The sequence below is a fragment of the Eubalaena glacialis genome, chromosome 1, assembly GCF_028564815.1.
Source record: "Eubalaena glacialis isolate mEubGla1 chromosome 1, mEubGla1.1.hap2.+ XY, whole genome shotgun sequence".
Taxonomy (NCBI): domain Eukaryota; kingdom Metazoa; phylum Chordata; class Mammalia; order Artiodactyla; family Balaenidae; genus Eubalaena; species Eubalaena glacialis.
The window spans coordinates 239,717,515-239,840,280 of NC_083716.1; the positions used below are offsets into that span (position 1 = coordinate 239,717,515).

Sequence of the window (122,766 nt, forward strand, 5' to 3'; positions counted from 1 at the left end):
GGGCTCGGGGGCCGGGAGAGGGCTCGGGGCCCAGGCAAGAGCACTGGGTCTGCGGGCCGGGGAGCACCTCCAGGGGCTGCCTTGACCTGGCTCTGGGGCTCCTGGGGCTGAGGGCACAGTGGGCAGGCACCTCAGGCCACCCTCCCCGGCTCCAGCCCCAGCCTCAGGCCGGGGGACCCCTTTGATCTGGGGCCCTCGGGAAGGGCTAGGCTGCCCCGTCTGTCCCCTTCTCGGGGACACCTTTGCCAGATTCTCACTGAAGGGCAGGCACCAAGGAGACAGGCAAGCTGGTCAATGTCACCATCCAGTCTAAGCCACCAACTGCCTCCATGGAGGGGACACTTGACCTCCAGTGCCCCCTGCCTCCCAGCAAAGGTGGGCCATGGCCATGTCCTGCTCACCCAGAACTGGCCCAGGTCTGGGGCACTCGGGCTGAGCTTGGCTGTAGGAACGACCCAACAGGCCAGGTCATGGCTGCAGGCTGTGGTCACCAGCCTCCCCTTTCTCACCCAACTCCTCAGCCGTGTTGTTCCAGCCGGTGCCTCCTTTATCCATGGGGATGTCCCTGCTGTGCTGGGGGACGGGGGGCTGTAGCCTCCTGTAATCAGGGCCAGGGCCGGAACCTTCCCTCACCTTGGGTTTCACCCAGGACAGCAGGGCAGGACGAGGCCGAACTGCTCCCCACGCCATCCTCCCCAGCAGCGCACCCCTCACTCTGGAAGTAGCCTGCCCCTTGACTACCCCTCCCTCCCACCTTCCTCCCGTTTCCAGGGGTAGGGGCCTCTGGCTCAGCGTCAGATGTCCTCTCCCACCCAGGAGGCTTCTACTCTTGCACAGAGAGTCAGAGCCCGGCAGCGTCACTGGCAGACCACGGCGGCTGGAATCTTCTCTCAGCCCCACCCGCCAGAGCCACCCCTCGGGGTCCAGAAGACCCGAGTTCCCACCCTGGGACTCAGTGCACCTGCCAAGGTTGCAAGACCCTGCTCCTCGGACCCTGCAGGGCCCCCCAGGAGAAAGCACTTCCCTGTGGGCCCACACTCCGTCCCCTCCCTGGCTCTGCCCCGGCCCCAGCTTCACACAGCGCGTGGTGGTCTGAGCGTTGGGTGGCTGGGCTGGGTCCTGACCACACAGGCTGGGGGCCTCCTCAGCCCGGTGTGCGGGCCCCGCCCCCAGCCCGTGGGCTGCCCACCAAGGCCACTGAGGCCAGAGCCACCTCCCCACTGTTCTCTGCTCCTCCCAGGCTGGCTGACAAGGGCCCCCAGCCTGGCCACCTCTCCCGTCCTCCCTGCCGACTCAGCCCCTTCTCTCAGGCGGACTCCCTGGGGAAGACCCTCGGACCGACGGCCCTGCAGCCCGGGGCACCTTTGTGAGGAGCAGCAAAGATTGGGACAGCCAGCCAGAGAGAGGTCCGTTCCTGAAGCACCACTCAACGGCCGCGTGGTGCAGAGGAATCATCGTGTCCTGGGCATGCTGGGGTCTTGGCCCACGAGTCGAGCACGGGGTCCGCGCCTCCAGGAGCTCAGGGAGCATCTAGGTGAGTGAGCAAGGTCACATCCGAAGAGCAAGGTGATGCCTTGTTTCAGATGCCGATTTGTCTCTTCCTAAAAATGACAACTGGAATCTGGGTCCTCCTTCGGCCACGTGGTGGACCCTGGTCCTCCTGGGCCAGCTCCTCCCAGGGGCGAGTCCTCCACGGGGTTCTCAGAGGATGCCTCGAACTTGACCAAGCCCTGGAAATTGCTCTTTGCTTTGGGGACCCAGCAACCCCTGAGGGATGTCCACACTCTCCGGGTGATGAAGGAATGCTGGAAGGCCTCAAGTGCGGAAGACTGACTTCCCTCAAGGTTCCTCGAGGTCTCAGGTGCTGCATCTGCGTGGACACATACGTCCTCGGTCCCAAACCTCTGGGGCTGGCAGCAACCTCAGACCTGCCCCAAGACGAGTGGAAGATTCCGGGAGTGAGCCAGGGCTGTCTGGGGCGGAGGGAGTGGCCTGGTTTGGTTTAATGTGCCGGTCAGCCGGTCAGCCGCAAAACAAGGAGCGGCCGAGGGCTCTCTGGCATCGCCCTGCAGGCAGAGTCTCTGCGGGCTTTTGGTAGAAGCTGGTTTTAGAGCCAGCAGCCTGACCGTATGGATTGGAGGAAGAAAAGATGAGAAGCCAGCGACGGTCCCGGAGGGAAGAGGTGCGGAGGGGCGCACGGAACCAGGCAGGGAGGGCCGGCCAGCCCAGCCGGAAAGCAGCAAGCTCCCGGTGGCCTGGGCCTGCCAGGAGGGCTTCGCCCCAACATGTCACACGGTGCCTGGACACCCCAGGTCCCGGCTCAGCCCTCCCCAGGGGACGGGCCAAGGAGCCGGGGCGAGGAAGGCGGCACAGGGAAGAGCGCGCCAGGCGGGCCCAGAGCTGAGGGCGGGGCCTTCTCCTCCAGCGGGTGCGCAGACCCCAGACTCGGCACGGGCTGTGCAGGGCCCCCACCCCCGCGCAGCTCCTTCCCGGCGCGCCCCGCGTGCACGAGAGGCCTGCCCAGGCTTCTGGCAGATCAAAGGGCCCCGCAGAGCTGAGCAGGCTGCCAACAAGTCTGCCTTAAAATCTGAGCCCGGCAGGGGTTGGAGCGAGGGGCAGGGGGACACGTAGGACCACCCTACGTGCGGAACAACAGCACCCACGTTTTGTGTGACCTGCTGACCCCACGGTGCTCAGCTTGGGCCTCCTCCACCCTCCCTGCTCCCGAGAGGCAGCCCCTGCCCCGGCTTGGGGAGCAGCTCGGTCTCAGAGCAGAGTCAGTCTTCTGGGGGTTGGGGACGAGGCCCACGTCTGGGGGGCCTCCAGAGTCCCACTGAGTGTCTGGGCAGAGTCGGGGCCAACTTTGGGGTCTCCACACTGGGGCAATCCCGGGGTGGCCTTGGGCCGAGACCCTTCATAAGGACAAGAGACGCATTCCCGAGCTGCCGAGTGAGGGACTCTGTTTTCCCACCTCCCCGCAGAGGCAGGGAGCTGCAGTAAACCAGTGGCAGCCACCAGGCCCAGGGGCTGGCTCCCCCTCCCACCCCCAGGCTCTAGGGAACTCTGTCAGGGACCCGGATTCCGTCTGCAGGACGCCCCGCCCGGCGAAGCCTCTGCTCAGCCAGTGTCACATGCCCCTCTATCCGCCACACCCCGTGGCGTCCACTTCCTCTCTCAGGCTGCTGCCTGGGGGCCCGTGCCCTACAGAGGTGGGGGGACCCTGTGTCCTCTGCTGACTCCCAGGGCATCACCACACCTCCGGGGCCCCAGTGGGTCAGGGTGTGGCAGCCTAGCTGTCCTGCCCAGTGCCCTCTGACCCCGTGCCTTACTGCCAACACGACAGGGCCCTCGTTAGGGACACAGCTGGCAGTGATGGTCGTGAGCAGACACGTGGATGGAATTGCTCGATCTATCTGAAAACTTGCTTTTGGGGTTCCCCTGTTGCTCCGCAATAGCTGGGGAAGGGGAGCACCGGCCCGTGGGAATCCAGAGCTGGAGGCCAGCAGGCCGGCAGCCCTAATGTGTGGATCTGGCGACCCGCTCACTCCCCATGTCTTCTGAGCAGCCAGGGCCCAGCGTGCCCTGACCCCTCCCTGGCCGGAGACAGGAAGTGGGGGGCAGGGTGCTGCCCTCCAGGACTCGGGGTCACTCCTCGAGAAGACGGAAACGTGGGAGAGCACAGGCCCCCTTCCGAGATGACTCTAAATGGTCCCTTTCTTCTCAGCCCTCCCTTGGTGTAAGCAGAGGGCAAATCCAGCCCCCATCACACACCCACTCGTTCAGGGACGATGCCACTTCCTTTTCATGAGCAAACCACTCACTCCTTCCTCCCTTCCTTCCATTGCACGTCTGTGTCTGCACGTCTGTGCCCGCACCTCTGGCAGACCAGGGCCCCAAAGCAGGAGGTGGTGGTCTTGGTTGGAGCCACAGCTGCCATGTGTGGGCTCACGAGGCCCTCCCCAGTGTAACCCGGCCCTGGCTCCCGAAGCCCAGGCTGCGTGGGCATCCCTCGCCCTGGGCTGCCCCAGACGGGCACTAGATCTGAACGGCAGGGCCGGGGCAGTAAGTGGGGGCCTGGCAGAGGCAGCTGTGTCTCAGGAACAGCGGAGTCCCAGCAGCTGGCACTGGGGCAGCTCCTCTGGGCTTCATGACCGGGGATGGGGTCCCTTCCCTCTCCCAGTGACAGTGTCCACGTCTGTACAACATAAGCACTCCCCTGGGTGGGGCAGCAAGGAAGGAGGCTCTGCGGGCCGGACGACTGGACGGAAGAGGGGAAGGAACACTGCAGGTGCACAGGCATCTCCTCTCCAGGCCCCCAAAGCCCCGTGACCTGGCAGAGCCGCCTCGAGCCGTGACCACCTAGCAGTCAGCTGCCTCCACACCTGGCCTTCCAGCTCCTTGTCATCAAGGCCCTCTGGCAGGGGCCGGCCCCATCCAGAGCCGGAAGGATGGTCCCGCCTGCCATCCCTCTGGGCCACAGGCCAACACCGTGGCAGAGCCTTCATCACTGCCTCCTCCCAGGCCCTGAGAATGGGCCCCCCAGGAGCTGGGTCCACGCTGGGTCCACAGCAGCAGCATCTCTCCCGCACAGGCACAGACCTCCCTCCTAGATCCTCACAGAGGAAATAAGGAAACTAAGCCGAGTGCCACATCCAGAATCACACTGCTGACGAGCGGGAGGGCTGGGATTTGAACTCAGGTCTGTTCCTTTCGCTCCGGGACAGGACCAGGGAGTCAGCTAGTGCCAGCTACCAAGATGATGCATTTCCTTTCCTCATGTTGGCTTTCTGTTACTTTCAGTCATCAAGTGCCCTGATGATGGAAAACTGGCAAGAAACTGCACCTGGTGGGGAGGCACGCATGTGCCCTGGGAAGAACCTCCGCCCCAGCCTGGACCCTGGCCTCCCCTCGGCCCCCTCAAGTGCATGGAGGCTGATCACCCAAGAAGCCACCCAACGTGGAGGAGACCAAGAGGAACACAGCCAGAGCCCCGCACCCCTGGGGAGGGGAGGGTGCCCGGCCGCCATTCCCAGTTTTCCTTACAGCCATTCTCCAGAGGGACACTGCAGCCCTCACTTACCCGGCTCCCCTCTACATCAGGGAAATGAGAGCTCGGATCCAGCTGGGGGCGTGTCTCCTCACTAGGGGACACTAGGGGAAGGGCCCTGGCTGCGAGGGTCGTGACCTCTGAAGGGGAACAACACAGGGACCTTGCAGGCAGTGGTGAGGATTCCTCTAGGGGATGGAGTCATCGTACACCTGGGAGGGGCGTGTGCAGGGGCCGTGCCCGTGACCGCCATGTCCTGAAAACCAGCCACGTGAGCATGGCACGTGGACATTCTGGCCACACCACTGTCTGGAGGCCCAGAAACGCACTGGGCGCTGACGCCACCCTGACAAACCTCCCCGTCTGGCCGGATTAAGAGGAGGCGACAGATCCCCATAACAACAACAGTAAGTATGTGTGACTCTATCGAGCCTCAGGCCGTCCGGCTCCTGCCCGACCCGGAAGCACGTGGCTGGAGGTGAGCTCCTAAAGAGAAGGCGGGGGCAGGGGCCAGGTGGCCTGAGCCAGGCGGGCACAGGGGAGGCATGCAGGCAGCTGTGCCAGGCACAGGCAAGCAGGAGCAGGCTGGCCTGAGCGCTGCACGGGGTCTGTGAGTCACCAGCATGACCGGGTGGCAGGTGCGTGAGGAGGGCCAGAGGCCAGCACACTGGGGTAGGGGCCTCCCAGCCCCTCTCTCACACAATGACTCAGTGTCTCTGGGCGAGGGGGTAGAAGACTGCAAGCCCCCTCTTGAGGCTGCTGAGCCCACCACTCTGGGAACCCCAGGGGAGGGATGGAGCCCTCCTTCCTACCCACAGTGGACAAGCTCCCCCCGCTGTGAGGTGAAACAGTAAGCCCCCAGGTTCAAGGTTTGGGCACCCTTATTGGCACATGGTGGTTATCCTGGGGTCCTCTTCCAAGGGTGCCTATTTATTTGCTTTCCCCCCATTTCAACCAATCAGGCATCTGGGGTCATGGCGTGGTGGTCTCTGGGGCCTTTGCCCACGTATCAGGAGAGCAGGAATGAGGTGGGGGAGGGCAGCAGCCGGGAAGAAAGAAACGGAGGCGCCCTCAGCTCCCGGCGCCCGTCCCCCCCCCCACCACCCCGGCCTCTCACCTCGCTTCCCACGGCCCGCATCCCCACCGTCTGCGGCTACCAGCACTGTCCACCCGCCCTGGACGGTCCCCCGCCGCCTCACTCACTGTCACGCCCTCCTCAGCCCCCAGCAATCTGACCTGTTGTCGGCCCGACGCCATCCCTTCCCCAAGAGGTCACCTGGCACCGCCCAGCTGCCCAAGCCAACGGAAAAGCTTCTGCCCACCTCGCTCGCTTCTCGAGCACCCAAAGCATCACGTGGAGGGGACACAAAACCGGCTGACGATCTCCAACAACTAACTCGTTGGTTGCCTCTACGCAGGAACGGGCGCGTGCGAGGTCTACTCTTGGCTAGTTTCCCACGTACAGCCCCCCACTCTCCTCCACAAAAAAAATCAAGTGTGAGCTGGAGCCGCGGGAGAGGCGGCTGAAATGGGCGTGGGGGCGAGGGGCCGTAAAGGGGTGCAGGCGGGGGACAAAGGGGACCAAGGCTGTGGGAGCGGACGCGCGAGGTACGCGGCCAGGGTGCAGGAAGGCACGGCCTGATCCGAGGAGAGGGAAGACGGGAGGGATGCCGACTTCGGCTGGGGGCGGGGAAGCCCCTGATAGGCGCGCGGAAGGCGTGATGTCACGTCCGGCGGGGGAAGCCCTGCCTCAGCACCCCCGCCCCCGCCCCCACAGGTGGTGCCGCCGCCCCGGGCGCTGGGCGTGGAGGGCCCGCCCTCGGGGACCCCGGACACGGCCCGCGCGCTCCCGGCCACCCCGCTTCCCTCCAGCAGTCAACAGATCCGCGCGAGCCGGGCGGCCCCGGGAGCAGGAGGGGAGTCCCGTGCGCCTCGGATCGCGCCCCCGCGCCGCGCCCCGCCCCGCCCCGCCCCGCCCCGCCCCGCCCCTGCGCGTTCCGCCCCGCGCGCCCCTCCCCGCCTCTCTCCCGGGCCGCCGAGGGGCCGGGCTGGGACTGCGCGCTCGCCTGCCGCGCTCTGGGCCGCCGGAGAGAGCGGCCGGACCTCGCGCCCCGCGCGCTCCGCGCCCAGCCGCCGCCGGCTTTTGTTGTCTCCGCTTCCCTTGCCGCCGGCGCCTCCGGACCGCGAGCCGAGTGCGCCGGGACCTTGGCTCTGCCCTTCGCGGGCGGGGGCTGCACGGGCCCGGCCGGGGGCGCCGCCGGCCCCGCCATGGAGCTCCGGGCCCGAGGCTGGTGGCTGCTGTGCGTGGCCGTCGCGCTGGCCGCCTGCGCCCACGGGGACCCTGCCAGCAAGAGTCGGAGCTGCGGCGAAGTCCGCCAGATCTACGGGGCCAAGGGCTTCAGCCTGAGCGACGTGCCCCAGGCGGAGATCTCGGGTGAGTGACCCGGTGCTCCCGGGTCTCCCCTGCGCCCCCTTCTCTCTCCCGTTCTGCCCTCGTCCGCCCTGCGCCTCCGCGCCCCGCGCCGCCCTCCCTCCGCCCGGGTCTCCTCTGCTCCGCTCGGCCGCCCCCCGGCCCCCAACACGCACACCGGTCCCTTCCCCGCGGAGCTGTCCTCGCCGGGCGGCGGACCGGGCGGTCCCCGGCTTGGTGCGTCCTCCGGGACAGGCAGGGCTGAGCTGCGGGGCCGACTGTCGGGGCGCAGCCGACGGTGGCCATGAGCTAGGGACTCCCACCGGCTGTGCGGGCCTCTCCGGGAGGCGCCACGGGTCGGCCCGGGGATTCCCGGGGGTCCCCGGCAGAGGCAGCCTAGGGGCCCCGGGGAGGTCGGGAGCGAACTGTGCACTCGGGGAGGGGCGGGGGCGAGGGTGGAGAGGCTCGACCTGTGCCACCGGGAAGGGAACATCACCTCGCAGGGATTCCTGCCCAGGGAACTTGTGCTCGCCTGGCACTCAGGGCCGCCTCGGGCGGGGAGTCCAGCTGCAGGTGGTCGGCGCCTTGGATCCCGCCCAGGGGCCGTGTCATTTCTTTGTAAGAGCATCGCCGTCCCAGGAGGCCTCAGCCCTGCAGCTGCCCGCAGTCCTGCCCACACCCTCCCTGCAGGCCTCTGAGGAGCTTAGGGGACCGGAGTGAGGGTGGAGGTGGAGCATGGTGGCTAAGGATTTCACAGACGCCCCCCAGGCTTTTTCCTCAAACTGCAAACGTGTCCAGAACCACCGTGGGTCTGCGCGTCTGTTCAGGGTGCCTGGGACACGGTGGATGAGAGCAGAGCAGACCAGCTTCCTGCGCTGGGGAACTCCTCCCAAACTGGGCCGGGGTTGGGGAGGGGGCATTTGAGTAGTGACACGGGGGACATGGAATGACCACAGCCACAGGAGTTATGAGCGAGAGAGGAGTGTGAGGGGCAAGTCCATGGCCGTGTCTTGCTGGGGAATGGGAGGGGGCAGCCAGGCCCTGGACCCCTGCCCCCAGCAGGGCAGGACCCACAGAAGGCTGCCTTGATACCTTGACAGCCCCCTGCCCCGGGTTCAAGTCCCCCAAGGTAGGCCTTCCTGTGCTTCTGTCTGCTGACAAAGCCCTGTCATTGTCAGGGCTGCCACCCTCCCTAGGGGACAGGTTTGGGGGGCACATCTGGGTGCCTGGGGCCAGCACACGTTGGTTCATAAGCCCCGCCACCCGCCACGCAAACAGAGGAGCTAATGCCCGGGAATCCCTGGCCTTTCGGTTGAATCCCTTCCCCTGGACACCAGGGTCTCAGGGCAGCTGAGTAGCTGCCCTCACCCAGCCCCGATCTTAGACGGCACTCCAAGGTCCCCTCGCCCCACAGCTCTCCTTCACACATCCACTCCCACTCGGCCGCTGTGTCCTCAGGACCATCCTAAACTTGATCGCATCCACAGGCCTCTGTCCCAGTCAGGCTGAGAGGCAGAGTGGCAGAGTCTGGGCAACCGTCAAGGGCTGGGAGAGAGCAGGGCAGGCTGGAGAAGGTGAGGTGGGGCCGGCGGGGGGCTGGGTCTTGGCCTCCTTGGGCTGGGGCTGCAGTGGGTTGGGGACCCGGGACCAGCAGAGTGCCTTGCTGTGCATGTGACGGGGGGGGGGGGGGGTGGTGGGGGTGTACGGCCGCCCAGCAGCTGTCCGAGCACCGCGCCAGCCAGGGCTTCAGGTGCTGCCCCCCGGGGCCTGGACTGCACCCCCTCCCGACCAGTGCCCGTGGCTCCTCCGTCCCACCTCCAGGGGCTTCTGGGAAGCTGCTCTCCCCGACCCCCTATGGCTTCATCCTCCCCCATAAGCACCTGAACTGGAGAGTGCCCTGCAGGGCCCAGGCACCGAGGAGAGTGCCGGTGCCACGTGGGGTGAAGGAAACAGGGTGACCTCCCAAGGCAGCGGCCAGTCCTGTCCTCTCCTGCTCCGAGCAACTTGGCCGGGCTCCGTGGAACGGGCGCCCTCTGGTGGCTCCGTGGTGACACGCTGCTCTCGGGGATCCAGGCCTTTGGTCTCCCGTCCTGCCAGCCGGCAGGCAGACTTCTCCAGCCTGGGGACCCCTGGGGGTGGATGGCTGGGCTGGCTGGTGGGGTGGAGACTCAATGCTTGCTAGTCGTTGGAAGGGAGGGAGGGCGGCCCTAGGTCTTTGGGTGGCCTTTCCAGCCTGCGCCTGCCTGGGAGAGCAGAAATGGTGTGGGCTCATGAAGGAGGGACCATCAGTGCGCATGGGGCTCCCGTTCGTGACTTTGTCTAGTTTTTTGGATGGACGGCCAGGTGTGGCCCTGATGAGGACGACGGTCATCCCCTTTTACAGGCTGCACAGCTCAGGTAGCCCTCCCTCCGGCCAGAGCACTATATGGAAGGTGAGGGGGAGCCACCCCTCTAGCCGGCTCCCTCTGCAGCACTGGGGAAAAGCCCAGCCCCATGCTGCATCTCACGCACACACACACTTGCACGCACTTGCACACACACGCACACACGCACGCACGCACACGGGCCGGCCGTCTTCTGTCTCTGCCTGTGGGGTTGCTTCTGGTCCCCAGATGTTTCCTGAGCACCTGCTCGGCCTCCTGACACTTGACACGGTTTGTCGTGAATCGCTCTGACCCTTCACTGAGGCCCTGGGGGCAGAGGCCGCCTCTGTCTGTACTGTTCTCTGTAGCAGCCACGGAACCTGGCGCAGTTCCTGGCACAAAGTAGGTTCTCAGTCAAAACTTGCTGAAGACCCGCACACGGCCTGCGTTCTGCCAGCCGTGGTGGGTGGGCAGTGGGAGGCGGAGGGCCTGGGCACGGGAGAAGGGGCCTGGACTTCGGGGCTGGAGGTCAGAGGGGAGCGTGGGCCCGTCAGTGCAACACGGACTGGTGGGCAGCTCCTCTGCTCCTGGACCCCGGCTGGCCGTGGACTCCCCACCGAGGACCATCCCTTAGCCTCCCAGCGGAAACCGCTGCTTCTCTGTGCCGTCCTGCCCGAGGCCGAGGGAGCCCTCCGAGCCTGCCCCTCAGCCGTGCGGCTCTCACGGGCCATCTGCGTACAGCCCGGCCCCACACCGGACGGTGGTGTGCACCCTGTCCTGTTCAGAGGGCAGAGGCCCCGTGTGCCTGGCTTGGGGCCCCAGGGTGGTCCGTGACCTCCAGCTGAGCTGCTGCTCTGTCCCTTCACCACTAGAGCAGCTGAGGTTTCATCACCCCCAGCGTGAGGGCAGGGCTGGGGGGGGCGGGGAGAACCACAGGTAGGGGGGCCCAGGGGAGCCAGGAGCCGACGGGGCCACCTGCGCGATGCGGCGGCCGGGGCCTTGCTGGAGCCGCGGTGCCGGCCACGCCGCGTGCTCCCCCGAGGGGCGGGACGTCCTCCGTGGGCCTGGGCTCAGGTGCCAGCCCTGCCGCGTCGGCCTGCCCGCCACCACCACCCCCAGCCTGGCTTCTCTGTGCCTCTGTTTCTCCACGTGTGACGACGGGAGTAGTCACGACCACCCGGAGGCTGCAGGAGGGGAGCATGCTGACGCCATGCACTCTGCGGCTGCCTCACGCGTGTCCTCCCCTTTGCCCCCCGCCCTAGAGGCCCCTGGAGGGCCTGCAGGCAGTGGTGTTTGGCACTTGGGAGCCCTCATGGTGACCCAGACTCAGCGTGGCTCCCTCCCTGTGACTGTCTAGCTGGTACAGCGGATGAGGAGGGGTCTTTGCAGACCTGCTTCACAGATAAGTAACCAAGGCCGAGAAGCCCCACAGCTTTCTTCAGGGCGCTCGGCCCACGTGGAGCTCTGAGGTCTAGAGCCCAGTCTGTTGACCCCAAAGCCGGTGGCATTAACTGCTGAACAGTCCTGGGCTCTGTGTTCTCTGGAAGCCTCGTGCCACCCCAGCCTGGAGGCCTGAAATGGGGCCTCGAGGCCAGGCCCTGATGGGCCACCAGCTGCCTTCTCCTGGTCGTAGACTCCACTGCTTAGGCCGGGTTAGAACTCCTCTTAACTGGAACACCTCCTGCGCCTTCTCCGGGGCCGCCCTGCCCCAACCCCGACTGCTGCTGGTGACTCGGCCTTCCATGTAGCTGGGCCTCACCCCGAGCTGGTCCCGGGAGCCTGTCCAGTGAAGGCCTGCCGCTCCTGCCCTGCTAGAGAGGGCTGTTCCAGGGGCGGGAATCAGGTGACCCCGCCCGGGGTGTACACAGAGGATGGCCCAGCTGTGTGCTGCTGGCCAACCCTAAGAGCAGCCCCTGGCGTGTCCCCAGCACCATGCCGGGCCAGGTCCCCCAGGAGTCATGGACAGATGTCCCATCCAGGGGTAGGTGAGTCCAGAAGACAAGACAGGTCGGTCTTGGTAGACTGGTTCCATGCCGGCCCTAATAAGGAACAGCATGAGCCCGTGGTGGACAGGGCTGCAGGGCCCCGGAGGCCTCCCAGGAGAGGGGCTGAGGACACTCCCGCCAGGCGGCAGGTGGGCCTCGGAGCCGGGAGGAGAGCACAGAGGGTGTGTGGGTGCACCGGGCCTGTGCTAGGCCACCCACGTGCATGGGAACAGGTGTCAGCCTGGCTGGTCCTGGACAGGGAGACAGGCCAGGAGAGGGGCTCACCCGAGGCCACGCCAGTATCAAATCAGGCCCAGGCCTGGACGTGCCCAGGTGGTGAGAGGTTGGTCAGCTCTCCTATAAGCCAGACCCTCCTCCCTGAGTCCTGGCTTGGTTCAGGAAGATTTCAGACCAAGACTCAGGGCCCAGGCCTTGCCTGTCTGATGTCTCCTTGCCTGTGCCTGGCACCAGCTGTGACCACATCCAGCCGTCAGCGCAGCCCTGTGGGGTCAGGTCATTACCCACATTCGGGAGAGGACACAGGCTCAGGAGGGTGAGGGCTCCAGCCCGGGGCCACCCACCCCGTGCCAGCTGGCGGCCTTCTTGCCACGTATGTCTAGGAGCAGGCCTGGGCAGGTGCTCTGAGCTGTCTGCAGTCTCTGGGCGGAGATGGTTCAGGCGGAGGTGCTGCAGTCCTCCCCAACCCCAGGCCCTACCCCCTGTCCCCAGCTGTGGGGTGGGGGCTGTCCTGTCCTCCCAGCCATGACCCCTACACTGGGGGCAGGGCCAGGGCCTCCAGCTTTCTCGACTGTTCTTGGTCTCGCCATGGGTGCAAGGGAAGCTCTGGGTGTGAGGGGTGCATACCGGCTTTCCTGGCAGGAATCCTGGAGTCCTGGGTAGATCTAGGAGCCCCTGAGGGGGCCAGGCCAGCCCCACCCCAGCCCCTCGTCTGCCTGTGGCCTCAGCGTTGGCTCCCGCCAGCTCCTGGCTGGCTCACCCTCCTGGCACACGCACCCCCTCCTGCCAGGTCGGCCCTCCCCATACCCACCCTCGGCACACGCCCGTCACCATCCTCCCTCCGTGGCTTGGCCCTGCTGCTCAGCTTCCCGGGCATCCCCAACACACCCACTACTCTCCAGGGCTCTCCCTGTTTTCCCGGGGTGCTCCCCAAGTCTGGGCAACCTCAGCAGTAAGTGTGCTGAGCACTGCCCACGTGGTGCCAGGCTGGGCTGGGTGCTGGGGGTCAGGCGTGTGTCCGCTTCCCCCGGCTGCTGGCACAGATGCAGCAGGCTAGGCGGCCTCACGACAGGAGTTTATTGTCTTGCAGTTCAGAGGCTGGAAGTCCAAGATCAAGGTGTCACTGGGCTAGTTCCTCCTGAGGCCGTGAGAGAGACGCTGTTCCAGGGCCTCTCGTGGCTTCTGGGGGTTGCAGGCGATCCTTGGGGGTCCTTGGTCTGTAGTCTCTGGATTTGTCTTTATGAGTAGGTGTCCCTGTGCTGGCCTGCTTCTGAATTTCATTTTATGGAAATAAGGACACCAGTCCTATCAAGTTAGGGGCCTAACCAGTTACATTTGTAAAGACCCCACGCTCAAATGAGGTCACCTCCTGAAGTCCTGGGGGTTAAGACTCTGACATATGAACGAGGGTCAGGGTTCAGCCCATTGCAGGCGTGGCGCCTCACGCTTGGGCGCATCCTGTCCAGTGGGCGGGGGTCCTGGGCTCTGGGTGTTTCAGTGGGTGGCTCCTCAGGACAGGGCCGTGCCATAGGCTCAGGGTCTCGGCTCAGACGTGCACTGGAGCCTTGGTGATGGAGTGAGGGTGTCAGGCCATGCTCAGCCCACTCCTTACCCCCACCAGCCTGCAAGCTTCTCAGGAAAATGGCCAGAGCTCTGCACCCCGTGGGCCTTAACTTCTCCAACTGAGTCAGAGGGGAGGGCCGGGGGCCACTCATTCTGACATTCAGAGTCTGGTAACTGCCGACCCGCTGATGCATCTCACTTGTGGCACGTCCCAGAACCTGGGTGGGCAATGAGGGGCCCAGCCGTAAGACCCTCATGGGGGTCAGGGGCACCCGTCTGGGAGAGTTGTGACTCACCGGCACCAGTTTGCCGTGGACAGGCTGGGGGTCCCCCGCCACACGTGCGAGGGCCCCTGAGCAGGGGACACAGCATGCGGGGCAGGGTGTGGGGAGGGGAGGTGGGCAGGCAGCTGGCTCCTGGCTCCGTGGCCCAGCCGAGGACGCTGGCTGCCGATTTGTGCTAAGTGCTCCCTGGGTTCTAGAGGCTTGGCTGGATGACCGGGCAGGCCCGGCGGGCTCCATTAACGCTGCTCCCTCACCATCTGCCCTGACCTCGGCCCCCTGTAGGCCCAGCGCCCTGCCTGCCGCCCCTGCTGCATCTTGGAGGAGGAGAGGCTCGGACAGGCTCGGACGCCGGCAGGGGGAGGCCAGGCAGTTTGCGACCTGGCCGAGTCTGGGGCTGCAGGGAGGGAGGAGACGGAAACTGGGGTCCAGCACCAGGAGATGGTGAGGACCAGCCAGCAGCACCATGAGGCGGGCCTCCCATCAGCTCGGGTGTCTGCAGTATGGCCGAGCCCAGGGCCCTGCAGGTAGACAGGATGACCACAGCCGGGCCTGGGGCCAAGGAGAGCACCTGGGCTGGAGGAGGCCAGCACGCGGAGGCCCTGCCGGAGCCCCGGCTTGGGCCCTGCCTTCCTCACCCCTCCTGCCCACCCACTGAAGTGCCCAAGAGCCAGCCCCGGCCTCGGTCCAAGGCCCTGCGTCCTTAAGCCGTGCCCTGGCCTCCGCCGGCCCATTGCCTGGCAGCCCCTGCCAGCCTCCCAGCGCGGGCAGGACGGGGTGCTTGCGGGGCGGGCCGAGTGCCACCTGCTGCAGCCACTCACTGTGCAGGTGGGGAAGCTGGGCCCCAGAAAGGGGCCCCCCGTGCTCAGAGCCCTGTCCCTGGAGCAGCTTCTCCTCCGTGGCCTTGCTGCCCTGGCCCAGGTTGGCCCCAGGTATCTGGCGTGGGCACCGGGCAATGGTGCCACCCATTGAGGGGGTGCCCCAGAGAGGAGGAGGTCAGGGGCAAGCCCACGCAAGCCTGCCTCGTCGGGGCGCTGGGGGGCATCCGTGTGGCCCTGTCCGTAGGTGCTGGGCGTGCATTCCAGGCTGCAGGGGTGAGGTCGGCCAGAGGACAGAGCTGGCGGGGAGGCCACAGAGCTCCCACAGGTACAAGGAAAGACGGGCCCTGGCAGACCCCAGAGGACTGAGGGGCTCCAAGGCTGGGACAGGTGGGCGAGCCCCAGGAGGGGCTGGGTGGGGTGTCCGGGAGAGGAGCCGGCCTGAGAGAGGTGCATGTGAGGACTCGGGCTGCAGGAGGGCCCGGCCGGCCGGCAGGAGAAGAGAAGGTCAGGCTCAGCTCAACTCTAGCCCAAGCTCTGCCAGCCCACCACCTCAAGGAGGGCCTCCTAAGGTCAGAGCTGGTCCTGCCGACGGGCACCAAACGCCCGAGCTCCGCTGCCCCGCCTGCTTGGAAGGGACGAGGAGAGGCTGGCCAGGCAGGAGGCGAGGACCTTCACCCTCCTACCCGTCCATCCATTCATCCGCTCTGTGCTCACCCTCAAGCTATGGGCCCCACCCCCAGAAGGTCAGGGTCTAGTGAGAAACTCAGCTGGGGCTGCCAGGCCCTCCCAAACCCCGCAGTCCGGAGCCAGGCGGCCACTGGCCATATCCTGAGCCTTGTCTGCGCCCCGGCTGTTGGCCCTGGGGGTGGATTTGGCTGCAGTGCTCCCAGAAGCTTGAGGGATAGGCCAACACGTCTCCCGCTCAGGCGGGCAGCCAGGCACCTGGTGGGGACGTTTCTTGGGCTCACCATCAGCACCAGAACCTGTGGAGGTCTGTGGCCTGTGCACACCTTCGGACAGCGTCCCCAGTGCTGAGGACCGCTGTCTGAACCTGAGGGTGGCCGTCCAGGCTTGTCTGTGTGTCTAAGCACATCCTTGGCGCCTGGGGCCACCTGTGGACATCTGGGCCCTGTGGTGAGCCATGTGTGACGTCTGTGTGCGTCCTCAAGTGTCTGGGGCCACGGAAAGTACATCCCACCCACCTGTGACCATCTGCAGGCCCTGGGGAGACGGATGATGCCACCTGCTTCAGGGCTGGCTGAGGTATTCACTCCCATCTCCCTTCATCATGGAGTTCGGGACACACCGGACCCATAGGGGTATTTTAAAGGGACGAGGCTCTTAAAACGTTTAGCCCCGCCGTGCCTGACCCCCCTCCCCTGGCCTGGCAGTGGCTGCCCACAGGACACTCCAGGCACCTTGCCGGTCTCCCTTCAAGTGACCTAACACCCAGGGTCTGCCACCTCCCCGTCACTGTATATTTGGGAGCTGCTGCAGGTCAGACACACAGCTAACCGCCCCAGGATAAAGTGGGTGTTCCCAACCAGGAGCCGTTCCCCGGGGGCGTTTTTGGTTGTCACAGCATTTAGGGGAGGGGACAGGGAGGCCAGGGACCCCATGAAGTGCAGGACACTCCTGAACAGGTGGGAGGTGGCTTCCCGAAACACCAGTCCCACCCCATGAGAAGCCCTTGAACCGAAGCTCTAGGCAGGATGGAGCCAGCGGCCAAGGGGGCAGAGGGGAGGGGGCCCCCCTCTGCTTTGGGGCCAGGATGGCCTTCCAGGGATGGTTCTAGAAGGATGGGCAAACTGGGGTGGACAGACGTGGGTGTGAAGGCAGGTCATTTGAGGCTGGGCTCCTTCACCAGGGTGCACTGGAGAGGCCCAGGTTTAGAAGTCAGGGAGTTCATGAACTTGACTGAGAAAGAAATTACATCTCCTTTTTTGCTAACCTTTAGCATTTCCTGTTACTATGAACAAGGCGACGATGGCATTCTAGAATCTGGGACTTGGTCACCAGTGGAAACTGCTGATTTTTTCATGTCCCTTTACATTTTGAGCAAATATCTCAAAGTACCGTTTCCACTCACCACAGCTTTGAGTTTCTGATGGGCATCAGGCCTGCAGGATGTTCATAGGAAAGCGTGTGGACACCACCTCATGCGCCTGTTTGTAATGTTCGGACGGCTGCAGCACCGCAGCTAGCTTCCTTCATGATTCTCTGCGTAACTTTTTACTTCATTACTTCTTTATTCTGAGAACGGGTCTGCAGTCTTCAGCCAGCGGCCAAGGGGGCCCAGGGCCCAGAGAAGAGGAGGCCTCTGGGCGGCGGGCTGGGCCCTCAGCCAAGGCGGGAGGGCTGGTGGAGCCCCATGTCTGCCCTAGGAGAGCCAGCGGGCCGGACAGGAGCACTGGGGCAGAGCAGGGGCCCGGCCAGCTGCCTGCGGGTGGGGGTGATAGGGACACAGAGATCAGTCTCTCTGAGTCACTCGGTAGTGTTCCTTGAGCTCCTACTGTGTGCCGGGCGCTGTCCTCGGTGCTGAAATGCAGCCACAATGCCATCTGCACAGGGACTGGACGGGTGTCAGAGGCTTCACGTGAGCTGCAGCTTTGCTGGCCATGGTGACCACGTGTTACTTTTGTAAGTTATAAGTAACGAGACATAACATGTGGGTTTAGACACACGCATGCGGTTTGCAATCATACATGTCGCTCTTGACCGCAGAGCGAAGACCCCTCCCAGCCTGGGGCGGCCCCTGGCCCACGTGCCGCTTGGCCACTCTCACTGTGAGTCGTGGCCTTCTCGTCCCATCCTCCCTGAGGGCTTGAGGCGCTTGCTCGGCCCCAGCTCCCCTCCTGGCCCGAGGGTCCCACGCTGCCCTTGCAGGGCTCTTGCCTTGGGTGGGCCCCCCACCGCAGGCATTCCTGGCCCAAGGAACCAGCCCCCACCTCCTCTGCTACCTAGAGTTTTCAAGGCCACCCCCCGGCCCAGGGCCAGTGTCCTTTGGATCCAGTGGCCATTCCCAGTGGCGTATGTCTTAGGAAAGAGGCGGGGCCCTAGCAGAAGCCAAAACCTGGTCTCCTGGACGCGGCCATCCTGCCGCCAGGGTTCAAGTCTGGTGCCATGCTCCCTCGCTGTGTGACCTTGGGCCAATTACTGAACCTCTCTGTGCCTCAGAATCCTTTTCTGTAAAATGGGGATGGTAGCAGCGCCTGCTGTGTGGAGTGGTTGTGAAACTGGTTTCTCGTGTGGAGTGCTCAGCACGGGGCTGTGTCCTAGGGGGGCATCACGGCAGGGGGGAGCCTGTTGGAGAGAGAGGCCCATCCTTTCTCCAGAGGCGGCCGTGGGGAAGAGTGCCCCCTGGTGGGGAGGGAGGCCAGCCTGCGCCGGCCAGGCCCAGGGGCCACACTGGGGGTCAGAGGGATTGGGCTGGAGAGGAGGGGCTCCCCGGTCACTACGGCTGCTTCCTGGGTGGTGCTGTCTCGTGGTGTCCCGTGTTCCCGCTTGGCTGGCCCTGGTCCTGAGAAGTTGAGAACTGGGTGGTGCTGTCTCATGGTGTCCGTGTTCCCGCTTGGCCTGCCCTGGTCCTGAGAAGTTGGGAACTGGGTAGCGCTGTCTCATGGTGTCCATGTTCCCGCTTGGCTGGCCCTGGTCCTGAGAAGTTGGGAACTGCAAGAAGAGTTGGCTGCAGGCCCCTCCTGGAGGGGCAGCCCGCGATGAAGGAGTGCTGCCCCAGCACAGGGCCATGCCGCCAGCCAGGAGGGCTCTTGGGGCAGCCTTGGAGGGTGGCAGCTGGTATTCAGAAATGAGTCCCAAGCGGAGGCCCAGAAGGCCCTGCAGGCTCTGCAGAGACATCGGAGGGTGGGGGGAAGACAGTGCCAGCAGGACCCCGCTCATGGTCAGCCCACGGCCAGCCTAGGGGCCTGGCAGCCTGCATCAGAAGGGGCCTCTCCTTGCCCAGGTCATGTGGGGCCTGTCACTGCCCCTTTGACCCGTCTCTGGGGATGGGGCTGTCTGCCCCAGGAATCTGACTGCCCTGGGCGGGACCGTCCCACCTCTGCCTGCTGGATGTGGCTGAACAGAGCGGGGACCAAGACACTGGGTGCCTGAGGGAGCAGAATTCCCGGCCTGCTTAGAGACCTGGCCCTTCCCTGACGGATGCGTCAGCTTGACCACCCTGGAGAGACTGAGCTGGAGAGGTCAGGAAATAGGCTGGCCCACCCATTCCCACTGGCCCCCAGGACCCACAGGAGGTCAGGGTCCCATCTCTGGGGAGCCGGGCAAGCGGGCAAATGCCAAGGTCACCTTACTGCCCCAGGTTGGGAGCCCTTTCTGGTGGGTTTGTGCTGCTGGCAGGAGTGCCCCAGCAGGTGTCCCTCCCGTGCGGGGGGTGGGCATGGCCGCTGGCCCTGCGGGCTCCTGCCCAGCTGCCTGACGGTGTCCTAGGTCTTAGCAGCTCCTGGCCACTGACGGGGTGGTGCAGGCTAGTAGGGTGGCCAGGCCACCACTCTGCCCTCATCTTCCAGGAGCCTTCATCTCTGTACCTGGGACCTCTGGGCTGCTGGTGGGCCCCCAGGTGCCCAGCACTTTCATTTCCTCCCCTTCAGTGAAGACAGGGAGGCACTCGGGCCAGTGGAAGGAGACCAGCACTAGGCAACACGTTTGAGACATTGAGCAAGTCTCAGAACCCTCCCAGCCTCAGTCTTCCCATCTGTGAGATGGGGATAATTGTATCTTCCTGTTGACTGAGACGGTGAGGCCCACCGTTCTCCAAGGAGGCCGGGGGCTGTGGGAAGGTGGACCCTGCTCTGACATCCACCTTTGCCCTCCTGCCGCTGGCATGGGCAGGGTCTGAAGCCCTCGTCCAGGGAGCCTGGAAGACAGTGCACATGTGTGCATGCCCACGTGTGGCGGGGAGTTGCCGGTGGGGAGCCTGAGTGACTTTGGTCAGGCTTCTTCCCACGCCCCACAAAGGGCCGGGCCACCAGATTTAGCAGATAAAACTACAGGAGACCCAGTTAAATTGCTATTTCGATGGTTAATAATTTTGTAGCGTATGTCCTGAACATTTAAGTTTCAGATAAACAACAAATACATTTTTAGTATAAGTATGTCCCAAATACTGGGGAGGGGGGATTGTGTGCTTTTTTGGTGGTAAAATATGCATAATAAAATTTACCGTTTTAATGATTTTTAAGTGTACGTTCAGTGGCATTAAGCTCATTCACAGTTGTGCAGCAGTCACCACCATCCACCTGCAGAAAGTTCATCTTCCCCAACTTCGTACCCATTAAACACTCACCCCCCCCACCCCGCTCTCTTCAGTGCCTGGTAATCACCATTCTACCGTCTCTATGAATTTGACTCCTCTGGGGACCTCATTTAAGTGGAATCATAACAGTATTTGTCATTTCAAGACTGGCTTCTCGCGTTCAGCATCATGTTTTCAGGGTACATCCACGTTGTGGTGTGCGTCGGCGCTTCGTGACCCCTTAAGGCTGAATGGTGTCCGTTGTATGGACGTGCCCTATTTGGTTTATCTGTTCATCCATCAGTGGACACTTGGGCTGTTTCCACCTTTTGGCTCCTGCAAATAATGCTGCTGTGAACAGGGGTGGAAAAGATTCTGTTCAAGTCCCTGCTTTCAGTTCTTTGGGGCCAGATACTTTTATTCTGAAAAATAATGCATCGTTTACCTGAATGCACAGTTAGCTGTGTCCTGGCTGTATCTGCGCGCACGCCCTCACAATCGTGCCTTTGGGGCTGGGCTCGGTGCCCCGACACCGGCGAGCTGGGTGTGTGCTGGACACGGAGGTGCGGGCTGGGCAGACGTGCTGAGTCAGCAGCTGGGGACCATCCCACCTGAGAACTCCCAGGGCCCTCCGGGTGGCTGGCTGCATATCGCTTGGTGGCAGAGCGTGTCTGCTCCTGCTTCAGCCGCCGCCCTCCTGCTCAGGAATTCCCCTGGGACTGGAATCAAGGGAGGTCTTGCGATGGGAGAGGCGGGGGAGGCCAGGATTCTTCTGTGTCCCTTGCAGCACTCCAAGCTGAGTGGCCTGGGCATGTCACTCTAGCTCCCTGTGTGGCGCCGGCAGCAGTAGAATGGGAGAGAGCAGTTGTCGTGAAGAGGAAAGGATTCTCAAACCCGGAAATGGCCGAGACCCTTGCAGGCACCCAGTGAGAGCTCCATCTCATCAGGAGGTGGCCGGGGCCTCTGGAAGAATAAGGGAGTCCTTGTGGACTGTGAAATCACCCCCGCAGGCCCCCCTCGCACCAGCACGCAGCTGGCTGTCATGCCGCCTCTGGGGAGGGGTCGGGTCGGGGAGGTGCTGGCTTTCCAGGGGAGGGGGAGGTCTGAGGCTGCGGCTCTGGGGCAACGCTGGTGTTAAGCCTCATTTCCCTGAATGCCAACACTGCACAGAGATCCTTTCTTTATACATATTTGTTACTCAGCACCAGGTCCAGCCTGGATGCTGGGCAGAGAGGCGAGAGAAGAGGAGGCTCCCACCAGCAGGCCGAGCAGCTCTCCTGCTGCTGGCAAGGGTGGCCAATCGGAAAGCCCCCAGGGAGGGCCGCCCATGCTCAGGGAGGTTACCGGCTAGGCAGGTGCTTTGGCCCAGAGGGACGTGGAAGGCTTCCTGGAGGAAGGGAGAGGTGAGTGGGCCTTGAAAGAGAATAGGGCAAGGGAGAAGGGTGCGTGAGATCGAGGGGTTAGCGGAAGCAGCAAGTCAGAGCTGGATGCTAGCGGGGATGGCCATGACCTTGGAGATGGCTGCCAGGCTTTGTGGGGAGTGGCTCAGTTGGGGGTGAGCGGCTGAGCCCCTCTGTTCCTTCCCCTCTGGATTTATGGAGCCGGTGCTGGGCGTGGGCCTGGGACTCAGCCTGCCCCCGAGGGCTCCCTCAGTGGCACCCAGGGGTCTGCTCTATATTCTGGCCCATCTGAGAGTCTGTGCCCTCTGCCTGTTCAGCCTTCCCGGGGTGGATGGACGGGCCTGCGTTGGGTCTTTGTGGGAAACTGGCTGAGAGGACCCCTGGGCTGCAGTGTCCCCTTCTGCTATTCCAGGATTGCCCCGGTGGACACGGCAGAGGCAGGCAGCATCAGTCCATCTCCTGGGCTGCCCCCCTGGCCCAGGGGTTGGGTGGACGGCAAGCTAAATGGGAGAGCTGTACGGAGCCCAGGAGCTCCCACCCGGCCCCTGTCGGGGATGGCTACGTAGAGTCCTGGGTGATGCCCAATGCAGCTTGGCTTGGGCCAAGGATGAGAAATCAGCGCTGAGCTTGGCCTGCTGGGTGAGGCTTCCGGGGAGCATCTCACTCCCAGGCCCCATGAGAGAGCCCCCTGCCCTGCAACCAAGACCTGGGGTCACGGGCACAGAAGACGCCCCTTCATCCCCAGCTTGTTCTGAGGCCACGGTGTGAGCCCTGAACCCTGAAGCACTGTGGGAAGGCCAGTGGGAAGAGGCCTTGCCTCTGAGCCAGAGCTGCTTCCAGGCCCACATCCAGGGGGGCCCACCGCCTCGCCAAGGTGCCCCCAAGCCCGGTGCCTGCCGGCAGGGTGGCGTGCTCGGGGTGGGGGTGGGGGTCCCTGAGCAGGAACTAGGCAGCAGAGAGCGGCCTTGGGAGTTACCTGGTGGAACCCCCTTCTTCAGGCGCCCTCAGTGTTCTGGGCCGCCTTGGAGAGGGCGCTTCGCTCCAGAGCTACCTGTGCAGCACGTGTCTCCGTGTCCCTGTGCAGGCTGGCCGGGGTGGGGGCGGGGGATGGGGGGACCCGGCACGGCGGCACTGCGGCGAGGGGGGCCTCAGTGGGTGGTTTCTCCAGTGGGTCTGGCAGGCACGGCGGAGGCAAGGAGCAGGGCTGGGGCTGCAGCGAGTGGAGGGGATTGGTCCTGGGTGTGGGAGGGTGACCCAGGAGGAGGAGGTGGCTGAGCCAGAGGAGGGCGTGGCCAGGCGCGGTCTGGTATTTCCTAGGGACGCAGATCAGGACGTTAGGATGGAGGCCCAGGTCCCTGAGGCCAGAGGCTGGGGGCTGGAGAGGGCGGGGAGAGGATACGGGGAGTGACCGATGGTGGCCCTTGAGTGCCCAGACAGCAGTAGGGATCTGGTCGTTGTCATGCGGAGAGGGGACTCTCAGGCAGTGGGCTGCCACTCTCCTTCAGAGGAGAGAGCTGACGCCCCTCCCATCACCATTCTGGGATCGGCCCTGGCTCCCCTGCGCACCAGACTCCAAATGGGGAGCAGCCCCCCGTAGGGCAGGGCGGCAGGAGCCTGGCGGGCACCGGGTGGGCCCCGGGCCGTGGGAAGCTCGGGGGCTGAGCGCGGCTGCCGAGCCGGCGGCGGGAGGGGTGCGGGGCGGCCGCGGCGGTTTCCTGGGAGACGGGGGCGGTGCCGAGCGCAGCGGGGCGGGGGCTGCGGGAGGAGGCGCGTCGCCGCGCGGGGAGCCGCCGCCCTCCACCGTGCGCGCCAGTGCGGCTGCAGTGCCGCCCTGGGAGGCGGCCGCGGAGTCCTCCAGTTGGTCCCGCTCGCCTGCGCTTCCGCGCACCTCCTCCAAGCCCTCCAGCCCGATCCCGCTCCTCCGCCTTTCCCCGGGCGGACCCCTAGACCCCCACGCACCCGCACCCGGAGTCGCGCGCCGCCCGCCCGGACCGTCACCGCCGCCGCCGCCGCCGCCACCACCGCAGCTGGGGACGCCGCCGCCGGAGCCGCCGCCGAGAAGGGGTTTCGGGCTAAGCCCGGGCGGCGTCCGCGGAGCTGGGATCCAAGCCGGTGACCCCGCCCGGGCCCAGCCCGCCGCCCGCCCTATACCCATTTCCATCTCCGGCGTCCCACCGCATCTCCATCCGCAGGCCCGCCACCCTCACCTCCACTCCCTCCTCCTAGCCATCTTCATCTCCAGCCCTGTCGTCCCCCATCACCACCGCCAGAACCCCACCTTCAGTCCATGCTACCCCGCCCTCACCCTCACCCTCACCACAAGCCCTCGTCTGCGCCCTCATGCATTTCTCCACCCCCTTCCCATCATGAGCCCCCTCGCCAGTCTCCGTGTCCGCCCCATCGATCCCTCATCCTCACTGCGCCCATCACCAATCCACCTCTCCTCCCCTCAGTTCCCCACCTTCACCCCATTTTCGCGTGCCTCCCGCTGTATCCCCGCAGCGCCCCTGCCACCCCTCCCCGCCCCCATCTCTTCCTGCAGCAAGCCCCCCTTCCTCTTCCGTCAAACCCATTCATTCCCCTCCCCTTCGCTTGCGGCAGCCCCTGCGAGCCCCCTCTCCTGCCACCCCCGCCAATGCCTGCCGCGCCCACTGCGGCAAGCCCCTTCCCCGCCAATCGCGTCGCCCTCCTGCCCTCCCCCCCTTTCGCCTGCCGCAGGCCCCGGCGGCGCGGCCCCCCTGCTCTCTGCGCGGCCGCGCCCACTGCGCCAGCGCCCCCTGCTCGCTGCGCCAGGAGCCAGGAGCTCGGCCGCCGCTCCAGACCCTCGCGCGCCGGCTCCTGCTCCGCGGCGTGGGGCCCTCGGTCCCTGGCCGGCAGCGACTGGCGCCCGGGCGCTCGGCCTTTGTCCCGCCGCCAGTGACGCAGCCCCTGGGCAGCGGGACCCCTGGCGAGCCTGAGGGGCGGACCCCTCCCGCCGAGCGCAGAGGTGTCGCAGCCGAGACCCCTCGGTTTCGGTCCCCGTGCGTGACGGAGGCTCCGCAGCGGCGGCAGAGGGCCGCCTTGGTGATGCTGTCATGTGGCCGGAATGGTGGAGGGGCTTAGGGCCGGCGGTGAGGTGGTCGGTGAGGGGTAGAAAAGCGCGCTGGGAGCGGGGCGGGAGGGGTTATGGGTTTTGTTGCCGCGTTAGGAACGGGGGAGGATGGTGGTTGAAATGTCCTGTCCGAGGTGGGTCTGAGGCTGCCCCCCTGGATGGACTCTAGGTGCTCGGGGTGACCCTGCGACAGAGACTGGCCAGGGACAAACGCTTCTTGGTTGGGGCCGGGGGGGCGGGGTGAGAAGATGAGGAAAGAAGGTCTGGAGCTCGGGTTGTGGGCGGTGCCCAGGGGACCTCGGGTTATTTGTCCAGTGGCCCCCACCAGCAGGCTGGTGGACGTGCCAGCAGGGTCCTGCAGCGCCCACTGGAGCTGGAAGGGGTCCAGGAGCAGGAGTGGGCATGGGCAGTTGTCCCAAGAAGGGTCAATTGCTTGGGGAAAGCCTTCTGTACACCCCACCCCCTCAGCAGGCCGGCTGGGGTCCAGAGCTGAGAAGAAGGGAGGGGTAGGGAAGCAGCTCCCTAACTGCTTTTCCAGACCTGGGCCTCTCGCTCGTGTTGTGGAGGCCAGGGTGCCTAGAACTGGCCACAGAGCTGCGTTCCAGCACCGTCCTGGGAGGCCAGGGCGGCTAATTGCCTACACTGAATTGCCGAGAGTATTCTAGGGGCGGCAGGATTAGTTGGTGCAGAGCATCTGGGATGTGGCTTTAAAGGCAAGTTGAGCAGGCAGTCTGCGTACTCCTGTGTGAGCTGCAGAAGCTTCTGGAGAGATGGGCTTGGTGTGGCGCCATCTTCCCTCTGCAGTCTCCTTGGGAGGGCTCTAGGGCCACCAGTCAGGAGCGGCTGCCAGGCTGGGCCCGGACAGGTGAGGTCTGCATCCAGCACTGGTGATGGGGATGACTGTTGCGATGGGGTCTTGGGCGAAAGCACTGGGTCTGCAGAGCTGGTGGGGGGACCGCTGGGTGGGAGCGCCATCAGGAGGCTGCTTGTGCCCTTAGGAGGGCTGGGAACTGCGGCTGTGTCAGCAGGTGGCAGGTGTGAGGCTTAAAGATGTTTAAGCCACAGGCTGATGGGACTTGCCGAGGAGAAGCCGGAATCTGGGGTGACCCCAGGAGGTCTGAGTATGGGGGGAAGAAGGCGGATACGTGGTCTGCCATCCAGCAAGAGAAGGAACTGCGGGGGGGGGGGGCGGTGGGTAGGAAGCGAGTGCAGGTGTTTTAACCTGGGGAGGGCGGCTGGGGGTTTGGAGACTTGGGACCTGGGGGCCGGGCCTAGAGGAGGGGCTCTAAAGAGACTGGGGATGGGGGAGCAAACCTGCCATGAAAGAGCTCTCTCCTCTTCCCCCCAGAAAACCTGAGATCACGAGAGGAGGAGGTGTCCCAAAGGCTGAGGGAAGGGAGAGTTCTAGAAGGATGTAGTCTGCTGTTGAGAAAGCAGCAACAGACTGAGGAAGAAAGGAGGGGCCGTCACTGGCCAGCTGGGGGAGAAGCCTCAGTGTCGATGGGAGGGGTCAGTGGGAAGAGGGGACAGGCTGATGCCTCCCAGTGGGGAGGGGTGACCGGAGGGGTGGAGGGGGCAGCTCCAAGATGGATGGGATACCAGCCATGCCCTCCTGCCTGGCCCGAGTGCCCCCCTTTCTCCAGGCGTTTAGCCGAGAAGAGGTGAGGGTTTGGGGGTGGAGGTCTGAAATGACAAGAGGGGAATTTTATCAGTCTGCCTTGCACACTTCCAGGGTCAGGGAGCTCACCTCCTCTCTGGCAGGCCCCACCCCCCTCCAACCGTTTGGCTTAGATCAGGGAACAGACTTGCTTTTTGGGAAGGTGCCCTGCAGAGCCCACCTCTGCCCGGCTGATGTCCAGGACCGACAGATGACCTGCGGGCCCAGGCCGAGCTGGGCCAGTGCCTTGACCACCGACTAGCACCGGCCACCGCATCTGCCCTGCCGCGGGCTCGGGGAGCCTCAGCCCAGCCTGCCCGGGGCCTCAGGCCGGCGCCCGGGCTCTGGCTCCGTGTCTTCACTCCCGTGTGTGTCCGAGGAGGGAGGGAGGGACGGGGGCTGTGCTGGGGCGGCCGGAACAGCGCAGGTCACCGGGCTGGCTGGACGAGGTAGCCAGGCAGGGCTGAGGGGGGCCGCAGGGAGGCTGCAGGGGCGGGGGAGGGGCGGGGAGGCCAAGGGGGAGGGGGGCGGCTCACGGCTGTGAGCGGTGGGTGGGCCGACAGCGCCAAGGAGCCCGCTCAGAGCCGGCCTGAGAAAAGGGGGTCCTGGGTGATTTGTCCTCCCCTGTCTCCTGCCTGCAGGAACGGAAGGTTCGGGAGGGAGGGCGGCCAGCCGGGGAGGCCGCCGGCCCCTGTGGCCCGCAGGTGCTTGCACCTCGGCAGCCTGCACCCTCCTGCCTCTCCTGCCTGCCCGCCGCTGCCCCGTGACCCATCCGGCCTGGCCTGGGTGCCTGTCACAGCTGAGCCTAGGCTGGCACCTGCAGCCACTCCCAGCCCCAGGGCACGCCCCCAGTTCAGCCCCCGACCCCCAGCCCGGCACCACCACGGCCCGCTGGTCCCAAGCAGCAGGGGAGGGGCCTCGCCAAGGGTGCTCTCCTGGCCCCTGCCGTTGGAGGGGAAGCCGGGGGGAGGGCGGTCGGGGCCCAGGCCCCTCCTGGCTGGGTGCACACGGCCCCATTGCACAGCCTCCACCATCAGGGAGACGGGTCCAGTATCTGCCCTGCTCTGCCAGCTGGGACGCCGGGTGGAGGACCCTCGTCCTGCTCTGTGAGCTGCCCCTTGCTGGCGATGGTCCAGGGCCACGGGTCAGCGTCAGCAAGGGCAGCCGAGAGGAAGAACTGTCTCTGGGGACGTCCTCAGGTCCCAGCCCTCCCTGCCTGGAGGTGCCTGCCCACCCCACCCCTGCCCCGAAGGAAGGAGGGCAGGGATGGGGGTGCTTACTCTCTGCCAGGCCCTGGGGAGCCAGGCTCTGTCCCTCCACCCCAGCTGGTTCCCATGAGGCCCACACGTGGCCAGAAAGGCCTGACTCGCCCCGGGGGCGGGGGCAGGTCCCAGACCCCTGACTCCCCACCCCCGCGGGCCTGGGGCTCTGCAGGGCGTAGGCACACGAGCTCCGACGTCTACCCCACAGGCAGCCCTGTTCCAGGGTGGAGGCCACAGCGCGCCTTAGACAGCAGGCCCTGGGAGCAGGGGTGGGGGCCCCGGGGGACGAGGCGGCTGGGGGCAGGTTTGTGAGGGAAAAGCGGGAGGGAGCTGCCCTTCCTGCCTCTGCCCCCCCCTCCTTCCTCCCCACCGAGCCTCTGACACCTCCCTCGAGTGCCACCCGAGTGTGCAGCGCCCTTTGCCCCCTCCCACCGCGCCTGGGGCACCGCTGCCCTCTCCCCGCTGTTACACTGATGGGCACAGAGCTGCAGACGGGCCATAGGGCGACTCTGTCCTCTGCACCTGTCCCTGCTTCCCCGGGGCATGTGCAGGAGAGGAAGATGCTCAAACCTAAGTGTGACCTAGCCACCCTCGCAGGCTCTTCAGGGTTAATTCAGCCTGCGGAGAATGAGTTGGTCTTACCCACCCCTCTCCCCCTGCAAGGCCTCCGCTGGAGGCCGCTGCCCACCCTGCAGCCCCCCACCCCTCAGGGCAGCCTTGGGACCCAGAGATCTCTGCCCAGGCTGCTCCACGACCCCCTGCAACCGTGCCGGCCACACCAGGCGAGCCCTCGACCCCAGCCCCACACAGCCTCTGTCCAGGCCAGACCCCTGCGTCCACTTCCCTCCGTGCCCTGCCCCGCTTAGAGGCAGGAATTGCGGCCTGTGGGGAGTGGGCCTGGGGGACTGTGAGGCAGCCCAGTGGCCGTGGGGGCCTGAAATCGGGCGGCTGGAGCCACTTGGCCCCTGACTGTGTGACTTCAGACAGGAACCCTCATCTCTGCCAGCCTCAGTTTCCTGGTCTGTAAAGTGGGTTCACAGCACCCACCTCAGAACTGGGCCCAGCACAGTTTGAAAGGCGCGCCCTGCACCGCGAGAGTGGTGGAAGCAACCTCAGTCACGTCCTAGCGCTGCTGTAAGCAGTGCTGCCGGGAGCCCGCGCCCGGGCGGTGGCGCAGGGGGGATGGGGGATTTGAGGGTGCAGAGGAGGGTGCACACACCTGAGGGGGCTCAGTGTGTCCTGCCAGGCGGGTGCGGGTCTCGCAGCAGGGCCCCAGCAGACTTGGCCCCGGCTGTCCTGACGGGGTGGGCCTCGGCCTAGGGGGCCACTGCCTCTGGCCGGCCCGGAGCTGTGGGTGGGTGGCCTGCCCAGCCTGCAGGGCCTGCTGTCCTCAGCGGGCGCTGGCACCCCGGACTGGGGTCGGGGAGTCTGGGGCTCTCCTGCCCTGCCCCTCGGGGATCCCTTCCTCTCCCTGTCCTCAGCCTGGGCCCGGGGAGGGGCGCTGGGCAGGCCTGGACACTTCCCCTGTGAGCCTTGAGGCTGGCAGCCCCCCATGCCCCCCACGCAGGACCTGAGGCCTCTCTGTGCTGCGTAAGGTCCAGGCGTGAGCTGAGCTGCTCAGGGCACCTGGGGTGGCCCTCCTCACACGCAGGGGGCGTGGAGAGCTGGAAGGGGCTGAGTGGGGACAGCACCCCACAGCCCTGCCCTGGGGCTCAGCCTTCCACACTCCTGCTTTACACCCATCCGCACCGGGGCTTGCCCCAGGGGGCCTGGAGGTGGGATTCTGCAGAGGAAGCACTGCTCCTGTGTCCTGCGCTGAGGGCTGCACGGCCCACCCTAGGCGCTGCCCCGAGCCGGGCCTGCCTTCCCCCAACCCTGGCTGGCAGCCCCACCTGCGTGCCGCCTCCCGGGGCCTGCTGCCCACGTCCCCGCTGTGCAGGAGAGCCCACCAGCCGCGAGGCCCGGTGTCCTGGTGCCCCGCCCCCCAGCCTCCCGTAGCCCTCCTCTCCCTCACGCCAGCCCCTCCCCACAGGTGAGCACCTGCGGATCTGCCCCCAGGGCTACACCTGCTGCACCAGCGAGATGGAGGAGAAGCTGGCCAACCGCAGCCGCGCCGAGCTGGAGACGGCGCTCCTAGACAGCGGCCGGGCCCTGCAGGCCACGCTGGCCGCCCAGCTGCGGGGCTTTGACGGTGAGGGGCTCCGGGGCCGCAGGACGCTCACGGCGGGGGTCTGGGCACTTGGGGGCCTCTCGCAGCGAGGCAGGGTCAGAGGGGACGTAGTAGCAGAACGCTGGCCGCGTGCAGGGGCCTGAGCGGGGGGTCACCTGCAGGTCTCTGTCCACCCCGAGGCACGCACGTTTGGGGAGGGCCAGCCCGTCCCTTCCATCAGCCCCTCAGAGGGGACCCTCTGCCCTCCAGAGCTGTCCTAGGCACCTGCCAGGGACAGGCCTGGCACTGGCCACCAGCTGGCCTGGAGCTGGGGAGCTCAGCGTGAGGACTGAGATGGGGGGCCAGGACGGGGCTGCAGGCTGGGGGCACGAGGAGTTTGGGGCCCCTGCCATGGCCCTCGAGCCTCCAGGTCAGCTGTGTGTGTCAGTCATCTATTCCCAGCCCCTCACCAGCTCTCTCGTCGTGTCTGGACCCCTAAACAAGGGATGGTGGGATGACGTTGTGACGCTGACAGCGGGCACCTCGGAGGGGATGGCGGGCGCCGGTGGGAGGGGCCCCAGAAGTGACAGCTGATGTCAGAGTCTGCACAGCATCCATTCGGGACACTAATCTGTGTTCAAAGCGATTCCTCATCCGCTTCCAGGCCCACTTCTGCCCCCCCGCCCCGAGAGTCCTTTCCACCTGCCCCTCTGCGTGCCACTTCCCGCCCTGCGCCTCAGCCCCACTGTCGTGCCTGCTCTGGCTCCCTCCGTGCCTCGTGCCTCGGGAGCAGTCCTTACCTGGCCACCAGCGGCAGGGGTCTCAGAGCCTTCGTCTGAAGTGCGCCTGGGACTTGCGTCTAGCGGGGCCTCGGGTGGCTGTGTTCCAGGACGCGGGGCCCACGCTCACGCACCACACCTTCTGGGCTGGCTGCCAGGGGCCTGGCTCAGAGCAGAACCCTGCTCAAAAGATGGGGCTGGGGGCCCCACGACCACCCCGTGTGCTGCTGGGCTAGTGACTGAGCTACAGACTGCCCATTTGGGCCAGAGGCTGGGGTGGGGACCAGGACCCGGAGTCCACGGCGGGAGCTGGATGGGAACTTCGACTGTCCGCTCCTTCCCGCAGTTCCCACCTGGGGAGCTGCAGGGGCACAGCAGGAGCTGCGGGAGGGTCTTGGGTGGGGTGAGTGTAGACACGGGTCCGAGGGCCAGAGGCCTGATGTCCACCACGCCTCAGAGCAAAGCCAACCTGGCCCTGTGTCCCTGGACACCCGAGTTTGGGCCTGTGTGGGGAGGGCTGGCCACAGCTCTCGAGGAAGCATCTGAGTGGATGGTCTGTGTGCTTATGGACCCTGCAGTCTCCCTGCTGAAAGGGGTGGACAGCGTTGGGGGCCTCGTTCTCAGCACACGGGGCACAGAGGTATTTCCCCAAAACCACAGGGGTCTGCGGCCCACGCTCACGCCCCGCCTCGGCACCCTGTCCGGGACTCTGGGTGCATCCCGAGGGCTGCGGGAGACCCTCTCCAGACCCTCAGGCTGGCCAGCTTCCAAAACCAGAGAGAGGGTGTCCAAGAGAGATGAGGACGGAGGGGGAGGGCAGGAAGCCCAGGAGAGCCTCAGAGGTGGGCAGGGTGGAGAGTGCACAGAGGCACACCCCCAGGGCAGGGGGCCTGGCTGGGTGACAGAGAGGCCGGGGGAGGGGGAGGGACGCAAGGAGAGCTGCTGGGAGGGAAAGCAGGCGAGGGACGCCCTGGGCCTTCTTCCCCCAGTGGGTCCCACCCCCCACTCAGAGCACCCTCCTGCCCCTCCACACAGACCCTTGCCAGGTGATCTCGGGGGGCACTGAGGCACCGTGTGTCCCCTGCTCCAGGCCCAGCTCAGAAATGGATTCTGGATGCCCAGACCCCGGGCCAGGAGGGGGAGGTCTCAGAGCCCCGTGGGGGCGGGCACCCAGGGCCCGTGCAGGCTCTGATGACTCTCAGAGCACCGGGAGTCCCCGGTGGAGCCCCCTTAATGCCGGTCGCGCTGCCACAGCACGCGGGGTGGGCGGGGGGCTCTGGGAAGGCCTGACGCCCGTCTCCCGCGCGCAGATCACTTCCAGCGCCTGCTGAACGACTCGGAGCGGGCGCTGCAGGAGGCCTTCCCGGGCGCCTTCGGAGAGCTGTACGTGCAGAACGCCAAGGCCTTCCGCGACCTGTATACCGAGCTGCGCCTCTACTACCGTGGCGCCAACCTGCACCTGGAGGAGACGCTGGCCGAGTTCTGGGCCCGCCTGCTCGAGCGCCTCTTCCGGCAGCTGCACCCGCAGCTGCTGCTGCCCGACGACTACCTGGACTGCCTGGGCAAGCAGGCCGAGCCGCTGCGGCCCTTCGGCGAGGCCCCCCGCGAGCTGCGCCTGCGCGCCACCCGCGCCTTCGTGGCGGCGCGCGCCTTTGTGCAGGGCCTGGGCGTGGCCAGCGACGTGGTCCGGAAGGTGGCCCAGGTGCGCGCGGAGGCCCCGCCCCCTGCCGCACGTCCCCGCGCCCCCAACCCCGGGGCCCTGGGCCTCCCGGTGCCTCCTTCCACCCGCCACCCCGGCCGGATGGGAGGATCCAGCATGCGAGCTCTGCTCCGGGCAGCGATGGCCAGGCCGGTCCCGGGCAGAAAGGGAAGGAGGAGGGCTGCGGCTGGATGCTGAGCCGGCTCCAGGGGTCAGGTGGACGGGAGACGGGAGATGAGGGAGATGCGTGCTCCGAGGCTGGGGCGGGGGATGCCTGGCCCCGTCGGGCAGCTCGCTCCGTCAGACCCACCAGCGTCGGGTGTGGGAGGGCATCGGCCTCAGGCGCCTGCAGCCCTGGGGGTGAGCCACCTCCACCCCAACTGGGGTCCCTAACGAGCCTCCCCAACCCCAGCCTCCATCCGTTCAGCTGCGCGGTGGGCGGTATTCCCGCTTCCCTGGGAGGGTTCGTGACCACCGTGTTCCGGGAGTCGTGGCACTGTGAGCGTACCGGTTATTAGACGGAGCCCCGCCGCGGCCAGCAGGCCTGCTTGGTCATCTGAGAAGGACCCCGGCGCGCCTCGTGGGGCTGCACACCTGCTGCGGGGTTGCGCTCAGGCTGCCTTGGCTCCCCAGGTGCCCCTGAGCCCGGAGTGCTCACGGTCTGTCATGAAGCTGGTGTACTGCGCCCACTGCCTGGGTGTGCCCGGCGCCCGGCCCTGCCCCGACTACTGCCGCAACGTGCTCAAGGGCTGCCTGGCCAACCAGGCCGACCTGGACGCCGAGTGGAGGAACCTTCTGGGTGAGCTCCCACTGCCGCCGCCGCCTGCGGGAAGGGGGGTTGGGGGCGTGCAGAACCGGGCCTGTCCTCTGGAGCGGGCGGTCCCTGGGGCGAGGAACAAGATGCCCCCTGAACGTCCCGAACAGAGTGCAACGTGGGCAGCTGCCCGGGAGGGAGCCCCGCGGGGCCACAGTCCTGCCCTTCCCCGCCGAGTGCGTGCGCGCCAACACGTGTGTGACCTACAGCGGGCCAACCCGTGCGTGAGCTAACGTGTGCGTTGCTGCCCTGGGGTGGGCCAGCTCTGAGGTGTGCCGACGTGACGTGGGTCACCAAGCACCTGTGCCAACACAGATGTACCACAGTGTGTACACCTGCTGCTGTGAGGTGAGCCTGCGTGCATCCATGTCGACACACGTGGGCTGACGTGAGGGCTCAGCGTGCCTGTACACCGAGATATGTAAGTTCTAACGCGTGCTGACACATGGGCCAGCGCACATGCACGCTGAGACACGTGCTAACACGGACGTGTGATGGCATGCCTCGAGCCAACAGGAAACGTGTGAGGTAACACAGGCATGTGGTGGGCCAGGTGTACGTGTGCCGACAGGCGTACGCTTACACACACGTGCTCAAGCTACACGTGTGCCGACGCACACAGGCGCTAACGTGTACACGGGCTGGCCTGAAGTGGGCCGACGTGCAGATGTATTGTCTCGTACAAGCTGCCGTGTGCGTGGTGGCACATGGCGAGCCAGTGCGCGTACGTACAAAGTGCCCCCTGTGTGTGTGCTCACGCCTGTGCCAGACTCCATGGTGCTCATCACAGACAAGTTCTGGGGCCCGACGGGCGCAGAGAGCGTCGTCGGCGGCGTGCACTTGTGGCTGGCAGAGGCCATCGGCGCCCTACAGGACAGCAGCGACACCCTGACGGCCAAGGTGCGGGCAGGGGCGTGCAGTGGGCGAGGGGGGGCGCCCCAAATACCGCCTCGTACCCTTCCAGGACCCCTGCATTCTCCCCCAGGTCATCCAGAGCTGCGGGAACCCCAAGGTGAACCCCCAGGGCCCTGAGCCCGAGGAGAAGCGGCGCCGGGGCAAGCTGGCGCTGCCGGAGAAGCCGCCCACGGGCACGCTGCAGAAGCTGGTGAGTGGCCCCTCAGCCGGGCAGGCCCCGGGTGGGCGCGGTTGGGGGTCCAGGGCAGGCTGGGCCGGGGTGCCCGGTGGCCTGACTGCTGCCCTGCAGGTCTCCGAGGCCAAGGCCCAGCTCCGAGATGCCCAGGACTTCTGGATCAGCCTCCCGGGGACGCTGTGCAGTGAGAAGTTGGCCATGAGCGCGGCCAGCGATGACCGCTGCTGGAACGGGGTGGCCAAGGGTCGGTAGGTGCCCCCCCGGCTGACACAGTCTGTCCCTCCTCCACGGCCCCTCACCGGTCTGGGGCACCAGGTGTTGTGTGCACAGGGCCATACCTGACGTGGGACACGCAGCGGGACGCAGAGCTGGGATGAGGGCTGAGCCCTGGCCCTGTGCCAGCTCCCCACAGCAGGCGCCGTGCTCATCGCGTCCTCACCCCGCCGTAGTGGGGCCTGCATGGGCTCCCGTCGGCCCCTGAAGCCTCTGGGGGGGGTCTCAGGCTTGCCACCGCCCTGACGGGGGGAGGGGTGTGGGCAGGCATGCTGGGGCAGTGCCCCTGTGCGGGGAGCGGGGCAGTGACCCAGGGCCTGCCTCTCCGGCCTCCAGGTACCTCCCCGAGGTGATGGGCGATGGCCTGGCCAACCAGATCAACAACCCCGAGGTGGAGGTGGACATCACCAAGCCCGACATGACCATCCGCCAGCAGATCATGCAGCTGAAGATCATGACCAACCGTCTGCGCAGCGCCTACAATGGCAACGACGTGGACTTCCAGGACGCCAGTGAGAGCGCGGCCCCGGGTGGGCCTGGGGGCTGAGAGCCTAGGGTTGGTGCCAGAGCGCCAGGGAGCACCCCCAGCTGGGGAAGGGTGCCGGGGACGGGGCCCTCCCAGCCCCGCGGCCTCCACAGTGGCTCTGAGGACGCAGCCGCTGCCCAGGTGTGGTCACAAAGTCCCCCTGCCCCTTGCCCCCAGGCACAGTTGTGACCCAGCCCGGATGTCCTCCCAGCCTCGGCAGGCCCAGGGGGTCGGGGTGCTGCGGTCAGGGTGGAGCTGGCGTCACCGGCCCGGGAGGCCCAGGCAGGGGGACGCGGCTCCGGGGTCCCCAGGGCTGGGCGGGCCCACGGCTCTCGGGGTCCCCAGGGCGGGGCGGGCCCGCTGGAGCCTCCTCTCCTTGCCAGGTGATGACGGCAGCGGCTCAGGCAGCGGCGAGGGCTGCCCAGACGACGAGTGTGGCCGGAGGGTCAGCAAGAAGGGCTCCAGCTCCCGGACGCCCCTGAGCCACGCCCTCCCCGGCCTTTCCGAGCAGGGGGGCCAGAAGACGTCAGCCACGGGCTGCCCCCGGCCCTGCACGTGCCTCTTGCTCCTCTCCGTTCTCACCCTGGTCCTCTCAGCAGCCAGGCCCCGGTGGCGGTAACTGCCCGGCCCCAGGGACCGAGGCCAAGGACTGACTTTGCCAAAACTCGAAGCAGACGGTATTGAACTCCCTCGGCCAAGAGCCCCCGGGGCGGGACAGGAAGGGCCGGCGAGGGGCCACGGCCGTGACCGTGCTGGGGGCCGGGCGAGTGGCTTTGCCAGCCACCCTGGCTTTTAGTTTTGTATGAGGCCCTCAGGTCAGCAGGAAACTGTGTCCCCAAAAGCCATGCATTTCAGGGACCTCGGGGATGCCAGTGCCGTCTCTCCCCCCAGCTCCTGCGCCATCACGGCAGCACCAGGGCCTGTGAGGAGGCGGCCCGAGCAGTGTCCCGCCGGAGCGCGAGCCGTGCCTTCCTCTCCCGCCTGCTCCGCCGAGCACCGGGGGCTCCAGGTGTCTGAAAGCCAGGCCCACCCCCAGCGCCCAAGAATCCCTGAGAGGGCGTCGGGGTTCCCGCCGTCCAGGGTCTAACGGGGCCTTTGAGATCATGCATGAACCTTGACCCGCCCCCCCAGAGCCACCTCTGGGCTCTGCTCTCAGCTGCGTCTCTGCGGGGCTGGGCCGCTGCTCCTGGCCATCCACGTGGGCCCGCGGCCCACACGGGGACTTCTGGCTGTGCAGACGCGCCACCTGCCGTTGTCCTGCCCCCTGTCTCCGCCCAGACCCAGGGCCAGTCCCAGCTCAGGGCGACACAGGCCAGGGCTGCAGGTGACCCCTGGCTGTCACCTGGCCATAGGGATGCTGGGTGGCTGGTGAAACTTCAGCTCAGGGCCAGCGAGACCCGGCTCTGCAGGCCGGAGGGACATCCCTTCCCTGACCCCACCAGCTGCAGGGCCCGGGGAGCTTTGACAGTTAAGGGCTTTTCCAGCCGTGCATCCTCTGCAAGTGCTTCCCGTTCTCTCACCTAGAGCTGCTTTCTCAGCTCCTCCCGAAATGCTTTTGAAGATCCCGGGCGACCTTTTGCGGCCCTGGGATCTGGGCGCACCCCCGCTCACTCAGGCTATCCAGGCCCCTCCGTAGACCTGTGGGCCCACCCTCCTGGGCCCTGCCCTCTGCAGGGCCTGGGGAGGGTCTGGCAAGAGAGGGAGCCGGGCAAGGGAGGGTGGTCCTTGAGGGTCTGGGGGATGCTGAGCCACCATGGCCAGGGAAAGTGGTCCTAAGCAGCCCCCGGGCCCTCAGAAGGCTGCTTCGCGCTGCTTTGCTTTTCCTCACAGGACCGGGGGGGCCCCTGGCCACTGGTTAGGGCTTCTGGGATGTGTGGGGTCCTGCACTCTGCCAGCAGCCCAGCCTCACAGGCACACCCGCCCCATCGTAACCCTGTCGTGCCTGGGCAGGGGGCTGGGCTTGGGGCCTCCTTCCCTGCGAGTGAGGGCTAGCTGAACTCTCAGGGGCTCTGGGGCAGTGACCACCCGTGTGCCAGGACGGCCACCCTTGAGCTACACATGGACGGCCCCAGAGCGGCCTGCACTCTGGCCCTGCCCTACGTGCATCTCTGGAAGGGGCGGCCCTGCCACGGTCACTGGCCAGGCAGCGGCCAGGCCTGCTGTCTCCTTGTGCTGCACGGTGTCAGCAGGTGACGTGTGTTCTTTGAGTCCTCGTATGAATAAAAGGCTGGAGACCGCGTGTGGCTGCAGTGATCCCGCTGTGCTCAGCCCGGCTGCAAGGGTGTGCCGTGGGCCGTGCACAGCAGGCTGTGGCTGGTTGGGAGGTCAGGAGGGGCTTGGACACAGATCGCGCCTGGCGGTGTGGCCCACGGCTGCAGAGTGCATGTCCTGCCCCCAACCGGGGTCCCCCTGCCGTCCACCCTCACCGCCCCTGCTCTGTACACACACATCCGGACACATGTCCCAGGAAGGTTCCCGTTACCAGTTTCTGCCAAGTGGCCTCAGAGATGCCCAGAAGGTCAGAGCATGGGGACCAGCGTCTCCTGAGGTCGGGCCTGGCGGGACATCCTGATGGTCCAGTCAGCCCCCAGTGCCACAGAGAGAGCCCTGCCACACCTGGCTTCTCTCACCAGAGCACGGACCCCTGCCCAGCCACCCTGCCCCTCCCCAGGCAGCCCCGTGGGATCCCTGAGTAAAGCTGCCAGGCCCCCCTCTGCCCCCGGGGGGCCCTGCAGCCCCACCTGGACACCGGCCTCTGCAGCGCCGCACCGAGTGCAGGGCCCGGCACCTCAGCCAGAGGCTGCAACGTAGAGGCGGGAGCCACTGAGGGTCACTTTATTTGGGTGTCGCAGCCCACAGTGGCCTGCCAGTCAAACGTTCCGCAAAGCTTCTCTGTCACCTGGGGCCCTGGAGCACTGAAGGACCAGCAGCCGGGACCCTGGGCCCCGTGAGTGTAAGGAACAGGCCCCCAGCACGGGGTCCGGGGGGGGCCAGGCAGCCCCCCCTGGGAGGAGAATGCAGCTCCACGGAGGGAGTCCTGCAGGGGTCGCAGCTCCTGCTGCGCCTGGGGCGAAGCTCAGGCCTCCCTGGACACCTGCCGGGCAGCAACTGCGTGCTCACCTGCCCACCCTCCTCGAGTCCTAGGGTGGTCCCCGTTCCTGCTGGCCCAGCTCCTCCTGGAGCCCTGTACAGGCAGGTGGGCGCCCAGACGCTCACTTGTGACTGTAGGTGGAATATAAGCACCTCGACTTGCGTGGCAGCTTCAGGGTCGCAGACTTCTGTGGCTCGTTGCCACGTTGCTGCAAGGGTTTCCTTCTGAACAGAGCTGGATGTATTCTCCCTGTCGGGGGAAAGGAGTCCACAGGTGAGGTGACAGCCGACGGGTCAGGAGCAGGAAGCGAGGGGGCCCACCTCGGGGGTCTCTCTGCCTTGTCCCTGCAGCACTGGGCCCTCCCTGCCCTGGGCCAGGCCCCGGACCACCCTTCAGCTCCCAAGCCCTGCCCACCCCAGGCCAGGTGCTGGTCAGTGAGAGGCTCCCCCTCCTTGGCTCCTGGTCCCCGTTCATTCCTCATGGGAATCCAGGAAGCCACAGACATCCTGACCGACCCACACTGACGGGCAGAGATCAGCCAGCTCCACAGGGAGCTACCTGTGGGTGGCCTGGGCAAGGCCAGCGTGGGTGTCTGCAGTGCACACACATGCACGAGCATGCACACACATATTCAGACACACCAGTGTTCGCACACGCATGCAGGAATGCATTCTCTGCCCCCCTCCAGGTGACACTCGGCACTCCTTTACCTGGAGACAAGCCCTCTGTCTAGAAATGTTTATAATCAAAGTGCTAGTCACATCCAGGATGGAGAAGTGACTCCCCAACCATAAGACCCTACTGAATAATGGAAGGATTAGAATGAGGGTGTCTGTGTCCCTACTAGAAAGTGAAGACACGTGACAGAGCCATCAAAGATGGGGCACATGGGTGGGATCCCGGGAGACCCCAGCAGACCCTCCCTCTGCACAGCAGGGACTCCTTCTAGACAGGACCCCACCCTCGAAAGTGAAACCTCAGTGACCCTAAACACTTCCCTCCTCCCTTCGTGTGGCCTGAAAATAAGGACAGGAACCTGCAGAGTTTCTAGCATAAACCCATTTCTATACCCAGCCTGGGAAAGCAGAGAAACACACCAGCAAGGAACTTGCCAAAGATCTCAAAATATGCAGCAGTGTTGACCTGGGGAATCAGACCGACTGTCCCGACATGAGAATATCAAGAAACAGGAGAAAATATTAAGAAATGTCTACTTTGAAGAGGTCACAGCAACATGGTAGCCTCAGCTGAAATGACCCACTTCCTGGCAGACATGTTGCAATGTTGGGCAAAATCAAAGTATTTATAAAATCAACAGCTACCTGAGGTCACAGGAGAGCTAAGTCCAATGCACTTAAAAAAAAAAAAAAAAAAAAAAAAAGCCCTGTGTGGTTGCAGTGAGTGTGTGAGTGGTTGTCAGATGCAGAAACACTCCCTCTGGGCATCACAGGTGAGCAGACAGGCATGGGACAGGCAGCTGGAGCTGGCAGCCCTGTATGGCCTGGACTGTGGAAGGAACAAAAAGCTCTCCCTGCTGGCCAGTGGGGGCCGAGAAAGCTTCGCTGCCAGGGCTCTGAGCAGAGGCATCTCCCAGCAGCATCAGAGTCCCACTGGTCCTCAGCTGACGACAGACAGGAGCAGATACAAAAGCACCCACAGAGCTCGCCCAGTGTAAGGCAGAATGTGATTCCCCCAGGGAGAGAGGGAATAGAAAATCCCCAGCAAATTAGCAAAAAAAAAAAAAAAATTAGCAAATTTAAAAACTACAACATGCCAAAAACTACCCACCACCCAGAGAGAGCCCCCTGAGAACGCTGGATGATGGGGAAACTGGAAGAGTGCGTAAGGTGGTGTGTGCGGCAGCTGCCAGTGCACCCCAGAAGGTGTGGCCATGCTCAGTTCAGACCCAGCTCTCCCACCAAAGCCACTGGGCACACACAGACTGCACAGGGACGCTCCCACACAAGGACAGGCCTTCAAGACCAGCATAGGTGACTGTTTTGCATAATTTCATAGAGACAAACAGAGAAAGTCAAACAAAATGAGACAGAGGAACATGTACCAAATGAAAGAACAAGATAAAACCCCAGGAGAAAAAAACTAATGAAACAGACATAAGTGATTTACCTGATAAAAAGTTCAGAGCAATGGTCCAGAAAAACGCTCACCAAACTTGGGAGAAGAATATAGGAGCACAGTAAGAACGTCAACAAAGAATTAGAAAATACAAAAAAGAACCAATCAGAGCTGAGGAAGACACTGAAATGAAAAATACACTAGAGGGAATCAACAGCAGATTAGGTGATACAGAAGAACACATAAGCAACCTGGAAGACAGAATAGTGAAAATCACCCTATCAGAACAGCAAAAAGAAAAAATATTTTTAAAAAATGAGGACAGCTTAAGGAACCTCTGAGACAACATCACACATACTAATGTTCACGGTATAGGGGTCCCAGAAGGAGAGGGAGAGAAAAAGAGGCAGAAAATGTATTTGATAAAATAATGGCTGAAAACTTCCCTAACCTGAAGAAGGAAACAGATATCCAGGTCCAGGAACCACAGAGGGTCCCAAACAAGATAAACCCAAAGAGACACATACCATGACATATCATAATTAAAATGGCAAAAGGTAAAGATAGAGAATTTTAAAGGCAGCAAGAGAAAAAGAGTCACAAACAATGGAACCCCTATAAAGCTATCAGCTGATTTTTCAGCAGAAACTTTGTAAGCCAGAAGTGAGTGGCACAACATATTCAAAGTGTTGAAAGGGAAAAACCTACAACAAAAGATACTCTACCAGCAAGATTATCATTCAGAAGTGAAGGAGAGATAGAGTTTCCCAGACAAGCAGAAACTAAAAGAGTTTGTCACCACTAAACCAGCCTTATAAGAAATGTTAAAGCATCCTCTTTAAGCAAAAGAGAAAAGACCATAACAAGAAATGAGAAAATATATGAAAAAAATCTCACTGGGACTTCCCTCGTGGTCCAGTGGTAAAGAATCCTCCTTGCAGTGCAGGGGACGTGGGTTTGATCCCTGGTCAGGGAACTAAGATCCCACATGCTGTGGGGCAACTAAGCCCATGCACCACAACTACTGAGCTCGCGCGCCTCAACTAGAGCCCGCTTGCCACAATATACAGAGCCCATGAACTCTGGAACCTGCGTGCCACAACTACAGAGCCCATGCACCCTGGAGCCTGTGCACCACAACTAGAGAAGAGAAAACCCACACACCACAACTAGAGTGAAGCCCGCGCACCACAACGAAGAGCCCGCGCACCACAACGAAAGATCCTGCATGCCTCAACGAAGATCCCACATGCTGCAACTAAGACCCAATGCAGCCAAAAATAAATAAAATAAATAAATAAAATAATAATAATAATAAACCAAAAAAAAAAATCTCACTGGTAAAGGCAAATATACAGTAAAAGCAGTGGATCAGCCACTTAAAATTTAAGCTAGTACAAAGGTTAAAAGACAAAAGTCACAAAATTAACTACAATAAGGAGTTAAGAGATACACATAAAGATGTAAAATATGACATCAAAAACAAAATGTGGAGTGGGGGAGTAAAAAAATGTAGAGTTTTTAGAATGTGTTTGAACTTACATGACTATCAGTTTAAAACAAATTAGATAGATGGCAGATAGATATAGAGATATGTACATAGATATAGACATAGATATATAGAGACAGAGATATACATGAACCTCACAGTAACCACAAACCAAAAGCCTACAATAGATACACACAAAAAAAGAGAAAGGAAACCAAACATAACATTAAAGAAAATCATCAAACCACAAGGGAAGAGAGACCAAAAGAAGAAAAGAGCAGAGAAGAACTACAAAAGCAACCAGAAAACAAGTAACAAGATGGCAATAAGTACATACCTATCAATAATCACTTTAAATGTAAATGGAGTAAATGCTCCATTAAACAGACATTCATAGCTGAATGGATTTTTTTAAAAAAACCTATCCATATGCTGCCTTTAAGAGACTCACCTCAGAACTAAAGACACACACAGACTGAAAATGAAAGAATGGGAAAAGATATTCCACACAAATAGAAACAAAAAGAAAGCTGGGGTAGTAATACTCGTATCAGACAAAACAGAATTTAAAACAAAGTCTATAACAAAAGACAAAGAAAGGCATTATATAATGATAAAGTGATTAATCCAAGAAGAGGATATAACGTTCACAAACATATATGCAACTAACATAGAAGCACCTAAATATATAAAGCAAATATTAAGACATAAAGGGGGAAATTGACAGTAATACAATTATAGTAGAGCACCTTAATACCCCACTTATGTCAATGGACAGATCATACAGACAGAAAATCAATAAGGAAACAGTGGCCTTAAATGACACATTAGACCAAAAAGACTTAATAAATATCTATAGAACATTCCATCCAAAAACAGCAGAAAACACATTCTTTTCAAGTGCACATGGACCATTCTCCAGGATAGATGACATACTAGGCCACAAAACAAGTCTTAACAAATTTATGAAGATTGAAATCATATCAAGCATCTTTTCTGACCACAATGGTATGAAACTAGTAATCAATTATAGGAAGAAAACTGGGGGGAAAAAACATGTAGAGACTAAACAACATGCTACTAAAAAAATGAGCCCATGAAGAAACCAAAGATAAAATTAAAAACACCTTGAAATGAATGAAAATAGAAACACAACTTTCCAAAATCTATGGAATGCAGCAAAAGCAGTTCTAAGAGGGAAGTTTATAGCAATACTGGCCTACCTCAAGAAACAAACAAACAAAAGTCTCAAATAAACTACCTAACTTTCCACCTAAAAGATTAGAAAAAGAAGACCAAAGCCCAAAGTTAGTAGAAGGAAGGAAATAATAAAGATCAGAGTGGGAATAAATGAAATAGAGACAAAAAAAAAAAAAGAAAAAGAAAAGAAAGAAAGAAAAAGATCAGTAAAATAGCTGGTTTTTAGAAAAGATAAACAAAATTGATAAACTTTTAGCCAGACTTATCAAGAAAAAAAAAAAAAGAGTAGGCCCAAATTTTTAAAAATTAGAAATGAAAGAGAAGTTACAACTGATATCACAGAAATACAAACCATCATAAGGAAACAGTATGAACAGTTATACAGCAACAAATTGGACAGCCTAGAAGAAATTGATAAATTCCTAGAAACATATACTCTCCAAAACTGAATCATGAAGAAATAGAAAATCTGAGCAGACTAACTACTAGTAATGAAACTGAATCAATAATCAAAAGACTCCCAACAAACAAAATTCCAGGACTAAATGGCTTCACAGGTGAATTCTATCAAACATTTAAAGAAGAGTTAATACCTATCCTTCTCAAACTCTTCCAAAAAATTGGAGTGGAGGGAACCCTTCCAAACTCATTCTATGAGGTCAGCATTACCCTGATACCAAAACCAAAGACACTATAAAAAGAGAAAATTACCAACCAATATCCCTGATGAACAAAGATGCAAAAATCCTCAACAAAATATTATCAAACTGAATTCAACAATACATTAAAAGGATCATATACCATTATCAAGTGGGATTTATTCCAGGGATGCAAGGGTGGTTCAATATCTGCAAATCAATCAACATGAAACATCACATTAACAAAACGAAGGATAAAAATCACATAATCATCTCAATAAACATCTAGCAGAACAAAATTCAACATTCTTTCATGATAAAAACTCTCAACAAAATTGGTAGAGAGGGAATGTACCTCAACATATTAAAGGCCATTTATGACAAACCAACAGCTAATACCGTACTCAATGGTAAAAAGTTTTTCCTCTAAGATGTTAGGAACAAGACAAGGATGCCCACTCTCACCATTTCTATTTAACAATAGAATTGGAAGACATAGCATTCAGACAAGAAAAAGAAAGAAAAGGCATCCAAACTGGAAGGGTAGAAGTAAAACTGTCACTATTTACTGATGACATGATACTATATAGAGAAAACCGTGAAGACTCCACCAACAAACTATTAGAAATAATAAATAAAAATTCAGTAAATTTGCAGGATACAAAATTAATATACAGAAATCTGTTGCTTTTCTGTACACTAATAATGAACTATCAGAAAGCAAAAACAAGAAAACAATCCCATTTACAATCAAATCAGAAAGAATAAAATACCTAGGAATAAATGTAACCAAAGAAGTGAAAGACTTGTACTATGAAAACTATAAGACACTGAAGAAGGAAAATAAAGACTATACAAATAAATGGAAAACTACCCATGCCCACAGATTGGTAGAATTAATGTTAAAAAGTCCATACTACCCAAATCATTCTACAGATATAATGCAATCCCTATCAAAATACCAATGGAATTTTTCACAGAAATAAAACAATTACAGAATTTGTATTGAACCACAAAAGACCCCAAATAGCCAAGGCAATCTTGAGAAAGAAGAACAAAGCTAGAGGCATCACACTTCCTGATTTCAAACTATATTACAAAGCTATAATAACCAAAACAGAATGGTACTGGCACAAAAACAGACACTTAGATAGTGAAACAGAATAAAGAGCCCAGAAACAAACCCACTCACACATTGTCAATTAATCTACAACGAGGAAGCAAAAATATATGATGGGGAAAAGACAGCCTCTTCAATAAATGGTGTTGGGAAAACTGGACAGCTACATGCAAAATAATCAACCTAAACCACTATCTCATACCATACACAAAAATCAATTCAAAATGGATTAAAGACTTGAATGTAAGACCTGAAACCATAAAACTCCTAGAAGAAAACATAGGCAGTACTCTTTGACATCATCATTCTTAGCAATATTTTTATGGGTCTGTCTCCTCAGGCAAAGGCAAGAAAAGCAAAAATAATTTAGTTTGACTACGTCAAACTAAAAAGCTTTTGCACAGTGAAGGAAACCATCAACAAAGTGAAAAGGCCACCTACTGAATGGGAGAAGATATTTGCAAATGATATGTCTGATAAGGGGTTACTACCCACAATATATAAAGAACTCACACAACACAATATCAAAAAAAACAATCTGATTAAAAAATAAGCAGAGGGCCTCAACAGGCATTTTTCCAAAGAAGACAGACAGGTGGTCAACAGACACATGAAAAGATGCTCAACATCACTACCAATCAGGGAAATGCAAATCAAAACCACCATGAGATATCACCTCACACCTGTCAGAATGGCTATCATCAAAAAGACGACATAACATGTGTTGGCAAGGATGTGGAGAGAAGGGAACCCTCAGGCACTGTTGGTGGGAATGGAAATTGGTGCAGCCACTATGGAAAACAGCATGGAGTTTCCTCAAAAAATTAAAAATAGAGCTCTCATACAATCCAGCAATTCCGCTCCTAGGTATTTATAATCCAAAGAAAAGGAAAACACTAATTTGAAAAGATATATGCACCCCAATATTCATAGCAACAATATTTACAATAGCCAAGATATGGAAGCAACCTAAGTACCCACTGACAGGTGAATGGGTAAAGAAGATGTGGTGTATTTATACAGTGGAACATTACTCAGCCATAAAACAGAATGAAATCTTGCCATTTGCAGCAACATGGATGGACCTAGAGAGTATTATGCTAAGTGAAATAAGTCAGGCAGGGAAAGACAAGTACTGTATGTTTTCACTTATATGTCGAAGCTAAAACAAAACAAAACAAATATAACAAAACAGAGGCAGACTCACAGATACAGAGAACAAGCAAGTTGTTACCAGAGGATGGGTGGGGAGGGGTAAAATAAGGGAGGGAGATTAAAAGAGGTACAAACTACTAGTTATAAAATAAGTCACAGGGATGTAATGTACAGCACAGAGAATACAGTCAATATTTTATAATAACTTTGTGCAGCGTGTAATCCATAAAAGTATCGAATCACTATGGTGTACACCTACAACTATTGATAATGTAAGACTGTGTAAATCAAGTATACTTCAATAAATAACAGTAAATAAAATTAGGTGTTGTGTAGTATCAGAGAGGGGAAAAGGGAGAGATGGAAACCATAAGGTTAGAACAAGTCTATTTTTAAAAAGAAAACAGGAGAAAAAGATTGGGAAATGCACCAAGTGGAGCTGAGGCAGGGATGCCCCCGCAGAAGGCGGGGACCCCCGCAGGAGGCAGGTGGGCAGGAGCTCTGAGTCTGCGGGGGGGGTGGGCGGGTAGGGGGAGCAAGTCTTGGACCCAGTGGGGTGGGAGGTAGAACAAACACCCCCGTAGAAGTGAGAGCCCCCCGCTCCTCCTTCACAGGCTGGCAGCCTGAACGCAGCCCCCAGGCTGCAGGGCCCACGCCAGCTGATTCCTTCTGGACGACATTCTGGAAAAGGCGAGTGTGTAGGGGCGGGAGCCGACATGCACTGCCAGGGGTGGGGGAGACAAGACCATAAGACAGGTGGTGCCGGGACGCGGGCTACCGCGTGGAGAAGATAAAACAGGCCCCTGCTTCACATTATCAACAAAAATAAATTTGGGACGGAATAAGGAGGGAAATGGTGGAAAGCAATGCTTCAAAACAGAGAAGACGGCAGTGTATGACCTGAGGACGCGGCAAACTTTCCCAAAGCAAAGCCGAGGGCCACAAGGGATGCGAGGGGCGACCACGGCTGCACTGACGTCCAAGCCCGCACAACAAAGACCATGGACACGGGGAAGTGCAGGTCACAGAGTAGAGAAGAAGCTCCTGCTATCAATTTTTAAAAAAGGCAATTTAACAACAACAAAAAATGGGCAAAGATCACACACATGTAACTCACAGACAAGGAATTCCAAAGGGCCAAAAATAAATGTATGGAAAATGCTCAACTTCGCTTGTCATCAAGGAAATGCAAAGAGACCTTCCAAAGCATCGTGCAGTGTGGTCTCACAGTGGAAGCAATTCCACCCGTCATGTAGGGAGATGCCAATGAAAGCAGAACCCCAGAACAGGAGACGGGGTGGCTTCCCTGCATCTCGGCCAGTTCTTAACAAGCCAGGCCTCACATGAGCATAACGCGGCATGGACGCCTGTGTGGACGCCTGTCCCACCTGGGGGGAGGGGGGTCAGGGGCTCCTTTTATTATTTTGTTGACTTTTGTAAATTTCCAGCGTTGCACTAGGTCGGATCCAGGGCCTTGAAGCTCTTATAAGGGGGTGGAGGGTGGTCTCTTCTAAAACAAGAACACAAACCACAAAGGAAACTAAGTTGGGAGCCTCTCCAGGCTCAAGGTCACTCTCTGGACCCCGAGGAGGAGCGGCAGCAGGCGGGAAGGGGGAGGGGCAGGTGCCCAGCTCCCCAGGCTCCAAGGGCGAGCTGGCGGGGGCTCTGTGGCCTGGAAGGAACCTGAGGTTCCAGGCACTGTGTTTTCTGCATCCTTCCTGGGACCCACCCTGCTCCCCACCCCATCTCTCCAGAGCATAGAATGCTGACTCTGGGCAGAACCCCAGCACCCCAAATTCCAGGCCCTTTATCTCAACCACCAACATTCCCGGCCAAATGCCACTGCCCTTTCCCCATCCCAAGGCCTCCTCCCAGGCTGTGTCCCTCTCGGGCTCCCCGACTCCCCTTCCCAGCTTCCGGGCTGCTCCCCAGACCTTATCTGGCATCCCTCAGGGCACTACCAACCGGCCTGGTCCCTCCGGCTCAGAGGCTCCGGCCCCCTACCCCCCCACTGTCCCCTCCCCTCATGCCCTGAGGACATGGGTTCCCCTCATAGCATCCTCTTGGCCTGTCCCCCGCCCCCGCTCCTCCCCCACTCAGACACCACCGGCCACTGTCCTGATCACCGACCCCCCGCCCGCACCCCTTCACACTCTCCGCCGTCCTCCCCCACTGCCCTCCTGACCTGCTGCTCTTCCACTGAGTCTGGACCCTGAAGGCCACGGCTGCCACCCTTGCTCTGAGGTCGCCCACGGTCACCCTGGGCCACCTCCCCCCTGCGCCGTCCTGCCCCCCCCCACCTCAAGTGCCCCCGGTGTGGGCCTGGGGCGAGGCAGGTGCCAGGGCTCCTCTTACCAGCCTGAGGGAGGACCTGGCGTCCAGGTGGCTGGCTGAGAGGAGCCTGGAGGCGGGGAAGCTGCGAGCGAGGGTCGCAGGGGAGCCAGGGGGCATCCGGGCACACTCTTGAGGCAGAGGAAGGGCGGGCGTGGCTAGGGGGAGGGAGAAGGCAGGGGTGGGAGCGCCTCGGAGCACCCTCAGCAAACTGACCCCCCCAACGGCTGCCCGGCGAGACAGCCCCCAGCAGCCCGGCCCTCCACCTACTTGGCAGTGACCGCCTCTGCACACGCGGACACACACGGACACACACCCCCCCCGCAGCTGCCCGGGGCAGGAGAAATCCCACTGCGCGGCCCCCCCTTCCTGAGGCCGTGGGCAGTCCGCTCTCCCCTCAACTTCTCGGGACACACAGGACTTGACCCTGAGGCCGCCCCCACCCCCCGTCCAGCCACGCGGCTCCAATGACCGCCCACGGCTGACGGGTCCACCCCGGCAGCCCTGCCATGTGCTCCTCTGCCATGTGCTCCTCTGCCATGTGCTCCTCTGCTGCGCTTCTCTGCAGCCCCGCCTCCTGCAGGTGCCCAGCACACGCTGAGCGTTTCTACATTGAGCTCTGACCCTGCACCCCCTCTCGCCAAAACTTGACCCCCGTCACTTAGACCCGTCGATCACTGCCTTGTGCAGTGATCCCGTGGCCCTCCCCTCCTGCCCTCGTGGCCCTGACGCCCAGCACAGCCCCTGAGGGACCCAGCGCCAGGCCCTCGGGGCTTCTCCCTCTGGGGCACCGAGGTCCCGGCGAGTCACCAGGCCTCGCACGCCGTGCTCCCTGGCCTCAGCCCACCCCCCGCTGGCGGTCTCACCCCGAGCGCTGCTGCCCCAGCGACCTTGGACTTTCCCCTCCCACCAGCCTCCAGCAGGCGACCGGCAGTCCCAGCGATGCCACGACCCCCCGACGGGGAGGGGCGCACGAGGGAGGGGCGGGCAGGCTCCCCAGGTCCAGGCCGCCGACGGGGGCACAGGTGGGGCCCAGCGTGCAGCCTGGACACAGCCTCCCTAGCTTCCTGGGGCCCGTCTTCCTGCAGCGGGGCCTAAGTGACCAGAACTCCAAGTTCTCAGAGAGCCAAGGGGCCAGCGGCCAGCCCAGCCCACTGCGGCCAGGAGAAGGGAGGTGGGATTTCGGGGCACATCCTCACGCTCAGAGAACAGAAGCAGGCAGAGGGTCTCAGTAACATCACAGAACTTTCTGGAAAGGGAGTTTTGCTTTGCAGGAACCCCTAGCACGGGGTCCCCTTTGCTCCACACACACTGGCTGTGCCGGGCGCCACCCTGCTCTGAGCCTGTCAAGGGGAAAGCTGACCCCAGGGACAGCCAAGATCCCAAGCTATCCCTGTGTCTGAAATCCCCACCGGCGGCTGCCCGAGGCACTCGGGACCTGAGCGGGTGGCCACTGGCCTGGCTGTATCCCTGCTCTGGTCGGAGTCTCCGTGGACGGCAATGTGGGAGGGGAACGGGCGGCACGAAGGAGGGGTCCATGAGGCACAGCCTCCCAGACACCGCAGGGACCACCAAGGGCAAGGTGAGAGGTGATGGGTTCCCGTATATTCTGGAGACGCAGCTGAATTTCCGGGTGAGGGAGGGACGGAGAGGCCAGCGCTGGGCCTGTGGCCTGAGGGTGGCGGTGATGGGGAGATGCTTCACCACACAAGTAAAAATACACAGAGGCGCAGCATCCATTAAATAGATCAATGGAACAGAGAGGTAAGATTTAAGCTGGGACGACTAACTGTAGCGCAACAATTGTAGAATGGAATGCCACGTATCCTTTTAAGAAATCAGTGGCTGAAAGCCTTCCCTTAAAGTCACAGGTGGCCTGCCGCTGCCACGTCATCCAGCACCACTGCAGCACCGGCCAGTGTGCCGGGGAAGGGATAGACAGCCACAGACGCCGGGGAGGGACGGACCCAGGCATCGCCATCTCCGGAGCCCGTGGCCGACCACCCAGAGGCTGGGGACAAGCAGTAGCCGAGCTGCCCGATCTCGTCCATGGTGTGGGCACAGATCACGTGTAAGACGAACGCTGGGGCCTGCGGGCTGGGTCCCCCGTGGACGGTACTGAGGCATTGTTGTGGCACCTGCGGTTCAGCTTGGCACACAGTTCCTTGTGGAGGCCGGCAGCTGTGGCCCTCCCCCACACAGCAGCTCTCCCTCCTGGAATGTGGGCCCCCCCCAGGGCAGGGACCCGGTGCCCTTGTCCTCTGCGGTGTCCTGGGTGCGCAGAACATGCTGGGCAGTGGGGAGGCACTCAGTGCACGTGTTGGCCCAGAAAGGAATGGACATCGCAGCACCCATCTGGGGGCCAGAGGGAGGGAATGAACCAAGTTTGGGGGAGGGCGGTCAGCAAGAGGGTGGAGCCAAGCGCCAGGGGGGTGAGCGCCAGGGTGGGTGTGGCGACGCAGCAGGGCCAGAGGCGCGAGGGCTCTGAGGGCATGCGGGTGGAGGGTGGAGCTACATGACCTTGGGCCGTACTTTGAAGGTGGAGCTGAGCATACTTGCTGAAGATCTGATGTGAGGTGTGAAGGAGGTTGACGGTGATTCCTTTGTAATGGAAAATATCAAATTCAACAGCAACATATTGTTGCCTAGAAAACAACATACAGGAGATGCTAACTGTCTCCCAATCAAACTAAACACTGAAAATAATTACAAAGTCCCAGCAAGACATTCTTGAACCTGACAATTTACAATTCATCTGCGTATGGACAACAGCTAGTGCATTTCAGAGGGAAGAGAACCCTGGTGGGATTGTCCCAGGGACAGTGGAGCCAGCAGCCTGGAGCACCCAGGAGCACGTGTGCCCGGGCAGCAAACAGAAGTGGACACTCGATCACCATTAATCCCGGGGGGAGAGGTCCAGCTAGGCGGCTCTCGGGTCCTGCACAAAAACGAATTCTAGGCTGATTATAAAATTACAGGTAAAACCATAGTGCAAGAAAATCGTTTGTAAAATCTGGGCACATCCTTGTATAATCTCGTCCAGGGTTGCTCCCTAAGCAGACCAGCAAACCGGACCCTGAAGGACAGAACAGACGGAGTGAACAAGAGAGTAGAAAATTCCACGTGGCCAAGTTCAACTGGGAGAAGGCCCTTTCCACAGGAGAGGGAGAGGGGATGTGCTTTAGGTAGAGTCCTCACAAGTCGGGGAGAGCAAAGCTCTCCAGTGAAAGCAGGGCAAAAGGAAAGACAAATGTTGAATCGGAAGTGTGGAAGTGTGCTCACACTGGTACAAGCATTCCCCAGGGGACCGGACAGGGCAACAGTGCCAGAGCCCGTGACTGATGGTGCTGTGTGGGGACACGCGCGGTGACCTCCCAGAACGCAAAACTAAAGGTGTGAAGGGTTAACGCCTGTGAATTTAGACAAAGGGAAAAATAGGCCAACGGTGTGTGTGCAGCACCCTCTCACAGGTGAACGGTGAACCCAAACGCCCTTCACAGGGGCATCGGGCAGACATGCTCGGGTTCCTGCGTGGAAGTGACAGGACCGCGCGGTGCTCTAGAAAGGCAGGTTAAGGTCGCAAAGTTAACCTTTGTTTTAATTAACGTAAATGAACGGAGTGCGTGAAAAAGCACGTGTGCATGGGGTGCTTGAGGACATACACGCATGTATGCATGCGTGCACAGATGAAAATCTAAACATGTTCAGGATAGTTATACTTGAGTAGGCTAGGATGCTTTACGCTGATTTCATCTTGCATAACCAGAATGAAACAAACTATTTTCATTTGGGGAAAATGATGTTGCAGGTAAGTATTTAGTAGCATAGAGAGATGTTCATGGCCTAGTTTAGAACACGACCGTGCTCCCACTTTAGATACACATGTGCGTCTGTGCTGTGTGCACGTGTGTTGTGTGTGTGGTGTCTGTAGACACATAGATGAAATCGGAAGGACACACACCACAGTGCCAACCATGGTAATTTCCGGGTGTGAGGATAATCGCCATTCACTATTTCTTACTTTTGTGTATCCATATTCTCTAACTTTTCTACAAGTCCTAGTTAGGACGTTTTCCTTCTGGCAGATGCAGTGGGAGGCGGCCACACCCCCACCCTTCCCCCCTCCCCAGGAAGGCCCTCCACAGCCATGTTATGTGTCCCCCCGGGGGGCCTGCAGCCACAACTAGCCGAGGCTGCTACAAAGGCCTAGCCCCCAGCCTCCATGGAGAGCCCCTCTGAAAAGCCAGCCCAGCTCCAGAGCAACACACAAGGTCATTTCTCACTCTGCCCACAGGCCTTCCTCTCCCCTCACAGGAGCATCGGTCAGGATGGCCCCCAGCAAACTTCCCACATAGGGAGCCCCGTCTCCAACAAGAGGCTATGGAAGTCAAGCAAAACCCCCATGGCTGCAGGTGCCGCCTTGACCAGCAAAAAGCCTGCCTGGTTGGTGACCTCACCTGCTGGGCTCCAACCCCGACTCCCTGCCAACTGCCGCGCCCCGCCCCGCCCCTCTCCCCGAGGTTCTGCTCTCAGCAGCAAGCCCCCCTGCCGCCACCTCCTCCCTGGAAGCACCACCACCTTCTTGCCCTCACTCCTCACCACCCCCTTCCCCCCACCCCCTCCACGAGAGCAGACGTGGAGTGCAGTGCTGTGCTCCTGGCTCACGGTCACCCTCTAGTTCCTCCTCCGTCTCAGTCCACATCCAGCAGCCCCCCCAGAACACCCCTGGCAAAGCAGACACTCAGTAAACGCACGTGGAAGAAATGAACGCGCTGGACACCAGCGGACAGCCTGGAGCCCGTGGGCAGAAACGTGAGACACCCAGCCCGTCCCTTCTGAGCCCGGATGGAGAGCAGGGCTGTGGGTCTCTAGAGCGCGCTGATCTCTAGAGCGCGCTCCAGCCGCACCCTCCGGCCCTCCTCCTCTCCTGACAGACGGCCCAGGCCCACGGGGCCCAGTGAGATCGCCAGCGCGGACCGGACGTGGAGCCCCTGGCCCGGGTAGGGGCAGAGAGGGTTCAAAACACGCCCAGGGGGGCCGCTTTATTGGGGGTCAGGAGGGAGACCTTGCTACGCACAGCACTGCAGGCGCAGACCCCCCGCCCTCGATTCCTTGGGGCCAGGAGCCCAGAAGCGAGCCCAAGGTGCAGCTGCCAGCAGGTGAGAACAGGCAGCCCGGCCCCCGCAGCCTCAGCACCAAGCGCGGCTCCGCTACTGAGATCCTTCCACCCTCCAGGCCTCGCCCTTCCGGTGGCCCCTGCACCAGGAACTGGCAGGGAGGAGGAGAAGGTGAGGGGCCTGGGCCGTCCCCCGGGGGCCCACACGCCCTCGAGGGCCGGCGCTGCTGCTCCCAGAGTGGTACTCCGCTCCCCGCCGCAGCGCCAGGTGACCAGAGCCCGACTTGGGGCGAGGGCTGCACAGGCGTGCCGTGCTCCGTGCGCGCACGTGTGTGGGTTACACGGCAAGGACTCCCTGTGCGCTGTGATCGCTCCTCAAAGAGGACCCAGCCCCCGGTGCCGTGAGCAGATCCAGGGTGCACCCCACAGGGGGCCTGTTATCAAAAGACCCACTACACAGGGGGGAAACGGAGGTGACACTGTCTGTCAGAGCTTCGGGGGCACAGGCCCGAGGGCAGGGTTCAGCCCAGCCTCTCCGGTGGAACCGAGGACAGGTTCTGAGAAAGAGCAGGCATCACCTGCCCCTCTCCCTGGCCCCCAACAGGCCCGGGCCGCCCGGCCACGTCCCAGGGGACGGTTCTGCACACAGCCCTGCTCACCACCGGCCTCACCGGGAGCACAGGGCCGGGGAGAGTCACTACCCACGCACCCTCAGCTCTCCTCGCGGCCCACCAGAGGGGGGTGGGGAGGGTGGGAGAGGAGGGTGCTTCTAGAAGCAGACGCCTGCTGCGACAGACACCCGGGAGAGCGGGCTAGGAGGAAACTTCCAGAAGCAGCCCCAAGGCCAAGTGCCCTGTGGTCCGGGGGAGCCATTGTCTACCAGGGCCGTCCGGTGTCAGCAGAGCCCCCAGGTGTCCAGAGGAGCCCCCAGTGTCACGTCACACCTCCAGGGAGCCACGGGCACACTAAGCGTGGCGTTGCCACCTTACACGGGGACAGTGCCCTCCCTGTCCCCACACAGACCCATCTGGGAATTCTGCAAAGTGGCTTGAATTTGAGCAATTTCAGAGAATGATGGGGGATGCTTGCCCGGCCAGCCTGCAGGCCGGTGCCTGTGTCCTAGGAGCAGCCCGGCCCGGCACCTGGACTCACCGATGGCCATCAGTGAGTGGCAATCCTTCTTGTGGAAGTCGCTCCAGGCTTTGGTCTTACAGTATTTGCTGCAGGTCAGGATCCCCCAGCAGCGGGTGCAGGGCGTTAGGCGCACCCCAATGGAGCGGCCACACTCGTAGCAGAACTTGAAGAAGGGAATCCTGCCGGGGAGCCACGTGGGCCGTCGGGAGGCACCCGTCACCTGTGCCCGAGGCCCTGAGCCCCGGGGCCTGCCCTGTGTCCAGTGCGGTGCTACTGGGAACAGGAATCAAGCCCCGTGCCCTGGAAGCCGTCTGGGTGCTGGCCGGCCCGACTGGGCAGGAGACGACACCACACCATTAGGGGACCCGCACCACAGCGTGGGAGTCGGGGGGAGTCTGCAGTGGGGGGAGCAGCCTCCTAGCGGGCGCGCCTCGGGAGTGGGCCTGGCACACCTGCGTCAGGAGGACGGTGAGCCCGGTGGGTGTGCCTCCCCCGTGCCCAGCCCACCCCCGTCCACCAGGGTTTAGTGGGCGGGCGCCGTCCAGGACGCCCAGCGCCCGCAGCAGGGCCAGGCCTCTCAAGAGCCGTGCTGTCCGGGGCAGCGGGGGTCGGGGCCGGCCTGGCAGCACGCCCAGCCCACCGCCACCCTCGGCCACTCACTGCCCCTGCTCGTCCAAGTCCAGCCCCTCGGGCAGGCCGGTGCCCTTCCGCTTCCACCGGCGACAGGGGGCCAGCTCCGCTGCACCGGGAGACCGCGTTAGCCCCCAAGGGCCCTACTGGTCATGCGTTACGCCACCTGCGGAGGGGGCTCTGAGCTACCCACCTCGACCACCCTCCTGTGGTGGGCCCACCCCTGGCTGTGCGGCAAGGCAGGCAGGCGCCCCAAGCCTTGGACAGCCCCCAAGCAGGTCTGAGGGCGCAGAGTGGGGCTCGGCGCTGGCGGCGTCTCTCTGCTCCTGCATCCTTGCCCTAGGAGCTGCGGCCTCCTGGCCACCGGCCCCGGCTCTGTGTCCCCTCACCACGCCTTGAAAGGCCACCGGGCGGCGCCAGGTTCTCTCTGGCCTGGCCCGGCTCACACCCCTCTCTGGAGGGGAGACTCTTGGCTCTGCTCTCTGGCCACTGGTGGCAGGATGCACAGCGGGCTGGGGGACAGGAGGGCAGCGAGCCCCCGACAATAATCACCTGAGGCTCAACCACGTCCCTCCACCGTCCTGTCCTTAAACAACACGCAGTCCTCTCAAGGAAGGTCACCTATCCTCCGCTTCGCCAGCACCCCTGAAGATGCAGGAACTTCACAAAGAAACACCTGCTGGCGAGTAGAGAAGAGTAGAGAAGGTGGGAGCCCCTCATCCCCCCCCAACCGCCGTGCCCACCAGCACCCAGAGCCACTTCCCATGCTGCTCTGGGGACTAGGACGTGGGTCACAAAGCCAGCTGTGTGACGAAGTGTGCAGGGCCAAAGCCACCGTCCTGAAGACCACATGGCACCAGGGCGATGCTTCTGGGAGGGCTGACAATAAAGCAGAACTTAAAAGTGGATCTGATGGCACCTCGGTGTCACAAATCACCTCTTTAAAAGGAAACAAGGAAATGACAAGAGGGCATGTCTGTTTGTTAGAGTGCTGGGACTCTTTTGTGAACAGCTTTGTTGAGACCTAATTCATATTCCACCCAATACACCCATTTAAATGTGCACCATCCAATGGCTTTTAGTACATTCACAGCTGTGCAACCATCACCACAATCAATTTTAGAACACTTTCATCCTCCAAAACGGTTCCCAGCCCGACAGCTTTCATGGCCCGATTCCCCTACCCCTCCATCTCTAAGCAACCACTCATCTACTTTGTCTCTGTGTATTTTCCTGTCTGGACATTTCATATAAATGGAATCATAAAATATGCGGTCTTTCACGACTATTTTGCTTACTATAATGTTTTCAAGGTTCATTCATGTTGTAGCATGTTTCAGTACTACATTCCTTTTTATGGATGAATAATATTCCATTGTATGGTAGACCACAATTTGCTTATCCATTCATCAACTGATGGATACTTGGGTTGTTTCCATTCTTTGGCTTTTATGAATCATGCTGCTATAAATCTCCGTGTGGACATATGTTTTCATGTCTCTTGAGTATATACCTAGGAGTGGAATTGCTGGGTCTTATGGTAACTCGATGTTTAACATTAGAGGAACTGTCAACTGTTCTCCACAGCAGCTGCACCATTTTGCATTCTCACCAGCAGCGCACGAGGGTTCCACCGTCTCCGCATCCTCACCAACACTTATTATTGACTTCGACTATAGCCATCCTAGTGATTGTGAAGTGATATCTCTTATCTCCCTGATGGCTAATGATATTGCACATCTTTTCATGTGCTTATTCGCCATTTGTGTATCTTTCTTAGTAGAAATTTCTATTCATACTCTTTGTCCATTTCTTAATTCGGTTGTTTGTCTTTATTATTAAGTTGTAAGATTTTAAAATTTATCCTAAATACATACAAGTCCCTTATGAGATATATGATTTTCAAAACATCTCCCATACTGTGGGTTATGTTTCATTTTCTTCATAGTATCATTTAAAGCATAAAAGTTTTTAATTTTGATTTATTTTTTTCTTTCCTTGCTTATATCTAGGAATCCATTGCCAAATCCAAGGATATGAAGATTTATCCCTGTATTTTCTTCTCAAAGTTTTATAGTTTAAGCTCTTACATTTAGCTTTTCAATCCAAATTGAATTAATTTTTGTATGTGGTGTGAGGTCGGGTCAAATTTCACTCCTTTGTGTGTGGATCACCAGTAGTCCCAGCACCGTTTGTTGAAAAGACTGTTCTTACTCATTAAAAAGTCTTGGCACTGTTGTTGAAAATCAGTTGACATAGACACATGTGTTTATTTCTGGGATCTATTCTACTCCATTGTTTCTATATGTCTATCTTTAGGCCAGTATCATGCTATCTTGATTACCGTTGTTTTGCAGTAAGTTTGAAATTGGAAAGTCAGAGTCCTTCAGCTTAGTTCTTTTTCAAGATGGTTATGGCTATTCTGGGACCCCTGCAATTCCATATTAACTTTAAAATCAGTTTCTCAATTTGTACAAAGAAGTCAGTTGGGATTCTGATAGGGAGATGTCTTTCCATTTATTGAGGCCTCCTCTAATTTCTTCAACAATGTTTTGTGGTTTTCAGAGTATAAATTTTACACTGTTTTTGTTAAATGCATTCATAAGCATTTTATTCTTATTGATGCCATTGTAAATGGAATTGTTTTTTAAATTTCACTTTTGGTTTGTTCACTGCAACTGTATAGAAATACTATTGATTTTTGTATGTTGATCTTATATCCTGCAATCTTACTGAATGTATTTATTAGTTTTAATAGTGTAATAGTTTTATTTTTAGATTAATATTAATATTTTTATACGTAGTCAAAATAGTTTAATACTAGTTTGTTAGTTTTAAAAGTGGTTTCCTAAGATTTTCAATCTGTAAGATGATATCTGCAAATAGGGTTTAACTTTTTCCTTTCCAACCTGAATGCCTTTTATTTTTCTTGCCTAGTTACACTGGCTAACAACTCCAATACAATATTATATAGAAATGGTGAGAGAAGACATTCTTGTCTTCTTCCTGATCTTACGGAGAAAGTATCTAGTCTTTCATCATTGAGTTTGATGTTAGCTATGGGGTTTTTTGCAGGTGCCCCTTATTGGGTTAAGGAAAGGCCCTTCTATTCTTTGTTGTGTGTTTTTATCATGAAAGGCTGTTGGATTTTTTACATCAAATGTTTTTTCTACATCAATTGAAACAGTTTTTTCTTTCATTTCTAATAATGTAGTGTATTACATCTATTATTTTGTTGTTTAACCACCCTTGCATTTCTGGAGTAAATCCCACTTGGTCATGTCAGATATTCAATAGTTCTTTTGACATGATGCTGAATTTGGTTTGCTAGCATTTTGTTGAAGCTTTTTGCATTTATATTCATAAAGGATATTTGTCTGTAGTTTTCTCATAATGTCACTGTCTGGCTTTGGAATCAGAGTAATGCTGGCTTCATAAAATAAGTTAGGAAGTGTTCCCTTTAATTTTTGAAAGAATTTGAAAAGGATTGGTGTTAATTCTGCTTTAAATGTTTGGTATAATTTACCAGCCATCTGTGCCTGGGCTTTTCTTTGTTGGGAGGTTTTTTATTACTTATTCAATCTTCTTAGCTGTTATAAGTCTGTGTAGATTTTTTATTTCCTCTTTAATCAGTTGTGGTAGATCATGTGTTTTCAGCAATTTGTCCATTTCATCTCAGTGATCCAATTTTTGTCATAAAATTGTTCATAGTATTCTCTCATAATCCTTTTCATTTCTATAAGTTTGGTAGCAATGTCCCCTCTTTTACTTCTGATTTTAGTAAATTGGGTCTTCACTTTTTCCTGGTCAGTGCAGCCAGATATGTCAGTTTTGCTGATTTTTTTCAATGAACCACCTTTTGGATTTATTGATTTTCTGTTGTTTTTCTGTTCTCTATTTCATTAATGTTTGCTCTAACAGACACACATTTATCTGGCTAGCTAACTAGCTTACTTTAGGTTAGTGTGCTATTCTTCCACCAAAGTTTTAAGGAGGAAGGTTAGGTTACTGATTGAGATTTTTTTTTTCTTTTTAATATAGGCATTTACAGCTATAAACTTCCCTATAATCACTGCTTTAGCTGCATTCCATAAGTTTTGGTATGTTGTGTCTTCTTTTGCATTCATATCAAAGCATTTTCTCATTTCCTTTTTGATTTCTTCTTTGACCCCCCTGGTTATTTAGGAGTGTGTTGTTTTATGTGATTTCCCCAAACTTCTTTCTGTTATTCATTTCTAATTTCATTCCACTGTGGCCAGAGTACATAATTTGTATTATTTCTATCCCTACAAATTTATTAAGAGTTTTGTGGGTTTATGACCTAGCATATCATCTGTCCTGGACAATGTCCCAAGTGCACTTGAAAACAATACATATTCTGTTGTTGGGTAGGTAGAATGTTCCATAAATATGTTGGGTCTTGTAGTCTAATAGTATTGTTCAATCTTCTGTTTCCTTATGATCTTGTGCCCAGTTTTTCTATCAACTATTGAAAGTGGGGGATTGACATCTCCAATTATTTTATTGTTGGATTATCTGTATCTCCCTTCATTTCTGTCTGATTTTGCTTCGTGTATTTGGGTGTCTGCCATTAGGTGCATATAGGTTTATAATTATTTTATCTTGCTGATTAATTGACTTTTATCATTTTTAAATGTCCCTCTTTATCATCAGTAATATTTTTTTGTTTTGAAGTCCATTTTTTCCTAATATTAGTATAGCCATTCCAGCTTTCTTGTGGTTATTTTCATGATATGTGATTTTTTATCCTGTCACTTTCAATCTGTTTGTATAGTTGAATCTAAAATACGTCTCCTATAGACAGCATATAGATGAGTCTTCTTTATTTTTATTCAGTCTGACAGTTTCTGCCTCTGGACTGGATTATTTAGTCCATTCACACTTAATGTTATTATTGATATGGTTGAATTTACATTTGCCATTTTACATTTTGTTTTCTATGTGTCTCATAATATTTTTGTTCCTCTACCCCTCCTTTATTTACTTTTTTGCATTAAGTGAATACTTTTTAATGTAACTTTTACTTTCTTCATTAATTTCAAACTATAATTTGTTATTTCCTTAGTGGTTGCTTTAGGGTTTGCCATATGAATCTTATCAAAATCAGCTTCAGATCCATATTAAGTTAATCCCAGTGAGATATAAAAGAGTAACTCCTATATAGCTCTGGCCTCTTTCCTCCCTTTTTGTGACATTATTGTCATACATATTACATCTGTAAATGTTACAAACCCGATCTTACAGTGTTATGATTAGTTATATAATTTTGTGTACACTAAAGAAGCTGAAAAAAGCATGTATTTATAGCTTTTGTGATATTAAACTTATTATCATTTCTGGGTCTTTCTATTTCTTCTTCTCAATTTGGGCTGCCATCTGGAGTCATTTCTTACTACAATACATCGTTCCTCCTACCCACCTCCTTTCTACTGTTATTGGCAAATATATTGCATTTCCATATGTTATGGGCTCAGTAATACACACACATCTACAAATATATATTAATATATATGCACACATTATATATAAATAAAATTCATACATATATACTTATACTAATTTTTATATAAATTGCTTATATATAAATTAGTATGCAAATTGCTTTTTAAATCTGTTAAGAAAAATACGCATTCATTTTTACAATGACTTTTGCCAGTGCTCTTTGTTCACGTGGATTTGATTTCCATCTGGAGTCACTTGCTTTAGTATTTCCTGTGAAGCAGGACTACTAGTCACAAATTCTTATGGGTTTTGTCTTTCTGGGAATGCCTTTATTTCACCTTCATTTTTTAAGTTAGCTTTGCTGGATATCGGGTTCTTGGTTGAAGTTTATCTCTTCGAGCACTCGGACTGTAACATCCCACTGCCTTCTGGCCTCCATTGCTTCTGATGATAGGCCAACTGCTAATTTTATTGGGGTTCCCTTGTAAGTGATAAATCATTTAACTGTCCGCATTTCCCTTGTAAGTGATGACTCATTTAGCTGTCAGCTGTTTGTGGGTCTCTTTGTGTTTATCCTGTTGGGAGTTCATTAAGCTTCTTGCATATATAGATTGACGTTTTTCAATAAATTTGAGATGTTTTCATCCATCATATCTTTGACTACTTTTCCTGCTCCTGTCTCTCCCATCTCTGCTTCTGGTACTCCAGTTATGCATATATCGATGTGCTTGGTGGCGCCCGCTTTTCTCCGGGGACCTGTTCATTTCTCATCATCATTCTCCCTCTCTGGGGCTGGTTACTGTTATTTGCTCAGTGGCCAGCTGGGTTAACGCTGTGACGTCTACATCCCCCCTGCAGCGTGAAGCTTCTGATGCTGCTCCACACAAGGTGCAGCTGCGTGGGTATGCCCACAGTCACCCAGGACTGACTGTGGTTTGGGCAGGGCTCTGACTGTCTCCTTCCTGGAGCACACCCAGATGTTTAGTTCCATTAATTGCTGACTGATTCTTCTACTGTTTTCAACAGTGCTCTTGGGCATAAATTGCTTCACAGACTGGTTCAGTCAAACTAGGGCTCATTGAAGGGATAGTTCCCAAGGTCAGTATTTGAGATTTGCTCTGACCACAGGAGGGCTCCTCCCAGCTGCCTCTTTCCTGGTTTCTTTGGCAACCAGCCAGATTACAGTTTAGCCTTTATCTCTAATGAATCTACAGTCTCCTTAACAACTGCCTTCGCCACAACCTCCACTGACTCTGAGAGACCATTAGGCTTGAATGTCTCCATGCTCTATTGCCAATGAGGTAATTTCCTTTGAGGTGAGGTTCAGTGCTCTCTGTTTTATGGTGTGCTTCTCCCCTGGGTAGATCTCTGAGCCATGGCTCTGGCGCTGTGCTGGGGACAATGGTGGGGACAACGGCACACTTTCCTCTTAGTGACACTCCCACTTTAGGACCTGAGCAGTCAGTGGACGTCGGGGATGATAGCCTCCAGTCTTCTGAGCTTGCCTCTCCCAGCATGAAATCTCTGCCTTACTAGCTGGGGCAAGAGCGATCAGAGCCCCAGTATTCTCAGTGGTACCACATTGAAGGTTGAGCCTCTGTCCCATAAATTGGGGGCTGAGCATAAAAATGAAGCCCCACTCCCTGGACATACCAAAGTCAGGTGGCTGGGGACAGGATGAGAATTGCTGACATCTACCCTTCCCAGAAAGACAGCCCTCATATTCAGAGCTGAGGGGAAAGGGAGATCTGAATACCACAGATTCTCCATTCTTACCAAATTTGATTTTCTTCAATAAATGTTATGCTCTATGATCTTTAGACCATTTACCAAGACTTTAAATGGTTGGATTTTTAAATTATCATAATTTTCAACAGTCTTGCTTGGAAGTGGGTCTGTGGACCACCTCATGCTATCATGCCAGAAGTAGAAACTATATACCTATTGTTTTATATAATTGCTATTTCAATAAGATAAGGAAAGGCAAGAAATATTATTTATACTGTCTTTTATAATAACCCTTGCTGGTGCTCTGTGTTCGTGTAAACAGAAATTTTCACCTGATCACTTGCTTTCAGAACACCTTTAGTATTTCTTGTAAGACCAGACTACTAGCGGGTTTTGTTTATCTGGGAATGCCTTTATTTCATCTTCATCTTTGAAAGTTAACTTTTCTGGACATAGGATTCTCAGTTGGCTGCTTTCAACCTGAAGATCTTCCTTTAGAATCTCTTTTAAGGCAAGTCTGCTAGCAATAAATTCTCTCAGCTTTTGTTTAACTGGGAATGTTTTTATTTTGCCATCAGTTTTAAAAGATAGTTTTGCTGGATTTAAGAATTCTGGTTGAATTTTTTTTTTTTTTTTTTTTTTAGCACTTTGAATGTCATCCCACTATCTTCCAGCCTCTAAGTCAACAATTAATTTCATGGGGTCCTCTCATATGTAATGAGTCATTTTTCTCTTCTTGCTCCCAAGATTTTCTCATGGGCCCTGGATTTCTGCAATTTTACTATGATGTGTCTGTTTGTGGATCTCTCTGCATTTATCCTATTTGGAATTCCTTTGTCTTCTAAGATGTATAGATCAACATTTTCAGCACATTTGTGAAGTTTTCAGCCACTATTTCTTCAAATATTCTTCAATCTCTCTCTCTCTCCCCCCCCACCCCAGCCCCATCCCCCCCTCCCCACAATCCCATCACATATATGCTGATGTGCTCGGTGCTGTCTCACATTCCTTGAGGCTCTGTTCATTTTTCCTCACTCTTTTTTTCTCTCTCTTCTTCTGATTGCATCATCTCTATCAATCTATCTTCAAGTTTGCTGATTCCTTTTTTCTGTCACTGCTGTGCCCCTCTTAGTAAAGTTTTCATTCTTGTGACTGTACTGATTTTGAATTCCAGAATTTCTGCTTGGCTCTTCTTAAAATAATTTCTATGTATCTCCTTATGAATGTTCTCTACCTGAGAGGTTGTCATCATACCTTCCTTGACCTCTTGAACTGTGGCTTCCTTAGTTCTCTGAACATACTTTAAATGGCTCCTTTGAAGTCTTTCTCTGTTAAATCTGACATCTGGGTGCTCTCACTGGCAGTTTGTTGTTTATCTCTTTTTTTTTTTTTAATCCTTCCAATGTATGCATCATATTTTCCCATTTCTTTGCATGTCTCGTAATTATGGGTTGAAGACAACGATTTAGATAATATACTGTAGCCACTCCAGGCACTAGTGCTCCCGCAGTGCCTGGGCTTGTTATTGTTATTTGCTTATTTGCTTACTGACTGGCTGAATTATTTTTGTGTCTGTCCTCCCCCCACCCCCTGCAGTGTGAAGCTTCAGCTGTTGCCCCTGACAGGGTGGAGGGTCACTCACAGCCACCCTGGATGACAGTGGTTTGGGCAGGGCTTCCTTTGACCATCTCTCTTCATGACCACACCATATATTAGTGCCATGGATTTCAAGCTATTGCTCTATTACTTTCAAAAATGTCCTGGGATGTAAATTCCTCCTCAGTCTGATCCAGTCAAATGAAGGCTCTGTGAAGAGACGGTCCCTGAGGTTTGTTGAGGCTTGCTCTGGCTTCTGCAAGCCTCCCCTCTGCTCCCTTTTCCCCAGTTTTCTCTGGCTACCAGCCAGCCTCTAGTATACCCTCTGTCTACAAGAACCTACCAATCTGCCCCCGTTGCCTTTCACCGGTGGGCTTTCGCTACTCCATGCTGCATGGGAAATGAAGTGAGGCACTGGGCGGGGGACGGCCCATCTGCTGCCCACATTCATTCCATTTGTATGATTTGGGGGGGCCTATCAGAGTCTACCCAACTGAAAAAAGGTGCCACGTTGCAGACCATTTGTGTGGAACTGTAAGGAGAATCCAACCCCCCGGGGGATCCTCAGGTTCGCCTGCAGGGGAGAGGGTTTCTGTCCCCTCCCAGGAGGGCGCAGCTTTGGAGGACCCTCTCCATCCTTCCTCCACACAGAGCCGGAGCCTCATCTGACCAGACAGACTGACGCGCTTGGGCCCGTTCCTCAGAGACAGCTGACACATGTAAAGCCGCTGCTCTCGGCCTGCACACCCTCTCGTCCTCCTGGCCTCTCTGGTTCAGGAGCTGCCATGGCTGCAGGAGCATCTGCTCGGTGGACCCAGACGTCCCCCCAGGCAGTGACAAAGCTGATGCTCTACCTGCTGTGGTCCCCCTGCACGGCGAGGACCTGGGGCCAGGAGGACTGGTCAGTGGGCCCCAACCTACCACAGCTGGGAACGTGGGCTGTCTGACCACTGGACACCACAGTGTTGGGTAAAAGAGGAACTAGCCAAGGACTAAAGAAACAGATGCTGAACAAAAATCAGCGCTTGGGTTATCGGGGTCACGATGCCGTGCATTCTTTGGCAGAAGCTCAGCACAGGCTCAGGTCCCGGCCTCTGTCCTCACATGAGGTCTGGAGGCTCCTCCGAGCTGGGGGCGCATTCCAGGTGGGACTGGGCTGGGGGCCCAGAAGCTCCGCCTCTGCCTGCAGCTGCTCCTGCTGCCCCCTCCCTGCCCCCACCGCTCCCCAGGCTCCATCCCAAGACCCCCGCTTGCCTCCCGGCCCCGCTCTCCCCTGAACTAGGGAGACTAAGTGCAGGAGGTGAGGGGCTGGGCGAGGTCCCCCAGCCTTGGGCACCAAAACCAGGTGAGCCGGGGCCCCAGAGGCAGAACCAAGCCTGGAAGAGAGAGGGGCAGAGCCGGGACCCTACACAGCCCCTCGGAGGCTGTGCCAGGTTGTGCCACTGCTTCCCAGAAGAGCTTCAGTGCCAGGCGTCCTGCCCTCTGATGCTCTTCCAACCCCCCCAAATGCACACACCCCTACGGTGCCTCCAGACGGTTTTTATTATCTGCAAGCAAAAGATGCACTTAAGTCTCCACTGAACCACACAACCCTGCAAGCAGGGCAGAATCCTCCACCAGCACACGTGCAGCTGGCAGGGATGCAACACGTTGTTGGGAAGCCTTCAGAAGCCAGCTTCCCACTGGGGGAGGCGCACTAAGCCCCCAGGCCACAGCACACCCCCAGGTTTGCCACACGCATGGCTGCTCCACCCTCTCGGGGACGCCAGGTGGCGCCAACAGCTTCTGCCACGGGCCCCTCAGAGTCCCCACTGAGGAGGTCCTGACACTGCCTGCTGCAGCGGCGCAAAAGTGCACTTTCACTTTTAGGAAGATCCATTTTTTCTGTTTGAGCTTAAATACAAGGCAATTTCATCAATACAAATATACAACTCTCGACAGTAATTCGCAATTTTTAAAAATTTGCCTAGAATAAGAATTTATCTTCTGAAGTCACAGTTTCCCGAGCTGCAGCCTGTGGACACCCAGGCGAACCTCGGACGTGATCTCAGAAGTCTCTCTGCGTGTTTCTCAAATAGGAAGGACATTTGCCTAGCATCCTTCCCATCGGTGGATCTACAAGTTCACAGCACGTGCCTCTTAGGAGGAGAGAGACAGGCCATGGTTGGCTGAACCGGGGGAGCAGAGGGGAGCTAGTTACCTCGGGAGCTAGTTACCTCGCCCGTGGGCCAAGAGAATTCTCCGCATCCCAGCTTCACGTCCAGCCCGAACTCTCCTCGGTAGACACAGCCGTCCTGCCACTCCTGCACACCCTGGATGAGCTCGATGTAGGCCTCCTTCAGGTCCTGCTCCCTAAGGGGACCCTCGGGCTCCTCCTTTTCCCCCTCTGGGGCCTCCGGGATGAATCTAGGAAGACGAAGAGCAGGGGGAGGGGAGACCGATGCTGGCTGAAGGTCTTAGGGCCACTGGGTACCGAGAACCACACACCGTCTTATTTCAACCAGCAACCCCTGAGGCCGATTGTGTAGCTATCCCTGTTCTCCAGAGAGGGAAACTGAGGCACCAGGGGCACAGTGCTTGCCCAGGGTCACATAGAAGTGGAAAGTGCACTAAGTGTGCAGCCGTGTCTGTCTGACAAGGATAACGGCTGCAGTGCCCTGGAGCCCGGGCCAGGCGGCCCTCTCCAGCCCAGGCCAGCCCCACTGCCTGGAGCCCAGTGGCTACCCCACTCCAACTGTGCACTGGGGGGCCTTGTCTCCTCCCCCAGCCCAGCGTGCACCCCCCGCCCCCGGCCTCTCCCCTTGGCTTGACACTCCATCTGGACCAGGACAGGAAGCCTTGGGCCAGGGGAGGGGTCTGAGAGCAGCGTGAGGGACAGCAAGCCGACTAGCAAGGGGCACAGACTGAGGGGAGGATGCCAGGATGGGCAGGCGCGCAGCAAGGGGGCAGAGCACGTGCCACGGTAGCTTTGCCTCTTTCCTGCTCTTGCTAGCTGAAAGCACTGACTTAAAAGTAGACCCACCTCTCGCCCCCTCACACCCACCCCCACCTCCTTCCCAACTCTAAAGGGCTCTCTGGGGGATGCTGCGCCGGGGTGTCTCCGGCCTACAGACCTGTGCCGCCGTCAGGCTGATGGCCTGGCTGGGCTGCTCACGCATGGAACCCTCAGACCGAGCCCCTCCACCAGCCAGCCTCAAATGCCAGCCGTGAGCCACGGAGGCTTAACAAAGCACCTGCCCAACGAAGAAGGGATTCGCCTGCTGCAAACACAAATATCTCTCTTTGCCACATTGTTATTTGTCTGCAGAGAGAAGCCAGGAAGGATAGAGGCCCACATGCAACAATGATAAAGTCTGGGGGCTCAGAATTGGTTTCTTTTTCTTTTTCTTACCTGTAGTTATGGGTTGAATTGTGTTCCTCTCCCCCTCTCCCCACCCAAATTCATATGTTGGGAGTTCTAAGTTCCCGGACCTGACTGTGCCTGTATCTGAAGACAGCATCTTCACAGAGGCGATCCAGCTACCATGAGGTCATGAGGTCATGATCGAGCTACCATCAGACCTCAATGTGACTGATGTCCTTATAACCCAATGTGACTGACGTCCTTATACAAGGGGGAAGTTTGGACACAGGGAGACACACAGAGAGAAGATGATGAGAAGACACAGAGAGCAGACAGCCATCTGCAAGCCAAGGAGAGGGGCCAGGACAGATTCCCACACCCTCAGAAGGAACAACCCTGGGGAGGGTTCCCACACCTTTTGGTGCCGAGCATGGAGCTCTCCGGGGTCCCGGCAGCAGCAGGCACACTGCCCCCCTCCTCCACCTGGTTTTCAGAATTGCCAGCATTTGGGATTTCATAATATGAGATTGAGGAATAACGATCTTCCATGTCTCTCCTCTTCGAACCTGGAAGCAAAGCCGGGGACCCACATTCGCCCTCAGGGGTCCTGGCAGGCGCCCCCCGACCCGCCCACAGCACCATGGGCCTCAGAGGAACAAGGCCCTCTCCCCTAACACGGCGGACGCCCTGACCCTGTTGGAACCGCCCAGGGAAACCTCCTCCAGCGCCCCGAGGGTGTCCCTAGAACCACAGGAAGCACCGGCTGGGCTACCCTCCTGCGACCTTACAGTAGGTCCACGTTTGGGGGCCACAGACAGCAGGCTCCTCCTTCCCCCGCGGGCCTCGGGAGCCAGGGCGGCGAGGACCCGGTCCCCACGCAACCCTACACTCACACCCTCTCACGCACGTCGGATCCCAAATCTGCTCTGCTCCCCTCCCAGGGAGACCAGCGGGCCAGGCCCAGGGGGCGTGGAGCCCACGCACAGGCCCCCCACCGCCGCGTCCACGCAGCTCGGGGATGTCCCCACTCATGCCCCTGCCGCGGGGCCGCACCGAAGCTCAGAGAGCTCTCACCGACCGCACAGGGTCCACGCAGGGCTGTGGCAAACGCAGCGCAGCCCGCTCGCCAGCCTCCACTCGGCACAGCTCAGGGTGCAGGAGTCAGGTTTCCCTGGAGACCGGCCCGCCGACACGTGCCCCAGGCGGCTCCGGGTCCCGGCCAATCCCCGCGCCCGGCCACGCCCATACCCACGGCCCCGCCCACACCCCCTGGTGTCCCGGGTAGGGCGGGGGGGGGGCCCTCTGTGACCTCACAGGGCCCACAGGCCGCCCGCCCCCAACCCCCGGCCAGCGCCCGGTGCCCCGCGGAGACCCTCACACCCGGCTTGCGGAGCCTGGGCCGGCGGTCTCCACCTCGGACACCTCTCTCGCGGTCAAGCAGAGGACGGCGGGTCAGCCTCTGGGTCAGGGACTCCCCGGGGGAGATAGCGCTAAAAGCTCCCAACGCCCCCCGGGAAGAGCTCAGAGGCCCCGTGTGACACCTGAGGACACTGAGGCACAAGGGAGTAAATTAACTTGTCCACGGCCACGTGCTAGGACGTGGTAGGGCCAATACTTGATCAAGCCCTGCCTGACTCCAAAGCCAGTCGTTTCCGTTCAGTTAGTGTTTGTGGAAGGCACGGAGCGGGAGCTCACGGCCTGGTTGGGGAACAAGATGAAGGAGGAGCCGAGGGTCACTGGAGAGAAGGGTTAGCTGTCTGGACCGAGGGGGTCACTGGGGAAACCTTTATGGGGAGAAGATTCCTAAGTAGGGTTTCAGAGGATGAGTAGGAGCTCTCTCAACAGAAAAGAGAGCGCATTTCAGGGAACTGGACTAGCGCATGCACAAACACAAGGCTGGGAAAGAGCGTGAGGCCTTTCCGCCACTGCAGCAGTCGGGGCTTCCTGGAGAGCGAGCGAGGGGGGGGCCCTCTGGAGGCGCAGGGGTTGGGGTTCTCGACGCAGACTGCCCCTTAGAGCAGGGGAAAGGGGTAAGAAAACCTGATGAACAGGCCCTCTCCCACGAGCTGGAGTGGTGGGAAGAAGGCAGCTGTGCCGGGACCCCAGGGTTCCAGGGGCACTTCCTCCACCCTGCGATCTGTCTCCCAATTCACCTCTTTCTTCTCCCTTGCTCCCCTCTCAGCCCCCCAGTACCACCTTGGTTCCTAGATCCCCTCTCCACCTCTTATCCTTTCCCCTCAGGTCCCATCTTTGCTTTGCTCCAACTGCAGCTTGCGAAGCTAAGCAGAGACACACCGTGCTGCCTTTAAAACTTGTTTGTGAAAAGAGAAAGAACAGCAGTCAACTAAAACTTCCTGTTAAACCATACCACCTGCTGTGAGTTGAGCGGTGCCCACCCCACCCCCCAAAAAAAGGTAAGTTGAAGTCCTAACCCCTGTGAATGACCTTATACAGAAACAGTGTCTTTACAGGTGCAATCAAGTGAAGAGGTCAGACTGGATTCGGGTGTGCCCCAAACCAAGTAACTAGTGTCCTTACAAGGAGAGGGAGATTTGGAGACACAAACACAGAGGGCAGAATACACTTCGGTTGTTTTCAGCCTATGGGTCTGTTGTAATGCTTTGTTACATTGACTCTAGGAAACTCACATATCACCCAGAATAAAAGACTGACTGAACAGCAGCTAAAACTATTTGTTTCAGCAAATCTGACAACTTCGTGAGGTTGGCAAAACAATTCTAAATACTAACATGTGGCCCAAAAAAGGTGTTCTGGAAAATTCTATAAACTGGAAAAAAATGCAATATGAAATGCTGAAATTCTGCTTATGTTCATAAGAATATATGCACTGGTATTTTTAAAAACCAGGCATACAATTAAAAAGCCCTACTTCCACAAATTGATACAAGTCCTACAATGATGAAGAGTATATTCCAAAAGAATGTTTTCATAGGAAAAATATATTAATATTCATCGACAATATTCAAGAATATTAGTTTTTGGTGAATAAACTTGGTAAAAATCAGCAAATTAGTAGTTCAGCAAACTGACTTTTAGGACGACTGGCTTTCAGCAAGTTAGCTGTTCAAATGACCGGTGATGGTGTTTGCAAATCTGAAAATACTCGCTGAACCTATTATAGTTATGAAATTTAGTGAAATATGGTTGATGATGTGTGCATGGGGAAGAAGAGTGGCATTTCTATTAAAATTCAGTTGAAGGCTTTGAAAAGTCAACAAAAGCCAGTTAAAAACTGCAATCAAATTAGATGCATGTGAGACACTGTAAAAGATTTGTGAGTAAAAAAATATTTTAAAAAATTCCAAAAGGATTCTACTGGCTGATCGCTTCTCAAGTGCTTTTAAGTTCACATGAAGGAAAGCAAGGGAAACTGGAAGTCACGGCCAGGCACCGAGTGCCACTATGAGTAACGCCTCAGCTGACCCACAGGGAAAAGTGAGCGGATGTATATGTGTGGTCATGACTCATCAGAGGAAAATGAGTGGATATACATGACAGGTAGTAGGTCAAAATACAATGTTTAAGGGAGTGGGTAAAAATCTTGCTTTAAATGACTTTTTAGATCAACTAAATGATGGTTAGGTTTTTATCTTTTATCAGAATCACATGGAAGGCATGGTAACACACAGCTTCCTGTGTCTCACTCCCAGGGTTTCCGGTTCAGCAGGTCCTGGGTAGGCGGACTCCTGAGAATGTGCATTCCTACCAAGTTCCCAGATGCTGCTGCTGATGCTGAAATTTGGACCACGCTTTGAAAACCACTGGGCCATGGTGTGGTGGGCAGGTGGTGTCGACTGAAAAAAGAAAAAGCACAACCTGAGAATTATGAGTTAAGTTTTTTGGGGGGCAAAATGAGGACAATACCCCAGGAGGCAGCATTTCAGATAGCTCGGAGAAACTGCTCTGAACAGGTAGCGGGGAGGTCAGTATATATGTGATTTTGGTGAAGGGGGAGTACATGCAATCAAGCACATATTTCTTGCAGAAGGTTTCTGCTGGTCACGAGGAGCAGACGTCACCACGAAGGATTTTAGTGCTTTTCTAGGTACAAGGAGATGCAAGAATTGGGCTCATAAAATCTTCTCCTGAAAATATCTAACCATCTGAAGAACTGTTCTGCCAGTTTTTCCTAGAGTACAGAGTGCCACATTCCTGATCTCTGCCCTGAACTCCTGTCAGGAGGTGTTGAAGGTCAGCAGCTGCAGCGGCTCATAATTTAATCCTTGTAGAGGTAGATGGCCAGTGCCAATTTGTAGGTGACAAGGGAACAGAGAGAAAGGATGATGGACAGGACAAAGCAGGAGGGGCCTTGAATGCCAGGTTAAAAACAGAAGCAGCAAGACATTTTTAAACAGGAGGGCGGTGCAGTCAGATGTGTGCTCTGAGAGGTTTCAAGACTTTTTGCCTGGGACCCATTGTAATACCCCATTTCATATCATGAGCCAGTACAAACATAACTCAAAAAATTACAAGGAAAAACTCACTCTGCTACATGCACGCACCCTAATATTTTCATGTAGTCTATTCTTTTCTATACCATTTTACTAAAAGTAAAATGTAGGTCATAACCCACAAAATTGATTTCACAACCCACTAACGGATCACAACTTGCTGAGTCAGGACCAACATTCAGAAAAGCACTGCTTTAAAAAGCATATTCCGGCTACAGTGAGGAAGGCTGGAAGGCTCCCCTCAGGAGGCTGGTGCCAAGCCCAGAAGAGGGTGGCCCAAAGTAAACACAGCCATCAAGGTGGAGAGAACGGATGTGAGATACTCAGGATGACTTGTTACCGATTCATTAACTCCATGGGGTGAAGGAGTGTGAGGTTATCAGTTAAGAGGCCTTGGAACAGAAAATCCACCTCAAATATCCAACAGTAAAGGGTGAGTGGATGGCTCAGGAAACCAAACAGTCCAGAAGTTGGAGGCTCTTCAGGTTTGGTTTGATTCAGTGGCCCAACAATATCTTCGAGGACCATTTCTTCAGCTGTGCTTTCAACCAAGGCTGGCTTCCCTTTGTGGTCATAAGGAGAGGACAGAGGTTTCCAAGCCCCTGTCCTCTTTGGTTCATATGGCAGCCCAAGCCCTTTCCTGAAGCAATCATGGGGGTATAGGCGTCACTGACTGGACGTAATCAGAAGCCCGATTCTGGAGCTGGGGGACAGGGAAACTCCACCTACTTGGATGGCTCCCGTGAACTCTGGGGAAAATGGGAATCCCATCCCAGGAAAGTCAGAATCCTTCCTTAGGCCACAGAAGAGGGAAATGGATGCTGGGAAGGCCTCTACGTAGGTGATGTCTGGACCTGTGAAGACCAGTGAAGACCTGGTTACACACCAACATTTGAAACTTTAGCTCAAGGGAGAGCCCCAGGTAGCAAAAAAGATCTGACAGTTACCAATGCTTGGTGGCTCTGGCTAGAATGGAGAGAATCAAGGTCACCCAGAGAGACTGTACAGGTTCATTTTGTCAGGTTTATTGAGTACTCTGTGTGTGTGGGGGGGGGGCATGGGTGTACTGGAGAATAATTTCTGATAGAACGGATTGCAAATCTTAAGTAAATGATGCAGATAAACCAGAAAAAATGTTTTCATATTATCAGAATAGAATTGAAACGGCAATAACTAGATGCATGCAGGACTGGAAGACAGTTAACCTTTCACTGAAACCGGCCCCTGAAAGACACTGGACCTCAGAAAAATCTATTGAAGAGGGCTTCTTACATGGCAACTGTGTAATTAAATGGTATTAATTCTTTAAAGTTACAGTAGTAACGCAAAAAAAAAACAATTGAGAAAAATAAAAACAAAAATACTGGTCTATGAAAAAATGATGAAAAGCTAACGGTAAGTAGCTTTATTTTATATGAACCACGTTTTACAATAAGAGAGAAAATAAAATGCAGAAATTACACGGTGATTTATTAGGAAACAAATAACAAAAAGGAATATACATAAAGCTATACTAAAGGGCACCTCACCTGGCAATGCGGCTATAAGAGAAGCAATTAAGGGGCCTACCTACAAAACGATGTGGAGGATACCGGTCAGTGCCCAGATGAGAATCTGTGACAGGGTCCCCTGCTCCTCTGCACATCAGCCACAGCTTGAGAAGCGCACCTCCCCGAGCCCCGCCCAGCTGGAAACCTCCACGTTCGCAAGGACAGGCACCAGCTACTCTCAGATGTCCCGGCTTGCAACCTGCGGGGCTCTGGTATCCAGCGAGGAGAGGCCCATTCCTCCCAGCAACCCGAACCCGCCCACCTCACTGCGGCCATTCAGACTCTTCCGATGGCCACCAGGCCAGCCAATGGCCGCAACCCCCAGCCTCAGCCAATCAGAGGAGACCTCTCCCGTTTAGACCTAGCCAATGAGGAGGCGGCCAAGGTTTTGTGGGCGTGCCCGCTCGTGCACAACTACTACAGGGCCCGCCCCGGGAGAAAGGGAGGGGCGCCCCTCGGGGGCCTCTAGGACCCGGGGGCGCGCGGCCGGCCTCCCGACGGCCCAAAATAGACACCCGGGCTGGGGGCCCGAGAGCCGGTCATGGAAGCGGAACGAGCCGGACGCCGCGGGGTCACCGCGGCCACCCCGCCACTGTTCGTGAGCGTCGCCCCCTCGCTCTTCCTCGGGAGCGCGAGCGCCGCGGCCGCCCCGGTGCTGCTGGAGCGCGCGGGCGTCACCCTGTGCGTCAACGTTTCGCGCCAGCAGCCCGGCCCGCGCGCGCCCGGCGTGACCGAGCTGCGCGTGCCCGTATTCGACGACCCGGCTGAGGACCTGCTGGCACACCTGGAGCCTACCTGCGCCGCCATGGAGGCCGCGGTGCGCGCCGGTGGTGCCTGCCTCGTCTACTGCAAGAACGGCCGCAGCCGCTCGGCCGCCGTCTGCACCGCCTACCTCATGCGTCACCGCGGCGTCACGCGGGAGCGGGCCTTCCAGGTAGGGCGGGACTTTCTCGTGGGCGGGGCTTCCGGCGGGAAGAGTAGGGGCCTTCTGGGCGGGCCGAGGGCCCGCTCGTGGGGGCGGGGCTTCGAGGAGAGCCCGGTCGTGGGGGCGGGGCCTCGGGGATACCCGCGGAGCTTGCAGCCAATGCTGTGCGGTGTCCAGCCAAAGCCTCTCGTTTGCAGATTGTGAAGAGCGCCCGCCCGGTGGCCGAGCCCAACCCGGGCTTCTGGTCCCAGCTCCAGAAGTACGAGGAGGCCCTGCAGTCGCGGTCCCGCCTGCCCGAAGAGCCCTCGGGCCCGACTGAGCCCTAATGGGTCAGCCCTTGAGGACGGCCCAACCCCAAAGGGGGGCGCTTGGAGTTTCCTGCAGCCTCGGGGTGGGAAGAGGTAGTTCACGCACTGACGGGAGGGTGGTCTGTCCTCTCCTGCCACGGTAGGGCAGGGGTGTGTCCATCGAGGAGAGAACTGAGAATCGTTCCTCCCCTGGTCAGCAGGTTTATTAGACAGAGCTTGGTCAGGAACATCAAAACCACTTGAGGAATTTTAGCCAAAAACACATTTACTACAGAGAGATGGAGGCCAGGGAGCCAAGGTCAGGAGATGGGGAAGTACAGGAGTCACGGAGACCCGCCACCCTGTTCCTGGCTGCCTTCCACTCTGATGTGGGCAACTTCTGGGGGGCTGCTGGCAGAACCTCGTGCCTGCCACCTGCTCAAGCCACAGCGGCTTTCCCAAACCTCACACTGGTCCCATCACAGAACGCAACATGGGATCCAGCTGGTGAGGGCCCAGTTTCCAGACTTGTAGCTGCTGTGACACATAGTGAGGGTTCGAGGCTGTGTGACAGACCACCCAATGTGGGCACCCTTGGGGGTCTCAGTGTCCGTACCCACCTCCTACCTTACTGGCCTCCCAGTTTCAGCAACAGCAATGAGTCCCAGCCTAACATCCTGCAGCCAAGGTCATGTCAACAATGCAATGACCACCCATGTGTCTGAGCTTGTTGATTCCTCTTCTGGTTCAGAGGCACCCCACTTGGACACGCTACAGCCTAAAGACTATACTAGAAAATTAATCACCACCAACACTCCTTAAATAAGATAGTGGGGAAAGAGTAAAGGAAAAATTGGGTAACACATATGAGTTACAGATAATATAATACCGGGTTAATATACAAATATATACATAACAAGGTTATGAATAAAATACTGCAGTTGATGTTTATCATTTTCCTTGACCCTCAGCCAATGCCTCAGGTCCTGGTCTTTCCTAGTCAGGTGTCTGGAGCCTTCATCCTGAAGAGCCCTGAGTGGTCCTGCCTGCACTGGCGCTGTGGCCTCTGTGACCTCTGCCATACAACCAGGGAGTACTGGGAGGCATCAGGAGAATGCCCTGAGTTCCAGCATACTCCTCCTGGCCCCCCTGAGCAGCAGCAAAGCCCTGCTGCCCCTTGAAAGTCAGGATCAGGGAACTCCCTGGCGGTCCAGTGGTTAGGAGTCGGTGCCTTCACTCCTGGGGCCCAGGTTCAATCCCTGGTCAGGGAACTAAGATCCTGCAAGCCGCATGGTGCGGCCAAAAAAAAAAAGAAAAGAAAAGTCAGGATTAGTCACCTCACCCAGCAGAGCAACTCCTGATTTGAGGCTTGAGCCCCAAATGGTTAAGTGGTGTCTCAGCCCCCCATCCAGGTGTGTCCCCAGATGGAAGCATCCTACCTGCAGATGAAGACCTCTGACCCAGCAGAGCCCAAAGTTGTGGGGATGGGAAGCTCACACTCTGTGAGTGAGGCACTGGGGTGGTTGTGAAAGGGTCTTCCTCCTCCCCAACCCTCTTGCTCCTGCACCTGGGCTTCCAGCTGTGATGGTCCCTGGCTCAGAGCACACACCACACCCTGCAGGTCAGCACCCAGCCTGGTGCGATGTCACCAATCAGCAGCCCCCATGTCCAAGAGCCACAGCCCTTGTCATAACCCAAATGCAGCTCTTCGTGGCTAACCCGACTTTCACACCTTTATGGAAGTCTTGCCAGCTGCCACTTACTCCCCACAAGCCCCTCATAGCTCGTGTCACTTTTCCATCAACCCCATAAACAAGCTCCTGCTGTTGTCTCCACGTGGCAGGTGAGGCTCCAGTGGCTCCATCTGTAACCTCAGGTGAGCTGAGCGGTTTGCCCAGCTAGGAGGTCAGGAGCCAGGACCTGAGCCCACATTTTTACCCTGTGTGCTCATGACACCCTTGTTGGCACACCCCCTCACCTGCTGACCTGGCCCTGGGTGACAGGGCTGCCAGGATGTCAGAGCCTGGGCCAGGCTGAAGGACATCTGTGGGTCACATCAGCCTTTTGTCCCACCAGCTCCATTCTGAGAACCATCCAACTTTGGCTGCCACCAGAGGCCCAGGTATCCCTAGGACCTCTGACCCAGGGATAACACAGCACCCATCTGAACACCACAGGCTTCCTGGAAGCCCTCCTGCCTCCGTGTCCACCCGCTGGCAAGTGAGGCCAGGAAACCACTCCCCTCCCAGTGCCAGCGCACTTGAATAGGGGTACCTAGTCCACGTGCATCAGGGGAAAGCTGGGCTGCAGGCGGAGTGTCAGCTGCATCAGCCCACCCAAGCCAGCCAGGATTTGATCATCAAAAGGCTGGTGTATGAAAATTCCTATGGGAGAAACCCCAGCCTCTAGCAGTCCCGACTTTCAGGTTCCTCTCCCCTAAGTGGTTTGGGGTGGGGTGAGAGGAGGACTACACTGCAGCCACCCTGGACCTTTGTCAGCAAGGCAGTGCCCCCGACCCCCAGCACTGAAGGCAGTGTCCTCTGCAGGACAGGGACAGGGTGGAGACGACCCCTGTGGCCTTCACAGTTCACAAATGCCTTGGTGGGCTGCCTTTAATACTGGAGAACAGGTCTGTTTGCTCCTGTAAGACTGGCTTGTGTTGGTTCCTTACAAAAATGTGGGGTGGAAGGCACCGCCCCCCCCCGGGGGGGTGGGAAGAGGTGGTAACAGCCCCTCTGGACCTGCAGGACTGCCCCATTCCACCCCTTCTGTGTGCAGAACTGGCCGCTGGGAGGTGCCCAGGAGAGAAGGGATGAGACCCAATCCCTGCTCACCCAAGTCCAGGGGACCAGGAGGGCGAGAAGCCCCCTGATGTTAACTTGCCCTGAGTGTGCAGGTGGCTGGTAGACCTGCCTGCGGGTGCCTAGGGCAGGCTAGTGTGGGTGCCCACACATGGTCCTCTTGAAGGTCTTCTAACTCCAGCCCCACTGGCCTGGTGGGGGGTGGGTGGCTCCAAAAGGCTGGTCAAACTGGGAGTGCCATCTAAAGCACTCTGCCCTTGGCACCTGGGCAGGTGCTGGGCCACCTGAAGGCATAGAGGACTGATCAGACCCCAGTTCTCTTCCCTCTTGAGTCTCGGATGCAGGACTGAACCCCCTCCTCCAGGTGACTGGCGAGTTTGGGGTGGGGCCCCGATAAGGAGATTGTGTCCCCCCAGCTAAGATGGCACATAGGAAAAACTGAAGAGATGCCTCGGTGCAGGTGCTCTGAATCAGTGAACATGTGTCCTCCCACTCAGGCGTCCTTCCCATCCAGCCCCCCACCCGGGGAGGAGGGCAGGCAGGATCACATGGATGACAGATTGGGATACTGAGCCCAGAAGGATCAGACGCTACTCGGGGATGCCATCGAGGTCAAGTGCGTTGTGAGTCAGGCCCCAACTTTGCCACAGGGAGACTGATCAGGGGAGAGAGGTGGGTGGGATTCCAGGCCAAAAAGCCCCTTCTCCCTAAGGGTCTGACTTCTTACGCGATGAGGACGGCAACATCTTGGTGGCCCCTCTGGTTCCATGGCTTTGAGATCCCCCTGATGCTAGCTCTTTGAGCACCCTCGCTGGTCTGCAGGCATCCCCTCTGGGCCTAAGTCTCTGGACAGGCCTGGGCGAGGTGGAATGGGGACAGGCAGGCCAGGTCCTGTTACTGCCCAGCACTCACCTATACGATCTTCCTCGAGGGCCCCAACAGCCCTTAAGGCAGCACCGTCCAGCACAACTTTCTACAATGATAGGATAGCTGCTCTGTCGAGGATGGCTACCACTAGCCAGACACTACCCTCCAAACACACACGGAGACCTTGAAATATGGCTAGTGCAACTGAGAGACTGAACTTCTAATTTAATTTAAATCTAAATAGCTACACTGGGCTTCCCTGGTGGCGCAGTGGTTGAGAATCTGCCTGCCAATGCAGGGGACACGGGTTCGAGCCCTGGTCCGGGAAGATCCCACATGCCGCGGAGCAACTGGGCCCGTGCGCCACAACTACTGAGCCTGCGCGTCTGGAGCCTGTGCTCCGCAACAAGAGAGGCCGCGATGAAGAGTGGCCCCCGCTTGCCGCAACTAGAGAAAGCCCTCGCACAGAAACGAAGACCCAACACAGCCAAAAATAAATAATAAATAAATAACAAATAAATTTTTAAAAATAAATAAATAAATAAATAGCTACACTTATCTGACAGCACAGCCTTAAGGTTCTCGAGCACCGCCATGCACCATATGGCACGTAACACAGACCACTGGTCTCACAGAGGAGCGGGTCGGGTGTACGGGAATCATTCCATCATTCCTGGGGCCAGAGGTTCCCGAATGGATGAGTAACACTGAGTTCCAGACGCCACAGTTCTCAGCTTCCCTGACCCAGGTGTCCCAGCAGTCGCTGCCCCAGGAACCTGGCCCGCAGCATCGTTGAGGGATCGGGCATCCTGACTCCCGGGGTCTCCCAGACGCGAGCCGGGTAGGAAGCGCAAAGGGCTGGGGAGACCGCAGGGCCACTCCGCCGCCCGGCGCACCCCGGCTCGAAAGCGCCCCGCCCCCCACGCCACCCCCACCACAGTGCCCCGGCCACCTGCACACGGCAGCTGCAGCCCCATGCACCGCACCGGCTCCCGGCCCCAGCCCTGGCACAGCGCCCCCGGCTCCCCCGTGCCCCCGCCCCGCACAGCGCCCCGGGCTCGCGGTCCTAGCCCCGCTCTCGGCTCCTCGGTCTCCCCGTTCACAGCGCCCCCGCTCACTGTGCCCCCCGGCTCCCCGGTCTCCCCGCGCACAGCGCCCCCGGCGGCGGCCGAGCGGAGCCCGAGCGGGGCGGCGCACGGCGCGGGGCCGGGCCGGGCGGCTCCCGGCGCGACTTCCTGTTGTGCCCTCGCCCCGCCGCCACCGCCGCCGCCGTCTCCCGGCGCCCCTCGCCCGCTCCTCGCGGCCCGGCGCGGCCGCCGCCCATGGATTTCACCTAGCGCGGCGGCTATGGCGGCGCAGTGCTGCTGCCGCAAGGCGCCCGGCGCCGAGGCCGCGCCCGCGCGTCCGCCGCCCGAGCCGCCGCCCGCCCTGGACGTGGCCTCGGCCTCCAGCGCGCAGCTCTTCCGCCTCCGCCACCTGCAGCTGGGCCTGGAGCTGCGGCCCGAGGCGCGCGAGCTGGCCGGCTGCCTGGTGCTCGAGCTGTGCGCGCGGCGACCCGCGCCCCGCGCGCTCGTGCTCGACGCGCACCCGGCCCTGCGCCTGCATTCGGCCGCCTTCCGCCGCGCCCCCGCCGCCGCCGGCGAGCCACCCTGCGCCTTCGCCTTCGCTGCACCCGGGCCGGGTCCCGCGCCACCGCCCCCGTTGCCCGCCTTCCCCGAGGCGCCCGGCGCGGAGCCCGCATGCTGCCCGCTGGCCTTCAGGGTGGACCCTTTCACGGACTACGGCTCCTCGCTCACCGTCACGCTGCCGCCTGAACTGCAGGCGCACCAGCCGTTCCAGGTCATCCTGCGCTACACCTCGACCGACGCCCCCGCCGTGAGTCCCCCGCAGCCGGGTGGGCGCTGGGGCGGTGGGCTGGTCGCCGGGTCGTTTCCAGGCGGCTTCTCCCCGCGCTGCCGCCAGGCTAGGGGGGGCGTTAATGTGGGCTCTGCGCCTGAGGCACCTGTGGAGAGATGGGGCCGGCCTGGCACTTCCCCACCTGGCTCCGGAGTCCTGTCCAGGTGCCTGCAGTGCTTCCCAGCTGGTGCCCGGGGAGCCCGTAGGAACCTTGGACCGAGCGAGAGCCTGGGTGCTGGCCCTGGACCGTGGGGACAGGGGACAGCATGCCACCACGGGAAGCCTCTCCTTTCAGGTGTGCAGGGACTGTCCCTGCCTGGGGACAGGGACAGCTTCTGGTGAGCACACGCCAAGCCATACATCTAAGGGAGCCTGGCACTGAGAAGCAGGCCAGGCAGTGTCAGATGTGGAAGGGCCTCCGTGTGACTTGCCCTTCAGAGGACTGTTCCCTGGAGGTGGCAGGAGGGACGGACCTGGCGGAGTGGGAGGCGGAGAGGCCCCGGTTGGCTCTAATGCTTCAGGCCCCCTGGGGACTGGCGGGTGCGGCGGCAGGGTTGCCCCGTGTCCCCAACACAGACACACGTAGGCTCTGCAGGGCTTTGGACGTGGAGCACCCGCCGCCCCAGGGACTCAGCAGGAAGGCTGGGTGGCCCAGGCTGGGTGCTGTGGCTGCAGCACTCCTCCACCTATGCATAGGAGGGCTTTCAGGATGGAGCAGGGCCTTCCGTTCTGGCAGCATGGGGGTTCCTGGGTCTCCGTGTGAACAGCACACTTGTGACACTGCCCCCCCCAAACACACACACACAACATACACGTAGCTCTGGGAGGCCCCAGAAGTTTCCATGTGTCAGTGCCCACGGCATGTAAATGGATAGGGTGATGCACAGGTGGCACAGAGGCATCAGGTCAGGAGCCATCAAGGTGACATCTGGACAGGAAGAGCCTAGAGCAGACACACACCTATGGGCTTCCTGCATGATTCCCAGGAGCCCTCAGCTGCCACCTCACCTCCTTTGTGAGCTTCCGTGGGTGTGCTGGCCTGGCCCCTGGCCTGCTGGGTTGGCACCTGCTGGGGTAGCTTGGGTCTCTGACAGTGGCATGTGTGCCTCCCACCACAGCCGTGAGAACCAAGGGGTATGATCCTCCCTGACCTCGATCTGTGAACTTGGAGCCCACGTGTCTGGTCCACCCAAGACTGGCAGAGTGGTGGGACTAGGGCCCATAACAGGCCACCCTTGCTGGCCTGACCGTATCCCCAGCAGCCTGACCATGGGGGCCTGTCCCCAGCATGAGCCAAGGGCTACCTGCAGAAGGACCCACTGCGGGGGGAGTCTCCTTAAATGCAGATTCCTGGGTCCCAGCCCCAGGAAGCTCTGTGGCAGGGCCCAGGAGTCTGCATTTTTGAACAGGCTCCCCAGACAGGCCTTCTGAACATCTGGGGCAGCCCTGGGGGTCCGCAGAAGAGGAAGATACCGCTGCAGACCCCTCACCGTGAGAGGACAGAGACATAGCGGCCCAAAGGAAGTTTTGAAGACGTCTGTGAACGCTGACAGTGGTCTGGCTGGGTCTGCAGGAACTGGATAGGCAGCCCTGCCGAGCCTGGGCGTCTGCTAAGATCTGGGGTCTGCAGGAGAGGCAGCCCCCTCCTGGGTCTGGGGTCTGGGGTTTGCGGGGTAGGGAGCCCCACTTGGGTCTGGGGTCCTCCACGTCTGTGGTCTCAGCACGGACAACTCGCAGCGGCAAGCGGCTGTGGTTACCCTCAGCTGTGGATTGCTCAGACCTGTCACTTGCAGGGGGCTGGGGTCCTTCCGTAACGGCCCTGGGAGAGCCTGCGTGCGCTCGGTCACTAAAGTAGACGAGGGACAGTCCAGTTGGCTTCAATGATCGTGTCATCCCGGCAGAGGGGGCGTGAGAACAGATTTGGGGCCCCATAGAATGGCTGCGGTTGGGTTGGTGGAGCTCCCCCAGGCTCCGTGCTGACCTTCCTGGAGACCCCGGAATATTTGGCCGGAGTTGAGAGGGGGTGTCTTGCAATGGCCCTAGGGAGGCTGGGGGCAGTGGTGGGCACGAGGGTGCGAGGGAGGGCTCCCTCGTGGGGATGGGGCCTGGCCTCGGCATCTGGGGGGCGGTTGGCTGCGAGGGCGACAGTGTCCGGCAGGCGTGGAAGCTGGTAGGCGGCACGGCACCGAAGAGCACCCCCATCCTGGGCCCCCCGTGGCCTCCCCGGGCCACCAGCACCGTGCAGTGGAGGCATCTTCCAGGCGGGGGCCATTTCCTTGCGCAGAGGCCCTGCAGGGCATCCTCCCCACTCCTGCCCCGAGCCCACGCCCGCCCCCGACGGCTGCCCTTCCCGAGGACACTGTGCGTGGTGTCAGGTCCTGTGCGGAGGTCCCCGTCCGTCCTGCAGACGAGCGAGGCACCCACCAGTGCTAGCCCGCCCGGGAGGTGGGTGGCTGGGCGCTGGTGGCCGCTGCGGGGTCTGTCCACAGTGCTCCGGCCGTGGCCCCAGCGGCCCTCCCCCGGGCCTCTCCTGTCCCGCCCGTCCTCTCCGAGAGCCCGCCCTGAGCTCCCTGCCCACAGGCCCTGGCCCGGAGCCCTTCTCCCCATGGGGGGTGGTCCCTCCCTGTGAGGCTGCGCCATTTCCAGGGGTGGCCCTGGGCTCAGGCATACGTGGGGGTCACCAGGAAGCACTGCTTTCCCCACACGTCCACATTCCCGGCTCCCTTTCCTGGCTGAGACCGGGTTCGCTCCTGCCTGTGAGAATTTGGACTCGGGTGCTCTGACCGTCTCAGTTTCCCTCTGGCAGCTGGTGTGAGGGGCACAGGCTGGGGGACTCCCTGGGTGCATGGCCTCCCATCTGGGGTCTGGGGTTTGCGGGGTAGGGAGCCCCACTTGGGTCTGGGGTCCTCCACGTCTGTGGTCTCAGCACGGACAACTCGCAGCGGCAAGCGGCTGTGGTTACCCTCAGCTGTGGATTGCTCAGACCTGTCACTTGCAGGGGGCTGGGGTCCTTCCGTAACGGCCCTGGGAGAGCCTGCGTGCGCTCGGTCACTAAAGTAGACGAGGGACAGTCCAGTTGGCTTCAATGATCGTGTCATCCCGGCAGAGGGGGCGTGAGAACAGATTTGGGGCCCCATAGAATGGCTGCGGTTGGGTTGGTGGAGCTCCCCCAGGCTCCGTGCTGACCTTCCTGGAGACCCCGGAATATTTGGCCGGAGTTGAGAGGGGGTGTCTTGCAATGGCCCTAGGGAGGCTGGGGGCAGTGGTGGGCACGAGGGTGCGAGGGAGGGCTCCCTCGTGGGGATGGGGCCTGGCCTCGGCATCTGGGGGGCGGTTGGCTGCGAGGGCGACAGTGTCCGGCAGGCGTGGAAGCTGGTAGGCGGCACGGCACCGAAGAGCACCCCCATCCTGGGCCCCCCGTGGCCTCCCCGGGCCACCAGCACCGTGCAGTGGAGGCATCTTCCAGGCGGGGGCCATTTCCTTGCGCAGAGGCCCTGCAGGGCATCCTCCCCACTCCTGCCCCGAGCCCACGCCCGCCCCCGACGGCTGCCCTTCCCGAGGACACTGTGCGTGGTGTCAGGTCCTGTGCGGAGGTCCCCGTCCGTCCTGCAGACGAGCGAGGCACCCACCAGTGCTGGCCCGCCCGGGAGGTGGGTGGCTGGGCGCTGGTGGCCGCTGCGGGGTCTGTCCACAGTGCTCCGGCCGTGGCCCCAGCGGCCCTCCCCCGGGCCTCTCCTGTCCCGCCCGTCCTCTCCGAGAGCCCGCCCTGAGCTCCCTGCCCACAGGCCCTGGCCCGGAGCCCTTCTCCCCATGGGGGGGGGGTCCCTCCCTGTGAGGCTGCGCCATTTCCAGGGGTGGCCCTGGGCTCAGGCATACGTGGGGGTCACCAGGAAGCACTGCTTTCCCCACACGTCCACATTCCCGGCTCCCTTTCCTGGCTGAGACCGGGTTCGCTCCTGCCTGTGAGAATTTGGACTCGGGTGCTCTGACCGTCTCAGTTTCCCTCTGGCAGCTGGTGTGAGGGGCACAGGCTGGGGGACTCCCTGGGTGCATGGCCTCCCACCTGGAGAGAGGCCTGGCCCTGGTGGCGAAGCACAGGCCACACTCTGTGTCAGCTGCCCTGCCTGCCCAGGGTGGGCAAGCGATGGTGCCCAGGAGCGGCTGTTGGCCCTGGATGAGCCCAGTCAGGCCATCCCCTCCTGGGCCCTTCCTTATTCCCTCCCTCTCCAGCTGCTGCCCCAGCAGCCCTGGGCCTGGAAGCCTGAGAAGGACAGGGGGGTGGGGGCCACTTCCCAAGGCCTTGCCCTCTCCAGGAACTCTGCTTAGGTTTCAGGAATCAAGGCTGGGCTGGCAGGGGTGTTCTGGCATCCCCACGTGCTGCTCTCTGTGGGGGCAGGGCCCCCAGGCTCCCCCCATTCCCTGTGTGCCTCGGGTGCCCCCGCCTCACTGGTACAATGAGGGCCGTCAGCCAGCAGCTCTGGTCTCCAGGAGGCCTCAGCCCACGTGATGGGGAGGGCGTCACTGGCCAGAGCCCAGGGGCCGTCGGCTGATACCCTGCCCACCGCCCACTGCAGATCTGGTGGCTGGACCCAGAGCTGACCTACGGCAGTGCCAAGCCCTTCGTCTTCACCCAGGGCCACTCCGTCTGCAACCGTTCCTTCTTCCCGTGCTTCGACACACCCGCCGTCAAGTGCACCTACTCGGCCGTCGTCAAGGTCAGCGCCCACCAGCAGGCCCCGCTCCTCACTCTTACCCGCCCGAGCCTGGCCCCAGCTGCCACCGGGACCACTGTTCTAGAAGGAGCCCACCCTCCTCACTGTGCAGGAGGGGGCAGCCTGATAGGGTCGGGGTCCTGGACCCAGGATGAGCCAATAGGACCCTGACGAGGGGAGGGCACAGACGGAGTCGCTGGGTCCCAGGGCTCCTGGCCTGAGCGTGGCAGCACCCCTACGCCCACCCGACTCCTGACTGGGGCAAGAGGTGTGCAGACCAGGAGCGTGGGGTTCCCCGAAGAGTGTGGGGGGACCCCTGATGGGGCTGAGAGGGTCCCCGACAGTGATGTGGCTACCTGATCCAAGTGGCAGGGCTTCCCGTCGGGGACGTGGCATCCCCTACCGTGGATGTGGGGCTTCTGACCGGGCTGTGGACTTCCCACTGGGGACACGGGGTGCCCTGACGGGGCGTGGGGCTCCCCATCGAGGACACGGGGTGCCCTGATGGGTGGGGCCTCCTCGAACACAGGCCCCGTCGGGGGTGCAGGTGCTGATGAGTGCCACACAGAGCACCTACGTGGAGGAGGAGGGCGTCTACCGCTTCCACATGGAGCACCCCGTGCCCGCCTACCTCGTGGCCCTCGTGGCCGGGGACCTCCAGCCGGCAGACATCGGGCCCAGGTAGGGCCGCCTCTTGCTTCCTGCAGCCGCTGCTGCCGCCCGGAGTCCAGGCCTCGGGGAGATCCTACCGTGGGCCGGGTGTGCGGCCCGCGTCTGCAGCTGCCCGGCGGAGGACCCCACATGCCATATCGCCACTCCCCGGGGCCGTCCCTGCCAGGCTCCTCTCACTCCCGTGCACCCCCAGACCTGGAGGCTGGGCTTCCGGCCTCCCCAGCGCCCTGCGCAAGCTGGTCCTCCTGCCGGGCCGGGCCGCCGCTGGACACAGCCTCGCGCCTGTGCGGGCTCCCTCGACTCAGAGACAGAAGGCGCCAGCGGCCCCTCGCGTGTGGGTGGCCCCCACTGTGGGAAGGGCCTGCGTGGTGGCAGTGAGTGAGGCAGGGCGGCGGGCAGCAGCTGGGCGGTGGACCAGGCCAGACTAGGTGTAGGTGGTGTTTGAGCCCAGAAGCAGAGGGAAGGCCTAGTGGGGTGAGCGGGATGGGGGCTGGTCGGCCCCCACCCACCCTCTCCCCTGTGACAGGAGCCGCGTGTGGGCTGAGCCGTGCCTCCTGCCCACGGCCACCAGCAAGCTGTCAGGCGCAGTGGAGCAGTGGCTGAGCGCAGCCGAGCGCCTCTACGGGCCCTACCTGTGGGGCAGGTACGTCCTGGGGCACCTGGGAGCCTGGCTGACTGCAGGAGGGGTCAGAGGGCAAGTCCCCACCCTACCTAGAAGCAGCGGGAGCCCCTGGTGGGGGGCCCTGTCTGACCTGAGAAGGAAGTGATGCTCACTGCCCGGGCCCCGGCCCTCTCACGGTCACCCCCCACCCTGGGCAGGTATGACATCGTCTTCCTGCCCCCCTCCTTCCCCATTGTGGCCATGGAGAACCCCTGCCTCACCTTCATCATCTCCTCCATCCTGGAGAGTGACGAGTTCCTGATCATCGACGTCATCCACGAGGTGGCCCACAGCTGGTTCGGCAACGCCGTCACCAACGCCACGTGGGAGGAGATGTGGCTGAGTGAGGGCCTGGCCACCTACGCGCAGCGCCGCATCACCACCGAGACCTACGGTACCGCCCGGGCCGGAGGAAGGGCGGCGGGGGCACCGCCGTGGCCTCGTGCAGGCTGGGCTACCAGGGCCATCCGGGCACTGTGTGCGGGGCTGGGAGCCCAGCCTGGCCCCTGGGGTGCGGTCCCCCTGCCGTGTATGTGTCCAGCCGGGTGGCCGGGGGTCATCTCCACAAGGCTCAGGGCAGGGAGCAGCCAGGGCAGCAGCCTCGCACCTGCCCCGTCCAGGTGCTGCCTTCACCTGTCTGGAGACAGCCTTCCGCCTGGACGCCCTGCATAGGCAGATGAAGCTCCTCGGCGAGGACAGCCCAGTCAGCAAGCTGCAGGTCAAGCTGGAGCCAGGTACCCACTCCCACCGGCCCTGCTCCGGGCCCTGGACACGTCATCCTGCAGGGCCTCCTTGCCCCCCCCCAGGCTAACTCTGGCCGGGCATCCCTGTCCCCACCATGGCATCCCTGCAGAGGCCAGGGCAGGGGCCCCTCAGCCTGCCACTGCCTCTTACGGGCTCTGAGCACCTGTCACCGTGGTGTGTGGGCTGAGGTCTCCACCGAGGCCCCCCGGGTAGGGCAGGCCCCATCTCCGCACTCCTGGGACATCTAGATGTGAGGGACAGCGGCCCTCAGCGCTTCCCGCGCCACACAGCACCTGACCGCCATCCTGCCCCCGTCCCTCGGGACGTGGGAGGGTCAGGGCGCTGCCCAGAGCCATGGGTGTTCCGCTCGCAGGGGTGAATCCCAGCCACCTCATGAACCTGTTCACTTACGAGAAGGGCTACTGCTTCGTGTACTACCTGTCGCAGCTCTGCGGGGATCCCCAGCGCTTTGACAGCTTTCTCCGAGTGAGCGGCCCCCTCCCCGAGACAAGCCCCGCACGCCCCCTCATCTCTGCCCCAACTCCCAGGGCTGCCCTTCTCTCCTGGTGGTGGGGATGGAGTGGCCGGGGCCTGTGAGCGGAGCTGGGACGTGGCCTTCTCTCCGGGCAGTGCCTGGGGTGCTTCCTCCCCTCCCTCCCTCCCTCCCTCCCTCCCTCCCAGTTTTGACCACTTGGCAGGGCCCGTGGGGCAGCAGCGGGTGCCTCCGCGCCACCCTGGGCCCTGCACACTGCTCTGTGCAGACGCCTCAGTGCGGCGGCCCTTTCCGGCTGTGCAGGCCCCAGCTGTGGGGCGGGTGGTGGGATGGTGGTGGTGTGCCCAGCCCCCAGGCCAGCCGAGCCCTGCCCCTGCCCCAGCAGGCCTACGTGGAGAAGTACAAGTTCACCAGCGTGGTAGCCCAGGACCTGCTGGACTCCTTCCTGACCTTCTTCCCGGAGCTGAAGGAGCAGAGCGTGGACAGCCGGGCAGGTGAGGCCCACCGGCCGCCGCGGGTCCCCAGCCGGCTAGCCCTCGGCCTGCCAGGGAGGCGGCGCGTGCCGCCGCGGGTCCCCAGCCGGCTAGCCCTCGGCCTGCCAGGGAGGCGGCGGGCGTGTGGGCTCCACCACACAAGATGCCCCCTCTGCCTGGAAGAAACTCCCTCGGGTTCATCCATCCTTCCTGCAGCCACCCTCGCTGGACAGTGTGGGCCTCGGGCTGGACACCATAGGAGCAGAGAGGAGGGTGTGCTTCCCAGCATGGAGGTGGCACTTAGCCCAGGAAGACCTGATTAAGCAGTCCCAGAAAGAGGTCCCCGGAAACTGCAAAGGGCCTGGGGCAGGATCTGCGAGACAGAGAGAGGTTTGCCTGAGAGCTAGCTGAAGGCAGCTGGCCTGCTTGTGAGGCTCATGGGGGTGTCCCTGGTCCAAGGGCTTGGGGGCCAAAGAAGAGACTGGAGAGTCTGACGTCTAGGGAGAAGCCAGGGCTTGCTATAGGGCAGTGAGGTGTGGCTGGGAGGTGTGGGCAGGGGGACCCTGTGTTTGGGAAGGTTTGGTAAGTGCTCCAAGCGCTTTTGGGAGTGGGCGATGGGCAGAACCTGCCCCCACGGCTGCCTAGCTCCACGGTTTTAAAGCAGGAACATCCTTTTCCCAGGGTGGTGCCCCCTACCCCCTCGTGGGGCAGAGCCTATCCCGCCACCTCCCCTCCATGGGTTTACAGTGCCTCGTTGTCTTCTACCCAGGAGAGGCGTGGAGGGGTCAGGGATCCCTCAGTCACCAGCTCGAGCCTCTGTGTGCCCCTTCGCCAAAGCCACCCCAGTGGTTTGGAGTGGCAGGGGCTAGAGGTGACCCCGGCCTCCCCAGATGGCCCCCGCCCTCGGGGCTCCCAGGCCCCGGAACAGTCACACCCAGGCACACCCTCGGGGTCTGGGGTCTCCTGGGCAGGCCTGCTCGGGACCCCAGGGTGGCGTCTCCCCTGCAGGGCTGGAGTTTGAGCGCTGGCTGAATGCCACGGGCCCCCCGCTGGCCGAGCCAGACCTGTCTCAGGGATCCAGCCTGACCCGGCCCGTGGAGGCCCTCTTCCATCTGTGGACCGCGGCGCCCCTGGACCAGGCGGCCGCCTCCGCCAGCACCATCGACATCTCCAAGTGGAGGACCTTCCAGACGGCGCTCTTCCTGGACCGGCTCCTGGACGGGTCCCCGCTGCCCCAGGGTGAGTCCTGCAGCCAGCGGGGTGGTGGGGGAAGGGAGGGGCTGGTGGTGGGGGAAGGGTGGGGCCGGCTGGCCTGACCTGCCCGTGGCCGGCAGAGGTGGTGACGAGCCTGTCCAAGTGCTACTCCTCCCTGCTGGACTCGATGAACGCCGAGATCCGCATCCGCTGGCTGCAGATCGTCGTCCGAAACGACTACTACCCCGACCTCCACAGGGTCCGGCGCTTCCTTGAGAGCCAGGTGCAGCCACCGGCGCGGGCCCCGCCCCCGCCCCCGCCCAATCAGACTGGGCATCCCAGAGAATGGGGTGGGGAAGACGTGGCGTCGGGGCTGGCAGTGGGGGGAAGAGCGCACACCCCGCCGGGCCTTGGGGAGGCGGTGCCCAAGGGCCAGGCTGGGAGCAGAGTCCAGGGTGGGGATCTGGGCCCACTGGGCCCTGGGCGTGGACAGCTGGGCCATCTGAGCTCCTCAGAGGCCCTAGGGCCCCAGGCCTGCAGGGGCCCGGCCTTGCCACTCCCCAGACCTGTCCCCCGGCAGTGCCCCCCTAGCCCGAGCTCCCTGGAGATGGGGCCTCTACAGAGGCCTGCAGTGGCGGAGGCAAGGACAGTGGGGCGCGTGCTGTGGCAGTGTGAGTGCAGCCCTGGGGCCGGCGGGCGGGAGGGGCCGGGGAGCGGCCAGCGTGACAAGCGGCCGCCCGCAGATGTCCCGCATGTACACCATCCCGCTGTATGAGGACCTCTGCACCGGCGCCCTCAAGTCCTTCGCCCTGGAGGTCTTCTACCAGACGCAGGGCCGGCTGCACCCCAACTTGCGCCGGACCATCCAGCAGATCCTGTCCCAGGGCCTGGGCCCCGGCACAGAGCCCAGCGTGGAGCAAGGCGGGGCCGGAGCGGACTCGGAGGCGGACGCGGACGCACCAGCCCTGCTGCTTGGGGATGAGGCCCCCGGCAGCGCCATCTCTCTCAGGGATGTCAACGTGTCTGCCTAGCCCTGACTTCCCGACACCACGATTGTGCCTTCTGGGCCCCGGCCCACCGTGACCGCGCCTCAACCTGGCCGGGAGCTCTGCCGGGCCCGCGCACCCCTCCTGCAGGCTCTCTGGGGCCCTCCCCGGGGCCGGCCAAGGCCAGGGGACCTGGTCCCCCCAGCCCTCTTGCACTGCAGGCCTGGAGCGGCCAGCACACGCCACACCCTCCTGTCTCAACACTGACTGCCAGACGCTGCCCCTGGGTCGATGGCGACCGCCACACCGTGCCTTACATCTGCCGGGGGCCCGGGCCACGCTGTCCCCCCAGCGTGCTTCCTCCCCGCGGACCCCACACCCCACCCCCGGGGATGGCAGCCTCGGTTGGCCCCCGGCAGAGGACGCAGACATGCCCTCCGTGTGGGGGGAAGGGACACCGAGGAGAGGGTGGATGTCCCTGGGGAGGGGCCCCCGGAAAGCCTTAGCTCCTCAGGGAACACGGGATCACGGGATCCCAGGCCCCAGGGGGAGTGGGACGGGACAGTCTGTCTTGGGGCTGCCTGGGGCCAGTGCAGCAATAACACACAGGGAGGGGCAGGCGGCGCTGGTGCTCTTTCTAGGCCCACCCTGCTGGAAGAGGCCTGGGGAACCCAGTGCTTAGAGCCGGGCCCCCCGGGGGACCACTGTGCGGGGTCACCGTGATTGTCCCATTAAACCTCCACTCTGCAAACTACCTCCCGGCCTGTTCGTCCCAGCTCCTTCACACCTGCCCAGCTGCCGTGGGGCGGGGTCCTGAGCTGGTCACCGCCAGACACTCAGGCTCCCGGCCAGAGGCCGGAGGGGATGGGTAGGGCTGAGGCTCTTCTCTGCCCCCAGCCCCTCCTGACCATCCCGGCTCTGCCCTCGGAAGCCCCCGATCCTGCCCGGCAGCCCTGGGGGTCTGAGCACCAGCGGCACCCTCCACCCTCCCCAGCCCCTCCCCCCCCGCCCCGGACCCCCAAACACCAAAGCAAGGAGGCCACTTGTCACCACCCTTGCTGTGGGCCTTTCTCAGCAGTGGTCCCCCATCCCAAACTGGAGTAAAGGAAGAGGTGAGTGTGACTTTGGGGGATGGAGAAGGAGGGACATCTGCAAGCACAGGTGCAGTTGAAGCTGCAGGTACTGGTGGGGCTTGGAAGAGGGAGTGAGGTTGGGGACTCCACTTGGGGCATCGCCACGAAGGATGGCTATGGGCACTGTGGGCGCTGGGATTGATGCAGCCACTGCGACAAAGGGCAGCGATCGGGCCCTGCTCCTCCTGGTTGCCCGCGGGGTTGGGCTCACGGGGCAGCACACCTCTGGTTGTGGGTCTCCCACCAGGATTACACGCTCTGGCCCCGCAGTGACATGTCACCTGACCCACTGGCCGGACCCAGTCACAGAGCCCCCCTCTACCCAAGGGGCCATGGCGTGGGAGGACCACAAATGGTGGGCCAGCAACCCTGGCCCTGCCACATCCGGCCCCCAGGTCACCAGATGTCCCACTGGCTCTCCTTTCTGCACTCAAGATCCAACCCCTCCACCGCACCCCCCTGCCCCGGCCAGGAGCTGACCTGGCCCCATCCAGTCACGGCCCAAGGTCTCGGGGGGCTGTCCCAGCACCAGGGCCAGGTGGGGCTCCCCTCGGCCCAGCCACTCGTGAGCTGGAAGGCCAGCCACCCGCCCATGGGGAACAGGGACAGGGCGGCAGCAACAACACCCTTGCGGAGGGAGAAACACGGGGGGCCAGCAGCCCCCACCCCATAGCAGTGTTGTTAGAGGCCCGCCAGGGACCCCATCCTGGGCCAGGCTCCCCCAGGCCTGGGTTCTCTGTGGCCCTTGGCTCTGCCCTGGGAAGGGTCCTCCTCCTGTCTAACTGACCACACCTGAACGTGGCATTGGCCATGCCCTCTTTGGGGGCTGAACTGCTTCCTCGGCCTCTTCCCCACCAAGGCCATTTTCAAGTCTCTAGTCACAAACTTTTTAGTCCCAGCCTCCTGGTTTCTTTGGCAGTGCAACTCTCAAAAGCACTGCGGTCCCCCAAGGTCCTGACATGGCCTCTGTGGGCGTGCAGCCACACCCGAGGCGCCTGCTTCGCTCCCCCCGGCCTCGCCCGACTTTGCGAGGCTCAGAAGCAAGCCCCACAGTCTCACCGGAGTGACACCCACACCTCGGTGTTTTCCTTGCCACACTGTCCTGACTCCGATCTGCCCTCTGGGATGAGCAGGTGGCCTCTCAACCCCATGAGTCCCTGCATTCCTGCCTTTCTCGATTCCTTTTCCTCCCAGCTTGCAAACCGGGAATGTTTTTTCAGCCTATCTCTTCCTCGTGGTATCTTGCCAAACGCAGCCTGTGACCAACACAGGCTGCCAGGGTTTCCCAAGCTCTTCCACCAGACCTGTGAGTTATTTTGGACATCGTTTGCCTCATGGGTCATCACGGTTGAGTTCTACCAAATGTTTTGTGGCTGTATACTACAGCTTCCAGTGATGGGCCCATGCCAGCCCCCGGCCTGCATCCTATGTCCTGATACAGCCTCACACCTATTCTGGGGCCGATGTCTGTGCTCTGGCAACAAACAGCTCTAAAATACCAACGTTTTATTTTATTTTATTTTTAATTAATTAATTAATTTATTTTTGGCTGTGTTGGGTCTTCGTTGCTGCGCGCGGGCTTTCTCTAGTTGGAACGAGCGGGGGCTACTCTTCGTTGCGGTGCACGGGCTTCTCATTGCGGTGGCTTCTCTTGTTGTGGAGCACGGGTTCTAGGTGCGCGGGCTTCAGCAGCTGTGGTGCACGGGCTCTAGAGCGCAGGCTAAGTAGTTGTGGCGCACGGGCTTAGTTGCTCCGCGGCATGTGGGATCTTCCTGGACCAGGGCTCGAACCCATGTCCCCTGCGTTGGCAGGTGGATTCTTAACCACTGCACCGCCAGGGAAGTCCCTAAAATACCAGTGTTTTAAATGACGAAGTTTTATCTCTCACTCGTGCCTCGTGTCCGCTTCAGGCCAGGCGGGGGTGTGGGCTTCCTGTCACTGGTTCCTCAAGGACCCATGCTGATGGACGAAAGCACCACGCCAGAGGTGGGGCTGTGAAGGGGCTCACACCAGCAGTCAGACACGCTGGGGCCACGCGCCACGTCTGTCCACCCCTGCCACGTGCATGGAGGTGGGAGGTTTTGGCCAGCGGCAGTACTGACCACCATAGGGGCTGAGGGCAGTGTTGGGAGACAGAACTTTTGGGACAGAGAAGGGAGCAGTCAGGCAGGAGAATGGGGCTGAGGGCGGTGACGTCCGGGATGGGGACGGGAGTGGCCATGAGCATCGGATCTGCTGGGGCCAGGGAAGGTGGGGCAGCGAGGAGAGACGGCGTGTGGAGAGCTGATGCGTGAGGGTTTGCGCGTAGAGCCCCGCGCTGCCTGGAGCCTCTCTGGGGTCCAGGTACGGGCGTCTTGAGACCCTCAAGCCGTGTCCTGTGCGGTCCAGACTCGCCTTGGGGGCGCTTCTCTCCCCTCCCCCACTCTTACTGGGACTTACTGGGGGTAAGCCCCCCTCTCTCAGGCCAGATGCCTTGGGTGGAACTTCAGATGTGAAGATAAGGCCCAGTCAAGCACCCACCCAGGAGAGCACCAACCACGTGCACAACGGCCAACACTCACCGGCCCAAACTGACCCCCAGGGAAGCAGGGCTAACAACTTAATCAGAACAGAACTAACATCTCAGCCACACAATGGCGGGGTGGGGGTGGTTTGAAATAAACCCTAAGACAGGAACAGGGACCTGTGAGATGACCGGGAGTCAGGAAAAAGAACCAGTCAGAGGCCTTGGAAGTTTCTTAAAGGGACAACTTTTTAAATTAAAAAAATGCAACCTGAGAAGAATGGTCACAATGAAGACGGGACTCACGGATCGGAGCATCAGACAAAGAGCGCTCCTAGCGTCAGCAAAGGGCCTTACGAAGGGAAAGTACACAGGAAAAGCGAAGCAGTGGAATTCGCCCAAGACCCGGGGTCATGGAGAGACTGGGCCGCACGAAGAAGCTCAGGCTGATCAAGGCATCCTCACTCTCAACACATCCGGGACTCCAGCCTCCTTTCCTTAGTCGTTTCCCCCCTCTACCCACCATCAGACCTCCCCGGCCAGGCTGGGCCACCTGAGGCCGCCACGCCCCAGGCAGCCTCGTAACCCACATACCCTAACACAGGCTGTCCTTTCACCAAGAGCAATCTGATGTCAAGGGTTAAGGGTTTTTTTTCTTCTTCTTCACTTTCTTTCTAAATAATCACTGACCAGACCCTGGGAGGATGAAGGCCAAGAGTAGGGCAAGGACCCAAATGTGGGGTGTCGCCAAGGCTGCCCACAGGGCTAGCCCAGCATCCGAGAGGGGCTCTAACGGGTGCAGGGCAGGGTGCTGAGAGCACTCCCGCCCACCCACCCAGGCCCGGATAAGCCTCCCTTGTTCAAAAACGCATGAGCAAGCAGAGAGGAAAAGACTCCACGACCAGAAGTGAATGCAACGCCCGCAGTGCAGAAAATATCCCACTTTGGAAATATGGTCACCTCAGAGGACTGAAGTCAAGGAAGAAATTACCTGTATTGTGTTCAAAATAAAATTTAAGAACACATGACCATTTTGGAGCAGTAGTTAAGGGGGGAAATTCCTATAAGGAGCATGTATTATTTTTAACAATGAGGTTAAAAAAACCCCAAAACTTAATCTAAAACATCACCCCAAAAGAATCCATTCCTCTGTCAGCAAGCAAAGTGACCTGGGCCCGCCTGGTTTCGGAATGCTGGCTCCGTCCCACGTACAGCTGCGGGGTCCTGAGCTGCCACCTCCTCCCTTTGAAGTTCAGGTTCTTTGTCGTAAAATGGGACAGTGACACCTACCTCTGAGATGCGTGAGGATCATACAAACTCCACGTCTCGTCATTGTCAAATGCACTTGACCCTTCAAGCCCTTAGGGGCGGAGCCTTCCTCACTTCTGTTGAAGGGATTGCGGGTTGCAGGAAAGACACGGATGACTTTGTTCCAGCCCTGCCTGGGAAGATTCCTTCAGCTGGAACCTTCAGACAGGGGCAGGGGAGAGACCCAAGCTTCCAGAACCCACTCCCACTCCACCCCAGCTAAGACCGTCCCACGGAGGAACAGTCCACATTCGTGGCCCTCACTGACTGCCCCTCGGCCCAGGCCCAGCACTGTGTCTCACTCGATCCTCAGCACGCCCCAGGGCCTCTGCACTGCGGAGTTTGTAGCTGAAGACGGGGGCCCAGAGAGCGGCTGGGACAGCTGCCCAGCAGGGCAAGGTTTCCGGTGATCCTTGCTCAGGTGACTTCAGGGTGCTCCTGGCTCGGGGGCCCTGGACTACTGTTCTGCATGCCTCCCGGCCCTGCTGGGGTGGACCCCCGTGCTCCCATCGTCTCTCAACGCTCAGAGGCCAGAGTCAGCTCTGGGATGTGCATGGTGGAGGCTGGTCCTACGGACCCAGGGCCTTGCTAAGGTAGGGGACCTCCCACCTGTTCCGTCCCCTCAGGAGGAGAGTCCCGGAGAGAAGGGCTTGCTCAGAAGGGCAGGCACCCCACTGCCCGCAGGCCCGGGACACGAGTCAATCTCCGGCTGCCTGGGGTGGGGCACATGGCCTTCACTGTTCTGTGGGCCTGAAACTGCCTTGCAATTCAGACGCGTCAATGTAACTGAGAACGCGTCTCAAGAGCTTCCTAACCTGAGGCGCCCGAGGCCAATCCTTCTTCCAGCTCCACCTCCCAATGTCTCACTTGTAACTGTCAAACAGCGCTATGACATGGAGCTGGTGTTCCCGCCTTACAGCGAGGGCCCTGAGGTCAGACTTTAAATAACTGCCCATCCCAGGACCTGCGGTTGTGGAGACTGGGGTTGTGAACCAGCTGCCCCCAGAACTCCTCATCTTCCCACCCCAGGCTGCTTCCAACGCCTCCTGATACCCACAAGCCAGAGGCTCCACTCTGCACAGGGCGGGGGGTGGGCCCAGGAGGGAGAGGGGACTACTGCTAATTGGCCAAGGGGTCATCTCTGCACCCAGAGGTGGGGAATGGCACCACAGGGCTTGTGGGGGTAAGTGTGGCCCAGGCGGAGCTGTGCCCGCAGGCCGACAGGAGAGCTGCCTTCATGCCATCACAGTGTTGGTCACAAACCAACACTGCAGACCTGGGCTGCTGCCTACCCAGCACCAACTGCCTCCTGGCCCCTTCTCTGGGCATGGACCCAGCTCTGGACACCGACGTGCCCACAGGAAACTGCCTGCTCTCCAGAGCTTGCAAGCCTGGGTAAGTGGCACAGCAGAGGCCCCCACTTAGAGTCCAGATCCTGGGCTGGCCCCAGCTCGCTGCTCACCACCCCAATGTGTTACCTGGAGCAGACCAGTTGCCCAACACCCCAGGTCGGCGAAATTTGTCTCAGTCCTTCAGGACACCCACATGAAGCAGAGCCCAGGCCATTCCTGATTCCATCCAGCTACGGTGCAGCCTCCAGCTTGCCATAAACATCTGGGAGAGTCAGCACCACGGGGGTGAAGGGTCATGACGTAAGCATCCCAGAGAGAGATGTCAGACGATGCGGTCACTCCCTTCTCTAGAACCTCAGCAGAGATGAGGACCCTAGGCCTCCAAACCAGGGGTCTGGGGCCTGGTGGGGTCAAGATAGCCCGTATCATGCCACCACTAGCAGCTGCTACTCATGCAGGCCTTGCTGGGCCTCTCAGAGGGAGAAGCCGCAGCTGTCACAGCAACCGGGGGCTCTGGAGCAAGACGGTCGAGGCAGGGGCTCTTGGACCAGGCTCCGTTTCTCATCAGCAGTAGGGACTTTTCGGATTAGATTGCAGAAGGGCTTCGATCTGACCACCCTTCCTATCTGGGAGGCTGGGCAAAAGCGGCCTGGGAATACAAAACCTGAGAAGCTCTAGTAGGTATCAGAGAGCTGTCCTAGAAGGATTGTGCCCCACCCCACCCCATCTCCTCCCCTGTGCGGCCCTCTGTGAAGGCTCCAGCCACAGTGAAGCAGGCATGGAGAGGCAGTCAGAGAATAAGCCTCTGGCTGGCTGCCTGCCTTCCTTCCTGGGAATGGGGACGGGGAAGGGCAGGTTCCTGCAGCAAAGGTGAATCCCTGAGCAGATCCTGAAGTCACTGCCCTCACCAACCCGCAGCACTGAGCGGCCGTGAGCTATAACCGCAACTCCAGCGGGTCACTGTCCAGCCCACCAGGACCAGATGCCCGGCCATCTGGGGACCAGGAGGATGCTCCAGCCTCATCGCCTGCCCGGCTCCGGATCCAGCGCGTCTGATCCCAGCCTGCCTTGAGACAGCCTCCCAGGCCTGGGAAGGCCCTCCCGGGGCCGTAACATTCCCCAGGACCCCAGCACACAACCACAACAGTGGCGGACACCACACGGTCCCTGACGGCCCACAGCTCCCTTTCCCGAGTCTCATTGGCTCTCCCGACACCAGGTGGCCGGACCCACCGTCCCCGCTGGAAGAAGTGCATTCTGGAGGCAGCGCGGCATGCTGGGACCTGTAGTTCGTGTCCCGACCTCGGCCGAGACTGCCTCTCTGGTCCCTTCAGCCTCAGGAGGCAGTCCCGACGCCCCGAGCCGAACCACACCGGCCCGAGGACAAGACGCTGCCGGCCCCCCAGGTGTGAGTCTCGGCTGAGACACCTCCGAGCCCCCCGGCCCTGGAAAGAGAAGTGCAGCCAAGGCGACTAACCGGCTTCGCTGGAGCCTAGATCGAGAGCCACGCCCCCTGGGGGGCTGGGAATCTGGCGCGGACTTCCCAACGCTCAAGTGGGATTGGGCCGTTCTGTCATGTGATCAGGGGCTACCCTCCTGGTTGGCTGCAGCCTAGATCGACGGTTACCGGGGCGACGGAGCGGGCGGGCACCGGGGCCGGGTGGTACTGTGGGTCCAGCGGGGCTGGGGGGCCGGGCCGGAAAGGGGAGGCGCGAGGCAGGCGGGACCGCGGCCGGTTCGCGCTCCCTCCGGGGCTGCGCGCCCCCTCGGCTGCGCTCGGCACCGGGGCGCGGGCAGCAGATGGGAGCTCGGGGTGCCCAAGATGCGGGCGCCGGCCAGGGAGCTCTTCCGGGACGCTGCCTTCCCGGCCTCGGACTCCTCGCTCTTCTCCAGCTTCTCCACGCCGCTGGCCCAGTTCCGGGAGGAAATCACGTGGAGGCGGCCCCAGGTGGGGCAGGGGGGCGCGCGGGTCTCACGGGTCTCGCGCCAGGCCTCCAGGCGCTCCTTCCTGCAGGGGTGCGGGCGCGGCGGCCGGGGTTAGCCGGGGCTGGGTGCACGGCGGTCGGCAGGGTCTGCCGCCGCTGTCCTCCTGAGTGGGCTCCCAGGCCCCCTCCCCAGCCCACTCGGGGTGTGCTGGACCCGAGTTTACGGCCCCTGCCTGCGAGAGCTCCATTCAATAGGAGATTCAAGGCACAGCGAGAGGGGCGTTTTAACAGATGCAAACTCAGCCCCGCTTGCGTCTGCTTTGAAGAGCTTCTAGTCTGCATGGCTCTTCTGGCCACAAGCGGTCTCGTTCTGTTTCTCATGCTGTTCTGGAAGGGCCAGGCTGAGCCTACAAAGCAAAGCCGTTTTGCTCTGCACGTTCCTGTCTTGGACCTCGTGCACTTGCACTTTCAGATGTAATTATTTTAAGGTGGCAGTTTAGAGGGATGCTCTGGCCTAGTGCTATGCTGATATCTTTAGAAATGGTGTATCAGCTGAATAAGACTGTCCAAGGAACAGTCTCTCCCTGAGTGTATGCAGTCTTAGTGGGGACATCTGCGTGCACCAGCCCTGGAAGAAGGCCAGACCTGGCTCTGGCTGTTGAGGTGCTTTCCGTGGGCAACACTGAGAGGGCCTGTTTGGCATGGAGGTGCCAAGGGCCAAAGAGCCTGATCGGCCATGCCGGTGGAATTTGGGTTAAAAAAAGGGGGGGGGGGATTTTAGGGACAATGGGAGGCCATTAGAATGTTTTTAGTAGAGGAGTGATTCGATTTGATTTATGTTTTAAGAAGCTCACTCTTACTGCCAGGTGTGAAATGGATTGTTGAGGCAAGAATGCAGGTGGCCATTGCAGTGGTCCTGGAGAAAGATGAAGGAGCTCAGATTAGTGTGACAGCCGTTGGGATGGGGCTTTGGAGTGGATGGATTTGAGAGATATTTTGGAGGGGGGATTGATAGGTCTTAGTGACCGATTGGAAGCTAGAGCTGGGTTCATGGTGGTCAGGAAATGGGAAGAGAAACATATTTACATAACGCTCATTATATGCCAATAAAGGCTAGGTATTGTATGCGCACAGAATTTATGCTCTTGAGTTTATTTAGTCCACCGAATAATTCTATAAGGTTGGTACTTGTATCTCCATTTTACAGATCAGGAAACCAATGTTAAGTCAAAAGGTTGCCCAAGGTCTCAGAACTAAGAAGTGGCAGAGGTAGGTCTGAGACCCGAGTTTGTCTTAGTGACCGATTGGAAGTAGATGGTGAGGATGAAAGAGGGACCAAGAATGACTTCTAGATTTCTAGCCTGAGCACCTGGGGGGATGATGGTCCCGGGTGATGTGCTGGGGAAACTGGGAGGTGGAGGAGAGCTAGGGGTGGAAATGTAGGCTTGGGTTGTGCTCTCACAGGTTCAAGCGGAGCTGACAGTAGGCAAGTGGATATGAGAGTCGGGAGCTCAGGAAGACCTGGGCTAGATGCTCCACCTGGGAACTGGGACTGTAACAGATGGCTTACTGTCCAGGGTCTGGAAGGGTATCTCAGAAGAAAGTACGGGCAGAGAAGAAGAGGCGGCTTGGAACCGAGCCTTGAGGAACCGCAGGTGCCTTGACAGGTAGACTTGAGAAGTGGCAGGCAGTGAGGGGAAAGGACAGCCAGAAGCCCCTGGAATCATGGAAGCCAGGAGGGGACTGCTGGGGGTGGGGGCAGCCACTGCTCTGATGCTGCCGAGTGTTGGGAAAGACAAGGAGAGAGGATGCCCGTTGGAGGTGACGACACGGAGGTGACATTGATAAAAGCGGTTTTGGGGGCATGGCTGGCTCAGAAGCAACGAGGTGTTGCAAGGAGCCGGAGGGAGGATGTAGGGGCAGAAGTTCTTTCGAGAAGTCGGTCAGTGACGGGCCTAGAGGGGAAATAGTGCCCAGGGACAGTATCTTAGAGAAGAGGAGACATCCTCTCCCATGCCTTATGCTGGTGGGATCCTGCCTGCAGAGAAGGAAGGAAGCGGGGATGGTGGGAGGGATCAGATACTGAGGGCAGGAACGGGGTCAGGTCAGGGGGCTTCTGATGGAGCATCAGGTGAGGCCATCCGCTCAGAGGGGCGAGGGTGTTTTGAGAAGAGAAGGAGGAAGGAGAAGGGGTAAACTAGTCTGGGGTGTGGAAAATTGAGCCTTTTAGAGAAACAGTATAGAGGACCCACTTGAGACTTGCCTTTATGAATTTAAAGTGAAACCATTTTCTAGACCAACATTGCACTGTTTTATGAAAGGGGGGGGGGTAGGATTCATCCAGAGTTGGGAGTTTTGCCAATTAAGGAAGGTAGACAGAGACAGGGACCCCGGAATCTAAGTCGGATGCGATGATCTGAAGCCAGGAGGGGCTGGCGGATACTGGCTGCAAGAAGCCAGCTGCTTCCCGTCCCCTCTTAGGCAATGTGGATGACCAGAAAAGCTCCTCCCCAGCCCCTGTCACATAGATCCTGTGTTCTTAGTTTTAAAGCTAGCCACAGGCATGAAGTAATTCTGGACGATTTTCTTTATTTCAGGAAATCTGCGCCACGCCCCAGCTGTTTGCAGATCGCGCTCAGGAAGGGCAGGTGAAGCAAGGGCTGCTAGGGGACTGCTGGTTCCTGTGCGCCTGCGCCGCCCTGCAGAAGAGCCAGCACCTCCTGGACCAGGTGTCTGCCACAGTGCGCTTCCTCTCCGACCCTTGCTTCCTGTCTGCCCGCGTTGGAAGGAAGCAGGAGGCAGCCAAGCTCTTGCTCTGCGGGGCTCGGCCCTCGGGCCACAGGGGCTCCGAGGCGCAGACGCAGTGACCCCCTCCCGCAGGGGCCAGCAGGGGTGCCTTCTGCCCTGCTCTGCCATCTCCTGAGCCCTGGGTCAGGCAGGCATTTGGAATAAAAAGACAAACATGCCAGCCCAGGGTAGGAAAGGGCTGGCTGAGAGGTCCTATGCTGCTTTGGAGTAAGCTTCCTAGCTAGTTGCGGTTGCTTTTTTTTTTTTAACAGGTTTTGAATATAAATTGGCAAAAGGTGATTAAAACTGTTTCCGATGCTAAGCAGGTACCACAGTTATAGAAGGCCTGTCAGACTCCTTCCCCAGGAACCCTCACAGCCTCGCTAAGTGTCACCGATACAGGCAACAGTGTTGACGGTGGTGACCCCTTTCCGAGCTGCTCCCACGTCCCAGGCCCTGTGCTAAGCCCACCCCAGTTGCTGGCTTTCATTCTCACAGGCCTTGCTGGCTTTGACCCTTTCTTACAAACGAGGTCACTAAAACCATTGTCATGTTCCCAGCTAGTAAGGGGCAGAGCCAGGCCCAAACGAGGCCATCTGGGTCCAGAGCCCGTCCTGTCTCTCAGCATTAGGCCAGAATCACAAACCCAGCAGTGAAGAGCGGGCCGGGCACTGTCAGAGTTTCTGAGATCCCAGGCTCCAGCCAGGGGGTCGCTGTGCCTATGGTGACCTGCCACCAGCCGCTCTGTCGAGAACTGGGTCACTCGGGCCTATAAAAGTCACATTTGTTTTGGATTCAGGTCGCGTGTTGATTGGGGACACTAGGACATAATGGTTGACTTTGACCTCTGGGAGACAGTCGGCTCCCTCAGTGTGGCCCTAGCATCTTTTATTGAAAGGTCTATTAGTCTTCTGCCCAGTGAGCGGGTTTTGCACAAGCACTGCCAGCCAGGCGTCGGGGGAGGTGGAATCCTTTGCGTGACGGGAGGGTACCGTTCAGCACGGTCACGCTCTGCTCGGGATGCTGGGAGCGCGCCGCCTGGTGGCTTCTCTCACCGTCTCCTTTTGCCTCTCCCCACGCGCGGCAGGTCTTTCCTCCGGGACAGCCGAGCTGGCTCGACCAGACGTACCGCGGCTCCTTCACCTGTCGAGTTTGGCAGTTTGGACGCTGGGTGGAGGTGACCATAGATGACCGTCTGCCTTGTCTTGCAGGGAGACTCTGCTTCTCCCGGTGCCAGAGGGAGGATGTGTTCTGGCTTCCCTTACTGGAGAAGGTCTACGCCAAGTACGCACGCTGGGGGCGGAGGGGCCGGGCCAGGCGGGCTGGGGGCCCGGGAAGCACATCTGCTCGCCCTGGGCTGCAGCGTCCTTGTCAGCAGCGAGGGCCTGGTGGCCAGTCCTGGGTGGGGCGACCCGTCCAGAGACAGAAACTCTGAGACTTGGCCTGTGGTTTGCTCTCCCCTCTGCCCACTCCCTCTTTCCCTGCCCTATTTCAAAGTCGGGCATGAAGGCCTCGCCTCCAGAAAGAGGGTGTGTGTTTTCCTCTCTCTTTCCTCAAACCCAAGCGAGAGAAATGTCTCTGTCTATCTGTGTCACCACTGGGGAGAGGCGGCCTCTGTGCAGGTTGCTGGGAAGGAATGAGGCCACCGAGGTACCATGCTCGTTTATCATAGTCCTGAGGCCAAGGACTTGCTCCCCGAGTGTGCCGATGGCCGTGCTGAAGGGCGCTGGGCCGGTAGGCAGGCCTCTGCGGTGGGAGTGAGCCCTCCACTGCTGCCGCTGGCGGGGCCGAGGGCCTCGATCATGACAGACGCAGGAGTGGGAGCGCACAGCCTCTGTGCCCGCCTCCCGCTGGTGCCCCACAGGGGCAGAGGCAGCAGGGCACCGCGGGGTGCTGTCCCTTATGGCCTTGGAGGCGAGCTTGTGTCTGGACTTGGTGAGGACAGGGTGGGAGGGAAAGAGGGGAGGGAAAGAGGAGAGGCGATTGAGGTGGGTAGAAGGCAAACCACGGGGGCAGGAGAGGGGCAGGGGGCCTGGTGCCGGAGCCTCACGCCCTCCTGGCTGTCTCCCCAGGGTCTACGGGTCCTATGAGCACCTGTGGGCGGGACAGGTGGCTGACGCCCTGGTGGACCTCACTGGTGGCCTGGCCGAAAGGTGGAACCTGAAGGACGTGGCGGGAACCAGCGGCCAGCAGGACGGGCCCGGGGGCGCCGAACGTAGGACTTGTCGGCAGCTGCTCAGCCTGAAGGGCCGCTGTCTGCTGAGCTGCTCGGTGCTCAGCCCCAGAACAGGTAGGGCGGGAGCGGGCGGCGGCACGGCAGGCCTGCGCACCTGAGCCCTCTCGGCCTCCTGCACGGAGCTTTTCACTGTGGTCCTGTATGGACGAAGTGGAAAGCAGGACCTTCGGAACTGCTGTCTGGGTGTGTGACCTTCCCTACTGACCGTCCCTCTCTGGAGGGAAGTGTCCCCTTTTCCCTTGACCAGAGCTTACCCCTATGGGGTGACGGGAGCCTGTATTGGGGTCACTGGGAACCAGGTGGTGGCACCATCTCTGGCCCAGGTGGTAACCTGGCAAAATCGACACTCAGGTTTTCACTTTAGTAATACATCTGCTCATTGAAAGAAATCCGTTGAAAGAAAACACTCACTCAGACTTGACTACTTTTGACTTTTTAGTCCCCTTTCTCAGTTTTTTTTTTTCAAAAAGAGGTATACGTTTTGTATTCTGTATGATATACCATTCTCTGTGTTGCTGTGTACACTTTGTCAACGTCTTTTTTTATTAGTGTATCTGCTGTGCTCTTCTTAATCCTTCCCTTGATGTTGGATATTTAAGGTCTTTCCGACTTTATGCTATTATAACTAACATTGCAGTGGACATCTTTATGCACAATTGTTTTCATATTTAGGATTATTTTCGTAATGGGATTTCTGTCCGAAGGATCAGAACGTCAAAATCAACTGCCGCGCGTTGAGCGTTACGCTGCGCGGCACGTGCGTGAGGGTTAGCACAGCCCCGGTCTGGTCTCCCCACCTGCAGACCTCAGAATGGGGGTGCGGAAGCACACTTTGGGGGTGAGGGGAGCCCACAGAGTGCTGTGCTGGGACGCCGCGCGAGACACGGCCTCAGAGGGTGGCCTGTAGAGCATCGGCTGCCCCCAGGGTGGGGTACGGCTAGTTCTAGGCACGTCAGGCTTTGGGGGAACCCCCAGGCAAAGATGGGGAGCAGCTGGGAGCCCACCGAAGTGGCAGGGGGCTGGGGGCGTGGGCGGGACACCCGGAGTGGTGGCTCCAGTGCCTTTCTAAGCAAAGCCCTTAAAGACATTCCAGGAGTTCCTTCTCCCGTCTGGACCGCCCCCCGCCCCCCCACCGGTCTCTGCTTGGCCCCTCCACTTCTGCGCCTGTCTGTCCCAAGGCCTCTGGCCGGGTGGGGGGTCTCCCGCGGGCCTCCAGCTCTCCCCACCGGTTTCTGCTCAGACACTGCCTGACGCCCCTGACACCCTAGCGGGCCTCGCCGCCGAGAGCAGGTTTCGCTAGTTTCTGGCCTCACAGACCCGCCCGGGACGGTGCTGGGAGCAGCCCTTTTGAGAACCTCCCTCATCATCCTCAGCGAGGACCGGCGCCCAGAGAAGGGAATGACTTGCCAGGCCTGGTGGCAGCCGAGCCAGAGTCTAAACCCAGGTCCCTCACTGTGACTCACGCTGCATACGGCCACCCCTGAGCTGACTTGTCTGCAGCGGTCAGGAAAGGAGCCCCTGGTGGTCCGCGGGGACCCGGGTGCCTGTGCAGCCGCAGTTGGGTGGGCTGGGGCGTCCCAGGGAAGGAGGCGGACCTGTGCGTCTGCGCGGTCTGGGGACTTGCTGGCTGTTCCTCACCCAGGTACCAGGGCGCTGGGGGAGTTTCACGCTTTCATCGTCTCGGATCTGCAAGAGCTCCGGGGTCGGGCTGGTCAGAGCATCCTGCTGCTGCGGATTCAGAACCCCTGGGGCCGGCGGTGCTGGCAGGGGCCCTGGAGAGAGGGGTGAGTGCGGGCCAGGGTGCGCTCTGGGTCATCGTGCCGGTCTTGGGGGGGGAGGGGTGCGGGGCCCGAGGGGCCGCCCAGAGCCGCCTCGACTGCGTGCGCGCCTGGTGTCCGAGGCCGGGCCGTGGTCAGGACAGGGTTTGGTTGCTCTCCTGCTCATGGGCCACCGTGCTCTGTGCTCGGCCCCAGATGGCCTGTCGAGGCCGGCTTAGTGCTGGGCCTTGCGACCCAGGCGAGCCGGGGCGGTCGGGGCCTGTCCTGAGGGCACCCACGGACTGGTGGATGCCCTGCCGGGCTGCGGGTGACAGAGACCCACGGGACGCCTGCACCCAGACCTCAGCTCAGCTTCGAGACCGGGACCGGGGCCACTCCCCTTCGCCGGCCCAGGGTCGCAGAGCGGGACCAGCACCCCACCCCGCCCTCGTCATCCACCCAGCCCTGCAAGGGCGCCTCCTGCCCTGCTGCCTGGGCACTGCTGTCGCTCTCAGGCGGGAGGCCTCGGCTGAAGGGAGGTTCCTTCCAGGGGTGAAGGGTGGAGCCGGGTGGAGTCGGCGGCCCAGTCTGAGCTGCTGTTGCAGCTGCAGGAGGGGGAGTTCTGGGTGGAGGAGGACGAGTTTCTGCGGGAGTTTGACGAGGTCACCATTGGCTTCCCCATCACGGAGGCTGGCCACCTGCAGAGCCTCTACTCAGGTAAGGGAGGCCTGCGCCCCGGGGGAGGCCTCGTGGGGACGCGGTGGCCCGGACGGACTGGCCCCTGAAGTCAGGCGCTGCGGGGCGCCTGGGCACCCCTCTTGCCCCTTGGCTTCTCTTCAGGGCGGAGTGATGGTTGCATCCCCCCCTGCCCTGGGGGGACAGGTGGCGGGGTGGGGGCCCCCTGCCAGTGCAGGGGGCGTGAGGGGGACCCTGTCCCTGCGGCTGACGTGGGGGTCCCCGCCCAGGAAGGGCGCTGTGCCACACTCAGGAGCTGCCCGGGGCCTGGGTCAAGGGCCAGTCGGCAGGAGGCTGCCGGAACAACAGCGGCTTCCCCAGCAACCCCAAGTTCTGGCTGCGGGTCTGCGAACCCAGCGAGGTATACGTGGCCGTCCTGCAGAGACCGCAGCTGCGCACGGCGGGCCACCCGGGCAGGGACTACCAGGCCGTGGGCCTGCACCTCTGGAAGGTAACCCGCCCGGGCCCGGCACCCCGCTCTGTGGGATGCAGGCACAGGGATGAGGAGGCCTGAGCCCCAGGAGCCCCCGACGTGCCCCTGGCCGCCCCGGCTGTCCTCCCACAGACCCCGCTCAGATCTGAGTCCACAGGACTCACCTCCCTCCCCTGGCCCAGGGTGCGCCCTTTGGCCAAAGGCAAGCTACACAGAGGCAGCCGTTAGCAGAGCTGGCAGAGGTGTTAGGAGAGCTGCGGGGGGCGGCCCGGGACCTCCCTCAGTCCCCTCCCTACAAAACGGGCATGGGGTCGTTGTGCTCTCGTGGGTTGTCTGAGGGTCTGAGGGTAGGTCTGTGGCTCCCGATGGAGACCCCTGTTCTGCTCTCCGAGGGGACGGGAGGGTGGCCGACAGAGGACCGCGCTGCCCGTTGGCTTGCCCAGTCGCTTGGTTTTTAACCCTGTATGTCCTGACGGGGTCTGACAGCTCACATCGCACTGTTCCCCGTCCCTGTGCGGCCACGGCCTGCCTGGCGTTCCTTTCCTCTTGCAGAAACTGCTGGCAAGCCGTTTGCCTGGCAGTCCCCAGGTTGCATCAGCCACCTGCCTTTGCAGGCGCGGCCCTGTCTAGATTTGTCTCTTTCCTCCCAGAGCAGGAGGACTTGCAGGCTCCCGTGTGGGACGGAGCCACTGACCCCAGGGCTGAGGGGAAGGCCCGGGTTCACTGGGGATAGGTGGGGGGGGACCCATAGGCCTGGGTGCTTCGAGGGCGGCCCTTCTGTGATGGGTGCACGTGGGCCTCCCCTGCAGGTGGAGAAGCGGCGGGTCAGCCTGCCCAGGGCCCTGTCCGCGCCCCCCGTGGCGGGCACCGCGTGCCACGCGTACGACCGTGAGGTCCACCTGCGCTGTGAGCTCTCCCCGGGCTACTACCTGGCCGTGCCCAGCACCTTCCTGAAGGACGTGCCAGGGCAGTTCCTGCTCCGGGTCTTCTCCAGCGGGAGAGTCTCCCTCAGGTGAGGGCGGCGGGCGGGCCAGGGACTGGGGCAGGGCCGTGTGCGTTCGCGCCACGGCCACCTCCTGTGCTTGTCTCCCCGGCAGCGCCATCCAGCCGGCAGCCCAGAGCGCTGCCCCCAGGGAGGCCCTGCCCGTGGGCGAGTGGGAGACCGTGAGGCTGCGGGGCTTCTGGAGAGTCGGCCGGACGGCGGGGGGCAGCCGGAACTTTGCCTCCTACCCCACCAACCCCCGCTTCCCCCTCTCGGTGCCGGAGGGCGCGGGCCCCCGCTGCGTCCGCATCACCCTGCGCCAGCACAGCCGTGACCACGAGGGCCTCCCCATCGGCTTCCACGTCTTCCAGGCAGGCGCCCCTGCTCCCGGGCGTCCGGGTGGGGTGAGCCGGGGTCGGGGCGAGAGGCCCCCCCGGGGTCTGTCTGCGTCATCCAGTCACACGCAAGACTCATTTCTAGGTTTCCTAAAGTCCGTAGCTCACTGGGGGTCACAGCTCAGCTCAGGCAGCCCCTCGTCCACTCGCCCGGGCTCAGAACAACTGGACACTTGTGTCCTGAGCTGCCCCCAGCACTGCACCTCCAACCAGGAGGCCCGACAGGGCGCAGAGGACGCCGTTGTCCAGCAGGAGCCGCCCTGAAGCCGCATGAATCCTCCCCGCCCCAAACCCCGTGCCTGAGTCTGGAACCAGCGAGGGCTCGTGGGGACCAGCAGGAAAGGGAGGGAGGGGAGGCCCACACCCGCTGAGACGCGATGGACGGTCGCGCCACCGAGTGAGGGTCTTTAGATCAGAAAGAAAAGACAGAGCTGGGGGTGAGGAGCTGAGAGCGAGGCCGAGGGGTGGGGCTGAGTCCCAGGCAGTAGGAGGGTGGGGTGGCCTTCGGGAACTCGGGAAAGTGTGCCGGTTGTCCCTGCAGAGGAGAGGCTGCCCCCCGGGGTCATGGGGGCCTGGAGCTCTGCCCACGAGTGGCCGGAGACTGTGGAGGCCAGGCGAGGGCCAGGGGGTCACAGACGCCGCCTCGAGCGCCTTCCCCGGCCTCAGTCTGCCCTTCCCCTCCCGGCTCGTGAGCAGGGTGCGCCTAGCCGGCATGTAGCTGGAGGAAACAGGGAGGTGAAGTGCCAGAGGTCAGAGGTCGCAAACCCAGATCCCGTGGTGACGGTGTGGCTCCCCTGCTCCTTCTGGGGACCCTGCTTCAAGATGGGCTTGGGCAGTGGCAGGTGCCCGAGGAGGGCATGGGCTGGAGGATGGCCCGGAGCTGTGCCATCAGGGGCCCGTCATGGGGCTGGGCACGCTAAGCCTGCGGTACAGACGACGTGGGGGAGGGGAGGGTCGGCTCTTCTCTGAGAAGGTTCTGTGCCCTCAGGATCCCAACGGCTGAGGACACACTCTGGAGCCTCGCTCCACTGCAGGCCACCCCCGGGGTACACCCCCAGCGCTTCGAAAAAAGTGCCGGTGCCGGGGCCAAAGAGATGAGTCCCAGGGCAGGGGCTTGTGCAGTGGGGGCCTCCTGGTGCCCTGGGTCTTAATTCCCCCACCTAGCTCCTCCCAGCAGCCACCCTGAAGGCTGGGCTGTGCCCTGGGACACGAGGTGCCCTGGTCTCTTCCCCTGAGAGCCCCAGGCAGAGCTTCTCGGGGCCCAGAAGTTGGGACTGCAGTGACAGCCCCTGGAGGACGTGAGGGCGGGTCTTCTGCTGGTCCCCAGCCTGGGGCCCTCGGGTGGTGGGGCCCTGGTGAGTGGCGAGTCCAGCTTTGGGGGCCTGGCATGTGTGACGGGGTCCAAGCAGACTGCACCGGGCTGCTCCCAACCCAGGGCAGTGCTGCCTGGGAAGGGAGCGAGGCCAAGGCTGAGATAGGGGACTTGCCTTCGCCGTCCTGGCGGGCACAGCCGATTTGGTCCACCCGCGGGCAGGCCGCCCGGTCTGAGCCTGGGCCTCCCCCAGGTCCCAGCGGACGGCGGGGGCGGGGATGCGCCCTCCTTGCTGCTCCAGGAGCCTCTGCTGAGCTGTGTGCCGCACTGCTACGCCCAGGAGGTCAGCCGGCTCTGCCACCTGTCCGAGGGGACCTATTGGATCGTGCCCTCCACCTACCTGCCGGACACAGAGGGGGCCTTCACAGTGACCGTAGAGACCAGAATAGACAGGTGGGGCGCCGGGGCCGTGTGTGTGTGTGTGTGTGTGTGTGTGTGTGTGTGTGTGTGTGTGTGTCGGTCGGGGGGCCGTGGTCCTCAGCATCTTAGCGCCCCTGGTTCTCTCCCGCCTGCCCCACACACCCCAGCTCTCACTGTCCTGGCAGAGCCCAGAGGCCTGTGGGAGGAGAGTGCGCCGTCTAGAGAGCAGACGGGCCTGGAGCATGGCTGCCTCTCCAAGTGCGTGGGGAGGAACCCAGAGGGGTGACAGCGGTGTCTTCTCCCACAGGCGCTCCATTCACAGCCAGGAGATGCTGGGGCAGCTCCTCGAGGAGGTACGTACGGGGCCTGGGAGGGCCCATCTCACTCTGCTTTGGGACCTCCTGGTGCCCTGGGTCTTAATTCCCCCACCTAGCTCCTCCCAGCGGCCACCCTGAAGGCTGGGCTGTGCCCTGGTCTCTTCCCCTGAGAGCCCCAGGCAGAGCTTCTCGGGGCCAGAAGCTGGGGCTGCGGTGACAGCCCCTGGAGGACGTGAGAGCGGGCCTTCACCCCACCAACCGGGGCAGTGCCGCCAGCCCTCGCCATCTCCTCCCGCAGGCCTCCTTCGTGGCAGTGATGAAAGCCTAACCGGGTGACCCTGCATGTCGGCTCCGGTGACCGGGGGTCTGAGGGGCTCCCAGTGGCCCACACGCCAGTGCCGCGGCGGCCGGGCCTGAGCGGGTCCTGGCAAAGAACCCCCATCCCGGCAGGTGCTGCAGGAAGGGCAAGAAAAACTCAGGGTGGGCACCTTCGTTCCACGCCGCTGAGCCGACAGAGCCTCCCTGAAATCCTCCACGCCCTGTCTCCTTGGCCCCGGAGAGAGGCCTTACGGCGCATCGGGACAGATCTTGTTTAAAACTATTTATTAGAAACGTTTTTAGGATGTAACTTTATAAATAAACATTAGCACTGAGCAGCTTCCAGCTGGGTCCTGGTTCAGGTAGCCAGCGGCTTCATTGGCTGTCACTGGGGGAGCAGGTGAGGGGCTCCCGCCCGGCTGCTGAGACATGGGGGGTGACCAGGTGGCCCGAGAGGGGCAGGGCTGGTGTAGGGAAGGAGGAGGTGGGTAGTGAGAAGAGAAAATTGGAGGGGCGGCACACGGCAGTCCGCGAGTGGCCGAAGCAGCACGGTGCCATCGACTCCCCATCCACGCTGGGCCCCCAACCTGGCTGCCTTCTAGTCATCTGGTCTACCAGCCGACGGGCTCTGGTGTGAATGCTGCCGCCAGTGCCCAGCGGCCTCCTGCTTCCTTCTAGGAGGTGCGGGATGAGGTCCTCTGCTCTTGACTTGGGAGGGGGTAGCCCGCAGGCCTCCGACCCCTGGACCCCTCAACCCCTAACCATTTCTGGTGCCCCGATCTTGGCCTGGTTGTCTCCTGCCCCATCTTGCTCCTCTGACTTCAACACCTTGTCATCACCATGATCGGGGCGTCTAGCCAGTTGGGTCTCTTTGTCCTGTATTACAACATAGTTTCTTGGAAAAAACTGCCAGTGCCTATTCCATTCCGCGAAAACCTGGGCTGTTCCTCATCTTTCCTGACTTGCTCCGTCACGGAGCACTGCTGTGCCTGACGCTGCCCTCGGGGAGCAGGAGTTGTCCTGGGAAACCCGAGTTCTGAGTCAAATGGAGCTAGGATGGGACCACCACCCCCGATGGGACCACCCCTGCGTCTTCGGAGACTCAAGGGGGGGTCCCAGTCTCCACCCTCCCCCGAGGTACCGTTTGTGATTTGTTGTCTGGGGCGGGTGATGGTTTCAGTCTCGCCCTTGGCCTTCCTGACTGGCGCCTCTGACCCCAGAGAGGGTGTTGGTCATTTGCACGTGTGAATCCCAGTTACATGCTTGGAGACCAGGAAGTGACGCCATCGCCCGCTGGGAGCCGGTCCTGGCAAGATTCCACTGTCAACAGCCTCCTGTGTCCCACCCTGGCAGGGCCCATGAGGATGCGCCAGAGGTCAGTGTCAACTCAGGACCTGAATGCCCAGTGGTTCTCAAATGTCTGGACGTCCCCTCCCTCTCCCTGAGCACAGCCAAGGAGTAGAGGGCCTAAGGGCCAGGTGGGTGGGGGCATCTGGGGGAGTCTGCTGTGCACACTTGCTGTTGGGGGAGGGTCCTTCCTCTTGGAGCCCGGCCACCTCTGCAGTCAGTGGGCCCAGGCCTGGCTCTCTCTGCCCTGCAGCTGGAGCTTCTTCATGAGTGACCAGAGGCGGCCTCACACCTGGCCCCCAGCCACCTGCCCTGTCACCCTGCTGTCCGTGTATCTCAAACCCCCGGATGGGACGAGACCACCACCTGTGCCACCAGAGGCAGGCCCCTGTCGCCAGGCACAGTGGGTGATCCAGCTCCAAACCCCACGGTATCAACTCTTCTTGGACCTCGGAGGCCGACACGAAAACAAGTTTGGGGTGCAGGATGTTTATAAGGGAAGGAGGGGAGGTCTGACACGTGCATCCGGAGTCCCACATGGGGCTTAAATGCAGGGTGTTTACACCCCGCCTGGCTCAGTCTCCCCGGCAGGTTACCCCTTGGGTGTCCTTAGAAGAGGTAGCAGAGCTTCATGTGAGGACACATGAAGGCGGCCTTCGCAAGCCAGGACGGGGGCCTCCGCCAGGAACCAAATTGGCCAGTGCCTTGACCTTGGACTTCCAGCTTCCAGAATTGGGAGAAATCAATGTCTGCGGTTAAGCCTCCGAGCCTGCGGTGTTTTGTCCTGGCAGCGACTGAGACAGGCTGCCCCTGATTCTTGAGCCGCGGCCGCAGGCTTCCCTGGAGTGGACTTTCTCTCTAAGCCTCCACAGGGTGCGTGTTCTCTCTGCAGCTGCCACTGCCTTGAAGAGCTCAGTCCCGAGATCGACTGGGGGCGGGGAGGGGTGCCTCCAGACCCACACGTCCCTGCCCAGCCTCAAAGCCCTTCTGCAGTCGGCCAGCTCACCCGATGGCCCCGCCTGGACGACCAGTGTCACTGCCAGCCAGCTGTGTGCCGGACACCTCCCTTGGGCCAGCCTGGGGCTCCCTGCTCCACCGGGGCGGTCTGGGGAGGCCTCCGGGGGGCGCACTCGAGCTGGGCCACCGCGTCTCAACTCCTGTCATCCACCGATCCCCTTCCCTTCCCCACTTGCTTCGCTTCGAGGCACTTCATTTACATGAAAATAGAGAAAGTCAGTGCACTGTCTCACCCCGTGAGGGTTCAGACAGGGGCCCTGCGGAGCGCCACCCTTCCAAAGGGGCCTGAAAAGTAAAATGCTGCCAACTGCCCCAACACCATCGGCCTCCCACCCTGGGCAAGGCGCCAGGACTCCCAGAACCCCAGAAGGCAGGGGTGGACCTTCCCGGGGCAGAGGGCGGGACGCTGCCGGCTTCTCCCCAGGAGCCCGTGAGGTGACTCACGGTTCCCCTCGGCCAGACACCCTCGCTGTGCCCATCTGGGGAGAGTCCTGGTCCCTCACTGGGCGAGGGCCCCATCTGGGTCCCACGGCAGGGTCGTTTGAAGGCCAGGACCGCGGCCGCTGCAGATGGGAAGGCGCCCACCACCTGGGCTTCTAGGCCACAGCTGGCGCAGCGGGCGCTGGCCTTGTTTACTGAGCCAGAGGAAGCAGAGTCTGGGCACTGAGAGGCAGGGCGCCGTCGGGGGTGGCCTCCGTGCCCCAAGCACCAGGCCCCCTCCTGCCATCAGCCCCAGGCTTGCGCCAGCTGTTACATCATCCCTTCACAGTGGCCACCCACCGGCTGAGCTGAAGGGGGCCCTTCCCCAGGCCAGCCTCAGGAGCCAGGCAGGCCCGGTTCCACTCCACGCGGTCACCTCCTAGCTGAGCCACCGCCAGAGCAGCTTGTGTTCTCTGGGCTCCAGTGTCCTTGCTGTCCAGGCTCTGGCCACACTGACAGGGTGTCCCGTGTCCGCGCTCTGGCCCTATGGTTTGCCCTGGAGTCCTGGGTCTGGATGCGTCTGCTTGGGTGGGGTCCGGCTCAGCCCAGGTCTGCCGACGAGGGGAGTGAAGGAAGGGGACCTGCTCCCCGAGGTCTTGCAGGGTCTGAGCCCGTCCAGCTGCGGTGGCCGTGCCCCCTCCCGCCCATGGTGGAACTCCTGATGAGTTAGAAACCTCGGGGCTTGTCTAATATCATGTCTGATGCTGGCCCCCAGGCCCAGTGCAGGGTCCCCCGGGTTGAGGGGGACTGCAGAAGGCAGGGTCCCCGCAGGCTCTGGGACGGCCTGGGGCCCCAGGGGCGCCCACTGCTGCCTCAACCCTCCACTGTATTGACCGACACAGACTGGGACCCTACACTGGGCCCACCTGGGCTCCACGGAACCCACCCCAAGCTGAGTGCCCTGTGCTGAGCCCAGGGCTGTGTCCAGGGCCAGGCCCTGCCTGGGGTCCCTGTTCTGTGGACATGCCACTGGGTAAAGACCACCTCCCTCCCATGTGCCGTGGCCCTGGCTGACCCAGATGGGCGGGCCAGGGGATGTGCAGGTGGGGACGCCTCCTTTCCCGGGCTTTCGCAGCAGACTTTGCCCTCAACCACCTGCTTGAGCTTTGTGGTCATCGCTTCCTGCTCCAGGCATAGCAGGCAGTGCCGCCTCGGTGGGAACCGAGCCCTACTGAGTCCTGACCCTGGATCTTCTCTCTCGCCGTCCTCCCTCCCTCCCTAGGCCTGGTCAGCCTTGGGGGCAGCAGAGCTTCTGGGGTGAGTGTCGAGATCCTGGTGCCCTGAGAGCAGATTGTCAGGGAGGGGGCCCGGCGGGGCAGGGCTTCCTGAGCAGGAGGCAGGATGGGGCCAGAGTGAGCTGGACAGGCCCAGCCAGGCCAGGGCCAAGGCTCTCAGATGCTCCAGGCCCTTTTCTCTCCGTCTCTATCTCTCTGTCTCTGTCTCTGTCTCTCTCTCTCTCCATTCATAAGTATGCCTTGCGCAGTGTCCCATGTATGCCTCTTTTAGTTTTACTGAGTTTTTTTTTCTTCCCTGATGTTTAACAGATTTAACCTAGCTTTTACTGCCGTCTGAAGTGAAGGGAAAAGTCACTTTGTTCCTGGGGACACAGCACGTGGCCTTGGACGTGGCTGCCCCATCAGAGGAAGAGTCTTCTCTAGTTGAGAGGACGAGCTTTGCGGGCAGGCTGGGCTCGCCAGTCCCAGGAGTGCTCAGCTCTGCAGCTCCGGGGCCCTATCCGTCTCCAGGGTTCTGGCTGCAGCCCGAGGGTGGTCCGGTCTGGGCAGCGACCTTCAGGCCATTCCTCTCTGGTTCCTGGCGAGTACAGGCCGCGTCTGCCCAGACTGCACAGCCCCGAGTATGGCCTGGGAGCCTGCTCACTCAGGGTCCCTGGGACCAGTGGCCGTGGAGGTTTAGTCAGGGGCACTCTTGTGCACGATTTCCTAAGCCTCCCGCCTCCCACCCCGCTGCCCCGCCCGCCCCCCCCCCGCCCCCACACACACACACAGAGCCAGGGCCTGTCCTCAGCTGCCTGGGACTCCTGGTCCCTTCACCCAGGAGGTGAGGCTGCAGGGTGAGGAGCCAGCACTGGCTTGGGCTGGGCTGCGGCTGCCCCGTCCGGGGCCAGGCCAGGTCCCGTGCAGGTTCCGGGGCCTGGGCAGACGTGTGCATGTCTCTGTGGGCTCCCCCCTCATCCCCCAAGCCCCATGGACGGGACCCGCCGGCATCTGCGATCCCTGTCTGCCGCCTTGCTCCCCCGGTCCCTTCATGCTGAAGCCCCTCTGTGAGCACGTGCAGCTCCAGGCATGCAGGGTCCTCAGGTTGGACCGTCTGCGCACAGGTCACCCGGAGAGTCATGACAATGAGGTGATAGATGACGCATGGGGGTGGCGGTGGGGCTGGGGGGTCTTCGACCAGCCTGGGGTCTGCCAGGTGCAGGGCAGGGGCGGGCGGAAGAACCGGGCACCGTCAGAGAATGGAAAGAAGCTCTCTGTGCCTGCAGTGCGGGGAGTGGGCTTGGGGAACAAGGCAAGAGCTGAGGCTGGAGAAGTATGTGAGGGTCCCAAGGCCGTTCCAGGAGCTTGGGTCTCACGTCTTGGGCAGTGGCAGCCATGGCAGTTTCAAGCAGGGCCCCATGTGTGCCTATTTGACATCTGTCTCTGGCTGAAGTCTCAGGAACGGACTTGGGGGAGGGGACCAACCAGAAGACTGCTGCCTTCTTGCAAGCGAGACAGGAGGGTGTCCCGGCGGGCGGGGGCGGCGGGTGGGGGGTGGGCGCTGAGGGGAGAGGGCAGTGCTGTGGTCTGCTTGGAAAGCAAAGCCCGCAGAACGTGATGCTTGATGCTTACTTAATAGGTTTGGTTATGCAGATGGACGTGAGGAGAATTGGGACCTTCCAATCCATGAGCATGGTGTAGCTATCCATTTTTGACATCTTAATTTCTCTCAGCAATATTTTGTGGTTTTGAGCATACCTGTTTTCCATTCCTAGTTTGCTGAGAGTTTCTGTCATAAATGGGTATTGAATTTTGTAAAATGATTTTTTTTGCACCTATAAGAGGATTATGTTCTCCTTTATTTTATTAATATAGTGAATTATATTGATGGACATTCTAATGTTAAAATAAACCTTACAATCCTGGGATACTTGTGCATGGTGGATTATTTGGTTTCTATATTGCTGGATTCAATCAGCTAAAAATATTTTATTAAGGATTTTTGTGTCTATGTTCATACATGATGTTAATCTGTAGTTTTCTTGTAATAACATCTTTGTCTAGTTTTGCTATGAGGGTAAAGCTTGTCTTTGAAAATGTGTTGGGAAGTGTTCCTCCTTATTTATTTTCAGAAAGTCTTTAAGATTAGCATTATTTCATCCTTAAATGTTTGATGGAATTCACCAGTGACATCATCTGGGTCAGGAGTTTTCTTTGTGGAAAGGTTTTTAATTATAAATTCAACAACTTTAATAGATACAGGTTATTCAAATTTTATATTTCTTGTACAAATTTTGGCAAGTTGTGACTTTCAAGGAATTTGTGAATTTCAACTGAGCGGTCAAATGTCTCTGCATAAAGTTATTAATAATGTTCCTTTATTATTCTTCTAACGTCTGTAGGATCTAAGTGATGTGTCCTCCTTCATTCTTGATATTAGTAATTTATGGATTTTTTTTTAAAATTCTATTTTATTTATTTATTTTTGCAGCAGGTTCTTATTAGTCATCCATTTTATACCCATAGTGTATACATGTCAATCCCAATCTCCCAATTCATCCCACCACCACCCCCCTGCCACTTTCCCCCCTTGGTGTCCATAACGTTTGTTCTCTACATCTGTGTCTCCATTTCTGCCCTGCAAACCGGTTCATCTGTACTATTTTTATAGGTTCCACATATATGCGTTAATATACGATATTTGCTTTTCTCTTTCTGACTTACTTCACTCTGTATGACAGTCTGTAGATGCATCCACATCTCAACAAATGACCCAATTTCGTTCCTTTTTATGGCTGAGTAGTATTCCATTGTATATATGTACCACATCTTCTTTATCCATTCGTCTGTCGATGGGCATTTAGGTTGCTTCCATGACCTGGCTATTGTAAATAGTGCTGCAATGAACATTGGGGTGTATGTGTCTTTTTGAATTATGGTTTTCTCTAGGTATATGCCCAGTAGTGGGATTGCTGGATCATATGGTAATTCTATTTTTAGTTTTTTAAGGAACTCCATACTGTTCTCCATAGTGGCTGTATCAATTTACATTCCCACCAACAGTGCAAGAGGGTTCCCTTTTCTCCACACCCTCTCCAGCATTTGTTGTTTGTAGATTTTCTGATGATGCCCATTCTAACTGGTGTGAGGTGATACCTCATTGTAGTTTTGATTTGCATTTCCCTAATAATTAGTGATGTTGAGCAGCTTTTCATTTGCTTCTTGGCCATCTGTATGTCTTCTTTGGAGAAATGTCTATTTAGGTCTTCTGCCCATTTTTGGATTGGGTTGTGTTTTTTTTTTTTTAATATTGAGCTGCATGAGCTGTTTATATATTTTGGAGATTAATCCTTTGTCTGTTGATTCGTTTGCAAATATTTTCTCCCATTCTGAGGGTTGTCTTTTCGTCTTGTTTATGGTTTCCTTTGCTGTGCAAAAGCTTTTAAGTTTCATTAGGTCCCATTTGTTTATTTTTGGTTTTATTTCCATTACTCTAGGAGGTGGATCAAAAAATATCTTGCTGTTATTTATGTCAAAGAGTGTTCCTCCTATGTTTTCCTCTAAGAGTTTTATAGTGTCCGGTCTTACATTTAGGTCTCTAATCCATTTTGAGTTTATTTTTGTGTGTGGTGTTAGGGAGTGTTCTAATTTCATTCTTTTACATGTAGCTGTCCAGTTTTCCCAGCACCACTTATTGAAGAGACTGACTTTTCTCCATTTTATATCCTTGCCTCCTTTGTCATAAATTAGCTGACCATAGGTGTGTGGGTTTATCTCTGGGCTTTCTATCTTGTTCCGTTGATCTGTATTTCTGTTTTTGTGCCATTACCATATTGTCTTGATTACTGTAGCTTTGTAGTATAGTTTGAAGTCAGGGAGTCTGATTCCTCCAGCTCCGCTTTTTTCCCTCAAGACTGCTTTGGCTATTTGGGGTCTTTTGTGTCTCCATACAAATTTTAAGATTTTTTGTTCTAGTTCTGTAAAAAATGCCATTGGTAATTTGATAGGGATTGCATTGAATCTGTAGATTGCTTTGGGTAGTATAGTCATTTTCATAATATTGATTCTTCCAATCCAAGAATATGGTATATCTCTCCATCTGTTGGTATCATCTTTAATTTCTTTCATCAGTGTCTTAAGTTTTCTGCATACAGGTCTTTTGTCTCCCTAGGTAGGTTTATTCCTAGGTATTTTATTCTTTTTTTTGCAATGGTAAATGGGAGTGTTTCCTTAATTTATCTTTCAGATTTTTCATCATTAGTATATAGGAATGCAAGAGATTTCTGTGCATTAATTTTGTATCCTGCTACTTTACCAAATTCATTGATTAACTCTAGTAGTTTTCTGGTGGCATCTTTAGGATTCTCTATGTATAGTATCATGTCATCTGCAAACAGTGACAGTTTTACTTCTTCTTTTCCAATTTGTATTCCTTTTATTTCTTTTTCTTCTCTGATTCCCGTGGCTAGGACTTCCAAAACTATGTTGAATAATAGTGGTGAGAGTGGACATCCTTGTCTCGTTCCTGATCTTAGAGGAAATGCTTTCAGTTTTTCACCATTGAGAATGATGTTTGCTGTGGGTTTGTCATATATGGCCTTTATTATGTTGAGGTAGGTTCCCTCTATGCCCACTTTCTGGAGAGTTTTTATCATAAATGGGTGTTGAATTTTGTCAAAAGCTTTTTCTGCATCTATTGAGATGATCATATGGATTTTCTTCTTCAATTTGTTAATATGGTGTATCACATTGATTGATTTGCATATATTGAAGAATCCTTGCATCCCTGGGATAAATCCCACTTGATCATGGTGTATGATCCTTTTCATGTGTTGTTGGATTCTGTTTGCTAGTATTTTGTTGAGGATTTTTGCATCTATATTCATCAGTGATATTGGTCTGTAGTTTTCTGTTTTTGTAGTATCTTTGGTTTTGGTACAAGGGTGATGGTGGCCTCATAGAATGAGTTTGGGAGTGTTCCTTCCTCTGCAATTTTTTGGAAGAGTTTGAGAAGGATGGGTGTTAGCTCTTCTCTAAATGTTTGATAGAATTCACCTGTGAAGCCATCTGGTCCTGGACTTTTGTTTGTTGGAAGATTTTTAATCACAGTTTCAATTTCATTACTTGTGATCTGTCTGTTCATATTTTCTATTTCTTCCTGGTTCAGTCTTGGAAGGTTATACCTTTCTAAGAATTTGTCCATTTCTTCCAGGTTGTCCATTTTATTGGCATAGAGTTGCTTGTAGTAGTCTCTTAGGATGCTTTGTATTTCTGCGGTGTCTGTTGTAACTTCTCCTTTTTCATTTTTAATTTTATTGATTTGAGTCCTCTCGCTCTTATTCTTGATGAGTCTGGCTAATGGTTTGTCGATTTTGTTTATCTTCTCAAAGAACCAGCTTTTAGTTTTATTGATCTTTGTTATTGTTTTCCTTGTTTCTATTTCATTTATTTCTGCTCTGATCTTTATGATTTCTTTCCTTCTGCTAACTTTGGGTTTTGTTTGTTCTCCTTTCACTAGTTCCTTTAGGTGTAAGGCTAGATTGTTTGTTTGAGATTTTTCTTGTTTCTTGAGGTAGGCTTGTATTACTATAAACTTCCCTCTTAGAACTGCTTTTGCTGCATCCCATAGGTTTTGGATTGTCGCGTTTTCATTGTCATTTGTCTCTAGGTATTTTTTGATTTCCTCTTTGATTTCTTCAGTGATCTCTTGGTTATTTAGTAACGTATTGTTTAGACTCCATGTGTTTGTGTTTTTTATGTTTTTTTCCCTGTAATTGATTTCTAATCTCATAGCATTGTGGTCAGAAAAGATGCTTGATATGATTTCAATTTTCTTAAATTTACTGAGGCTTGATTTGTGACCCAAGATGTGATCTATCCTGAGAATGTTCTGTGTGCACTTGAGAAGAAAGTGTAATCTGCTGTTTTTGGATGGAATGTCCTATGAATATCAATTAAATCTGTCTGGTCTATTGTGTCATTTAAAGCTTCTGTTTCCTTGTTTATTTTCATTTTGGATGATCTGTCCATTGGTGTAAGTGAGGTATTAAAGTCCCCCACTATTATTGTGTTACTGTCGATTCCCTCTTTTATAGCTGTTAGCAGTTGCCTTATGTATTGAGGTGCTCCTATGTTGGGTGCATATATATTTACAATTGTTATATCTTCTTGGATTGATCCCTTGATTATTATGTAGTGTCCTTCCTTGTCTCTTGTAACATTCTTTATTTTAAAGTCTCTTTTATCTGATATGAGTATTGCTACTCCAGCTTTCTTTTGATTTCCATTTGCCTGGAATATCTTTTTCCATCCCTTCACTTTCAGTCTGTATGTGTCCCTAGGTCTGAAGTGGGTCTCTTGTAGACAGCATATATATGGGTCTTGTTTTTGTATCCACTCAGCAAGCCTGTGTCTTTTGGTTGGAGCATTTAACCCATTCACGTTTAAGGTAGTTATCGATATGTATGTTCCTATGACCATTTTCTTAATTGTTTTGGGTTTGTTTTTGTAGGTCCTTTTCTTCTCTTGTGTTTCCTACTTAGAGAAGTTCCTTTAGCATTTGTTGTAGAGCTGGTTTGGTGGTGCTGAATTCTCTTAGCTTTTGCTTGTCTGTAAAGCTTTTGATTTCTCCATCGAATCTGAATGAGATCCTTGCCGGGTAGAGTAATCTTGGTTGTAGGTTCTTCGCTTTCATCCCTTTAAGTGTATCATGCCACTCCCTTCTGGCTTGTAGAGTTCCTGCTGAGAAATCAGCTGTTAACCTTATGGGAGTTCCCCTGTATGTTTTTTGTTGTTTTTCCCTTGCTGCTTTCAATAATTTTTCTTTTTCTTTAATTTTTGCCAATTTGATTATTATGTGTCTCGACGTGTTTCTCCTTGGGTTTATCCTGTATGGGACTCTCTGCGCTTCCTGGATTTGGGTGGCTATTTCCTTTCCCATGTTAAGGAAGTTTTCAACTATAATCTCTTCAAATATTTTCTCGGGTCCTTTCTCTCTCTCTTCTCCTTCTGGGACCCCTATAATGTGAATGTTGTTGCGTTTAATGTTGTCCCAGAGGTCTCTTAGGCTGTCTTCATTTCTTTTCATTCTTTTTTCTTTATTCTGTTCTGCGGTAGTGAATTCCACCATTCTGTCTTCCAGGTCACTTATCCGTTCTTCTGCCTCAGTTATTCTGCTATTGATTCCTTCTAGTGTAGTTTTCATTTCAGTTATTGTATTGTTCATCTCTGTTTGTTCTTTAATTCTTCTAGGTCTTTGTTAAACATTTCTTGCATCCTCCATTCTTTTTCTGAGGTCCTGGATCATCTTCACTATCATTATTCTGAATTCTTTTTCTGGAAGGTTGCCTATCTCCACTTCATTTAGTTGTTTTGCTGGGGTTTTATCTTGTTCCTTCATCTGGTACATAGCCCTCTGCCTTTTCATCTTGTCTATCTTTCTGTGAATGTGGTTTTTGTTCCACAGGCTGCAGGATTGTAGTTCTTCTTGCTTCTGCTGTCTGCCTTCTGGTGGATGAGGCTATCTAAGAGCCTTGTGCCAGTTTCCTGATGGGAGGGACTGGTGGTGGGTAGAGCTGGCTGTTGCTCTGGTGGGCAGAGCTCAGTAAAACTTTAATCTGCTTTACTGCTGATGGGTGGGGCTGGGTTCCCTCCCTGTTGATTGTTTGGCCAGAGGTGACCCAACACTGGAGCCTGCAGGCTCTTTGGTGGGGCTAATGGCAGACTCTGGGAGGGCTCACGCCAAGGAGTACTTCCCAGAACTTCTGCTGCCAGTGTCCTTGTCCTCATGGTGACCCACAGCCACCCACTGCCTCTGCAGGAGACCCTCCAACACTAGCAGGTAGGTCTGGTTCAGTCTCCCCTGGGGTCACTGCTCCTTCCCCTGGGTCCCGATGCACACACTACTTTGTGTGTGCCCTCCAAGAGTGGAGTCTCTGTTTCCCCCAGTCCTGTCAGAGTCCTGCAGTCAAATCCCACTAGCCTTCAAAGTCTGATTCTCTAGGAATTCCTCCTCCCGTTGCCCTAGCCCTAGGTTCGGAAGCCTGACATGGGGCTCAGAACCTTCACTCCAGTGGGTGGACTTCTGTGGTATAATTGTTCTCCAGTTTGTGAGTCACCCGCCCAGCAGTTATGGGATTTGATTTTATTGTGATTGCGCCCCTCCTACCTTCTCATTGTGGCTTCTCCTTTGTCTTTGGATGTGGGGTATCATTTTTGGTGAGTTCCAGTGTCTTCCTGTCAATGACTATTCAGCAGTTAGTTGTGATTCTGGTGTTCTCGCAAGAGGGAGTGAGAGCACGTCCTTCTACTCTGCCATCTTGGTTCAGGCTCCAATACATAACCTTGTATTATGTGTGTTTTACAAAATGAGGATAAAGAGGAACACAGAGATCATCTGGCCACAGCTAGTAAGTAGCAAGCGCTGGGATTTAAAGTCAGTCTGTTTGTATCCAGTCTGAGTTCCATTGCCTCCCGCTGATCAAGGAGTGAATGATCCTTTGTCTGGATTTTTTTTTCTTGATCAGTTTAGCCAGAGGTTTACCAGCTTCATTGATCTTTTCAAAGAATCACCTTCCATTTTATTGATTTTTCTCTGTTGTTATTTTTCTATTATATTACTTTTACCTTTTCTTATTTCCTTTCTTCTACTTACTTGGGTTTAGTTTGTTGTTGTTGTTGTTTTTTAGCTTCCCAAAGTGAAATCTTAGATGAATGATTGTAGGCCTTTTCTCTTTCCCAGTATTAGCACTTAAAGCTATAAGTTTTTCTCTAAACACTGCATTAGCTTTATCTCACAGATATTGATAAGTTGTGTTTTCATTATTAATTAGTTCAAACTATTTTCTGATTTCCCTTTTTTTTTTTAAATAAATTTATTTATTTTGTTTATTTATTTTTGGCTGTGTTGGGTCTTCGTTGCTGCGCGTGGGCTTTCTCTAGTTGCGGAGAGTGGGGGCTACTCTTTGTTGCGGTGCACGGGCTTCTCATTGCGGTGGCTTCTCTTGTTGCAGAGCATGGACTCTAGGCACGCGGGCTTCAGTAGTTGTGGCTCGCAGGCTCTAGAGCGCAGGCTCAGTAGTTGTGGCGCACGGGCTTAGTTGCTCCGCAGCATGTGGGATTTTCCTGGACCAGGGCTCGAACCCGTGTCCCCTGCATTGGCAGGCGGATTCTTAACCACTGCACCACCAGGGAAGCCCTGATTTCCCTTTGATTACTTACTTAACCTTGAGTTTATTATACTTATGTTGCTTAAT

General features: G+C 58.5%; 5 protein-coding genes and 1 long non-coding RNA gene across 9 annotated transcripts in view; 4 read left to right on the top strand and 2 right to left on the bottom strand.

The window, feature by feature from the left end:
- LOC133090688 (uncharacterized) overlaps nt 1–6,306 on the bottom strand; it is an 11,626-nt gene extending 5,320 nt beyond the window's left edge. The window contains exon 1 of the long non-coding RNA XR_009700802.1: nt 6,284–6,306. This is a non-coding gene — a long non-coding RNA (uncharacterized LOC133090688). The remainder of the gene's footprint in view (nt 1–6,283) is intronic.
- Nucleotides 6,307–7,065: 759 nt separating this feature from the next.
- On the top strand, nt 7,066–36,935 carry GPC1 (glypican 1). Its single transcript, XM_061189048.1, has 9 exons — nt 7,066–7,481; nt 29,401–29,559; nt 31,607–31,998; nt 32,629–32,794; nt 33,579–33,709; nt 33,795–33,914; nt 34,014–34,147; nt 34,509–34,684; nt 35,082–36,935. The coding sequence occupies exons 1-9, from the start codon at nt 7,316–7,318 to the stop codon at nt 35,315–35,317; spliced, it is 1,680 nt and encodes a 559-aa protein (XP_061045031.1). The 5' UTR covers nt 7,066–7,315; the 3' UTR covers nt 35,318–36,935.
- Nucleotides 36,936–37,531: 596 nt separating this feature from the next.
- On the bottom strand, nt 37,532–74,223 carry ANKMY1 (ankyrin repeat and MYND domain containing 1). Its single transcript, XM_061191453.1, has 6 exons — nt 74,170–74,223; nt 73,897–74,077; nt 73,626–73,853; nt 67,224–67,374; nt 65,666–65,871; nt 37,532–38,038 (listed from the first exon to the last, which is right to left on the bottom strand). Exons 1-6 carry the CDS (start codon nt 74,221–74,223, stop codon nt 37,911–37,913), a joined length of 948 nt encoding a protein of 315 aa, XP_061047436.1. The 3' UTR covers nt 37,532–37,910.
- DUSP28 (dual specificity phosphatase 28) lies at nt 73,258–74,972 on the top strand. Its single transcript, XM_061189060.1, has 2 exons — nt 73,258–73,764; nt 73,953–74,972. The coding sequence occupies exons 1-2, from the start codon at nt 73,372–73,374 to the stop codon at nt 74,079–74,081; spliced, it is 522 nt and encodes a 173-aa protein (XP_061045043.1). The 5' UTR covers nt 73,258–73,371; the 3' UTR covers nt 74,082–74,972.
- A 3,940-nt stretch (nt 74,973–78,912) lies between these two features.
- Nucleotides 78,913–90,295, top strand: RNPEPL1 (arginyl aminopeptidase like 1). Of its 3 annotated transcripts, none has more exons than XM_061189083.1 (11): nt 78,913–79,585; nt 84,181–84,321; nt 84,866–84,999; nt 85,517–85,633; nt 85,810–86,045; nt 86,272–86,385; nt 86,769–86,881; nt 87,271–87,382; nt 88,370–88,600; nt 88,696–88,838; nt 89,299–90,295. In XM_061189083.1, exons 1-11 carry the CDS (start codon nt 79,058–79,060, stop codon nt 89,584–89,586), a joined length of 2,157 nt encoding a protein of 718 aa, XP_061045066.1. In that variant the 5' UTR covers nt 78,913–79,057; the 3' UTR covers nt 89,587–90,295. The 3 variants fall into 3 exon arrangements, with proteins under 3 accessions (XP_061045066.1, XP_061045054.1, XP_061045059.1); XM_061189071.1 differs by having other exon boundaries at nt 78,914–79,585; nt 84,848–84,999; XM_061189076.1 differs by having other exon boundaries at nt 78,915–79,585; nt 84,848–84,999; nt 87,274–87,382.
- Nucleotides 90,296–97,519: 7,224 nt separating this feature from the next.
- CAPN10 (calpain 10) lies at nt 97,520–109,799 on the top strand. 2 transcript variants are annotated; one of them, XM_061189091.1, is made up of 12 exons: nt 97,520–97,785; nt 100,360–100,491; nt 101,637–101,833; nt 102,622–102,839; nt 104,428–104,569; nt 105,093–105,259; nt 105,508–105,728; nt 106,520–106,722; nt 106,808–107,096; nt 108,653–108,852; nt 109,127–109,172; nt 109,435–109,799. In XM_061189091.1, the coding sequence occupies exons 1-12, from the start codon at nt 97,660–97,662 to the stop codon at nt 109,462–109,464; spliced, it is 1,971 nt and encodes a 656-aa protein (XP_061045074.1). In that variant the 5' UTR covers nt 97,520–97,659; the 3' UTR covers nt 109,465–109,799. The 2 variants fall into 2 exon arrangements, with proteins under 2 accessions (XP_061045074.1, XP_061045084.1); XM_061189101.1 differs by having other exon boundaries at nt 106,808–107,063.
- Nucleotides 109,800–122,766: the final 12,967 nt, after the last annotated feature.

Bases quoted from the DNA above. Each gene is read 5' to 3' on its own strand.
- GPC1 (XM_061189048.1), top strand. From the start codon at position 7,316: ATGGAGCTCCGGGCCCGAGGCTGGTGGCTGCTGTGCGTGGCCGTCGCG. The intron at 7,482-29,400 runs GTGAGTGACCCG...CCCTCCCCACAG, and splicing joins GCCCCAGGCGGAGATCTCGG to GTGAGCACCTGCGGATCTGC. The intron at 33,710-33,794 runs GTGCGGGCAGGG...ATTCTCCCCCAG, and splicing joins GCGACACCCTGACGGCCAAG to GTCATCCAGAGCTGCGGGAA.
- CAPN10 (XM_061189091.1), top strand. From the start codon at position 97,660: ATGCGGGCGCCGGCCAGGGAGCTCTTCCGGGACGCTGCCTTCCCGGCC. The intron at 101,834-102,621 runs GTACGCACGCTG...CTGTCTCCCCAG, and splicing joins CTGGAGAAGGTCTACGCCAA to GGTCTACGGGTCCTATGAGC. The intron at 104,570-105,092 runs GTGAGTGCGGGC...GGTTCCTTCCAG, and splicing joins CAGGGGCCCTGGAGAGAGGG to GGGTGAAGGGTGGAGCCGGG.
- ANKMY1 (XM_061191453.1), bottom strand. From the start codon at position 74,223: ATGGACACACCCCTGCCCTACCGTGGCAGGAGAGGACAGACCACCCTC. The intron at 73,854-73,896 runs GTATCCCCGAGG...CTCTCCTCGAAG, and splicing joins ATTGGCTGCAAGCTCCGCGG to CCCCGCCCCCACGAGCGGGC. The intron at 65,872-67,223 runs GTGTGGGAACCC...TCGTCTTCCTAG, and splicing joins TCCATGCTCGGCACCAAAAG to ATTCATCCCGGAGGCCCCAG.
- RNPEPL1 (XM_061189071.1), top strand. From the start codon at position 79,058: ATGGCGGCGCAGTGCTGCTGCCGCAAGGCGCCCGGCGCCGAGGCCGCG. The intron at 84,322-84,847 runs GTCAGCGCCCAC...CCTCGAACACAG, and splicing joins CCTACTCGGCCGTCGTCAAG to GCCCCGTCGGGGGTGCAGGT. The intron at 85,000-85,516 runs GTAGGGCCGCCT...CCCCTGTGACAG, and splicing joins CCGGCAGACATCGGGCCCAG to GAGCCGCGTGTGGGCTGAGC.
- DUSP28 (XM_061189060.1), top strand. From the start codon at position 73,372: ATGGAAGCGGAACGAGCCGGACGCCGCGGGGTCACCGCGGCCACCCCG. The intron at 73,765-73,952 runs GTAGGGCGGGAC...TCTCGTTTGCAG, and splicing joins CGCGGGAGCGGGCCTTCCAG to ATTGTGAAGAGCGCCCGCCC.